Raw genomic sequence first — 107184 nt, 5'->3', positions numbered from 1 at the left:
AACAAGAGGAATAATCGCAATGAAAAGCACAATCGCAATCAGTTTATTCAATTCCTGCCCTTCCTACCTGGCAGCATATGTGCAGTTATTCCATTCTCTTCCTTCACGACAGCCCTGAAAGGTAGACTGGGCCAAAAGTTAGTGACAATTTCAAAGTCCAAATCAATTTCCTTGTGAGAAGTAAACTGCAAGTAAGTGTGGTCCTGATTTGGAGAGGGGCCGCACAGGACAGAGAGAGGGGATTTCACCCATCAACCCCTGCTTGATAATGTTAATCAAAACCGTGGTCCTTGGATGGTTATTATAATTTTTAAAAGGGATAACTTGTCCAGAAAGAAACTTGCCTTTCTCATTTAAAAAATGCTGCTAAAAGCATTGATTAGTGATATTAATCAGTGTCAGTCCAACTTGTGGCAGTACGTGGCATTTATCTTTGTCTTTTTCTGGCTCTGAGCAGAGATTTGAACCTAAATTCCACACCTAACCCCCTGCCTGCTAGACCGCAGCCTCCACCTTTAAGTTAAGATTGAGGTTCCCAGTTAACAGGCGGTGGGGAGCAGATCTGTAACAAACGTTAAGCATTTCTACACAGAATTAATTCCTACTCTGGGCTTATTTCCTGGGCAAAGCATACAGGATTGCACTGCGGGTAACGAACGTTATAAGGCTATTTCAGATGTATTCAGAACAAGACCCGTGTGTTGACACATGACACAGGTAAACATACATGGCTGCCATCAGGTTTGTTTTTGTTCCTAGCTTTCCACTTAACATGTAACAGGATCTAGCTTTCCACTTAACATGGCAAGACTATTGGGCTTCCGCTACAGATATTTCCATGCATAGTGGACATGGGGGTCTGGTCTCTGGCTGCTTCCACATGGGGGTGCAAAAATGTATCCCTGCCATGGCAACAGCTGGGGCAGGATGAGGCAACCCCAGATACTTCCTGGTCTCTCGGCTGCTCCCATTCCCACTGCACATTTGTCTGTGTTGCCCATCACACCTGCACAAAAGCGTAGAGGCAAAGATGAGTTTGGTATATTTAGGAATGCCAGCCTCCACATGATGGGGAGTTAGCTCAAGCCCCCTCCCCGCAATCCACACGGATGTTCTGCTGACAGCCACTTCACACTTCCTCCCTTGAACCAGATCACGGTGGGCATTTTAAAAAATCTGGCCAAAGGGACATTCCGAGTCAAAGTCCCTTGGCATATTCTACGCCCCGTGTGTGTGTGTGGGGGGGGAGCCTGTGTGGAAGCCACCTCGGCCTGCTGAGAACTTTAAATAAAAAAAATCAAAGTCAAGAGCATTTTTTGCTGCAAATAACCGCATACGATCATAATAACTTTTGACCACATTTTAACCAGTGTGGATGTGTGCCCTTTCTCTCACCCGTGCAGGGTGTTGTTGCAACCATGCTGTGGACCACATCCTGAAGTGACTTGCCTCTGACACGGTTCCCACAGCCGCCCATCATACACAGACTTCCACCGGGTGTTCTGTTTTGACCTACTTCCTTTCAACCCATTTCCTTGCCTAAGCCGCACATTGGATCACAGCAAGAGAAAGAGTGCAGGGACCAGTTTAGAAACATGCTGAGTAGACATTCCTTTCTCTCTTCATGGAGACAAGGAGGACAACTGACCAATGGCCACTGCACCCATTCCCTACCCTAGGCTCTCTATACCAACTGGGTGTAAGTTCTTCTCAGTTCCTTTGAGCTTGGTGTTGGTTTCAGATGGTGACTGTGGTACATGTGAAAAAATAACTTGTCTCCTTTTCTGACCTGAAAAGATCCCTGATAGACAATATTTGACACCCCACAGCAATTACACAGGACATAGGGTGGGGACCAGTGTTCCCTCTAAGTTGAGTTAGTGCGAGTTAGCTCACAGATTTTTAGCCTCCAGCTCACACATTTTTGTCTCAGCTCAGGAAGGATGACCCCAGAGCACACTCATTTATGCAGCAGCTCACAACTTTAATGCCAGCAGCTCTCAACTTTAATGCCAGTAGCTCACAAAGTAGAATTTTTGCTCACAAGACTCTGCAGCTTAGAGGAAACATTGGTCACAAGCAGTGTTTCCTCTAAGCTGAGTTAGTGTGAGCTAGTTCACAGATTTTTAACCTCCAGCTCACACATTTTTGTCTCAGCTCAGGAAGGATGACCCCAAAGCACACTAATTTATGCTGTGGCTCACAACTTTAATACCCACATGTTTTTGTCTTAGCTCAGGAAGGATGGCTCCAGAGCACACTAATTTAAGCAGCAGCTCACCACTTCAATGCCAGCAGCTCACAAAGTAGAATTTTTGCTCACAAGACTCTGCAGCTTAGAGGGTACCTAGACCCAGACTGTGTACTCCATAACGTATAGGCAGGAACTACTGGGAAATTTCTGACAGTTCAACTCTGGCTTTCTAGGTTTAAAAAATCTCAATGTGGGTCTAAGATGCTTTTCTGTAGTTTTGTCCTCTGGCCAGAGCTCTCATTAATACAGCCATTGATTTCCTTCCCAACATCCCATTGTGGTATTTTTTGTATTGTGTATGCACGTGTGTGCATTCGTAGAAGCCATGGTGACTTCTGGTGATCCCTACTGGGGCATGGAGGATGTTCAGAGAAATGGTTTGATATGACCTGCCTCTGCCTCCCACTCCTGGTATTCCTTGGAGGTCTCCCATCCAAGTATTTCCCAGGGTTGGCTCTGCTTAGCTTCCAAGATCTGACAAGATCAAGCTTGCCTGGGCTATCCAGGTCAAGGCACAACATCCCATTGTGGTGTAGTGGCTAAGAGTGTCAGACTAGTATCTGGAGGGAAAGGAAAGGTCCCCTGTGCAAGCACCAGTCGTTTCCGACTCTGGGGTGATGTTGCTTTCACAACGTTGTCATGGCAGACTTTTTACAGGGTGGTTTGCCATTGCCTTCCCCAGTCATCTATGCAAGCTGGGTACTCATTTTACCAACCTATGAAGGATGGAAGGCTGAGTCAACCTCAAGCAGGCTACCTGAAAACCTAGCTTCCACCGGGGAGGTCGTGAGCAAAGCTTAGGACTGCAGTACTGCAGCCTTAACACTCTGTGCCACGGGTTCAAATCACCACTCATGCCATGGAAGTTCGCTGGGTGAACTTGGGTAGTCACACACTCAGCCTAATCCGTCTCACAGGGCTTTATGAAGATAGAGGTCAGGATTGGCACCTACCAGCAAAGGGTCAGAGACCCAGTACAACAACTTTGCCAGAATTTGGTGTAGTAGATAGGAGTGTGGAGTCTAATCTGGGAGAACCGGGTTTGATTCCTCACTTCTCCACATCCAGCCAGCTTTGAGCCAGTCATAAGTTCTGTCAGAGCTGTTCTCTCAAGAGCAGTTCTCCAAAGGGGTCTCTCAGCCCCACCTACCTCACAGGGCATCTGTTGTAGGGAGGGAAAGGGGAAAGAGTTTGTAAGCCACTCCGAGTGAACGGGGTGGTATAAATCCAATCTCTTCTTCTTCTCAGTTAGCCTGATCTCATCAGATCTTGGGAGCTAAGCAGAGTTGGCCAAGGAAGTCCAGGGTAGCTCTGCAGAGGCAGCCAATGGCAAAAAAACATCTTGAAAACCTTGCCTTGGAAATTTGTCAAGGTCACGCTAAGTTGGCTGTGGCTTGACGGTGCTTTCCACCGCCAATAGATCGAAAAGAAAGGACATTATTTTCCTCCCAGAAGGTTATGTACCTAAGGAATGAAATCACGTATTGGAAACCGATAGTCTGGGCGAGGCATAACAAGCAAATGCGAAGGGGAAGGAATCCAACTGGAGGGACGATAAAATTTAAAATGAAAAGCCCAGACTTGTATTATAGCAAAAATTGGAGGAGCTATGCAATAAAAACTCTGCCATGAAAACGTCGTGATGCGACGTCACCCCAGAGTCAGAAGCAACTGGTGTTTGCATGGGGGACCTTTCCTTTACCTTTCTATGCAATATTAGTAAGGTAAGTTGATCCAATAGAGAAAAATTACTCACATTTTATATAAATGCCAAAATAATATGACCTTTATAAAGTCTTATCAGAGCAAGAAAACGTTCTTTGAAGCAGCTATGAATGGGATATTTCAAGGGTGTCGAACACATTTGTTATGAGGGCCGGATCTGAGATAGAGACCTTGTTGGGCCGGGCCATGTCAGGTTGGGCTGGGCCATGTTGGGCCAGGCCGTGTGTATGCCTATTTAAGATCAGGTAGCAAAGATATAAACTTATAAAGGACACAGACAAAAACAATTTAAAAAAAAGTTAAAACATGCTTAAAACGTTAGCACTCGTTGGTCTTAAAGGTGCTTTCTTTGTACTTCTGTCATGGGATCCAGGGAACTGGGCAAAAGAAGCTCTGGCTCTTTCCTCCCTTCCCCAGGGGACCAGGAGGGGGAGGAGCCTCAGCCAACAGAAGGAAGAGAGGCTTGACTCAGTAGCTCTGCTGTGCGATTGAGAGAGACTGGAAAAACAAGCTCTGCCTTCTCCCCTTCCTCCCCAAGGGAGGAGCCTCAGCTAATGGAGAAAATAGAGTTTTTGCTCTGCAGTTCCTGTGTGATCGAGCAAACCTTGTAAGGCAAGCTGTGATTCAGAAGGAAGCAAGAGATAGAGAGAAGGAAGCAGATGACAGCCAGTTGCTCAAGGGCCTGATAGGAGCACTCCGGGGGCCTGATTTGACCCAAGGGGCTGCATGTTTGACACCCCTGCTCTATGGTTTTCAACAGATCATCTAAGGGCAGGAATGTAGAACTGTCAAAATGCTGCAGAAGAGAAGTGAAAATTCTCTGCCTATAAGGTATAAGAGCCCCATGTCGCAGAGTGGTAAAGCTGCAATACTGCAGTCGGAGTCCTCTGCTCACGACCTGAGTTTGATCCCAGTGGAAGATGGTTCAGGTAGCCGACTCAAAGTTGACTAAGCCTTCCATCCTTCTGAGTACCCAGCTTGCTGGGGGGAAAGTGTAGATGACTGGGGAAGGCAATGGCAAACCACCCCGTAAAAAGTCTGCCGTGAAAACGTTGTGAAAGCAACTTCACCCCAGAGTCGGAAACGACTGGTGCTTGCACAGGGGGCTACCTTTTTAAGGCATTTGCAGATATATAAATCCAAGCAAGCAACATTACATGTCCTCTCCTCTGCCTAATGAACTGGAACTAAAAGTGGCAATCGGAAATGGAGAGGCCAGACTGCTGCTTTGGTTTGCGTGATAAGCTGGAGACTCTGTTATTTCTTCCCAATAAATAAACCAACAGCAAAGCTGTCATGGAGGGAGGTGGGGGGGCTGGTAAATGGAAGGCCTTGGCCTAAGATGAGAAACGGCAGCAAGATGTTAAAGACTATACTGATAGAGGCTCTTTTTATTAGGACGAGGCTGTTCTCTGGCTCCTAAGCGCTGTCGATAAATCACCCCTTGGAGGACATAAGGACGCTGCAAACATTGTGATACATTTCATCGTCTCAGTGCAAGGATCCGTGCCAGCCAGCGTATATTTTTTCATCACTGAAATGGAGGGTTTAAAAAAAAAAAAAACCCAAAACCCCGACAGAGCTGAATATTCAGGGACCACTCCCGTCACACACCATGACCACAATCTTGGCCCAAATTTTGGGGGCAGAATTATTAGTTTTAGCATTTAAAAAAAGATTGCCAATTTACTCCAGAGACTGGGTGATCATGTTGGTATTTTTCACAAGTCCCTCCCCCTGCCTGTGGCATTTCCCTGGTTCAGGCAGAGCTTGCTGGAATTAGAACCCATTTTTCCTGGCACGCGTAAGGTTGAGAAAATTTGGTGCGGTGGTTAAGAGGGCGGACTCTAATCTGGAAGAACGGGGTTTGATCCCTCACTCCTGCACGTGCAGCTGCTGGTATGACCTTGGGTCAGTCACAGGTCTCTCAGTGCTGTTCTCTCAAGAGCAGTTTCTGCCAGAGCTCTCTCAGCCCCACCTACCTCACAATCTGTTGTGGGGAAGGGAAGGAGACTGTAAGCTGCTCTGAGACTCTGAAGGGCAGGGTATAAATCCAGCATCTTCTTGCCAACCTCCAGATGGGGCCTGAAGATTTCCTGAAATCACAAGTGATCGTTGGACTACAGAGATGAGTTCCCCAGGAGAAAATGGCTGCTTTGGAAGGTTGAGCTTAAGTCTTTTTACTCTGCTGAGTTCCCTCCCCTCCCCATATCCCATCTTCCCAGGCCCTACACAGACATCTCCAGAAATTCCCCAACCCAGAGTTGGCAACCTGAACCTGGGAGGAGGGGAAAAAAGGACTTTCAAACTGTCCGTGCTGCATTCAAAACATTCTCTTTGTCCTCATTCGACAATGCATCTTATTGCACTCTTTCAAAGGCAGGATTGTCCATCGATTTAGCATTTCCCTGCTGCCCTGTAACCACGTTCCTTTTGGGCTGTAATTTAGAGCCACGAAAGGGTTGAAATACGGAGCTGGGGATACGAGCTGGCCGATCTGTTGGCTGCCGCATTCCAGCTTGCTACGATGTCCATTTTTCCCCCTTGACTCGCTCGGCCAGCAGATCAGTAAATTCTGACAGCTTGCGCTTGTTTGTTCCCCCTTTATCCGTTGTCTTCTCCTCCATCAACAGTTCCCGCCTGTCTCTCTCAGATATAGGAGGCTGCAACAAAAAGAGGTGAGCTCGGGGCTGCCAACTCTGGGTCGGAAAATTCCTGGAGATTTGGGGGCAAAGCTTGGGGAAGGCAGGGTTTGGGAAGGGGAGGGGCCTCAGCAGAGTATAACGCCAAACAGTTCACCCTCCAAAGCAACTGTTTTATCCAGGTAATTTCAGAACTCCAGGTGCTGCCTGAGGGCTGAGCTACTGATGGCGGACTTCTGAAGCTGGCTTGGAGGTGAAAACAAAGAGCTGTTTAAATCAGGCCCCTGCAATGACACTGTGCTCTTCCGGGAGGTCAGCCAACAAGCCACCGCCATGTTTTTGTGGCAGGTATCCCATGCGACAGGCAGAAATCCAACGGGCAAAGCTTTCACCATCACTTGCTTTCTAAGGAGCTGCTTCAATCAGGCCCCTGAAACGACCTTGTGCTTTTCCATGAGGTCAGCCAACAAGTCACCACCATGTCTTTGCGGCAGGGATCCTGTGCCACAGGCAGAAATCCAACCGGCAAAGCTTTCACCGTCGCTTGCTTTCTAAAGACAGAGGCTGCGCTTTAATTTGGGCTTCCTGTGGAGTCATTCAAGGGCAAAGGTGTTGCTTTCAAGCCTGTGATTGATCCGTTGAGTAGACCTGTGGATTCCTGGCCCTGGGCTCACCTACAGAGGCAGTAGTTAGTTGAAGGGAAGATGTGCTATAACCAGGGCTTTTTTTTGTAGCAGGAACTCGTTTGCATATTAGGGCACCCCCCCCCCCCAATGTAACCAATCCTCCTGAAGTTTACAGAAAGCCCTGTACTAAGAGCCCTGCAAGCTCTTGGAGGATTGGCTATATCAGGGGTGTGTAGCCTAATATGCAAAGGAGCTCCTGCTACAAAAACAAAAGCTCTGGCTATAACACACCCCATTTCCCAGCACCTGATGCAGACCACTGGTGAGTGGTACCCATTGCTATGAAGGCAAAAGGGAGGCAAGACGCAGCATGCGGTTGTGGGTTTCTTGCCCAGGATCCGTGAAGAGCAGAAGCCAACCACTCCTAAGCAGGGTTTTTTTTTTTTGTAGCAGGAACTCCTTTGCATATTAGGCCACACACTCCTGATGTAGCCAATCCTCTAAGAGTTTAAGAAAAACAGGTTACTCACCTGTAATTGATGATCTTCGAGTGGTCATCTGTGCAGTCACACACATGGGTTTTCCTATCAGGACGAACCCTACCTCGGAGATTTTAAATAGCTAGCCTAGGCGTTATTTTTGGCGCGCACTCCCTCCCGCTCTGGGGAGCAGGCATCCACTGCGCATGCCTGTAGCGCGAGGGAGGCGCCCAACCCACTCAGTTTCTTTCCCCGCCGCTGACATAATAGGAGCGCGGATATATAAGACAAGTAGCCAGCAGCGGGGACGGCTGGGCGGGCGTGTGTGACTGCACAGATGACCACTCGAAGATCATCAATTACAGGTGAGTAACCTGTTTATCTTCTTCGTGGTCTCTGTGCAGTCCCACACATGGGTGACTGATAAGCTGATCTGCAAGGCGGTGGGTGCTGGCACTAGAGTTGGAGGAAAAAATAGTGCAAAGGTTAGTGCAACATAGGCAGCACATTATAGGCTATAAGGTAAGCAACTACTCACCAAGCCCGGACCAGCTTCTTAGTCAAAGATGGAGCGAAGAACTGCCTGTCCAAAGGATGCATCCCGCCTAGCACGAACGTCCAAAGCGTAGTGCGTGGCGAAGGTCGAGGAGGAAGACCAAGCGGCAGCAGCGCAAATGTCCTCCATGGATACACCCCTGGCAAGGGCAGATGACGTTGACAAAGCTCTTGTAGAATGAGCTCTTATGGCAGATGGAACTGGTTGCTTCGCGAGCTTGTAGCACAGCTCTATAGCAGCAACCAACCACTTTGATAGTCTCTGCGTAGATATCTTTTTTCCCTTATGACGGCGGCCGTAGGCCACGAAAAGTCTGGAGTCTGTGCGGAACGATGCAGTTCGATCTATATAGTAGGCGAGTGCTCTTCTCACGTCTAGACAGTGTAGAGCTTCTTGGCCCTTATCCGTAGGCCGTTGGAAAAAGGCAGGTAAGGTAGTGGTTCTATGCAGATGGAATGCGGAGACCACCTTCGGTAAGAAAGCGGGATCTGGCCGTAACACCACCTTATCATGGTGAAACATGGTGTAAGGCGAGTCCGCTCTGAACGCGCAGAGATCACTTGCTCTTTTAGCAGAGGTGAGTGCAACTAAAAGAGCCGTTTTCCATGAGAGGAGGTGAAGTGGTATCGTAGCCATAGGTTCAAAAGGTGGTTTTACTAGTTGGCTAAGCACTAGTGACAAACTCCAGCTAGGATACATTTGCCGTAGTGGTGGGTGCAAATGTAAGATTCCCTTTAAGAAGGATTTCGCAGCAGGGTGTGAGAAGACAGTTCGACCCTGTACATGCGGGTGAAAAGCTGAGATTGCTGCCAGGTGCACCTTCAGAGAGGAGTACGTAAGGCCCTTTTCTGACAAATGCAGTGTATATGCTAAGATTTGAGGCATGGAAGCCGAGGAGGGTCTGAAATTATGCTTGGTAGCGTAGATGGAAAACCTTTTCCATTTCATGGAATATGACTTCCTTGTTGACGGTTTCCTTGCATTAAGGAGAACGTGTCTTACTCCTTCAGGAAAGTCTGAGAACATATCCTCCAGGCCGTCAGGCGAAGTCTGTTCGGGTCGTGGTGCAGAACCCTGCCGTTCTGTTGGGACAGGAGGTTGTGTGCCAGAGGGAAGTGATGGTAAGTGCTTTCTGACAGGAGGAGAAGGGTTGTGAACCATGGCTGACGTGGCCACCATGGCGTCACGAGAATGCAATCTGTGTTGTCCAGTTGAATTTTCTGTATGCACCGTGTTATTAACGGAAAGGGAGGGAAGAGGAAGTGTAGTGGACCGGTCCACGTCTGTATGAAGGCATCCCCTGCAGACTGTTGTGAGGGCGGACCTCTCATAAAAAAGATCGCACACTGTGCATTGTCTGGTGCAGCAAACGCATCTATTGACGGAGTTCCGAATTTCCGGAATACTGGCAGAAGGTATGACCGGTGGAGTGACCACTCGTGGTCGTTGATGGAATATCTGCTCAGTCTGTCCGCTTGAACATTCTGTATGCCAGGAAGATGTACCGCAGTGAGGTGAATCTGATGGGCAATACTCCAATGCCACAGGTGCATTGCTCTTTTGCAAAGGCGGGTGGATGCTGTCCCTCCTTGCCTGTTTATATAAAAAACCGTCGCCACATTGTCTGAGGCGATCTGTACGTGTAGGCCTTGAAGAGATGGAAGGAACGATTTTAACGCTCTGTGAACAGCTAGAAGCTCTAAGCAATTGATGTGGAGCGACTGTTCGTACGGTGTCCATTGCCCCTGGACCGTGAGTACGTCGAGATGAGCTCCCCAGCCCCATCTCGAGGCGTCTGTTGTAACCACTGCTGATGGACTTGGCCGTAAAAAGGGCATTCCCGCAAGCAGGTGAGCTCGAACTGTCCACCATTCGAGCGAAGGGAGGATGTGGCTCGGAACAGTGAGGACCGTTCCTTGAGATTGGTGTTGGGGTCGAAACGCGCGGACGAACCAGATTTGTAGGGTTCGCATGCGTAGTCTTGCGTGTGTCAGAACTGCCGTTGTGGCTGCCATAAGTCCTAACATGCGCTGAATGTTGAAGGCCGCTTGTTTGGGTTGTTGCATTATTTGTGTGGCCAGCGTCTGAATGGAGGATATCCTGTCCACAGGAAGATACGCCTTGTGGTCCGTGGTGCACAAACGAGCCCCAATAAACTGAATGTCTTGAGTTGGGGTAAGGTGTGACTTTTGATGATTGACCTGGAGGCCCAGGTTTGCTAGGAGCGCAAGTGTGATGGAAATGTCCTTCATCAACTGTGTCCTTGAAGCTCCCACAAGGAGCCAATCGTCTATGTATGGGTAGGTTGCAACGCCGCGTTGCCTGAGGTACGCTGCAATAACCGCCATACATTTTGTGAATGTCCGTGGTGCCGTGGAAAGTCCGAAGGGCAGAGCTCGGAACTGGTAGTGGTTGTTGCCAACGGCGAAACGCAGAAACTTCCTGTGGCATTGGTGTATTGTCAGGTGGAAGTATGCGTCCTGTAAATCTACCAGTGCCATCCAGGAGTTTCTGGGGATTAATGGCAGAATCGATTGTAAGGTGATCATTCTGAATTTTCTGTGGCGGATGAATTTGTTTAGGGCTCTTAGATCCAGAATCGGGCGCTGTCCCCCATCCCTTTTCGGGACTAGAAAGTACCTGGAATAAAAACCTGTCCGATGATACTGGACTGGGACAGGCTCTATAGCCGCTTTGGCTGTTAAGGTGTCTATTTCTTCCTGAAGGGAAGGTGATGGGGGAGTGGAAACAAAATGATGTCTTTTTGGTGGTGCTTGGAACTCTATGGAGTAGCCCCTCAAAATAATGTTCAGAACCCATTTGTCTGTGGTTATTTGTTGCCAATTGTCGAGAAATGGAAGAAGCCTGGAGACGTGCTGAAGTGGTAGAGGTAGAAAGTCAAAGAGACTGCTTCGATGAAGATGCAGCCTTTTTAGGTGGTTGTGGTCTCTGCTGTCTCTGGTTAAAGGATTGCTTTGGAGGAGGAGCTTTACGTTTCCAGTATTCAGATTGTCGAGGGGATCTGGAACGTTTGAAGGGGGTTGGTTTCCATGATCTGGGCTTATAGCTCTGTTGTTGTTGTTGCTGTTGGGCTACCCCCAATCTTTTCGCTCGTTTGCGGCTGTCATCCACGGTGGACAGTATATCGTCCGTTGTGGCATTAAAGAGACCTTGGCCATCGAAGGGAAGGTCTTCTATCTTGAATTTTAGATCAGGCTGCAACGAAGAGGATCGAAGCCAAGCATGTCGCCTTAGGGCAATGGAGGCGGCCATCGCCTTGGAAGTGCACCCCACAGAGTGACGGATGGTGTTTATCTGTTGCTTTGAAATCCTGTTGAGCTCCTGAAGTAGCTTGCAGGCTTGTTTCTGGGAGGGCTCAGGCAGGGCAGAGACTAGCGTATTCAGTTGGGAGGAGATGTTGTGGGAATACGCGGCGAAGTATGCTAGGTAATTGTTGATCTTGGCAGTTGCCGTCGAGATTGAATACATTTTCCTTCCAAGAGTATCTAACTTCCTGCCTTCCTTCTCAGGGGGTACCGGGTGGCGGGTCTGTTTGGTTTTAGAAGATGAATGCACTATCAGAGAATTCGGTGCTGGATGGCTAAATAAAAATTTCGAATCCGGTGCTTGGATCCTATAAAGGGATTCGATTCGTTTTGAAGCCGGGGGAATGGAGGCTGGGTTGTCCCAAGCTTCTTTGATGGCTTCTAGGTGTACCGGCAGCATCGGCAGAAAGGAACCAGCAGGTAAATCTGAGTGCACCAGGTCGTGTACCACGTCTGTCACCTTGGGTGCATCCGAAGTCAGAGTTACGTTAAGTGCAGAGGCCATATTGGCAATCAAGTCCAGGTATGTCTTTGCCCCTTCGGAAGGTGACAAATCCGCGGGCTTGGCGATATCTGAAGCAGGGGACCCAGGGGACATGGACTGTATCGAATCCGATGATTGAGCTTCGGATTCAGCATCAGAGTCAGGTTCGGGTTCAGGTAGGTCCGGTCTGGTTGGAGTCGTGCTTTTGGGTTCCACTGGAATCGCACCCCTAGGTTTAGAAGTCGAAGTGGAAGGAGTCGGAGACGGCTGTCTCGGTGGTTGCTTGCTCCGTTGGACAGGAGTCGCTTCCTTGGATGGGTTCATGTGATAATCGGTTCGGTACCGAGAATGATGGTATCCGCAGCATGCATGGGATTCGATGGAAGGAGACCTTGAAGCATAATGGCGTCGCCTCGGGGACATGGATGGGGACCGAGATCTCGGGTTGTAGCGATGGCGGTCCCTCCCTCTACTAGGGGATCTCTCCGGGAAACGCGCATGATGGTACCTATATCTCTCCATGCTGGGAGACCTGGCTGGGAACCGATGCGCATCGAAGTACCTGTAAGCATCATGTTTGTGCTGGATGGGATTCGACATATCGCGGAACGATCTAGGATTGATGTGGTGTCGAGTCCACTGTTGCGGGTCTCGAATCGGCTCCAGCGCAGGGTCTAGCATGGATCCATGCGGGGAAGGGGATCGGGACGGAATGGGAATAACTTCTTCCGTCTGCTGGTGCGGCGACTCCGTAGCCGGGGTGGTCACTTCCTGGGTGTCGGATCCGGGAGTGGAAGGCTCGCATTGCGTCTCAGGCTCATTCTGTTGTTCGGAGGATTTTCTCGAGTCCTTCGGAATCTTCGGGTCCTTCGGGTCTGTCGGTTTCCGCGGAGCCTTCGGATCGGACGGTTTTCTCGAATCCTTCTGGCCCTTCGGGTCGGAATGCTTATGTTTCTTAGTGTGCTTCCCGCCCTTTGGTTTAGTCGCCGCGGCCGTTTGTTCTGACGTTCTCGCGCCGTCGCCGGCTTTCGCGGCATCGCCGGACTTATGCTTGCTGGGAGCAATGGCCACTGAAGCTGCCGACCTTGCGCCGTCCCCTTGGGGAGTCAGTAGGGGAGGCGACTTACTTGCTGACGAAGATTGCGACATATCAGGCTGGAGCACAGACTCCATTAAGTGGCTTCTGAGTCTAGCGGCTCTGTTTTTTCGCGCCTGTTTGCAAAATTGAAGGCAGTGCGCACAGGCGTCCACTTTATGGGATTCTCCCAAACAGAACAAGCAAAGCGAATGCCCGTCCGATGTAGGGATTTTCGCCCTACAGCGCGAGCACCTTTTGAAAGTTATTTTACTGTCCCTTCCTTCCATACGCCCGGGGGGGGGTGTGGGGGTGGGGGAAGGGAGGTCTGAGGAAAAAGCGGGGAAGATATTTATCTAAATCTTTTTTTTTTTTTTTTTTTTTTTTTTTGAAGATAAGAATATGAAGAAATAGCGAAGGATGAAAGAAGAGGAAACTTGAGGAAAACGAAGGCTAGATATCTGAGGTAAGTGAGGAGCGCAACGAGGTAGGACTATCCCGGGCGGCGGTTGGAAAGAAACTGAGTGGGTTGGGCGCCTCCCTCGCGCTACAGGCATGCGCAGTGGATGCCTGCTCCCCAGAGCGGGAGGGAGTGCGCGCCAAAAATAACGCCTAGGCTAGCTATTTAAAATCTCCGAGGTAGGGTTCGTCCTGATAGGAAAACCCATGTGTGGGACTGCACAGAGACCACGAAGAAGATCATAAGAACATAAGAGAAGCCATGTTGGATCAGGCCAACGGCCCATCAAGTCCAACACTCTGTGTCACACAGTGGCAAAAAATGTTATATACACACATACACTGTGGCTAATAGCCACTGATGGACCTCTGCTCCATATTTTTATCTAAACCCCTCTTGAAGGTGGCTATACTTGTGGCCGCCACCACCTCCTGTGGCAGTGAATTCCACATGTTAATCACCCTTTGGGTGAAGAAGTACTTCCTTTTATCCGTTTTAACCTGTCTGCTCAGCAATTTCATCGAATGCCCACGAGTTCTTGTATTGTGAGAAAGGGAGAAAAGTACTTCTTTCTCTACTTTCTCCATTCCATGCATTATCTTGTAAACCTCTATCATGTCACCCCGCAGTCGACGTTTCTCCAAGCTAAAGAGTCCCAAGCGTTTCAACCTTTCTTCATAGGGAAAGTGCTCCAGCCCTTTAATCATTCTAGTTGCCCTTCTCTGCACCTTCTCTAAAGCTATAATATCCTTTTTGAGGTGCGGCGACCAGAACTGCACACAGTACTCCAAATGAGACCGCACCATCAATTTATACAGGGGCATTATGATACTGGCTGATTTGTTTTCAATTCCCTTCCTAATAATTCCCAGCATGGCGTTGGCCTTTTTTATTGCAGACGCACACTGTCTTGACACTTTCAGTTTACAGGGCTCTTAGTTACAGGGCCTACTGTAAGCTCCAGGATTGGCTGCATCAGGGGTGTGTGCGGCCTAATATGCAAAGGAGTTCCTGCTACAAAAAAAGCCCTGCTCCTAAGAGCCCAAGAATGTTTCAGGACTCAGTCCCCAGGAAAAGAGAACTCAGTCCCCAGGAAAAGAGATCCAGAAGAGATCCTGGATAAAAATAGCCATTTGCCCTGCAGTGCACGGAACAGAACAGGTTGTTCCGGTGAATGCCGCAGATCCGCAAACACCTCCCAAAAAGATGCCCAGTAGCTGGGATCATGCCCAGCAACACACTGGATGCCAAGAAGAACTTCAGCCAATCTTTAAAACTGCTGTTGGGGGGGAAGATAACAGATCCCGTTTGTTCTGGAAAGCCAACACGCTTTGTTAATGGCTCACTGGGTAAACCTCTACTCAGCAGCTCTACTCAGGAGTAAGCCCAATTTAATGTAATGGAACTTGCTCCCAGGAAAGTGCTCAGCGGGTTCTAACCTGCAGCTGCTTGCCGGAGTGCGCTCTGCTGGACCAGTCTGTTTGGACAACTTGGCACAGGATTGCCAACAGAGCTGGGTGAGGGATGCTGTGTCCCTTTGACAGAAGCCAAAGACTTGGACGGCCCAGGCTGGCTCGATAACATCAGATCTTGGAAGCTTAGCAAGGTCAGCCCTGGCTAGTATTTGGATGGGGGACCACCAAGGAACTTAGAATCAGAGTTGGAAGGGACCTCCTGGGTCATCTAGTCCAACCCCCTGCACAATGCAGGAAACTCACAAATACCTCCCCCTAAATTCACAGGATCTTCATTGCTGTCAGATGGGTATCTAGCCTCTGTTTAAAAACCTCCACGGAAGGAGAGCCCACCACCTCCTGAGCGTGTTCCACTGAGGTACCTCTCTGCCACGAAGTTCTTCCTAACGTTGAGCCGGAAACTCCTTTAATTTCAACCCATTGGTTCTGGTCCTACCTTCTGGGACCACAGAAAACATTTCCACACCATCCTCTATAGGACAGCCCTTCAAGTACTCGAAGATAGCGATCCTATCACCTCTCAGCTGCCTCCTCTCCAGGCTAAACATGCCCAGCTCCTTCAACCTTTCTTCATAGGACTTGGTCTCCAGACCCCTCACCACTTGAGAGTTGCAATGGTGAACTCCGCTGAAAAGCCCCATGAAGTTGTCACAAGTTGGCTGCGACTTGACAGCAAAACAAAAACCAAACAAAATGCAGATATGGGGAGGTGATGCTTTTCATGGCATAGAGCTCAATAATGTCACCACGTAAACAAGACAGAAAAGTCCAGGAGCACCTTCAGGACTAAAAATGTGCGGCAAGATAGGAGCTTCGTGAGTCTCTGCTCACTTCTTCAGATACCCCCCAGTTATGGGCCTGTTGTGGGTTGAGCAGTGACTCACACAAGCACCTGTCCCGCCACAAATTTTCTTCGTTTTTCAGGTGCTCCGGGACTCTTGCTCTTTTCAGCTGCTACAGCCGGACTAACTCAGCCACCCCTCTTGATTTATCTCCACGGTAAACAAGGCGTTGTTAAGCTTCCACCAGGGGGGCAGGACAGCTTTTTCTCTAGGCAGGTGGCAACCTTAAGCACCGAGGCAGCCTGGTGGGTACATGGGTGTAGATATGCTGCAGGTCTTTTGCCGTATCTTGGGCTCCTTTGGAGGCTCCCACGGCCTGACTGCCAAACTGCGACCTGACGCTCACACATTTACATTTTGCTCATTTCGCACGACCGACCGCTGGAAACCTCCCAGGCTCTCGTCACCTCCTGGAACTTCCTCCCCTGGAGAAAAGGGGAAGGCACTAAATAAAAACAAATGAGTGATGCCCTGGCCCAGGAGGAGGAGGAGGAGAAGGAGGAGGAGAAGAAGGAGGAGGAGGAGGAGAAGAGGAAGATATTGGATTTATATCCCGCCCTCCACTCCGAAGAGTCTCAGAGTGGCTCACAATCTCCTTTACCTTCCTCCCCCACAACAGACACCCTGTGAGGTGGGTGGGGCTAAGAGAGCTCTTACAGCAGCTGCCCTTTCAAGGACAACCTCTGCCAGGGCTATGGCTAACCCAAGGCCATTCCAGCAGGTGCAAGTGGAGGAGTGGGGAATCAAACCCGGTTCTCCCAGATAAGAGTCCACACACTTAACCACTACACCAAACTGGAGAGGAAATTTGACCTGGCAATTGGCTGACTGTTGAGTTTATTCATCTGGGGGTAGGGTTGCCGGCTCCGAGTTGGGAAATACCTGGAGAATTGGGGGGGGGGGGGTGGAGCCTGAGGAGAGAGACTACAAAGGGGTATTATGCCAGAGTCCACCGTCAAAAGCAGCTTTTTTTGCCAGGTGATCTCTGCTGCCTAGAGATATGGTTGCCAGCTCTGGGTTGGGAAATACCTGGAGATGTTTGGGGTGGAACTTTAAGTCAGGGTTTGCGGAGGGGAGGGACCACCTTCCAAAGTGGCCATTTTATCCAGGTGGACTGATTTCTGTCACCTGGATATCAGTTTGACTAGCACAGGGGCGGCCAAATGGCTCGGGAGCCACATGTGGTTCTTTCACATGTATTGTGTGGCTCTAAAAAACGCCACCATCCCATTGGTCAGCTTGAAGTATTTCTCTTTAAATCATTTCTCCAAGCCCAGTCAGGCAGCGGCATGGAGAATGCTTTTAAAGTTGCTTTCTTTCCACCCTCCCCATCTTCCTTCCTGCTCTCAAACATGTTTATTCTATGCGACTCTTACATTAAGCAAGTTCAGCTAACCTTGTAATAGTGAGAGATCCCCAGCCACAAGCTGGAGGTTGGCAACCTTACTCAGAGCCATAATAATTCAAAGAGGGTTGAGCACTGTGGCGACCTGGTTATCGTTGAACAGATGCTGATTGAGGCTGCCCATATTTTGTGCTTCTGCAGCTATTCAGTTTTAAAGAGGAAGAGGATTTTTCAGCACTAGGCAACCTCAACTTTCATTTGGTAATCCTAAAAGGAAGAGTTTCACGTCCTTTTGGAATAAGAAAGGGAGTCAAATCAGATCAGGCAGGGCCTGGACACGCCCCTGCCAAGAAATTAGATGGACCTAGGGTTGCCATCCTCCAGGAAACACCTGGAGATCCCATGTTATTACAGTTGCTCTAGAGATGACCAAGATGTTCCCCTGGAGAAAATGGCTGCTTGGGGGGGGGGGGGACTCTAGGGCGTTTCCCTGCTGAGGTTCCTCCCTTCCTCAAACCCCACCCTTCCCAGGCTCCACCCCCAAATCTCCAGGTATTTCCCAGCTCAGATCTGGCAACCCCCGAGGGACCAGAGGTTTTTCAATTACACTGCAGGAAATCCTGGGGGTATCCTTAAAACCAGTCATCGCTGGGCACACATCTCCAGCAGGAGGCCAGGGTGTCCTTATCGGCCCCTTTGCATTTCTTTTTCACCCGGAAACCAGAGTAGTATATTGCTGAACTACGATTTGGGAAACCAGGTTCAAATTTTCACCCAGAGTCAACTTCTTGCAAGCTGTAATGGCAGCTCTTGGGCCCATTTCAACACTAGCCAGTCCCAAACCTGGCAATAAGGAGGTGGCATCTCAGATGTGTCCTTGGCCCCCAGCTGGCATGTGACCTTTGCTCTCCGAAGGAGCAACATGCCAGGCTAGACTCTATTCTTCTCCAACTGCTCCTTTTCTACACTTCCCACATCTTCCTTCAGAAAAGTAGCAACCCACACTTTGATTGACACTTCAAAACCACAGCAAGCTGCAAGGGCTGTGTCACAAATTGTCTCAAGACAGGCACCTTGTCAAACTTGGCTTTTTTCTGAAAACACTGTTGTCTAGTTGGCTTCCCCCCACCCCCACCCCGCTGGGGTGTTCAAATGTGGTGGAGTCACATAACCCACAACTCCTCCCATTGCTGAGTGGGGGCGCCATTTTTTGGTTTTGCCCCCGCTCCAAAAACAGGTAGATCCGGCCCTGCGTCCCACTCACCCCCAGTCCAGCTAACAGCAATTTGGGGGGTTTTCTTAAATAAATGGAACTTTGGAATTTGCACAAAAAATTTCCTCTCCACTCCTCACTGGGCTAACAGCAGTTTAGGGGGTTCGCTTACATTTTGGACTTGCAACAGCATGAAAATTCCCTATCTTCTTCCTTCACACATTCAGTTTTGTAAATCTGCACCTTACACCCTTTCAGCTGGGGGTTTCCAACATGGTGCCTGACATATGACTGGCCATTGGAAATTTGACTGGCTGTGCAGAATTTTAAAAGTGTCTTCACAGCAGCTGCTACCCCTGCACAAGGATCTTCACTCTGCGACTGAAGGTAAACTGCAGCATACATCTCGCAGCTGATTGTCTCCTGTGGCAGCCATTTTGTGGCTGTGCCCACCAGCTGTGCCAGAGATCCCATCCTACCTGCAGGCTCAAAAAGGTTGGGGAACTCTGCACCTCTACATCCCCATGTTAACAAAAAGAATGAGATGAAGCCTTATTTTTTAATTTATTTTTCATATTTATATCCCGCCCTCCCTGCTGAAGCAGGCTCAGGGCGGCTAACAACATTGAATATCAACAATAGACAATAAAACCATAAAGCAGTAAAAACAATTACAATAATATCAGTTAAAATTAAACAATTTGCAATTTAAAAGTATTAAAAACAATTTAAAAACAGTAGTTTTGGTGATGTTGAGCAACTATGTACTTTGGTTGAAGGCCATTCGAAATAATGTTGTTTTGCAGGCCTTGCAGAATTGGGCAAGGTCCCGCAAGGCTCTAACATCAGGGAGTTGGTTCCACCAGTGGGGGGCCACAACAGAGAAGGCTCGTTCTCTGGTAGCCTTCAATCTTGCCTCTCTTATGGGGGTATTAAATTACTATTTATTTATTTATCAAGCATGGCATAATGGCATCTGGAGAAGACTAGCGTGAAATTCTACAAGAAAAAAATTCCAAAAACAGAGGAATTAATTACAGCAGATAATGGTGTGAGGATGCAGAAATCCACCCTGACTAGAAAAACAGCTAGAAAACCAGGTATTTCTAAATTCTTGTGAAACACCTTAAAGAGCTTGCGAGGAGGAAGAGGGTTCAAACAATGGCGCCCAGAAGCAAGGGGTTTTTTGGGGGGGGTGTTTATTTCTCAAGCATGCTATAATGGCATCTAGAAAAGTGCAACATTATATGCTTGAATATAACATTTCAAAAATGGAAGAGGAATCCATTACAGCTGATCAGTCTGTAAAAACGCAGAAGTCTATTGTCACAGTAGTGAGTAAAAAGCAGTTTGCTCATTTAAAATTTGACAGGCTGTGCGGATTTTTAAAAATGGCTTGACAGCAGCTGCCACCCCAGCACAAGGATCTTCACTGCATGACTGAAAGTAAGCTGCAGCATACATTTTGCAGCTGACTGTTTCCTGTGGCAGCCATTTTGTGGCTGGCTGTCGTGCTCAAAAAGGTTGGGGAGCCCTGCTTTGAACTGTCCTTCCACATCCCCATGTTTAAAAAAAAACCAGAATGAGATGAAGTCTGATGTGGGTATTAAATTACTATTTATTTATTAATCAGGTGTGAGATTATAATTCAGGAGAAGACAAGCAAAAAATTCTAGAAATTTTTTTTTCAAAAACAGTGGAATTCAGTCTAGCAGATAATGCTGAGGATGCAGAAATCCACCCTGACTGCAGACCTTGAAAAAGATGTTTTTCACTTGTGAAACACCTTAGAGTTTAAATCTTGCAAGGAAGAAGAGAGTTCAAACAACGGCACCTAGAAGCAAGGTTTTTTTGTTTGTTTGGGGTTTTTTTGGGGGGGGGGTGGTGGTGGTAAGAAAGATCCAGCACATTTAGATCAGGGTGTCAAACATGCGGCCTATGGGCCAGAGCCGGCCCCCAGAGGGCTCCAATCAGGCCCTCCAGCAACTGGCCATTGTCTGCTTCATTCTCCCTTGCCTGCAGTGTTCGGTTGCCATTTTGCATTTCCCCCCAGAGATCAGTTGGCCAGCAAAGCAGACTTTCTTGGTTCCTTCTCTCTCCCCCTCCCGTTTCCCAAAGGGAGGAGAGGAGCCTCAGCCAATTAAAGGGCCTGGCTCTATAGCTCTGCTGGGTGATTAAGTCTGCCAGACTCAATCACCCTGAGGAGCTACTGAGCCAAGCCTCTCTTCCTTCCTGGCTGAGGCTCCTCCCTCTCCTTGTGCTCTGGAGGAGGAAGGAAAGAGCCAGAGCTTCCTTTGCCCAGTCCTCACCACTGGGAGAAACACAAAGAGCACTTTTAAGACTAGCAATGTTTTATTGAAGGTATGAGCTTTTTGCCTTGCTACAGAGAGAGGGAGATTTGTTGGGCTTGTTATGGGTGCAGCTGGGTTCCCCTCATCTTTTTCATTATATTTATGCCCTCCAGTCTTTCTCAGTAGGAAAGTATGTGAACTATTTAGAAGAGAAATAACAACAAGCTAGCATTAGGCTGAGTGTATGTATGTCTAGCCCAGGTTTAACCAGCAAATTTCCATTGATTTTTCTTTCACATTTTCCTTTGATTGGGGATCTTGAATTTACTTCCCAGATAATAGGCTGATAGTAGAAAAAGATATTGGATTTATATCCTGCCCTCCAATCCGAAGAGTCTCAGAGCGGCTCACAATCTCCTTTATCTTCCTCCCCCACAACAGACACCCTGTGAGGTGGATGGGGCTGGAAAGGGCTCTCACAGCAGCTGCCCTTTCAAGGACAACCTCTGCCAGATGTACGGCTGACCCATGGTCATGCTAGCAGGTGCAACTGGAGGAGCGAGGATTCAAACCATGTTCTCCCAGATAGAGTCCGCACACTTAACCACTACACCAAACTGGCTCTCCATAGTAATCATTGTGCATGGCTGTCTCTGTCTTGCACTGCCACATAGGAGTTGTAGTTATTTCTTTCTGGAGAAGACTATAGTTTTGCAGACAAGCACAAAGCCCTCAGTCTCTGCCATGGTGCCTTCACATAATCTTGACCAGCACATGAAGCAACTTATGTACAAAGCTCACAATACCCAGCTTCATGTTTTCCTCTGGGCCTGAGGCTCAAAGCATCGACTATGAGATCTTTGTAATGAATGTCAATAAATCAAAAGTAGGTCTGCAACTTATAGATGTGCACACTTGAACAGCATATTCAAGATTGGTACAGCACAGACATTGTAGTTTTTGATGCAATAATTCATAGCAAGAGATGACATTTATCAGACTGTAAAACAAAATATTGCAAGAGTGCTAATGTTTTAAGTAAAAGAAATGTGTTTGCACCCCCTTTATACAGTTTATATGTCCGCTACCTAGTATTACATTTTATGACACACATGGCCCTGCCCACCAAGGTCTCATTTATGTCAAATCTGGCCCTTATAACAAATGAGTTTGACACCCCGATTTAGATGTTCCAGAACTCTGCTCCTGTGAGCGCCTGCCCAAAATGAGGCCTGCTTAATTCTCAGTCAGAGGGCACGGCTAGGAGGGGGGCACGGCCAGGAGAGGAAGAGAGGTGGGCATCTTTACAGGACAGGTGTGCTGGAAGGAAAGTTGGAATTGGAAACAAATGAAGTGTTCTCTGTGTCATCTTAGGCAGTCCAATCTCTACAAGAAACTGACATATATGGAGAAAGTAGAGAAAGAAGTACTTTTCTCCCTTTCTCACAATACAAGAATTCATGGGCATTCGATGAAATTGCTGAGCAATCGGGTTAAAACGGATAAAAGTAAGTACTTCATCACCCAAAGAGTGATTAACATGTGGAATTCACTGCCACAGGAGGTGGTGGTGGCTACAAGCATAGCCAGCTTCAAGAGGGGGCTGGATAAAAATATGGAGCAGATGTCCATCAGTGGCTATTAGCCACAGTGTGTATATATATGTATATATAATTTTTTTGGCCACTGTGTGACACAGAGTGTTGGAATGGATGGGCCATTGGCCTGATCCAACATGGCTTCTCTTATGTTCCTTACTCTGGTCCCCTTGATGCTGAGTCACATCTCCATACTCTGGGTACTCCCTTACAAGGCACCATTTTCCTTGAAGGCCTTCAGCAGTCTCATTACCCTAATAATGTTGGTGAGGGTTTTTCTGCCGTTCCTCAGGCTCCTCAAATGGATGCAGTCCTCAGTCTCTGCAGGAAGGATGTCGTCAGCAAAGGGTCAAAGAAGTGGAGATTCGCCTCCCTTCTCCCTGTGTCGGAGGCAGAAGACAGTGAGGAGCGAGGAGCTCTTTCAGCTTCCCAGAGAGTGTTTACCTTAAATAAAAGAGAGGAGAGATCATTTATTTCTTAGGACCTTCACTCTGTGGAGAGTCTGGTTGCTCCGATTTCTCAAGGCTGCCTATGATTTTTTAACTTGTTGCTCTCAGTCTTGTTCCTTGTTAAATTCATCCATCAGCCTCTTAAGAGTGCCAGTACCACTATTCCAGGCAAATAATTTATTCGCCGGACATCTTTAAAATCTGACTTAACTTTTTTTAACTGTTAAAAATTCTGCCTTTAGAAATATTCTAGTTTTCTTGCATATGTATATGCCTCTCTATGGAACCGGGTTGCCAATGCTGAGCTGGGGAATCCCGGAGATTTGAGAGCGGAGCCTTGAGATACCGAGGGTTAACAAGGGGAGGGATGCCAGTAGGGTATAAATGTCAATAAATGACAACTGATATAATCTGGAAATCTGTTATAACTCTGAGATATCTCCAGCTCGCACCTGGAGATTAAAAAAGAACACGCCTAGAGAACCACAGTGCTTAAGGATATCTAGAGTAACCAAAACACCACATAATACCTGTGTGTGCAGAGGGATCAGGGTTTTTTGGAGGGTGGCTGGGGGTTTAAAAAAAAGCCCATTTTCCCCTCAGACCAGAACTACTCTTATCTGGGAGAACCGGGTTTGATTCCCCACTCCTCCACTTGCACCTGCTAGAATGGCCTTGGGTCAGCCATAGCTCTGGCAGAGGTTGTCCTTGAAAGGGCAGCTGCTGTGAGAGCCCTCTCCAGCCCCACCCACTTCACAGGGTGTTTGTTGTGAGGGAGGAAGGTAAAGGAGATTGTGAGCCGCTGAGACTCTTTGGAGTGGAGGGCGAGATATAAATCCAATATCATCTTCTTCTTCTACTCCCCCCCCCTTCAATTCTCATACGAAAAGGGGGCATTTATCAGGAAACAGTAGGAAAAGTCTGAAACACTGGAACGGAGATTTCCATAAAGTCTCTCTTCACATTGAAAAACAAAAGGGGCTGTCCCGTCCAAAGGCAAGAGAGTCCCTAATCTAGGATTGCCAAATTCAATTCAAGAAATATCTGGGGACTTTGGGGTGGAGCCAGGAGCAAGGTTCTAACAAGCATAATTGAACTCCAAAGGGAGTTCTGGGCTATCAGATTTAAAGGTCTTCCCTCCACTGGAAATAGGGAAGACACCTGCTTTGGGGACTCATAGAATTGGACCCCCTAGTCCAATCTTTTTTAAATTTGGAAGGTATTTTGAGGAGACACACTGGATGCTTCGCTGCAAATTTGGTCCCTCTACCTAAAAAAACAGCTTCCCCCCCAGCCCCAGATCAATTCTCCATTATACTCTATGAGCATCGGTCTCCATAGGCAACCATGGAATGCCCAGCAGGCATTCCGCCCCCCCTTGCTTTCTGATGACCCTGAAGGGGTGGGGGTGCTCCAGACCAGGGGATTCCCTGGCCCCACCTGGGGATTAGTACAAACCGGAAACCACAGTGTATAGATTGGTTTAAATTGTAAAAAAAACCTGAGAGTGCAAAAATTATTTGAATATATAAACGTTCACAGTGGGGTTTTTTTACAATGTAAGTTGTATATTTTGAGTTCTAATGAAATATGCATGTTTAAAAGAATAGAAAAATGTGTGGAAAAATTATTTCCATATAGAATTGTTCAGAGCGGGTTTTTTTACTATTTAAACCCACCCTAATCACTCTGGATCTTTCCCAGGCGCCAAAGCTTCTCTTCCAGCCCTTCCCGAGGCCTGGGCCGGGGATTTGTCGGAGTCCTCGAGGAAGAGTTCCAAGTCCTCCTGGCCGCCCACGACCCGCTTCACCGTCTCCCCTTTCGCCGCCAGGATCTCCTCGACGTTCCTGCGGCCGCCGGGCAGGTGGGCGAACCAGCCGAGGTTGTCGGCGATGAGGTGGCGGCTCCGGCAGGTGGGGCAGGTGGCCACCACCACCCCCCTCTCGTAGGCCGCCCGCGACACCGTCTGCGCCGCCCGCCCCCCGCACACCTTGCACGTGTAGGCCAGGCCGAGGCGCGGAGATGCCGCCACAGCCGCGCCACCGCCCCCCAAGCCTCTCTGGAGTGCCCCAGGCAGCGCGGCCCGGCGCGGCCCCACAAGCACGAGCCGGCCCAGCAGCGGCAGCAGCAGCCGCCCCGAGCCCGCCATTTCGCCCCTGAAGAGAAGGAGAAGGGGGACTACTTTTCCAGGCGGAGCAAGAGGGCCGCGTTCTCCTCAAAGGTTCTTTGCCAGACGTTCTCAGTCTGGGTAAGGAGGGGGCGTGGCCAAGAGAGGAAAGGGGCTGGGTGTCTTTAACGGGCCGTCGGGAAAGAAGGAGGAGGCTCCTCAACGGTCGCTCGTTCGAAGCAGGGAACGTCTCTCCCTCAGGGCGGCTGCGCGGAGCGGAACTACTTTTCGAGGCGGAGCAAGAGGGCCACGTTCTCCTCAACGGTTCTTTGCCAGACGTTCTCAGTCTGGGTAAGGAGGGGGCGTGGCCAAGAGAGGAAAGGGGCTGGGTGTCTTTAACGGGCGGGAGGAGCCGTTGGGGGAGAAGGAGGAGCCTCCTCAACGGTCGCTCGTTCGAAGCAGGGAACGTCTATCCCTCGGGGCGGCTGCGCGGAGCGGAACTACTTTTCGAGGCGGAGCAAGAGGGCCACGTTCTTGCCAACGGTTATTTGCGAGACGTTGCCAGTCAGAGGGTTGGGCTGGGGGAGCGCGCCAGGAGAGGAAAGGGGCTGGGCTTCTTCTTTAACGGGCGGGAGGAGGCGGAGCTGGAGGAACTACTTTTGGAGGCGGAGCAAGGGGGACGCGTTCTCTCCTCCAACGGTTACCTGCCAGACGTTGTCAGTCAGAGGGGGGTGCGGGTGGTCAGGAAATTAGCTGTTAATTTACTATTTTTTATTTACCACGCATATCAAGCGCTGCAAATGAAGATCTGGCGACATTGCTCGCGGGAGAGGTCAATTGGCAAGAAAACGGCTCTGGGGATGGGATTTCAGGGCGATCCCTCTGCTTTGAATAGCAATCCTTGTATAGACCTACAAAGAATACAGTCAGTGGGGTCTCTGCACCTATCGAAGGAAAGGATACAAGCGTCTGAAGATGATGATTGGTGTGCTGATCTTGTACTGTTCTGGAATTATGAACGTTTTGTACTGCAAGACATAGCAATGCAATACGATTTATATGCATTTGATGGAGTATTACATATAACAGGGGTGGTCAGCGGTAGCTCTCCAGATGTTTTTTGCCTACAACTCCCATCAGCCCCAGCCATTGGCCATGCTGGCTGGGGCTGATGGGAGTTGTAGGCAAAAAACATCTGGAGAGCTACCCTTGGCCACCCCTGAATAAGTTTACATAGTGTTTTTGCACAGATGATTTGTTTTTGCTGCAGCAAAAGCAGCCCTGAGGCTTTCCCCCCCCCCCATATAAACACCCCAGTGGGTCGTTTAAATGGTGGGGGGAGCTAGATCGTCTGCTTTTGCCGTGTCAAAGGCAGCCCCGAGTTTTCTGCCTCCATTAGACACCCCACTGGGGTGTATAAATGGGGAGTTGTCAGACTGCCTGCAGGACCGCCCCTCCAATTTTTGAGCTGCCATTTGTGCTCAAAAATGTCTCTCCCCAACCCCATGTTTAAAAAAAAAAATAGAATGAGATGAAGCCTTATAGGGGCATTAAATTACTATTTATTTATTCATTCATCAAGCGTGCGATAATGATGGCATCCGGAGAAGACCACAAAATTCTAGAAGAAAAAAATTTCAAAAACGGAGGAGGAATTCATTATAGCAGATAATGCTGTGAGGATGCAGAAATCCACTCTGGCTGCAGAATTGGAGAAACAGGTTGGCAAAAGGAAATTATTGTGAACACCTTAAGGAGCTTAAATATTGCAGGGAGGAAGAAAATACAAACTTTTATACAAAGAAGGTAGGAACAAATGTGACTGTGAAGTGGATATGAGGAGGTGATGCTTTCTGTGGCACAGAGGTCAATAACATCAGCTGGGGAACAAGGTAGAAAAGAGCAAGGGCCCAGGAGCACATAAAATCTGGGGTGTCAAACTCATTTGTTATGAGGGTCGAATTTGACATAAATAAGACCTTGTCAGGCTGAGCCATGTTGGATTGGACCAGGCCATGCGTGTACCTATTTATGAAAAGGTAGCAGAGATATAAACATTATAAAAGACAATTTTTTAAAAACCCTAAAACATCCTTAAAATATTAACGCTTCAGTCTTAAAGGTGCTTTCTTTGCATTTCTTCCATGGGGCCCAGGGAACTGGGCAAAGGAAGCTATGGCTCTTTCCTTCCTTCCCTAGGGAACCAGGAGGGGGAGGAGCCTCAGCCAATAGAAGGAAGAGAGGCTTGGCTCAGCTCTACTGTGCCTGGCAAAGCAAGCTCTCCTCCCCCTTCCTCCCAAAGGGAAGAGTCTTCAGCCAATGGAGAAAATAGAGACTTTACTCTGTATCTCCTGTGCAATTGAGCAAGCCTGGCAAAGCAAGCTGTGATGCAGAATAAAGCAGACATCAGCCAGTTGCTAGTGGGCCTAATAGGAGCCCTCTGAAGGTCAGATTTGTCCCCCGGGCCGCATATTTGACACCCCTGCCTTAAAGACTAGAGAAATTTGTGGCAAGGTAGGAACTTTTTGTGAGTCACTGCTCACTTCAGATACCCCCATAGCTGAGCCTGGTTGTGGGTTGGCTAGTGAGAGATCCCCAGCCACTACCTGGAGGTTGGCAACTCTACTCAGAGACGTAATAATTCAGAGGGTTGAGCATTGTGGCAACCTGGTTATTATTGAACAGATGCTGATTGAGGCTGCCCATATTTTGTGCTTCTGCAGCTATTCGTTTTTAAAGAGGAAGGGGATTTTTCAGCACTAGGCAACCTCAACTTTCATTTGGTAATCCTAAAAGGAAGAGTTTCACGTCCTTTTGAAATAAGAAAGGGAGTCAAATCAGGCAAGGCCTGGAAACGCCCCTGCCAAGAAATTGGATGGACCTAGGGTTGCCATCCTCCAGGAGGCACTTGGAGATCCCATGTTATTACAGTTGCTCTCGAGATGACCAAGATCAGTTCCCCTGGAAAAAATGGCTGCTTTGGAGGGGGGGACTCTAGGGCGTTACCCTGCTGAGGTTCCTCCCTTCCTCAAACCCCACCCCCAAATCTCCAGGTATTTCCCAGCTCAGATCTGGCAACCCTAGAGGGACCAGAGGTTTTTCCAGTTACACTGCAGGAAATCCTGGGGGTATCCTTAAAACCAGTCATCACGGGATGCACATCGGCAGGAGGCCAGTCCTTATTGGCTCTTTCCCATTTCTTTTTCACCAGGAAACCACAGTGGTATATTGCTGAACTATGATTTGGGAAAACCAGGTTCAGATTTTCTCCCAGAGTCATCTACTACAGAGTACATGATTGAAAGCAAGGATGGCGGAGAACACAGCAAGCTGACCCGGGGTGCCCATCCCCTCTCAGCTGTTCAGGTGGTGCTCCCCGGAAATGATCCTTGACAAGTCTCCTACACACAGATCAGATATCTACAGTTTCTGTGCTGTGATGCAGGAAGTGCTTAAAGAGACAGAACGTTAGGAATGAGGTCACATGACATGGGAACCTTGCCAGAAACTAAGCAGGTCAGGATGTAGACAGTACCTGGCTGGGAGACCTCCTGGGATCTCTTACATGTATACCATCTTTAATCTCACACTAGAAGAAGGGAGGATGTTAATATGGTAAAAAAAAATATCCACCCTCAGAATGAAAGCATTTCCAGCAGCACCTTTACACTCTTGACTCCCCATGATTAGGGCCTTGCGGGACCTCGCCCAGCTCCGCAAGGCCTGTAAGACAACATTATTCCAGCTCGCCTTTCATTTGAACTGCTGATACAGAAACATCAGGATACCTAAAGAGCACTGAATGAATCAAATGACATTAGCACCACACTTTTTAATTGTTTAGCTTGTTAATTTTATGAATTGTCTGTGTTTAACTCGGTACTTATTGAATTATTACTGTTTACTGTTGTGAGCCGCCCTGAGCCTGCTTTGGCGGAGAGAGGGTGGGATAGAAATCCAATAAATCTAAATCTACTTGCACAAGCTGTGATGGCGGTTCTTGCACTAGCCAGTCCCAAACCTGGGAACAAGGAGGTGGCATCTCAGACGTGTCCCTGGCCCCCACCCGGCATGTGATTTTTGCTCTCTGAAGGAGCAACACACCAGGCTGGAATCTATTCTTCTCCAAATGCTCTTCCTTTTCTACACTTCCCACATCCTCCTTCAAAACCATAGCAACCCACACTTTGACTGACTCTCACTGGCAAAGGCCAGAACAGCTTGAAAAAAAGCTACGCTTGGGGATTTAATGGTGTCCAGCTAGATTAACATGCCAGGAAAGAATGTTTGGGGCCGAACTGCCCTTGAACAGTCCTTTCTCCCGCTTCTCAGACATGCTTCTACAAATAACCTCTTTGGGCTAGGCACATGGCCAAAGGCCTGCCACTCATTCTCTTCCCAGACTTGCAAGAGTGAGCTGACTGCAGATATTATGTCTGCACGTGGTTTTGGCTGCATTTTGGGTGTGAAACAAGCGACCTGCAAACCAGGAGAGCTCTTAAGATGGACAAGCCCATTTTGCGGGGAGGTTATCAATATAATAACATTTTAAAAAGGAAATAGTTCTTTTATTCAACAGGAGATTTAATTGTGGAGTTCGCTGCTGGATGCAGAGGTGGCCGTGAGTTTCGATGGCTTTATAAGTGGATGATGCAGACTCATAGACAGAAGGTGAAACACCGTAAAGAGCTTAAACCTTGCAAAGAGGAAGTGGGGGAAATACAATGGTTACTAGCCATTGTGACCAAAGAGAGGCGGCAACATCGGTGGAAAGCCCCGTCCTCTATCAGGATGCTGGCTTTGATGGACCACTGGTTTGGTCTTCTTACATGATTGTTAGCCAAAAGAAATTCTTAAATAAAGAAGTTGGCTATCCTGAATCTATAGCCTTGTTGGATGCCCTCAATTTCTAATATTTTTGGAGAAAAAAGTTCTTTCTGCCCTCTTAACTCCATGCATAATTTTATAAACCTGTATCATGTCCCTCCAATTGTTGTGCCTTTCTAAACTGAAAAGCCCTAGACTATTCAGCCTTTCCTCATAAGAAAATGTTCCAACTTCTTAATCATTTTGGTTGCTCCCTTTGCCATTTTCTCCAGTTCTGCAATATCTTTTTTGAGAGAGATCGGGTTCTCCTAATGATGCATCCTAATTCCCTAAAAGAGCATTACCATACTGGCGTTTTCCTTTTCAATTCCTTTTCTAATAATCCTCAACACAGAGTTGGCCTTATCGACTGCTGCAGCACCGAGCAGACATCTTGTCAAATGCCTGGGCCCTCGTCCTTCAAGGAGGTGTTTAGGAGGGGGATGGGTTTTAATGGGTTGGAAATGCAACTTTTATTATGTATGTTTTCAATCGTTAGCCACCTCAGTGGTCCTTGTTAGGGCAGAAAGGGATACAAATGTTGGGGGGCGGGATATCAAACTGCTGTGCACGTTTCTCTCCAATGGGGACCCAAAACAGCTTGCGTTGCTCCCCTGCATTTCATCCTCGCAACGACCCTGCGAGGTAAGTGAAAGCGAGAGTGTGGCAGGGGTGTCAACGACCCTGCGAGGTAAGTGAAAGCGAGACCAACCCAAGGTCACTGCAGCAGGCTTTTATGATGGAGCAGGAATTTCAACCTGAGTCTCCCAGATCCTAGGCTGGTGTTCTAACCACTACACCCCAACTCTCTTTGCTTGGCTGTATGTGTGGCCCGTTGAATTCAGGGAGGCTTCCTTTTGAATAAATGTGTGGTGGGTAGAGAACGGAGACAAGAAAGAAAATGCCCTCCCCACCCCCATCCCGAAGTAGAATGGACTGTTTCTGAGGAGGGGGAGAGGAATTGGTGGGTGGTAGCTTTTACAACTTCAACGTAATTTCTTTATTGGAGATGTGAAGACAAACGCGAGGTGCAGGGGTTCTTTTTGATTTCTCGTATGTGTCTGCTGCATCGTATGCAGTTGCAGATCACTGGGTTTTTTTTAAAAGGAGCTCTTTCAGCCTCCCACAGAGTGTCACCTTAAAAGAGGGGGTGGATCACATTATTTCTTAGGATCCTTACTTTTTGATCTGATGTAGGGAGTCCAGTTGCTGTGGTTGCTCAAGGCTGGCCCTGATTTTTGAACTTGTTGCTCTTGAGCTTGCTCTGCTCCAGGCTCCAGAAGAACAGGAACAATGGGTGGAGCTGAGGAGAGGCTTTAGCATCCCCTACTTCAGGGGTGTGGCTGGAGGGCTCTTATCAGGCCCCCAAGCAACTGGCTGTCACCTGCTTCCTTTACCCTCTCTTGTTTCCTAATGCAATAACACCTTGCTTTGCCAGGCTTGCTCACAGAAGCCACAGAGCAAAACCTCTGTTTTCTCCATTGGCTGAGGCTCCTTCCTAGGGGAGGCAGAGCTTGCTTTGCCAGGCTCTCTCAATCACACAGCAGGGCTAGCCAAGCCTCTCTTCTATTGGCTGAGGCTCTTCCCCCACCAGTCCCCTGGGGAAGGAAGGAAAGAGCCAGAGCTGCCTTTGCCCAGTTCCCCGGATCAATGGGAGAAATACAAGGAAAGTACCTTTATAATCAATGAGTGCTAATGTTTTAAGCATGTTTCAAGTTTTTTTTTAAATTAATAGTGTTTGTGTCCTTTATGAAGTTTATATATCTGCTACCCAGGAACTTATTTGCATAATAGGCCACACCCCCTGATGTCACCATTGTTTCACAGGGCTTTTTTGTGGGAAAAGTCCAGCAGGAATCATTTGCATATTAGGCCCCATCCCCTGACACCAAGCCAGCTGGAACTGCGTTCCTGCTCAAAAAAAACCCTGCTGCTACCTAATCTTAAATAGGTACACACATGGCCCAGACTGACATGGCCCATCCTGGCCTGACATGGCCCGGCCCGACAAGGTCTCGTTTATGTCAGATCCAGCCCTCATAACAAATGAGTTTGACACCCCTGCCATACTTGGTACCCCCTCCAGAACCTCTTTTAGCTTCAGCACCACCAAAAGATGAGCTAGCTGCCCTATTCCATCCAAAGCTGTGTCTTGTGAGGAGGGGAAGGGAAAGGAGATTGTAAGCCGCTTTGGGCAGTGAAGGCCGGGCAGGGTGTAAAAACAATCTCAAGTTTAAAAAAAAATGATTTTTGCAAATCAGAAGTCATTAAAAACAAACCATACCCAGAGGAGCTCCAGAACGGCTCTGAATCCCTTAAGTCACCCTTAATGAGCAACTGTTCTGTCTACAGATGCACCCTGGGGAGGCATGCTAAGAGCCCTCCACGCAGGCACACATCAGTCTAATTAGAGGCCAATTATTGGCACTGCCAGGCCACTCCGCCTCCCATGAAATCCTTCCTCTAGGGACAGGGCCATTTCACTGGCTGGTGCCGGAAACCACATTTCTCCCAGCCTCGTTGAGAAAAGCCAGCTACAGACTGGCAGCAGGCAGACAGGGTTACTTCTGCCAGGGCTCTCTCCAGGCTTCAGAAGAACACCAATAATGGGCAGAGGTGAGGAGAGGCTTTAATACCAGCTGACTCCTCCAGAAGAGGCAAACAAGGCCTCCCAATGAAAACAGTAAGGGAGAGAAACCAGAAGCCCTTCCCCCTCCTTTGCAGGAGCCAAATGGCACCATGGAGCCCTTTCAAGGTCAGTTCCGCCATTCAATATGTTGAACAAAGCAGGAGTCAAGTTGCACCTTTAAGACCAAAACTTGGTCTTAAAGGTAACACTTGACTCCTGCTTTGTTCAACAACTTCAGACCGACACAACTGCCCACTTGGATCGTTCAGTATGTGTGACAGCAAGTCAGGCACCCGTTCCCCAGCTCATGTCGCCCATAACATCTAGTTTGATTCTCAGGGACAGCACATGTTGGTCTCAAGGAGGTCAGAGAGGGAAAACAAAGACAGGAAAGGAAGAAGCTTGAAGGAAGTCAAGCTTGAAGGAAGAGATTAGCATGTTGGGTAAACAGACAGCAGCAGAACCAAGAAGAGGAAGGATCTGACCTGGCCCCCTACAGGACACTGGTGTGCCTGGTACAAAGGGACACTGCCATCCGGATTCATTTACACAGCACATAGGTCTAACATCACAGCAAAAGCTGTAGCAGAAACACCTCAAGGTCCCTGGGTCATGCACATTACACTCATTCTGATCGTGACGTAAACTTTCTTTTTTATTCAGCCAGAAGAGGCCACATTTGACCAAGTCGTGCTAAAATCCAAACCACTTGCAATCTAAGCAAGTGAATGATTCTCACTGCAAACCCAAGCAAAGTCACACCTTTCTAAGCTCAAAGTTAAATGGACAAAGAGCATAACTCTGCTCAGGCTGGCTCTGCAGCTCATCCAACTCCCCACTCTGTAAAATTCCCAGATCAGAAGTAAATGGTGCCAAGTCAGAATCGGAAGCTTTTTTCAGCTTGGATAAGTTGGATTTTTCTTTTTTTCTATACAGCCCAAGGGAGTTCCTGGGTGATTTCCCCTATAATTGGAATCTTGCCTCACTTAGGATCTGCGCTGATCTTCTAACATTTTTTTGTAATTCCTTTTGAAAAAGCCACCCTGGAAACAAGAAGAAACAGAAATATGCATTATAGCTCAGTCAAATCAAATCAAAATACCTTTAATGGCATAACAGTATTAAAAGATACATTGCAACATACACTTCCAGTGATAAAAATTCATCCCAAAAAGTACAATTCATATAAAAAGCCTATATCTAAAAACAACTGCTTCTGCTAAAAATTTAGCTACCGTATTAATAGTTTCTGTAAAAGTATCACTGAGCAGATATCGAACTGTGCTATATTGGTTTCTAAATAGATCAGAGTATAAGGGTAGAAGTTTGTTACGAGACTCTGTGTGTAATTGGCAATCAAGCATAATATGGGAAATTGAATCAATTGAATTGGAGGCAAGTATTCGTAAGCATCTACAAGCCATTCCGACAGCTGGAAAGCCGGGACTCGTACTCTTTGTTCACTTCCACACCTGCAAGAAGTTAGCTCTGAACAGGGCTTCTTTTGTAGAAAAAGCCCAGCAGGAACTCATTTGCATATTAGGCCACACCTTCTGACATCACCATTGTTTCACACAGGGCTTTTAGAAAACACCCAGCAGGAATTAATTTGCATATTAGGCCACACTCCCTGATGCCAAGCCAGCTGGAACTGTGTTCTTGTGCATTCCTGCTCAAAAAAAGGCCCCAGCTCTGCACAAATCACTGTTGCCCTCATTTTCTACTTCCCAGTCTCATTTGAGGGGTCCCTACCTTTTGGAGCCTGTAGGCACATTTGGCATTCTGGCACAGCACGGTGGATGCAAGCAACAAAATAGCTGCCACAGCTTAACTTCAGTAATACAGTGAAGATCCTTGCGCTGTGGTGGAAGCTTCTTCCCAAACAACATTTTAAAAAATCTGCACAGCCAATCAAAGGAGGAGGAGAAGGAGACTTGATTCACTGGGAGTCTCAGAGAGGCTTACAATCTCCTTCCTTTCCCCTTCCCGCAACAGACATGCTGTGAGGTAGGTGGGGCTGAGAGAGCTGCTCTTGAGAGAACAGTTCTGACAGAACTGTGGCTTAGTCAATAGTAAATCAGAAGCCTACCATGTCCCAACTACTCCCTAAAAACACCAGAAAAGGTGTTGGAGAGAGCCTAATTTGGGGACCCTAACTCTTTATTAAATTCTATTGGCAGTGGGGGTTTTTTTAATTCCCACTAAGATTAAAACAGAGAAAGTCAGCCTATCACTAATAACAACATAGCAGTCCTAAAATATACACAGCTGAAAGAGAATTAAACACTTGACGTGTAAGGAAAGATTGATGCTTACCTTATAAAGGATAACAACAATAAAAGCCAAGACCAAAATCCCAGCGACAGAGCTTCCAACAAGGACAGGAATATAATTAAAGTCAATCTCTTTCAGCAAAAAAACAGTGATCTGGTTTTAAAAAAACCAAAAACATGGGAGCTAATGTCATTTGTATATAAATTCTCAAACCAAAAGCACTCTACACATGCTATCTTGTTGTAATCCTTACAAGCCAGTCTTAGAAGGTAGGCCAGTATTACTAACCTGTATGAGGGAGGAGCTAAGGCTGAGACAGAGTCTGTTCTTGGCAGAGGGGAAATCTGAACCAAAGTGCCCACCACCCTTGGTGTAGATCTCAGCTTATTTTTCTTAGATGTCTTGCTAAACCAGAACCTGATCTTTCACCGACATCTTAAACTAGTTTGAACATTCTGATTTCCCACACTCCAGGACACAGCCCTTCTCTTCCCCCATTCACTTATGAAAGCTGGCTTTAGATTCTTGTATCCAGCCAAAAGCTAAGTAATTTAAATTTATTTCAGTGGGAGAGATTTGCAGCCAGAGCCTCTACATGTGTGCTGAGAAGTAAATTTCGTCAGGATGAATGGAGCTTACTTAAAAAGCACAGCATGGTGCTGCTCAGTCCAATTTATCCATTAAAATGAATGGGGTATTAATTAAGTGCTTAATTTGGGCTACATTTCCCTCCTTTACTGCTTTTAACCTAAGCATTTCAAATCAAATCAAAAACCTTTAATGGCATAATAGTATTAAAAGATTCATTGCAACATACACTTCCAGTGATTAAAATTATCCCAAAAAAGCACAGTTCATATAAAAAGCCTATGTCTAAGTCAGGGTAGGGAACAGTGGCTCTCCAGATGTTTTTTGCCTACAACTCCCATCAATCCCAGCCATTGTAGGCAAAAAACATCTGGAGAGCCACTGTTCCCTACCCCTGGAAGAACAACTGCTTCTGTTAAACATTTAGCTACCGTATTAGTGGTTTCTGTGCAAATATCATTAAGCAAATATCGAACTGTGCTATATTGGTTTCTAAATAGGTCAGAATATAAGGGTAGAAGTTTATTGCGAGACTCTGTATGTAATTGGCAATCGAACATAATATGGGAAATTGAGTCAATATCAGTAGTGGGGCAGCTGCAGAGTCTTTCCTGTAAGGGAATGTTATGAAATTGACCCAACAGCATATTAGAGGGGAAGACATTCAGCTGCGCTAATGTAAAGGCTCTACGATGGCCGGGGTGGCTGAGATTATGAAGATATTGGGCCATTTGACTATACTGAATTGATAGGTTAAGGTGAGCTTGTGAATACTCTAAGCATTTCACTAATGTACCAACAAAAGCCTTACACCAAACCTTTCAGGTAGGCCAGAATTACCTCAGCAGAGCTAGCCCACTTTCTCTGGTTCCTCCCTGCACCCCATGGGATCCACCCATACTGAGCAAAAGAGGAACACCAACCTCACATCCCACTTTGGTTCTACCTTTTCTCCTCCATAGGAAAAAGAGCCCAGAATCCCACCTCTCTCATACCTCTGTTTTATGGAGTTTTTCATTCAAGCCCACATAAAGGTCTCTGTTGAAAATTATTTTTCCAGTAACGACCAAACCAGTGCTGTTTTTAAAGACCTAGAGAAGAAAGGGGATGATATGAACAGCAAACTATGGTTTGATGTGATTTTCCAGTCTTCAAGCAAGCACAGCTGATAGACGGGGCAGAATATACCTGCAAAGAACTGACTAAAGTCAGCTCTGCGGTCACAGTAACTTTCTCTTTCTCCGACACAATAGCACAGGTCACAAGCTGGTATTGGATTGGCTCACTGTTCTGAAAAACAAAGGTGGCCAAATGAGATTTTTCCCAGTAGGGGACACAAGCCAGAGAGAGAACATTTAGCACTGTTGGAAAAAACTGGGGCTCACAACCAATGCTCCCTCTAAGCTATGGAGTCTTGGGACCAAATATTCTACTTCATCAGCTATGGGCATTAAAGTTGTCAGCTACTGCATAAATTAGTTTACTCTGGGGCCATTTTTCCTGAGCTAAGACAAAAAATGTGTGAGCCAGAGGCGAAAAACCTGTGAGCTAGCTCACACTCACTCAACGGAGAGGGAACACTGCTCACAACCATCAACTTATTGCTGTCACAGAGCACATGTCTAGAAACGTCAAGCCCAGAATGAATTGCTCCTGTTTTGAATATGGCAACTGTAGCCTTCCAGCAGATGGAGAGGGGTTGTTTGACCCGGACCAGATCGCTATCTAGTGCATTTTTATCCAGTTTTTCTTCCAATGAACTCAGGCACATACTTTTCCTTTCCTCCATGTTATCTTCACAACAACCCTGTGAGGGAGGTCAGGCGGACAGGTAGTAACTGACCTAAGATCACCCAGTGTGTTTTAAGGCAGATTGAGGATTTGGACTCAGGTTTCCTAGATCAAAATCCAACATGCAGATAAGCACCACCCCTAGAGAGGAGCCAATCCTTGAATCGGACAAAGTGGGCTGTAGCCCATAAAAACTTACGCTGGAATAAAAAACTGAGAATCTTTTAAGATGCTGCAAATTGTTGTTTATTTTGGTGACTTTTTGACTTCTCGCAAACAGCCACGATTTCACAAAAGATTTATGCGGCACCAACAGTGCCAAGGCCCCTTTTACCTCTGAGCTGATGTGTCCAGAATCTTTCCTTATGAAGTCACTTGCAGTTCTGCACACTGTGGTTTTCTGAAGGGGACGGGAGAAGAAAATCAATGATAATAGTACCTTAAGTCATAATACTTTTATCATATATTGCTGGCTAAAAGGACATCTGCAGGAATACAAGGGAAAAGTCCCCCTTTGCATACTACCCAAACCAGGAACAATATTATGACCATCTTATGGTAGAGACTGGTCTTGCTGACCCCATATTATTGGGGGGGGGGGGGACAGAGGACTTGCCACTGAAAGAAAACAGTTAACAATGCCCTGTTTCCCAACCTTTATTCTAACCTCCTCATAGGAGTCTTTGGACTAGCCCAGTAATGCAACCTGGTGCTGTTGTCTCTATACTGTTTGCAGCACATCCCTGTAGCTCGTGAGTATGATTGCCAACTCCAGATTGGAAAATTCCTGGAGATTTCAGGGGTGAAGTCTGGGAACGGTGGGGTTTGAGGAGGGACCTCAGCAGGGTATATTGCCGTAGAGTTAGGCTTGCCAATCCCCAGGTCCCAGCGGGGGTTCTTCCACTTTCCCAGACTCCTTCCTGCCCCCAGTCAGCGATATTAAGACAGTAAAACAATCGAATAAAATTGCAATCGTGCTACTTCATGTATTCAGGCGGATCGTGTAATATTTTCCTTTCTCAACACATACAGATCCTAGGCAGTTGGTACCAAAGCACAATAGATTCAGATGCAATGGCAGCCCTCTCCCGTTAGATGTTATATTTTAGAGTGCCAATTGAGATATTCAAATTCCATTCAAAATACAACTTGAAGCACAAAAGCCACTGGAAATAAAGAGTCATAGCTCAAAAAATTCAAAATAGAATTCGAAATATAGAGGAAGTGCATGCAAAACGTTGCACTCTATTCCGCCTGCAGCAGAGGGAGCGTTCCCCTTACTCCCAACGAAACACCCATCATGTCAAAAGCACGTGTGCATACTGGTTATACCGTGCCTTCGAAAAGCATCAAAAACCAGCTCCTGTATTAAGTTCCAGGAGGGCAGCCGTGTTGGGCTGAAGCCATAGAACAAAGTAGGAGTCCAGTAGCACCTTTCAGACCAACAAAGTATTTTTCAGAGTGTAAGCTTTCGTATGCACGCATACTTCACCACTTATGACACGCTCACCATCATTCTCCCATTTTGACATGTTACTGTTTTATTGGTTTCCCATGCAGATGCTCTCCAGACCAAATGTTCCTTCAATTTGTTAATTTCACTATTTGGCCACCGGATTCTAACTTTGTACCACTTGGCATTCTTAACCCCTGCCCACCAGCTAGATATAGCTCTAGTCACCGTACCCCATTCCCTCGTCTGATGAAGTCTGCATGTGTACGAAAGCTTGCAATCTGAATAAAAAATTGTTGGGTCTTAAACAGGAGTGGCCAGACTTGCTTAACGTGAGAGCCACATAGAATAAGCACCAGATGTTCGAGAGCTGCAAGACATGAATGTCAGATGTTTGAGAACTCGAAGACAGACGGAAGGAAGATGGGGCTTGGGAGAGATGGAAAGAAAGCAATTTTAAATGATTTAATCAGACAATCTCCTTCTCCAAGCCAGCCAATGGGGTAGTGGGGGCTTCAAGAGCCACACAGAAAGTGTGAACGAGAGCCACATGTGGCTCCCGAGCCGCAGTTTGGCCACCCCTGGTCTCAAAGGTGTTGCTGGACTCCTCCTGTGTTCCAGCGCCTGTATTGCACCCAGACGCGCCCCGCTTTTACCACTCCCGTGGAACGCCCTCTCACTCCAATCAGAAACCGGAGGGCTACCGACGCTTTCTCCTCACCCTTACCTCTATGACGACGGCGACGCCCGGGTGAAACGCCTTAGCCCCGCCCTCCTCCATCCGCCGCGATTGGCTGAGCGCGACGTCGAAGGACAAACCGGCGCCGCCCGCCTCCCGCGCGCCACCAAGTCCCCTCTCGCCGCCGCTGCTCCCGCCGAGTCTCGCTCGACGATTGGAGTTCTCGCGAGAGCCGGGTTTGAAATGGCGGCGGGCGCGCTGGCGGTTCGACGGCGGAGGCGGCGGCGGGGCTGAGGGGCGGCGAGGCGGGCCCTGCGCGGCAGAAGAGAGGCAAGGCCCTCCGCTTCCGGCCTGCGCCTCCCCTCCCCCTCCGGATGGAGAGGCTCCGACCGCGGCTGCTGAAGACCTATGCGGGGCCGCGGGGCGGCCGGCGAAAGGCGGGCGGCGGGCAGGCCGGGCTGAGGCGCGTCGGCGCCGCCGCGCCCTGGATCTCGCCCCAGGTCGACCGCAGGCGCTACTTCAGCAGCACCAGCTCCTCGGGGGGCGCCTCCTCGCCCTCCAGCCTCGGCGACCCGGACTTCCTGCCTCCCAGCTCGACGCGGCGCCGCAGGAGGAGGAAGAAGGGTGCCAAGGAGAACCGCGCCCCGCCCAAAGGGCGGCGGGCTGAGGACTGCCGCTTGCCCACCACCCCGCTGTGCAAGAACGTCACGCAGCGCCCCCGAAGGGCCAACCTTCGACTGCGCCCCCCCTTGGTGTGCAGCACCCCCCAGCAGCCCCTGGCTACTGAGAAGCAGAATCCGGTGGAAGGGAGTCCCGCAGGGCACAGGTTCTCTGCCGCCTGCCGCTGCTGCAGCCCTCAGACCAAGCGGGAATCCCTGAGGGACAACAGTGGCGCTTTCCGTGATGTGCTCCCAGAGCTGAGTTTGCTGAACATGGATGGGGATGGCGAAGTGCAGGCCGCCACGGGAAGTTTGGAGCTCTTCACACATGAAGATGCTGGGAGCCTACTGTGCCAGCACCCTTTCCTGGGTCCTCAGGTGCAAACGCCATCTGTGGCGAAGTCCCATTCTTCCTGCGTGCACTTTCAAAGCCACTGTGCCGTGCTGTCTCACAGCCTCTGTAGCAAGACAGAAGCGCCTCTCAAGAGCTGGGGAGGGGTTGCGGTGTCACCAAATAAGGCCGCATCTCCTCCAAGTGAGGCCGGCTATCTTCCAGATGCTGATCAGGATCATTCCCCAAAGACGTCAGTGCCACCAAAGACCCCGATGACTTCCCAGAGACCATTGCAGGGAGCTTGCCAGTTGCAAGTCAGCGTGCGTGATGGAAAGGTTGCCCTTTCTTTGCCAAAAGGGACGGAGGCTCTTGATAACAAGAGACAACGGATGTCTGTTGAAGCAGGTATCACCCCTTATAAAAAAGTGGGTGGATTAAATGGGGTTCTCTTAGACCAAAGAAGTGACTTCAGCCTGGCTGAAAACAGCCCCCAGCTGCAGCCTGTTGTCATCCTGGACAATCAAGTGGTACCCAACTGGTTGGCAAATAAGTGCTCTGAAAAAAAAGTAGTGGGTCTTTTGCGGAAAAAGGAACATGGCTTGCCGTCAGATTCCCCCTGTGCTGTTCCTGGAGTGTCTGACACCACAAGCAGCAGTCAGGTGGTTCCCACCTGTGGCGAGGGAGCCACGGGGAGAAAAGCTTGTATCAGTGGATTCAGTTCCAAGAGATGGGGTCAACAAGGAAAACTTGGGCAAGCCAGGCGCAAGAAGAACACAGGATGGAAGGAACGGGCCGATGCTTCCCTGCTTCAGGATCATCTGAAGTGGAACGAGATGGAGGACAATCTTGCTTTCTCTTCGTTCCCAGATGGCTCCTCAGTAAAGAACTCCAGCTTGTGGCGCAGGATCCGAGCCTCTCTTTCCCTCCACAAGAAAAAGAAAATTCTGTCTGAGGTGGAAAGTTTCAACAGCACTGAACTGAGCATTTCATCTCCCAGTTCTCTCCATGCAAGGATGCCCAAGACCTCTTTCACAAAAACACTTGGATATTCTATTTGTCCTTCCTCTTCCATGGTCCTGCTGTCATCCATGAACTCTTTTTCCATAGCAGAAGTGATATTGACAGATGCAGAAAAAGTTTATGGCGAATGTCAACAAGAAGGCCCCATCTCCTTTGAGGAATGTATCCCCCCGGAGAAAATGCAGAAATGTGAGAAAATTGGAGAAGGGGTATTTGGGGAGGTTTTCAAAACCGAAGGCGAGAAGGGAGCCGTGGCTTTGAAAATAATTCCTATCGAAGGGAACACTAAAGTCAATGGAGAAGCTCAGAAGACTTTCAGCGAGATCTTACCGGAGATCATCATTTCAAAAGAACTCAGTCTTTTGGCTGAAGAGGCGGATAACCAGACCCCTGGATTCATCAGCTTGTATTCTGTGCACTGCGTGCGAGGAGCCTATCCTGAACATCTCCTGAAAGCCTGGGATGAATACGACAGACTGAGAGAGTCTGAAAATGACAGGCCAGATTTCTTTGGAGACCAGCAACTCTTCATGGTCCTGGAGTTCGTGTTTGGGGGCACTGACCTGGAGAACATGAGGAACCGGCAGCTGAGCTCCGTGACAGTAGCTAAAAGCATCTTACACCAGGTCACTGCTTCTTTGGCGGTGGCTGAGGAAGCGTTGCAGTTTGAGCATCGAGACCTACACTGGGGGAACGTGCTGATCAAGAAAGCCACTGTGAAGGAGCTGACTTTTAAGCTGAGAGGGGAAAGCCGCACCCTTCCCACTCAGGGAGTCCTTGTGAACATCATAGACTACACCTTCTCCAGGTTGGAGAAAGATGGCCTCACAGTGTACTGCGACCTCTCCACTGATGAAGAGGTGTTCCAAGGACGAGGGGACTATCAGTTTGACATTTACAGGCAGATGAGAGAGGAAAACTCGAACAGCTGGGCTGACTATTTCCCGCACAGCAATATCTTGTGGCTTCACTATCTGGCAGACAAACTTTTGAAAGAGGTGTCTTACAAAAAAAAGCCCACATCCCCCTCCATGAGGCAAGCACAGAAACAACTTGAGTTGTTCTGTAAACAGATTCTCGGCTTCTGTTCTGCCACAGAGCTGTTAAACACGAGCACCTTTTTCCACTGACTTGAGGTGAGCTGTAGGTTCCATACGGGCATTTAGCACTGCAGGAAGTGTTTTCTAAACCAACAGTAGCAAATACAGCAATTATGTTTTCTGTATATAGAAAAAGAGGACATAAGTAAATAAATAGCAGGAGAGGAGCTTTTTATTTCTCAGTTGGATTTATGTTATTGATTGATTTCAACCTAGATGTGTGCTTATACTTTGCTTTCAGTTAACTAAAAGAACAAACACCATTTTGTTTCCTAGACACAGAGGCTTATCTCACAATAAAAGAATATTGCTACTTGCTATAGTACCTCTATCACTCCCAAGTCTTAGAATATTAAACCTTTATGCCAATAATGGCTGACTTGACTTGAATATTAATCCTGAGAAACCATCATATTAGTGAGTATTTGCTTTTGACGAAGTTTTTTTTGAGGGGGGGGGATCTATTCTGATTTCTAGTTAAACAAATAGCATTTTTATAGCTACTTTATATTGTTTTTAGGACACAAAACGCTGCAGTGGTAAGACTTGGGGAGTCAGAGCTCCTCCTTTAGTGATATTTTTAACTGATTTGTAATGGTTTAGTTGTCTTGAATGAGCACATTGCGGTATGTCTTATAAGGCCCCCTCTTTGGAAATAGGGTTAGGTAAATAACTCCTGTAGCATCCAGGATAGCAAGGATGGATTGCACAAGTCTGGCCTTGTTGTGCTGTGGCCATTTGAAGGTGTATGCCTGCTATGGACATGATACCGCCTCATTGTCCCATGTCAATGCACCTTCTTGTGCAGCTATGGCCATCAAGGATTTTAAAAGAGCCACAAGTCTAGGGGAAGGGTGGGCCTGTGGCAGTTCCCTGAGCTACCACAGAACAGTAAGTCTTCCATGAAACTGTTCCTGCAGAGCAGGGGTGGCCAAACTGTGGCTATTTCACACATATTGTGTGGGTCTCAAAGCCCCCCTGCCTCATTGGCTGGCTTGGAGAAGGCATTTGTCTCTTTAAATCACTTCTCCAAGCCAGTCAGTGGCTTGGAGAAGGCATTTAAAGTTGTTTTATTTCCACCTCTCTCTTCCACATCTCTTTTCCCTTTTCTCCCTCCCTCCCTTCTTTCCTTCCTTTTGAGGCTCTCAAACATCTGATGTTCATGTCTTGCAGCTCTCAGACATCTGATGTTTATTCTATGTGGCTCTTATTTATTTATTTGTTTGTTTATTTTAGTAGATTTATAGTTCACTATTCCCCATAATGGGCTCAGGGTGGATCACAAGCACGATAATGCAGTAAAACAATAAAAATCCAACAATAAAACCATAAAACAATTAAAATATGCAGCATGGATGATACAGCGTGTTTTATAAATTAAGATATAATATAGAAGAAGAAGAAGATATTGGATTTGTATCCCGCCCTCCACTCTGAAGAGTCTTAGAGCGGCTCACAATCTCCTTTCCCTTCCTCCCCCACAACAGACACCCTGTGAGGTGGGTGGGGCTGGAGAGGGCTCTCACAGCAGCTGCCCTTTCAAGGACAACCTCTGCCAGAGCTATGGCTGACCCAAGGCCATGCTAGCAGGTGCAAGTGGAAGAGTGGGGAATCAAACCCGGTTCTTCCAGATAAGAGTCCGCACACTTAACCACTACACCAAACTGGCTCTCCAGTTAATTTAGGTGTCATAGCTGTAGGCCCGATATCTAGCAGTCTGAATAGTTGGTCAGCACAGTTTGTTAAGCAAGTTTGGCCACCCCTGCTGTAGAGGGAAGAATGCCTTTTCTCACCAATTGTCTAATCACCTGAGCTGACCTAGGGTTTCCTGCAAGCAAGGTAAGCTATGCCAAAAGCATCTTTAAGGTCACAGATTTCCTGTCAAGCATTTTCCTGAACCAGTAAGTGTGTAGACTCATTTGCAAGGCTGAATTCATGCAAAGTGTGAACGACAGTTGTGCGCAGAGCATGTGGTTGTGACAGGAGCTGCCCTTTGTCATGACTTGCCCGATGGCCATACACATCTCTCTCAAGGCTTGTGGGGAGTTGTCTGTGCTTATTGCCCTGCGAACTGGGGTGGGGTCTTAGGTGTGATTCACACACTCAGGAGAATACAGTGATAGAACAAACTGTACCAGTTCAGACTGCTGATAGAGGGTCTCGTTTTGGAGTGTTCTCGTATGTTAAGAACTCCATGCAAACAGAAGGGCAGCACAGCAAGCCAAGTCGGTGTCAAGCCTTTGCTCCTTGCTGTGCTGGTTTTCTACCTGCAGCAAGCTTTCACAGCACGGATATGTTGACCAAATTGGTTTTTTCCATTTATCTGCAAGGCAGTAAGTACCCAAGGAATGCATCACTCGCTGTCTGAAATGGCCTGGATCCATTGTGCCATAATGGGGCTTTGCAACCTAACCCTTCTGCATGGGTGAACCAGGCCTCCATTTGTCTGTATCGCAGATGCAGCTCTGCTGAAACAGCACAGGCTCGTGATTCACAGTGAAGTATGGCAGAGCTTGCGGTGGCTCTGTAGCAGGGGCAGCCAAGCTTGCTTAATGTAAGAGTCACAGAGAATAAATGACAGATGTTTGAGAGCCACAAGACGGAAGACAAATAGGTGGGAGGGAGAGGTGGAAAGAAAGCAACTTTAAATGCATTCTCTAAGCCAGTCAAGAGAGTGGTGGAGGCTTCAAGAGCCGCACAATATGTGTGAAAGAACCACACGTGGCTCCTGAACCATGGTTTGGCCATTCCTGTAGCATGGTTGACCTGGACAGCAGTAATACTGTGCTGGCCATAAACAAGAACTCTGAAACTTATTCCCAGGAGAAGGGAACCATGGGATGACAGGAAAAGGAGGGCATTCAAAATGTTCACACACACCTCCAGACACAGCAGGCTCAAAGGGCCACCAGTTTAAGCAGAGCGTGGTAGAGGAAGCCAGGGAAGTGACATGGATCTGTCAATGAAAAGGCAATCCTGCTGGTAGGAATGAGGTGGCCAAGCTAGACCTATCATTCCCATAATCCCAATTTCATACATCCAAAGCTATGAAGAGGCCAGGTGGGGTGTGGAACATATTACCTGCATCCCAGTTGCATTCCTCACACGGCTGACCCGATGGTTGGCTATGAGGGCTGGCACCCAGACCTGCAGTTCAAGCTGCGCCCCAAATTGGTTTTTTCCATTTATCTGCAAGGCAGTACCAAAGGTCAGAAAAATACCACCATGTTTGCCCGTGAGCTGGCAACAAGGTGAGGCCTCAAACTTACATGGAATTCAAAGTCAGTGTTCTGGGGGGCTCTTTCACTCACGTATAGGGCAGGAAATGGTCTGCAGGCAAAAAAAAAAATCAGAATAAGATACAGTTTTGTCTTTTATGGTATTTGCATACATGTATTTTATATGTATTTGCATCATGGGGGGTGGGGAAGGCTTGCGTGTCTATTTAGAGAGAGCTACACACAAGTCTCTCATCATTTTGGTGCAAAAATGTATGCCTAGTCTCTCTCCTCTTCAAGATGCTAACAGTAATACCGGCCTATCTTACAGGATTGTTGTAGGATTTACTGACTCTTGGCAAATGCTTTGAATACTGCAAAGTGCTATTTACGTACAATTGTTATTACTGCTCTTTTATCCAGAGAGGTTTAAAGGGAATGCCTATGCCACATACTCGATCTATTCTTTAAACAAAATAATAATCAGCTTTATTACTAATGAATGGGGAGTCCCCGCACCCCAGTTTTATTCTGAAAGGCTGTATCAAATGCCCTGTTTCCTTCTCTTGCATTTTAAGATGGTGGAGCATTTCCTTTCTCTCAGGCTCCTTTGATCCAGTGATCTCGAGCAGCAGATAAGGAGCGTATTTCTTTAAGGTGGTGAAATACTTGGGCACAGCCAGCATAATCCTTGGGTCTCTGTCCACCAACAGATAGGGGACTACATTTGTTTTTTTAATGCAGTGGAAGGTACCGTAATTTTGTTAGATTAGGGGCAACCCATAACGTGTGATAAAAGTTATAATGAGGGCATTCCAATACCATGTGGAATGGAGAGTCAACCTCTTTCAAATGACATTGGCAAAGTCTGTCCGAAGAAGGCAAGTTATTTATTTGTTTGAACTTCTAAGCCACCCTTGCCTGCAGGCAGGGCTCAGGGCAGCTTACATCAGAATAAAAACACTGATGACAAACGATGTAAATCAATTTACAAAAAAATTAGCATTAAAAACAGTGATTCATTTAAATAACATTGCCACTCCCCCAGCTTCTGAAGGCAGGTAAGGGGGTGGGAAACCTGAGAGCCCCAATTTGTTTATTGTCCCTTTGTTGTCCTTAACCAAAGGCCGGGCAGAACATCTCTGCCTTCCAGACCCTGCAGAAGGGTAACAAATCCCGCAGGGCACAGTTCTCTGGGAGAGAGTTCTGCCAGGCAGGGGCCAGGACCAAAAAGACCCTGGCCCTGGTTGAGGACAGCCAGATATCTCTGTCCTCCGAGAGATTTTTTTGTGCCTGAGCGTAACACTCTACTGGGGGCATATTGAGAGAGGCGGTCCTGGAGGTATGAAGGAACAGCATTCAGGCATGCAAGCATGAATGTTCTGTAGGCATGAGGAACTGCTAGGTATTAATGTAGGGTGGGATGGTTGAGGGTGGAAGGATGCCAAAAAACAGGGTGGAGCATACTCCCCAAGTTCATATAACTGAGCTGAAGTAATCTAGATCTTTTATGCATTTCTCGATAGTAGAAATTTCCTCTTCCCAAGACTAGGTGGTTTTGTGTCTTGTTGCTTGCATCCAGCGGAAATGGAATTGATCTTGATTAAGCTCATAAAGCATCTTTCTATGTGATGAAAATGACCTTTAGCCTATGTTTAAATGCACACAAAGCATGCTTTGGCTTCAATAGAGCCCTGGCTGAATTCTAATCTTAAAGCTATCTCAGCTACACATCTTGGGGTTCCTGTAATATGTCACAGAAAACAGCAAAGAGAGTGATCTATATTTTCATTCACTCAGAGAATCCATCCTGAGGCTTCATAAAGGAGCTGAGGGATGATTTTTTAATGAAACACATGCAGGCCCCCTCAGATATATTAGCCTCTCTTAGAGAGTACGACACTGGCCCAAGCATATATACAATTCAAAGAAACGGTACAAGATAGGAAAACGTGGAGAGGGCTGCCCCATAGAATCGCCAAGTCAGACACAACTGAATGGTTAACAACAACAAGAGAAGAAGTGTTCAATAGTTATCATAGAGGGTTTTATTTTATTTATTACAGATTTAAAATGGGGTTGCCAGTTGAGGATCCAAACCCACACCCTGATATGGATATTTGGAGACTTGTTCTAATTGAACATTGTCAGTTCTCCAGACCAAGGGGGTAATTTTCTTGGCTTTAGAGAAGACCATAACCTTTGATTTTGACTAAATGATCTTAAATTCCTCATTTTTACAGTATTTTGAAAAACGACTTAGAAGGTTTCTCAGTCTAACCTGAGTGTGGGTCATAAGGCCAGCATCCTTATGTAGAGAATTACAGTTAGTGTCTTTGAGGACAAGTGCTGAGAACGGAATCCTACTGAAGAAAGGACCATTGCAGGCAATACTCTCTCTAAGCTGCGGAGTCCTGTGAGCAAAAATTCTACTTCGTGAGCTACTGGCATTAAAGTTGCGAGCGAGCAATTTGGCTGCTTCATAGTGTGCTCTGGGGCCATCCTTCCTGAACCGAGACAAAAATGTGTGAGCCGGAGGCTAAAAAAACCGGTGAGCTAACTCATGCTAACTGAGCTTAGGGTTGCAGGGTCCTTCAGACACAAATGTAAAAGTACAGGTGCTAAGAGACGAGCTTGCCTCACTCCTCTACCAAAGCAAAAGCACTCTGTAAGCTCTCCCTTTTCTCCACAGCGGAATTGAGCCACCCAAGAAGAGTAGAAGACGATGGAGTGTTTGGGGCCTTTTACCTGCTGAGGAAAGTGCTGAAAGCATATTTCGCGTTGAAGAAATGTTCTTCTATCAGGGCCCTGCTGTTCGGGTTGATGCTGTCAAATAAATAAAGTATCAGTAACCTTTTTTAAAAAAAAAACCTCGTCGGTGGTGGGAAAGGGCTGTCAAATTGTGGCGATGGAGTCTTCAAGGCAAAACAAAGGGGTTTTGCCAATCCTGCTTCTGCATAGCAACTCTGGACTCCTCGTGGCTCTCATCCTATGCTAACCTCTCATCTTATGCTAACCTATGCTAAGCCGACCCTGCTTAGCTTCCAAGATCGGATGAGCCTGGGCTAGCAAACCTCACTGTCACTCACCTGTGAGTGACACTCACTCATCCCTCTGCTTTGCCAACTTGTAGTTGAACTGCACACGCAAGTTCCCATCACAATAAATGACTCCATCTTTAAAGCAAGGGCCAGCAACTGGCATTCTCTAAGCCAGCTCAGACCTCTTCCTTTTGGAGTTAACCAACGCGAAGAGACAAAAGAGGTGGGATTTGACAACTGCCTGGTGCTACTCTGGTCTCTCATCCACCACTCTTATTTTATTTAATCTGATTTATATCCCACCCTCCCCTAACGGGCTCAGGGCAGTTAACAACAGTTAAAAACCACATCGAATACTAAAAAACAATATACAGTAAAATCAGTTCTACACATTTTAACCATAAAATCCAAGATGCGCGTTGGTGTTTCTCAATATCTATATTTGTCCAGCGCTGCGGGATATTCGCTACCTCCCCTTAACTATTGAAGGCAAGCTTAAATAGTTCGGTCTTACAGGTCTGGCAGAACTGTGGCAGGTCCCACAGGGCCCTGATGTTTTTGGGGAGGGCATTCCACAGAGCAGGGGCTATTGTTGAAAACGCTCTGGTTCTAGTGGTGGACAATCGAACTCCTTTCAGTCTGGGAATCTGAAGGAGATTTTGGGACCCTGAACGTAGCGCTTTCTGGGGCACATATGGGGAAAAACCCACCAGCACCTTCAAAACCAACAAGATAAGCGCTCAAGAGTCAAAGCTCCCTTCATAGTATCCTTTCCCTGCACAATATTACTGACTTTTGACTTTCAGGGGCTGGCACACTCTTTCTTTTTGGTGCTAAAAAGTACCAGAATTATCCTGAACTGCAGTCATAGTAGTACCTTTAAAGCATCATGTATATAGCCAGGGTGCTTTTGTTTGAGCAGACAGGTTCATAATTAAAGATATTTTGGTTAATAAGCGTTGTTTGCTCCGGCAATCAAGAATGAAGTTTTATTTACTTGCTGAGGTTAACAGTGATACTTGGAGAATCGCCGGGGAACTTTCTTTCCTCTAATTGCCAGATCACGGAGAAATTTGCCTGCGGTGTAAAAGAACAGAGAGATCAGTTGAACGTTCATAGAAGTGCTCATCTAAACTTGTGCATTTTAAAACTCTTGTCAGGCAGTCTTTGAGGCAAGTACTTGGCTGGTGGAGTTCTGCAATCAAAAGTGGGCTGTTTGACTCAAACCCATATGTAAAATCCAGACAGGCTTCTTCTCCTGGGGACTGATGTGATATTTTGGAATGTTCATATTGTCCTTTCTCACAAAAACACTGCTCTTCAGACCTGCGGTTCCTAAGCCTGTTATCCCTGCAGGTCTGCCTAAGGCAGGGGTGTCAAACTCAAGAGGTCCAGATTGGGCCAGGCCATGTGTGTCATGAAATCTTATGACAGGTAGCAGAGATAAAAACTTTATAAAAGACACAGACAAACACAATTAAAAGATTTTAAAAAACCCAAAACTTTAAAAACATGCTTAAAACTTGAGCACTCTTGCAGCATTTTGTTTATTTAACAGTCTCTGATAATTGACGCCTGTTGTTTTGAATTATTGCATCACAAACTGGAGGCAATGTAACGTTGCAATCTTGAGTATGCTGTCCAGGTGTGTATCTGTAAGTTGCAAACCTACTTTTGATTCGCTCGTGAGCCTGATACAACCCTTCCGGGGGCCTGATCCAGCCCCTGGGCCGCATGTTGACACCCCTGGCCTAAGGGTTTTGCTTAACCCTCCTTTCTGCTTGGCCCTTATCTCTACACCCCTTCCCTCAAGATGCTGTTTTTCTGTCTCTCTGATCCCTCTTCCTGATCAGCTTTGCTGTTCAGTGCAGCAGTGATGTCTGTATCTCTCAGCTGCTGCTGCTGCTGGCAACACACAGTGCCTCCTGTCCTTTAGGCTCCTGTGGCCTTTCACTTCTCCACAAACACTTTGCTTTTTATTGACATTCTTCTGCTGCCTGTTTCCTTCCCAGAAGTCAGAATATTTGTGAACAGCCATGACATCACAGTGCAAGGGAAACGCGTTATGTACCAGCCAACAGCCAGGAAAAGGTGTTGAACACCCTATTTAAAGGGCAGTTGTCACTGCTCAATGGAACACAGTCCCCTTTAATCCGTTCTGCAGGCGACTTACTGTAGTCCTGAACACGGGATGTCCAATCTTGCAGTTCAGAGAGGAGAACCGAGGCTTGGTTGGCTTGGGGGCATCACAGTCAATCGTTGCCGAAGAAGGCTGCCAAGACACAGACGGCAGGTAGAATTCAAACCAGAATGTTCACAAAAACTCCTGCCCCCTTTCCAGCCTCCTGCATTCCCAGTTGTCAGCCTTAAAAGTAAAGGCAGTCCCCTGTGCAAGCACCAGTTGTTTCCAACTCTGGGGTGATGTCGCATCACAACGTTTTCACGGCAGACTTTTTACAGGGTGGTTTGCCATTGCCTTCCCCGGTCATCTACACTTCCCCCCCCCCCCCCCCAGCAAGCTGAGGACTCCTTTTACCGACCTCGGAAGGGTGGAAGGCTGAGTCAACCTTGAGCCAGCTACTTGAGCCCAGCTTCCGCTGGGATCGAACTCAGGTGAGCAGAACTTGGACTGCAGTACTGCAGCTTACCACTCTGCGCCACAGGGCGACTTACGGTAATTGTCAGCCTTATCAGCTAGTAAACAGTCACTGCCTCAGCTTGGGAGCTGGAGGGCTGAGATTCCCTAACAGATCCCTGTGGATCGGACCCCCACCAAATGCAAGAATCAGCTTACCCTGTCCTCTGACAACTCCCCACCTGAAGAAGGGTTTGAGTGCTGCAAGGAAGGTGGAAGGAAGGGCGTTAAACATACAGATGTTTTCATCTGTCACCATATTGTATATCTGATTTTAAAACTGCCCTGCCGGATCAGACCGAGAGGGTCCCTATTCTGTCTCCCAGTGCAGTATTTTCCAGTGACGCTTACAAGACAGCTATGAAAGTGGCCATCTTTCCACATTGCTTGGTTATCAACATTTGGTACTCGGGTACACTGCTTCTGTATACAGAGGCTCCATTTTGCTTCTGTGGCTAAGGCAAGTGATATCGTGCCAGCTGTCATCTCAAGGGCCTGCTGACCTAGCTGTCAAGGGCGGTGCTCCTATAAACCCACTCTACCTTCCCTCCTGTTCCTTCTGCCCCCACTCTGTTAGGAATCTTGGCTCAGTTCCAGTGGTGACTCAGCCAGTTTTTGAGTTACAGAAGGGTGCTTGGGCTGAGCTCTGCGGCTAAGTCGTGACTCACCTCTTGGACCTTTTTAAAGCTCAGGTTATCTGGGTATTCCAAAACCAGGGATGTCAGGTGGGAATTGTCACCGGTGTTTGCCAGGTGGAGGCTCATGGTCAGCTCCTTGGTGGCACCTACCACCAGCGTCTTCCTGCTGCAAGGATGTGGAAAGAGAAGAAGGGGCACTTCAGAGTCCAAGGGCACCTTCCGCTGGTACTTAGACCAGGCCTGTTCTTGTGCCTTTCACTCCTTTGCCCACCACTCACCTTGCCAGGCTGAACTTCATTTCTGTGTGCCACGATGCTTCTGCAGGCAGGAAAGCCAGCAGGAAAGGGGTTTTGAGTATCAGGTGCCTCCCAAAGGGAACTCTGAGTATATTAACTCTACAATTATGGCTGACTTGTGCTCATCTGGGGCTTGCCTGTCTCTGGTAGCAGATGGGAAACTGCAGGGACCCTGCTTAGCTTCTTAGATCTGATGAGATCAAGCTTGCCTGGGTTATCCAGGTCAGAACTCATAAGAGCTAGACAGATTTCCCACTAGCCTTATGCTGCCCTCACGCTCCTCCCCAGAGAGCCAGTTTGGTGTAGTGGTTAAGTGCACAGACTCTTATCTGGGAGAACCGGGTTTGATTCCCCACTCCTCCACTTGCAGCTGCTGGAATGGCCTTGGGTCAGCCAGAGCTCTGGCAGAGGTTGTCCTTGAAAGGGCAGCTGCTGTGAGAGCCTTCTCAGCCCCACCCACCTCACAGGGTGTCTGTTGTGGGGGGAGAAGATATAGGAGATTGTGAGCCGCTCTGAGTCTCTGATTCAGAGAGAAGGGCAGGGTATAAATCTGTAATTCTTCTTCTTCCGTCGGATTTCATACTATCTGCCCCGGGGCTGCAACACGCTTTGCCTTTTTCGCACAGCAAATTGAAACTGGGTTTTAGAGGATCACGTTTGCTGCACTAAAGTGGGGAGAGTTGCAGCCCCGGGGCAGATAGTGAAATCCAACGGAAGCCCCACTGAGGAGAGGAGAGTGAGAGCAGCATAAGGCTAGTGGGAAATCGGTCCTAGTTTTTCTGTTAAAGCTGAAATTCTCCAGGGAGCTGAAGTCTGCTTGTATGGGATTGCAACAGAACTCTGAAGTTAGAATGGTTTATTTCAGGGGTGGCCAATGGTAGCTCTCCAGGTGTTTTTTTGCCTACAACTCCCATCAGCCCCAGCCAGCATGGCCAATGGCTGGGGCTGATGGGAGTTGTAGGCAAAAGACACCTGGAGAGCTACCGTTGGCCACCCCTGGTTTATTTGCTTGGGGTAGTGGTTAAGTCTACAGATCTACTTTCAGTATTGTCAGTGAGGGGAAATTAGCTGCACAGATGTCACACAGCCTTACACAAGCCCATTGGTTATTATTGTCGCCTTTGACTGGCAGAAGAGTTCCAGAAGAAGAAGAAGACATTGGATTTATATCCCGCCCTCCACTCCGAAGAGTCTCAGAGCGGCTCACAATCTCCTTTATCTTCCTCCCCCATAACAGACACCCTGTGAGGTGGGTGGGGCTGGAGAGGGCTCTCACAGCAGCTGCCCTTTCAAGGACAACCTCTGCCAGAGCTATGGCTAACCCAAGGCCATTCCAGCAGGTGCAAGCGGAGGAGTGGGGAATCAAACTCTGTTCTCCCAGATAAGAGTCCGCACACTTAACCACTACACCAAACTGGCTCTCCAGCACTTCTACTCGGGTGCAAAAGTCCCCCACCCTGCACCTCTCTCAGGGAAAATGTTTTGCTGGTCTCCTCTTGCTCATACTTTCACCTCCCCCCATGCAGCCTGCCTGGTCACCCATTCTCTGTTGCTGGGCAAAGCATCCCTGTAAGTGTGAAGTCAGGTAGGCGAGTCACAGTACAATGTGCAAAAAAGGATCTAGGGGTCTTAGTGGACTGTACACTGAACACGAGTCAGCAGTGTGATGCGGTAGCTAAAAAGCCAAATGCAATTTTGGGCTGTATCAACGGAAGTATAGTATCCACATCACATGAAGTGATGATATCATTTTACTCTGCTCTGGTTAGACTTCACCTAGAGTATTGTGTTCAGTTTGGGGCACCACAGTTTAAGAAGGATATAGACAAGCTGGAATGGGTCCGGAGGAGGCCAATAAAGACGGTGAGGGGTCTGGAGACCAAGTCTTATGAAGAAAAGTTGAAGGAGTTGGGTGTGTTTAGCCTGAAGAGGAGACGACTGAGAGGTGATATGATTACCATCTTCACGTACTTAAAAGTGCTGTCATATAGAGGATGGTGCAGAATTGTTTTCTGTTGCCCCAGAACGTCAGACCAGAACAAGTGGGTTGAAATTAAATCAAAAGAGTTTCCAATGAAACATTAGGAAGAAGAGCAGTTCCTCAGTGGAACAGCACAAGAATTTTGTAACGTGAATTTGACCTGTCTCACAGGATTGTTTTGAGGATAAAATGAAGGGAGGGAACTGTGTTGGCTGCCTTGAACTTCTTGGGGGAAGGGAAGGATGAAAAAAAGATAATATAATCTGTAACCCTTATGGAATTTCCTAGGCTGAGGTGCCTGTATAGCCCTTGCATGTGGGAGAACACAGCTGCTCCAGCAGACCTACTGAATTCAAGAAAATGGTTGTTGGTTTGCTTTTTTTTGGAGGGGGGGTTAAACCTCTGCTAATTTGGTCATCAGACCTGCCATTTCTTACCCATGCAACAGACACATTCAAAGACTCACTCGGTAAGAACAGCCAAGGTCAAACGTGGGGTGCAGACAGTCTTGTTATCGCAGTCATCCTTATAAGGCAACTGAAATGTGATAAGAATGGGGTGGGAGGAAGAGGGAAGGTTTTTATCCTCACTGTGTGGGAGAGAAGCTAAAACGCTTTTCTTTATTCCAAGACTGGAGAGGAAAGGGTTCAAAGCCAACTGATTGCATACTATTCATTCTCTCCTCTGATGGAGGATGGGGCTACTGAGCTTTAAATAAGGGGTGCAGAAGGGAAGATTTGGGCAGCTTCCCAGATTTTCCCTACTCCTGTGCTCAAAAATGCACTTCCAAAGAAGAAGAAGACTGCAAATTTATACCCCGCCCTTCTCTCTGAATCAGAGACTCAGAGTGACTTACAATCTCCTATATCTTCTCCCCCCACAACAGGCACCCTATGAGGTAGGTGGGGCTGAGAGGGCTCTCCCAGCAGCTGCCCTTTCAAGGACAACCTCTGCCAGAGCTATGGCTAACCCAAGGCCATTCCAGCAGCTGCGAGTGGAAGAGTGGGGAATCAAACCCGGTTCTCCCAGATAAGAGTCCGCGCACTTAACCACAAACTGGTTCCACACTCTATACCGCCCTGTACTCTGAATCTCAGAGTGGCTCACAATCTCCTTTACCTTCCTCCCCCACAACAGACACCCTGTGAGGTGCGTGGGGCTGAGAGAGCTCTCCCAGAAGGACAACTCCTATGAGAGCTATGGCTGACCCAAGGCTATTCCAGCAGGTGCAAGTGGAGGAGTGGGGAATCAAACCCGGTTCTCCCAGATAAGAGTCCGTGCACTTAACCACTACACCAAACTGGCTCTATACCAAACCACTACACCAAACACATATCATGTAGACTGTGCCTAGTAGACTATGCCTAGTAAACCTGCTAGGCTTTTAACAGGAGATGACTGGGGGGGTGCAGTTCTCCCAGATAAGAGTCTGCGCACTTAACCACTACACCAAACTGGCTCTGATGGAGGATGGGGCTGCTGAGTTTTTAACAAGGTGTGCAGAAGGGGAGATTTGGGCAGCTTCCCAGATTTTCCCTAGTCCTGAACACAAAAGTGCACTTCCCCAAATTCCCTCTTCTGCAAAGCGGTGAGAGGAACAGCAGCCCAGGAGGCAGAACTCCTCTGCCTCTGAACTTTGTGCCTCCTGCTCATGTCTGAGCCATGGAAGGGAAGAAAAATGATGGATGGACAAAAGTCCAATCCTGCTCAGTGCAATCTGTCAGCCTCTTGCTTCCCCTCTCCAAAGAAGGCAAGGCAGATGGAGGGGGGGAAAAGATGATGGCAACGTGTTCCCAAACACTTCAGTGCTTTGGCGATTGTTTGGATTCCCTGAGCTGGGCTCAGAGTACACCGACAACAGCCAGAAGATTGTAAATGGGAACCAAGCTGAAACTCACTTTTCACATCACCTAGATCAGGGGTGTCAAACGTGGACCAGGGGCTGAATCAGGTCCCTGGAGGGCCCTATCAGGCCCCCGAGCAACTGGCTCTTGTCTGCTTCCTTCTCCCTCTCTCTTGCTTCCTTCTGCATCTCAGCTTGCTTTGCAAGGCTTGCTCACAGGAACTACAGAGCAAAACCTCTATTTTCTCCATTGGTTGAGGCTCCTCTGCCTCCTGGTCTCCTGGGGAGGGAATGAAAGAGCCAGAGCTTCCTTTGCCCAGTTCCCTGGATCCCACAGGAGAAATACAAAGAAAGACCAACAAGTGCTAATGTTTTAAACATGTTTTACGTTTTTTTAAAAAAAAAATCTTTTAATTGTTTTTGTCTGTGTCCTTTAAAGTTTATATCTCTGCTACCTAATCTTAAAAAGGAACACACATGGCCCGGCCCAGCACAGCCCGGCCTGACAAGGTCTGTTTATGTCCAATCTGGCCCTCATAACGAATGAGTTTGACACCCCTGACCTTGATCTCCCATTCTCCATCAGTGCTTCCAAATGGTAAAATAAAAGGCCCCAACTGTTGCATATTTACCTGGAAACGCCTCTCCGATTTCTGATATATATCAAGGATAGGCATGGGATCATTCAGGTCTTCACTGGAGCTGTGAAGCCTGTAGCTGAGTTGGAGAGCGACGCTGGAGAAGCAGTCATTGTTGCATGGCTGGAACATAAACCAGCAAAAAATAAGTTACAACAACAAATAGAGTCCATAGAGAGGTGAGGCAAAAGGCCTGGATTGTTTTGCACTCCTCTGAGAGTTGGAAGATCAAATCAGTCAGTCCTAAGGGAAATCAACCCAGACTGTTCCCTGGAAGGTCAGATGCTGAAGCTGAAGCTCAAATGCTTTGGCCACCAAATGAGAAGGGAGCACTCCCTGGAGAAGTCCCTGATGCTGGGAAAGACTGCAGATTTATACCCTGCTCTTCTCTCTGAATCAGAGTATCAGAGTGGCTTACAATGTCCTTTATCTTCCTCCCCCGCAACAGACACCCTGTGAGGTGGGTGGGGCTCTCCCAGAAGCTGCCCTTTCAAGGACAACTCCTACAAGAGCTATGGCTGACCCAAGGCCATTCCAGCAGCTGCAGGTGGAGGAGTGGGGAATCAAACCCGGTTCTCCCAGATAAGAGTCCGTGCACTTAACCACTACACCAAACTGGCTCTATACCAAACCACTACACCAAACACATATCATGTAGACTATGCCTAGTAGACTATGCCTAGTAAACCTGCTAGGCTTTTAACAGGAGACGACTGGGGGGGTGCAGTTCCCACCAATAAACTGGAGCAGAGCCCCAGCAGATGTAGGTTGCAGTTGCAAAAAGTCCGCGCAAAAGACTTCAGTGGATGACCGAAGTCTTTTGCACAACCTTTCTACAACTGTAGCCATACCTATTGATGGACACACTCGGGGTTAGGAAGACAGCAAAAGGGAGGGGGGAACCCATCCTGAAAAGCAAGTCAGGAACCTAGAAGGCTGAGCAGCTAAACAAAATAATATGAGACATCTGTTTATTACAAAGTGCACAGTAAATATATATTAAAACACAGATAAAAACCAGGAGGTAGTGGGTATCACATTACATCCACATAGCATACAGTTGTAAGTTAAAAGGTAAAGGTAGTCCCCTGTGCAAGCACCAGTCGTTTCCAACTCTGGGGTGACGTCACATCACAACGTTTTTATGGCAGTCTTTTTACGGGGTGGTTTGCCATCGCCATCCCCAGTCATCTACACTTTCCCCCCAGCAAGCCAGGTACTCGTTTGACCGATCTCGGAAGGATGGAAGGCTGAATTAACCTTGAGCTGGCTACCTGAACCCAGCTTCCACCAGGATCAAACTCAGGTCGTGAGCAGAGAGCTCAGATTGCAGTACTGCAGCTCTTCCACTCTGCACCATGGGGCTCTTCTACAGTTGTAAGTTATACATACAGTAACTAAGACCTTTGGACCCAGATTTAACCCTTTATTCTGTCACCCTCATGATTCTGGAAGCTCTGCATGGAGAAAGCTTGTCTCTGAATACAGAGATTCTGTGTAGCCCCTGAGCACCTGATTCTCCAGGAATCTGTCTTTGTGACAAAGGAGAAGAAGATATTGGATTTATATCCCACCTTATACTCTGAATCTCAGGGTCTCAGAGCGGCTCACAATCTTCTTTACCTTCTTCCCCCACAACAGACACCCTGTGAGGTGGGTGGGGCTGAGAGGACTCTCACAGCAGCTGCCCTTTCAAGGACAACCTCTGCCAGAGCTATGGCTGACCCAAGGCCATTCCAGCAGCTGCAAGTGGAGGCGTGGGGAATCAAACCCAGTTCTCCCAGATAAGAGTCTGTGCACTTAACCACTACACCAAACTGGCACTTAACCACTACACCAGACTGAGCTCAGGTGTTGCCCATTATCTGGGGAATCTTCCTTGTGGAGGCTTTTGCCACAGCAGACACTTGGTGTGCGGCTTGCCTCCTTTCCACACTTACCAGAACATGCAACTGCAGTTCAGCACACGGATGCTCAGTGAGGGAGATCTCGCGACTGAGGGTAGTCGTGTGGTCCTCAAACTGCACCCTCTTCTTTTCCATCTCAACATCCACATCCACAGTGAAGTGAATAATTAGATTCTGTGCTCCTAGGAGATGAGAGCAGTTGTAGGGAAAAAATTAAACTTGCTGTATAGCCAGGAATCTCTTGAAAAGGCCAGAGGAGATGTGGCCCCCTTCAGGTTTGGGTGCTGCCTTTTTTAATTTAGAAGAGGACAAAATACAAAATCATTAAAGTAATAAGGCTACGTGCATAAGATCAGACACATAACATACAATAATATAAACGTATTGATTCATTTTAGCCCATTCCTTCTTTTTAAAATAAAATAGGGGTACAGAAAGAAAAAGGAACTGGGAAAATTAGATTTTGATAAAAAGATTTAACATACATAACAAGGACAATCAACAATACAACTGACAAAGTGTTTTAAATACATATTTCATGTATAGGACATTTATAATATTCAAAAATATTGTTTCCTCTCAATCCTAATTGAAAGTAATGCTACCTCAGCAGATATTCAATAATCTTTATCAGGGCTTTTTCTGAGCAGGAACGCACATGAATGCAGTTCCAGCTGGCTTGGTGTCAGGGTGTGGCCTAATATGCAAATGAGTTCCTGCTGGGCTTTTTTTATGAAAAAGCCTTGTGTGAAACAATGTTGATGTCAGGGGATGTGGCCTAATATACAAATGAGTTCCTGCTAGACTTTTTCTACAACACCCCCCCTCCCCCCGATCTTTATATTCTATATAAACTAGTCATCCCGGCCCAGAAGTTGTTTAACATTAACATCAGCTCCCAAATAGTGAATATTTAAACTACTGGGGCTTGGACATTCAGAGAAGCAGCTCTGTTTCCTGCCTCTACATCTCAGCCCTGGTATTCCTTGGAAGTCTCCCATCCAAGTACCTGCCATGGTCGACCCTGCTTAACTTCTGAGATCTGATGAGACCAGGCTTGCCTGGGCTATCCAGGTCAGGGCCTTTTAAATAACCATTCTCTTGGCAGGGTGAGACTGAGATTTCCAGTGGCACACACACACAAAAATCCATTCTTGGCATAGTTAATATATTTAATACCATTTCTCGGTATGATTTGGGAGCCATTGCCATGTGGTTCACTAGAAAAGCTTCAGCTCAAAAAAGTAAATTGACCGTTAAGGCTCTAATGCTGGCAGCTATTTCCCAGAAAACCTAGGGCAGGGGTGTCAAACATGCTGCCCGGGGGCCGAATCAGGCCCCCAGAGGGCTCCTATCAGGCCCCCAAGCAACTGGTTGTCATCTGCTTCCTTCTCCCACTCTCTTGCTTCTTTCTGCGTCACAGCTTGCTTTGCAAAGCTTGCTCAATCGCACAGCAGAGCTGCAGAGTAAAACCTCTATTTTCTCCATTGGCAGAGAGAGGAAGGGGGGCAGGCAGAGCTTGTTTTTCCAGGCTCTCTCAATTGCACAGCAGAGCTACTGAGCCTCTCTTCCTTCTATTGGCTGAGTCTTCTTCCCCCTCCTCCAGTCCCCTGGCCAAGGAAGAAAGAGCCAGAGCTTCCTTTGTCCAGTTCCCTGGATCCCATGGGAGAGCTACAAAGAAAGCACCTTTAAGACCAACAAGTGCTAATGTTTTAAGCATGTTTTAAGTTTTTAAAATATATATATATATATATTTAATTGCGTTTGTCTATGTCCTTTCTAAAATTTATATCTCTGCCACCTAATCTTAAATAGGTGCATGCATGGCCCAGCCTGACCTGATATGGCCTGGCCCAACAAGGTCTCACTTATGTCAGATGCAGCAGCCCTCATAACAAATGAGTTCGACACCCCTGAGCTAGTGGGTCCTGCTCTCACATGTGATGAATGAGGTCAGCAGGCTTGTGGTTTCCATAAGGAACCTCCTGACTTGCACCCTGATCCTTTAAAAAATCACAACACTAGGAGAAAGCTTATACACTTTGGTTGCCAACTCCAGGTTGGGAAGTTCCTGTAGGCGCAGAGTTGCCAGATCCACAATGAGGAACTCCTAGAAATTTGACACCGGAGCCTGAGGGTGTAGGGACCTCAACAGGGTATAAAGCCATCCAGTCCACCCTCCAAAGCATCCATTTTCTCCAGGGGAACTGTTCTCTGTTGTCTGGAAATGATCTGTAATTCTGGGGGATCCCCGGGTCCCACTTGGAGGTTGGCACCCCTATCAAGCTCTTGTTTTTGGAATTCTCCTGAAAACTATGATGACGAGGTGTTGGTATCATCAGTGCGTAACGGAAAACGGCACCACAAGGTGAGAAATCTCAGTGCTCTCTCTTTGATTTGGCAATCCGATAGCAAACCCTCACTGGATGAAATGGAGGCAGGGCTTTTTTTGTGCAGGAACACACAGGAATGCAGTTCCAGCTGGCTTGGTGTCAGGGGGTGTGGCCTAAAATGCAAATGAGTTCCTCCAGGGATTTTCTACAAAAAACCCCTTTGCAAAACAATGGTGATGCCAGGGGGTGTGACCTAATACGCAAATGAGTTCCTGCTGAGCTTTGTCTACAAAAAAAGCCCTGAATTGAAGAAGAAGACTGCAAATTTATACCCCGCCCTTCTCTCTGAATCAGAGACTCAGAGTGGCTTACAATCTCTTTTATCTTCCTCCCCCAGAACGGACACCCTGTGAGGTGGGTGGGGCTGAGAGGGCTCTCACAGCAGCTGCCCTTTCAAGGACAACCTCTGCCAGAGCTATGGCTGACCCAAGGCCATTCCAGCAGGTGCAGGTGGAGGAGTGGGGAATCAAACCTGGTTCTCCCAGATAAGAGACCTATGGCTGACCCAAGGCCATTCCAGCAGCTGCAAGTGGAAGAGTGAGGAATCAAACCCAGTTCTCCCAGATAAGAGTCCACGCACTTAACCACTACACCAAACTGGCTCTTGAGGTATTACATGAGGAATTACGGTCTCAAGAAACTCATGTCAATACTTCCAAAGATGATTTGTACCAAGTAGAGTGCATTAATGGAAAGGACCAAGCAACTGGGAAAAAGTCAGAAAAATTGAAACCATTTTTGCTAGCAGAATAAAGGAGCCTGGCTATGCCAAACTGCAGGAGTTACCTAAGCGCCAGAACACTGCGATGGTGTTCTTCCAACTGGAAACAAATTATCTTCCCTGTATGTCAGCACAGAATAATTAAATCTCTCTCTGCATTTTGGTCCCTCAATCCCTTGACGCAAACAAGAGCTGGCAATTGTTTGATTCATTTGTCACCTGAGTTTTCATTACCTGGCCGGGCTGTCTCCAGAGGGAAAGTTCTATGGAAGCATAATTTTGCACCAACAGTGCTGCTGTTGTAGAAATTGGATATTCTCTCTGGGGTAAATTCCATAATGGCATCCAATCGAAGAACCGGTCTAGAGCTAGATGGAAGAGGAGGAAACGCAGCGACTAGTTTTAAAAAGGCTTTTCAAGGATAACAGGCTCTGAGGAACTATCAGAATGCTTCCAGAGGGGTGCCAATTTCCTGTCACAGCAAGAAAAGTGGGAGTTTAGCAGGGTAATTATGTCACAGAGCATAGCCAGCTTCAAGAGTGGACTGGATAAACATATGGAGCAGAGGTCCATCAGTGGCTATTAGCCACAACGTATTGTTGGAACTATGTCTGCGGCAGTGGGGCTCTGTATTCTTGGTGCTTGGGGGTGGGGAGGTAACAGCAGGAGGGCTTCTAGTGTCCTGGCTGTTGAACCTCCTGATGGCTCCTGAGGTTTTTTTGGCCACTGTGTGGCACAGAGTGTTCCACTGGATGGGCCATTGGCCTGATCCAACAAGTTCTTAGAGTCCACTCTCCAAAGCAGCCATTTTCTCCAGGCAAATTGAACTCTGTCATCTGGAGATCCATTGTTACGGCTGGCAGGCAACCCTAAGCAGGGCTTTTTTTGTAGCAGTAACTCCTTTGCCTATTAAGCCACCCCTCCCCTGATGTAGCCAATCCTCCTGGAGCTTACAGTAGGCCCTGGACTAACAGCCCTGTAAGCTCTTGGAGGATTGGCTACATCAGGATGTATGTGGCCTAATATGCAAAGGAGTTCCTGCTACAAAAAAAGCCCTGACCCTAAGTCATACAGAGGCCAAGAATGAGTTCCTGGCAGGAGAGAAGCAGAGAGGGTGGCAGCTTTAGAGGCAGGCCACTGGAGGCTAGTCAGGAAGCAGGAGCCTGGGTGAAGGTTCCTAAATTCAAATACTAATCTGAATTTTATGATCTGACGTATTAGTGGATGGCACGTCTTTGGCTTTTGGCAATAATGGAAACGGCTGTCAGTTCAGATGACGGCTCAGCCCTTTAACCTCGGCTTGACTTAAGAGGGCGCTGCTCCTACTTACCAAAGCAAGGTGACTCTGCCCAGTGATCCCACGGTGATGTCTGGGAGACCGTCCCCTGTGAAGTCCAGGCCACCAGCCACAGATCTTCCAAAATGCATGAGCCCTGGACCCACCTGAGCTGCTGTTATCCTCTGGAAGGAGAAGGATGTCTCAGACACTCCCTCTTCCCCTAGATTGGAGGATGCATCCTCCCTAGCCATTGCTCTCATCCAGGGTTCGTTTCCATATTTAAGTTTTCCACATACTTTGCTGCTGTGACGTAGTAATTAAAATGATGGGCTAGAGTTCTGGGTTCAAATCCTCACTCAGCTGTCAAGCTTCCTGGATGACTTTAGGCCAGTTACTCTTGCTCACCCTAATCTATTTCACAGGTTTGTAAAGAAGATGATAGATAGATGATGATGATGATGATGATGATGATGATGATGATGATGATGATGATGATGATGATGATTATGATGATGATTGATAGATAGATAGATAGATAGATAGATAGATAGATAGATAGATAGATAGATGATAGATAGATAGATAGATAGATAGATAGATAGATAGATAGATAGATAGATGAGACAGAGAGATAGATAGATAGATGAGACAGAGAGATAGATAGATAGATAGATAGATAGATAGATAGATAGATAGATAGATAGATAGATAGATAGATAGATAGATAGATAGATAGATAGATAGAGAGATAGATGAGACAGAGAGATAGATGAGACAGAGAGATAGAGAGAGACAGACAGACAGAGACAGATTTGGAACCTTATCATTCAAGATGAAATACAAGGAGTTTTATTTTATGTTCACCATTGACCCTGTAATGACTATCCTAAAGATGCTCTGTTGGGTTTCATTGCTGAGCCAGGATTTGAGCCTGGATATCCCTTGTTCCAGCATCAATACATTAGCCCAATCATTGCTAAATGGTAATACCAAAGAGCCTAATTAAAGCCTTCTGTGAGCACAAAGCAGCTGTTCCCAGAGGAGGCTGCCCACTGCATCTCTGAAAGTTACGTCCTTTCACATTGCCTCTTTCCAGTTACCCTCAAGTGTGACTGGGTAAATCTGTTCTGCTGCTGCATCAGGTGTGACAAGCTCCTTCAATCATATCCATTGCAGAAAACGCAGCAAGAGCACACTCCCTAGAGGAGGCTGCCTGTTGTATATCTGCATGTATCACTGCTTTGGACTGATCTCTTTACAATGTACACCAAGGAAGCAGAGTTCTCTCTGATGGATAATTTCTGCCCTTACAAGCAACCCTCCCTCCCCCCCCCCCTTTTTAGCTGTAGGCTTCCCATTTTAATTCAGAAATGAATGTGCTTCTAAATTTTGCAACCCATTGTTGCAGTTCCTGTTTCATTGTTGTGTGGTTCAAACCACAACTCTTTATTTTTACACCATTTTCTGTGCCCTTGTGCCAAAATTTTCGTATTAAATTAACACCACATCGCATGAAATTTTTCAAAGCAATGGCACATAAAAGGCATAGAAGTTGCATGGAGCACATAAGGGGCACAAACATGGCACAAAAGAAACAAATGAACCAGGAATCCCAGCAATAAAAATGGGCGTAATAAAAAAACCCAGGGCTTTTTTTTTGTAGCTGGAACTCCTTTGCATAGTAAGCCACACACCCCTCATGTAGCCAATCCTTCAAGAGCTTACAGGGTTCTTCGTACAAGACCTACTGAAAGCTCCAGGAGGATTGGCTACATCAGAGGGGGTGTGGTCTATATGCAAAGGAGTTCATGCTACAAAAAAAGCCCTGATGTGCCTAAAAGGACAAAGCACCAAGGAAAAAAGCAAATGAAAGGGTTCCCTTGTTCCTGATCTACATTCTGCACCATCATCCCACTCATATGAAGTCACAAAACTCCCTTGCCTGGGAGAAGGAACTCCAGATGCCATCCCTCTTGCCGTTGTATATGTAAAGGCTGCCAAAAGAGTTGGGGTCTGCCTTGTGATTCTCGAGGGGGGCGCCAATTGCAACATCCCCATAGCCATTCTGGTCCACGTCTCCGATGCTGGCCATAGCAAACCCAAAGCTGGCAAAAGCCACAGCCGGGTGGCCGCTTAAATCCCCCTCCAGAGCAAAGAGGTTTGCCTGGGGGGAAAAGAGACAGGAGAAGAGTGTCAGTCTGCCTTGCTGCAGGCCATGCAATGTAAGCAAGATTCTGTCATTGGAAACAATCGCACACCGAGTCCGTTACAAGGTGCTGGTCATTACCTTTAAAGCCCTATATGGCCGAGGACCCACCTACCTGAGGGACCGTCTCTCCCCATATGAGCCCCAGAGAGCGCTGAGGTCAGCTGGAAAGAACCAGCTGAATATCCCTGGGCCAAGGGAGGCCAGATTGAAGACCACCCGGGATCGGGCCTTCTCCATTGCGGCTCCACTGCTGTGGAATCAACTCCCGGAGGAGGTACGGGCCCTGCGATGTATAGACCAATTCCGCAGGGCCTGTAAGACCTACCTCTTCAAAACAGCCTTCGCCTAATACCGAGCTAAGAAAGTGCCACTGGATATGTTTTTTTCTGCCATTGAACTTATGAAAGACCTATTATAGCACCATAATGTTAATTTTAATCTAATCTGTACATTGATTTATGATGATTTTATTGCTATGTATGATTTTATTGTATTGCATTTGTATGTTGTGAGCCGCCCTGAGCCTGCTTGTGCGGGGAGGGCGGGATATAAATAAAAAGTATTATTATTATATTATTATTAAAAAAGGGGGCCCGTGGGTGACCGGCGAGGATTTCAGCCGCGCGCAACCTGTTTTGAGCGACAGGGAAGATGTGAGGCAGATTGTGGATGAGAGTGGGTGAGCGTCCTCAAAAGCCAACAAGATGTACCAAAATACAGGCATCAGGCCTTTGGTGTTCCTCCTGCTCCTGAGACATTGTCTGAATCACCCTCCAACAGACACCCTTCTTGCGCTGGAAGCTGAACGGTAGGGTTAGAACGGATAAAAGGAAGTCCTTCTTCACCCAAAGGGTGATTAACACGTGGAATTCACTGCCACAGGAGGTGGTGGCGGCTACAAGCATAGCCAGCTTCAAGAGGGGATTGGATAAAAATATGGAGCAGAGGGCCAGCAGTGGCTATTAGCCACAGCATATTATTGGAACTGTCTGGGGCAGTGATGCTCTGTATTCTTGGTGCTGGGGGGGGGCGCAAAGTGGAAGGGCTTCTAGCCCCACTTGTGAACCTCCTGATGGCACTTGGGGGGGGGGGGTTGGCCACTGTGTGACACAGAGTGTTGGACTGGATGGGCCATTGGCCTGATCCAACATGGCTTCTCTTATGTTCTTAAGCTGCAGGAGAATAGCCAGTTGACCAGACTGCAGTTCTTCATTATTGTATCCTATTTGCAAGGAGAATTTCTTATTAAAGGAAGCACTGAAAAATGTAACTCCCCCCCTATAGTCTGAAATAGCACAGTCTGTTATGCCACTTCATGGCTGTTCCATCGCACTCCACTGCATTTGTAGGCCAGGGCTTTGATGGCTTTTTGAAAGGATTGGAATCGTTCACGGAGGAGGAGAGGTTTGTTCCTAGTTGTGTGCCAAACACTGCCATCAGATTGGAATCTGGCGTCCCAAGCATCGAGACGTCTATGTGGTTGAACATATGAACATATGAAGCTGCCTTATACTGAATCAGACCTTTGGTCCATCAAAGTCAGTATTGTCTTCTCAGACTGGCAGCGGCTCTCCAGGGTCTCAAGCTGAGGTTTTTCACACCTATTTGCCTGGACCCTTTTTTGGAGATGCCAGGGATTGAACCTGGGACCTTCTGCTTCCCAAGCAGATGCTCTACCACTGAGCCACCGTCCCTCCCCAAACACCTTTTGTTACTTCTTGAAGGTTCTCTCAAAGCCAGGTGGTCTTCCCCATTTGATTTTTTTCGACCCTTTTGTGGGAACCTGGGAGAAAAAAGTGTCTAGATCATTTTAGACTCTGTGATCTCTCCCCTGAGTCCTTAGCAATGATGGAACTGAGGGATGCGAAAGAACTTCTGCGCCAGAGGTTGGTGGAGCTCGAACTGAGATCTGCTAGAGCTAATCTTTCTGCGCACATTTTCTTAGGGAAGCAAGCCGAAGTACTATCCCCGGCCAGGTATCTCTTCAACATCACTATCCCAAAATATCGGATAGCTTTCTCAAAAGCACGGCTCAACGCACTTTTCTCTTTGGTACTTTTGGGACGTTACGCCGGGCGCCCATATCTGGAAAGATTGTGCCCCTGCAATTGCAACGAGGTTGAAACAACTCCCCACATTGTTTTGCAGTGCCCTAATTACAACGATTTGAGGGCAAGACTAATCTCTCCGATTCTCGGGTCCTTGGCGGGCAGGCCGGAGGATGAGGATGAGCAAATTGCCTTCCTCCTGTCTGACGCTCATTCTGATGTTTCATCCAAGATTGCCCGTTTCTGTTACGCTGCTCAGTTGGAAAGGAGGGAAATTGAGAGTGTAAATTTTGGTTATGAGTTTTAACAATATGTGTAGTAGTAGGAGTCAGGAATTTTGTGATGGGTTTGTTTTTGTTTTTATGTTTTGTTTGTATTAAGCTGGTCGGATGACCGTGAATAAAGAACTTGACTTGTAGACCAGGGCTTTGATGGCTTTTTGAAAGGATTGGAATCGTTCACAGAGGAGGAGAGGTCTATCAAAAGTTAAGTCGCAATAGCAGCTCTGACCTGGATAGCCCAGGCAAGCCCGATCTTGTCAGATCTCAGAAGCTAAGAAGGGTCGGCTGTAGTTAGTACTTGGATGGGAGACTGTCCTTGAAATACCCAGTTGAGAGGCAGAGGCAGGCTTATTCAGCCACCTCCCTGAATATCCTCCAGGCCCCAAATAGGAATCAGTTACCAGAGGCTGACATGACTTTCAAGTGCGCGCGCACACACACACACACATACACACACAATATATATATATACAGGAGTCATGATAGCAAAGTGGAATTTCCAAGTCCAGAGGTAGTCTGCTACTAGATACCAAGTGCTGAAGAAGTACGGGAATGGCTAATGCTTTTGGGCTCTGCTTCTTTATTCCCTGCAAGCTGACCAGAGTTGAGAGCAGAATGCTGGACCATAGTGTGATTCTTAGCTTTGCAAACTCTAATCCTCCCAGCCCTGGCCTGACTTGGATGGCCCAGGCTAGTCCGATCTTTTCGGATTTTGGAAGCTAAGCAGAGTTAGCCCTGGTTAGTATTGGGACGGAAGACCACCAAGGCAGTTTCGGGTTGCTATGCAGGGGCAGACAATGGCAAAACCACCTCTGAACTTCTCTTGCCTCGAAACCCCACATGGTCGCCATAAATCCATTGCAACTTGACAACCCTTTCCACTACCAACCCTCCCAGCACATAGCCAGGAAAAGCCCTGGCACTGTACCTCGATATCCAAGCGATAGATGTAAACCTTTCCTTCTTCCCCAAAGACATGGAAAAATGGGGCTCCAACGAGTAGATAATCTGTCAACCCATCTTGGTCGATGTCCAGGGGGCAGAGTTCAGCGCCAAAGTAAGACCCAATCTGTGGCCCAGGAAAGAAAATCAAAGAATCCTTCCGTAAGTGACAAGAAATTTCTGAAGAGCCTGCTGTCCCCTTCTGGATGCCGATGCAGCAGAATGTCCACCTGTCGTTTATTAAGACGGATATATGTATTATTCTTGATGGCTCGAGGTAGGTAACATTTGGTACAATGCCGTAGGTTTACTGCTGTCAAATCAAACAGCACAGTTTACAGTGTTCTGTGTTTTGAACTCATTTGAATATTAGGCCACACCCTCTGATGCCAAGCCAACCAGAACTGCATTCCTGCTTTAAAAAAAAAGTCCAGGACCAATTTCCCACTCGCCTTATGCCACTCTCACACTCCTCAGCGGGGCTTCCATCCAATTTCATACCTCTAAAAACCAGTTTCTGTTTGCCGGCCAAAAAAGCTGATGCTAGTTGCAGCCCCGGGGGGCAGATAGTGTGAAATCGGACGGAAGCCCCGCTGAGAAGAGGAACGTGAGAGCAGCGTAAGGCGAGTGGGAAATCGGTCCTGGTTTTGACACAGACAAAACTTCGTCAGTCAGCATCTTAAGAAACTTAGCTTTCTTTTAAAAAACCAATGTTCTAGCCCTCAGTACTGCAACAACAGGCTTGAATGAGTGACCATTCCTGAGAAAGATCTCAGAATTTGGCAGGAAAGGGGGGGGGGGGGGGAGCTGTCCAGGTTTTCTAGTTCTTAAGGGACACAACATCTGTGCCCTGCATGGCTCTTCGTTCTTTCCCTTTCTAGAAGAATAAATGACACAACACAAGCAAATATATGCAGCCTTGCATGATTTAAGCACCAAATAATTAGGCTTTCCAGTGGGGGCCGTTGGTAGGGAATTGTCATTTGTTTTTCACAGTGCAAGAGAACAAAAAATGTTCACAGGTTTCAGTGGGGTACTGTATGTACTGGAAAATGCATTAACTGGTATGGTTCTTGGTGACTTATCCATCCCCAATTGAAAAAGACCTTCCCTGGTTCCCAGTACAGGCTCAATTCACACACAGTGAGAGTTATCTCTGGAAACCCTCTACAGATCTCTTCTATTTGGGTTATTTGCCCTGGGTTGGATGCAATAGGAAAGCAGGTATTTTTTCCTGCTTCCCCATAGCATCATGGTGCCTTTGTGTGCCTTCTGAGGTTTCCCTGGCTTTTCTCTGATCTTTCTCAAACCTACTTGGCTCCAGAGTTCTGAGAACCATGGCAGTAAAGCCTGAGTACTATGTGAGTGGGAAAGTTTGGATTTTTTTTCTGGTCTCGTCTCCATGGCAGCCATTGTCCCTGTCTCCATGGCAGCCATCATCCCTGTCTCCATGGCAGGCATTTCCTCCCCCTGCCAATGGGAGGGGCCTTTTTCAATCAGCACTTAAATATCGCTATACCATTAAACAGATATAGCAATATCTGCATGCGTTCTTTGAAGTCTCAGCTTTTGTTTTTTTAAAAAAAGAAGTCTCTAGCCCCTTCGTCGCAAAGTGCAATGCCTTTCTCCATATATCTCCATACTTAGATGGACTAGGTAGGGTTGCCAGCTCTGGGTTGGGAAATTCCAGAAGATTTGGGGGTGGAGCCTGGGGAGGGGAGGGACTGCAGCAGGGTGTAATGTCACAGAGCCTGCCCTTTAGAGCAGTCATTTTCTCCATTGTCTGGTGATCAGTACTTCAAGGAGAACTCCGGTCCCACCCAGAAGCTGGCAACCCTAAACGAGAGACTTTTTAAAAAAGGAAAGTTGGGAACGCAAGCAAATTCGACGCAGATATTGTTATAACATTATAATTATACTCAGGGCCAGGGGTCATTTTATAGAAAAATAGGTGGTGGAGCTCATCCAGGGATTGTTATGCAGCTGCACATACTATTCAATGGACAAGGAGGTGGAACTCTCAGGAGGAGGAGGAGGAACTCTCAGAAAGGTTCAGGAGCTGTGCTCCTGTGAGCTCCCACTGAAACTGAGGGCTGCTCAGGGCTTTTTTTTTTGCAGCAGGAACTTCTTTGCATATTAGGCCACACCCCCTGATGTAGCCAATCCTCCAAGAGCTTACAGTAGGCCCTGTAATAGGAGCCCTGTAAGCTCTTGGAGGATTGGCTACATCAGGGGTGTGTGGCCTAATATGCAAAGGAGTTCCTGCTACAAAAAAAAAAACACTGATTATATTCAATTATTAATGGGGGGGACTGGAAAACACCCAATGGGGTGGGGTGATGGCCACTGCAGAATGACTGGGCAGAGAAAATGCAGGGGAACTTGCCTGTGGCATCCCCGCTGCCCCTATTCCAGTTTGGTGTAGTGGTTAAGTGCGTGAACTGGAAGAATTTGGTTTGATTCCCTGCTTCTCCACTTGCAGCTGCTGGAATGGCCTTGGGTCAGTCATAGCTATCGCAGGGGTTGCCCTTGAAAGGGCAGCTTCTGGGATAGCTCTCTCAGCCCCACCTTCCTCACAGGGTGTCTGCTGTGGAGGAAGAAGATAAAGGAGATTGTAGCCACTCTGAGACTCTGATTCAGAGAGAAGGGTGGGGTATAAATCTACAGTCTTCTTCTTTGTCTTCTTCTATGCTGCATCAACAGCTGCAGCAGCAACTAGGAAATGCTGCATGGAAAACACTGTAGGCTGAGTAGCCTACTGATGGTCACTCTTCCTGACCATCAGTTAAGCCCTTCAGTTGAGACCTTTCTCTCCGTGTCTCTCCCAGCGTAGGTGCCTTTTTTATGCCCACGCTTTGAGATCTTCTCTCTCCCTAGGCACGTTGGCACCATCATCTGGGCTGACCTTCAGGTGCCAGGAAAGTCTGTCCTGTCCTTTTGAGTCTTTAACAACCATCTCATTTTGCCATAGTTAATGTATTTTTGCTCATTCTTCTTTTAACAGTTTTTTTTTTTAAGTAAGACTTTTTGGGAGCAGGAATGGCCAGGAAATGCAGTTCCAGCTGGCTTGGGGTCAGGGTGTGTGGCTTAATATGCAAACCAGTTCCTGCTGAACTTTTTCTACAAAACGCTCTGTGTGAAACAATGGTGATGTCAGGGGGTGTGGCCTAATATGGAAATGAGTTCCTGCTGGACGTTTTCTACCCCAAAAGTCCTGTTTATAAGCCACGTTGATGGCTGTATTTATTGCTTGTGAACCCGGAAAGTTACAGGGACACAGAAAAGGGGTTGGATCGTTGGTTTTATTAATCCCTGGTATTCTCACTGTTATGTTCTTATTCGCTTTATTGTTTTTTACCCCACCTTTCTCCTCAACTGGGGACCCAAAGCAGCTTGCGTCATTCTCCTCTCTGCCATTTGATCTCCCCAACAACCACCCTTTGAGGTGGGCCAGGCTGAGCCTGTGTGACTGGCCCAAGATAACCCAGCAAGCTTCCACTTCAGAGCAGGGATCTGTACAGGGGTCTTCTGGCTCCAGTCTGACACTAACCACTACATCATACTGTCAGGTTTATCTAAGACCTCATGTATTTTCAAGGCATCATACATGTTTTAGCCTTTAGCTATGCTATGGTACCATCTCTGCTGTAATATGAATTTTATCCTAGCTACTGTTTTAGACTCTCAGTTTAAATAACGTGTGCCCAGCTGAGCCGCTATTTATAACTTATTATAATGTATTATGATTGATCAAATTGTGCAAAGAAGGAAATGTACAAGTGTGTAAAGAAATGTGGCAACCTTTGTATGATTGGTTAAAATAAGAAAAAGATGGAGACAACAAGGAAAAAGTTTGTAATAAGCTAGAAAATGGGAAAAGATTAATAGACTAAAAATAAATGTATTGTATTATTAACATAGAATAATATAGATTAACCGCAAATGTATTGCGACTAACTAATTTTAACCTTCATTCTCCAGTATATTGTATCGTTTGTTGTATTGTTTTGGGTTGTTTGTTTTTTCGTCTTTCTTTATGTTTATTGTCAGATCTATATTGTCCATAAAAATTATCACAAAAATTTCTGATTTATCAAATTGTATTGTTCTTATTGATTTGGTTTTAACCGTTGTTTTATACTGTTTTTAGAATGTTGTGATCCACCCTGAGCTCATTTTGGGAAAGGGCAGAATATAAATTGCATAAATAAATATTTCTTCTGCAGCAGCAATTACCTTCAGCTTGCTATTTTTTGCGTCTTGCTTGCTTGCCTTCCCCCTCTTTCCCCTCTACATTTGGCTTGGCAGTTGGCCCAGTTGTGAAAGACCAGTTAAACTGACACAAAAACTCTTTCAAGGTGAGTTTGTGGTACAGTGGTAAACATGGCCCGGGGGAACCATTTGGGAGAGACAGGGATAGATGGAGACCAATTTGTCAAGTAAGATTGTAGTAACGGGGGATTTGACAGTTATTGGTTGGACTGTTTTCATTGTTACCACAATCCTATGATTGGTGTTATGCTGAGGGAAGGTAACTTGCTCAGAATGGCTCACTTAGCTTCATAGATAAGCAGACTGCTGTGCCTAAAAAGCAATGACGTGTGGAAAATTTCCTATTTCTAAAGACTGCTTATTTCATGTCTTATAACAATGAACAGATGCTGTTGCCAGTACTATATCAAGCAAACTTGGCAGTTTCAAAATTAGAATTAAGGTATTTCAGGTGATTATCCTGAGGAATTCTGGGGGAGGACAGGGACTTTAGTGGGGCACAGTGCCACAGAGTCCACCCTCTAAAGCAGCCGTTTTCTACAGAGGAACTGATCTCTGTGGTCTGGAGATAAGAAGAAGATGATATTGGATTTATATCCCGCCCTATATTCTGAATCCCAGAGCCGTCACAATCTCCTTTAGCTTCCCCGCTCCCCACAACAGACACCCTGTGAGGTAGGTGGGGCTGAGAGAGCTCTTACAGCAGCTGCCCTTTCAAGGACAACTCCTACAAGTGCTATGGCTGACCCAAGGCCATTCCCGCAGCTGCAAGTGGAGGAGTGGGGAATCATACCCCGTTCTCCCAGATAAGAGTCCATGCATTTAACCACTACATCCAACCGGCTCTCAGATATCTCCCCAAAATTGTTCAGGTGTGCAAGCCTCTGAGGGAAATAAAGATTACCGCTAACACCACTAGCAGAATCTGACTAGCAATGTCCTCTTGTCACCACCGCAATGGAATATCTGACAGGGCACACTTCTCTGTTTACCTGATTTTGCTCACCTCACCACAGAGAAAGCCTCTTCTGCTTCAAAATGATCGAACAAGCATTGAAGAATGACAGCATCACCTTGGCTGGCCACACAGGGGTGACAGAAAAGTAATTGTACCACAAATTCCATCTACAGAAGCCTTGATCAGATGATTTATAGACTTATGGTGATATTGATAATTCCATCTGTGTTAGCTGATACGTAGGAATTTTTCAAAAGTGCTTTCTCCTCAGTAGCAAGTTGTGTCTGCTGAGGTGGGCAGGTTTTTAATTTTGATTTTGATTTAGCAACTTTGTCATGATCCTGGGCCTAGTGAGGCCTGCAGGCCCCAGGGAAACCTGCTTAGGAGTTACTGGGAAAAGCCTACATCTCCCAGGATCCCCTCTGTCCCTCTGATTGGGTAGTGAGGGTTTTGGAGGGAAACAGGGGGGAGGGACCTGGGAAGAGAATATAAAGGCCAGCCCAGGAAGTTGCCAAGTCCAATTTAAGAAATATCTGGGGACTTTGGGGGTGGAGCCAGGAGACTTTGGGGGTGGAGCCAGGAGACATTAGGGGTGGAGCCAAGATCAAGGCTGTGACAAGCATAATTGAACTCCAAAGGGAGTTCTGGCTGTCACATTTAAAGGGACGGCATACCTTTTCAATGCCTTCCTTCCATAGGAAATAATGAAGGATAGGGGTACCTTCTTTTGGGGCTCATAGAATTGGATCCCCTGGTCCAATCGTTTTGAAACTTGGGGGATATTTTGGGGAGAGGCACTAGATGCTGTACTGAAAATTTGGTGCCTCTACCTCAAAAAACAGGCTCCCCAGAGCCTTAGATACCCGCGGATCAATTCTCTATTATTTTCTATGGGAATAAATCTCCATAGGGAATAATAGTGTGTCCAGCAGACATTTCCCTCCCCTCCCCCCGCTTTCTTATGACCCTGAAGCAGGGGGAGGGCCTCCAAACTGGGGGATCCCCTGCCCCCACCTGGGGATTGGCAACCCTAGAAGTGGGTGTTTTTTCCCTGGAAGGCTTAGCTGGAGGTAGGGTGTTGCCTGGAGAGCTGGAAGCGAGGGAAAGGCCCTTACCCAAGGGGGGGGGGTAAGTGTAGTATTAGAGTAGGGACTGTAGAGTTAGATGCGTTAGGGCATTTGTTTATTCTCCCTTCATCCTTTTACTGGTTAATGCACCTTGTTAATTTATATTGCACTAAAATAAACCCTTTTGTTGTTGTTCATTTTGTCTGGTCCTCACACCTATTATTTGGCCTAAGCTACAGAAGGCCTGAAGGGCTTGGGAGGGGACTCTGGGCCTTCTCAAGGGGAACCTTTAACCCAGAATGGTGTTAGCAATTGGTAAGACCCCCCTGAGTCGTGACAAACTTAAAAAAAAACATATACCTTGCCTCTTAATACAACAGTAAGAATTCTTTTTAAAAGTGAAACCATAAAATAGCAGGATAAAATGATGTAAACTGCGAGAAAAATAAAAGAAAATGTGCAATAAGAATTTAAAATAATATCAGATGTTAAAAGCTTCTAAATCCCATTAGGCGTACGCAGGGGTGGAATTCTAGGACTCTTCTTACAGGGCCTACTGTAAGCTCTTGAAGGACTGGTTACATCAGGAGGGTGTGGCCTAATATGCAAAAGAGCTGCTACAAAGTGAGCCCTTAATAGATATACATAGGTTAAAAGATAAAATTATGAATGCACAAAAATGGGGCTGCAAAAACCCCCAGAAGTTTTAAGGTACCTTAAACATTAACAATTTTAAATTCCGGCATTTTTCATGGACTAGAGTCTACTTTTTCAGAGGCTACAAGTGGATCCTTGCTATGCAGCCAGTTTAGGTAGGAGGTATGGGGGGGGGGGGAACCCAGCTAGTTGGTCTTTACATTTCCACAAGTTTCCTGTTTATTTTTGCTGCATCAGATTCCGTCTCCCATGGGCAGTGGGCTGCTATGTATAACTAGGATCTAGAAGACGGGTCGGAATTCCCCACTGCCATGGCAGCTTGCTGGGTGACTGGGCCAGTCACACTCTTTCAGCCTAACCTACCCCACAGGGCTGTCACTGCGGAGAAAATGGAAGAGGGAAGAATACTTATGTTTGGGTCGCCACCAGTGTTCCCTCTAAGCTGAGTTAGCGTGAGCTAGCTCACAGATTTTTAGCCTCCAGCTCACAGATTTTTGTCTTCGCTCAGGAATGATGACCCCAGAGCTCACTAATTTATGCAGTAGCTCACAACTTTTAATGCCAGTAGCTCACAAAGTAGAATTTTTGCTCACAGAACTCTGCAATTTAGAGGAAACATCAGTTGCCACTGGGGACAAAAGTAGGGTGTATCTAAATGAATACACAAACAAGACAATTCTGTAGTTCCAAATGCCTGCTGAGGGACCAGCATCTGGAAGGGCATCAATCTGTACAGGAAGTATTTAAAGCAGCTGGATAAACAGGCTAAATCCGATCCCAATGGTACCTGTTCCCCGTGTAGAGTTTGCTTTAGCAGATCTCCTTCAAACACCATCACTCTTCCCGTCATGCTGTGCCGGGGTGCCCCGGCCACTATCAAGGCCCCCTGCCTTGTGCTCACAGCAGCCATGCTGTACCCTGCAGGAGAACAGAACAAATGAGAATTGACACATAGGGTTGCCAGCTCAGGGTTGGGAAATACCTGGAGATTTGGGGGGGAGCCTGGGGAGCGCAGGGTTTGGGGAGGGGAGGGACCTCAGCAGGGTATAGTGCCACAGAGTCAGCCCTCCAAAGCCGCCATTTTCTCCAGGCGAACTGATCTCTGTTGCCTGGAGATCAGCTGTAATCCCAGGAGATCTCCAGCCACCACCTGGGGACTGGAAACCCCAGTACACTACCAACTTTCTATAACAAAAGCAACGTGCTGTGTGCGCAGCTCCCTTCCCCAAAATCTGTCAACAGCATCTCGTTCATAAAGGTCTGAGTAAGAGTTTAGCATTCTGCTGATCAGCTTTTTCTTCCTGCTCTTTGTGTGTGTGTGGTGCAGTGTGTGTTGTTAATCTATGTTCTGAGCTGCTTTTTCATCTTGAATTGTATTTGAGCCTGCCGCTCGATTTCACCCAAAGCAAAACTTCAAGCGGAGTTCCTGCTCGTGCCAAAACGCAGAGGAATTTCCAAGGGAAGCAAAAGAGAATTTTGATACGAGTAGTAAGGCTTCTCTGACAGTTTTTTAAATGGTGCATTTGTAACCAGATTTTTGTGGGCTGAAGTAATCCCATGACTGTATACCAGGGCTTTTTTTATAGAAAAAGCCCAGCCGGAACTTATTTGCATATTAGGCTACACCCCCCCTGACATCACCAGAAGTGACATCACCCATTCAGTAGGTTCCACATATTGACACAGAATATTACAGTGCCATCAGCTGCATTTCATGGATGTATGTTCTCACACAGCCCAATGAGAGACCTTGTTCCCCCCGCAAACATGGGTGCAGAGAGAGCTCCATGTGCCGTGGAGCAGGCAGCAGCAGACCCAGCTTCTCCCAGGAGGGGGCGCTCATGAGTGGCACTGCCTCTCTTTCACTTTACAAGCCTGTTGGAGTTTGTGACATCCTCCTACTGGCCAAGATTTGTTCTGATTTGCTTCTTGCGTTCCCTGCCACAAGATAAACCTCGTGCGGGTTGAATGCCAGCAACATACCCCAAAGCCATTCATTAGTGGGATGAATTATTTATCACTCAGATGTGCATTTACCTAAATAGCTGTTTCTTCCACCTGTCATCTCTTTCGATTCATTCAAGAAAACTGCAGTCTTGCTGGCAATTTCATAGAGAAGAATCCCTCCAGACCAGTCAAAGGCTCCAACAGCCCCAAACAGTATATAGCGCTAGACAGAGAATGATGGAGAACTCGTAAGGTCGATGAAGGGCAGTTAGCCGTAATAGCTTAGCACACAACCTCTGCCTGTAGAAGATCTCTACCTTAAAGTGCTAGATGCTGAAGGCAGGGGACAAGTACTTCCTTCTTACCTTGCCTGTGAGATGCAACTCACATCCTATGGATGCAGTAGAAAAGAGCAAGTGTCCATTAAAGACTAACAAAATTTGTGGCAGGGGATGAGTTACCTATCTTGATCTATCCCAGGGGTGGCCAAACTTGCTTAATGTAAGAGCCACACAGAATAAACATCAGATGTTTGAGAGTCAGAAGGAGGGAGGGAGGAAGGCAGGCAGGCAAATAGATGGCAGGAGGGGGATGGATGGATGGATGGATGGATGGATGGATGGATGGATGGATGGAAAGAAAGAAAGCAGCTTTAAATGCGTTCTCCAACCCATTAGCTGGCTTGGCTTGGAGAATGCATTTAAAGGGAGACAAATGCCCTCTCCAAGCTGGCCACACAATGAGCTGAAGAGCCACACGTGGCTTCCGATGGAAGATTAGGGTCAAGTGAATGTATCTCCCGCTTTAAAAAGATGCAAACAGCAGCACAGGTAGGGTCCCCAAATGAGATAGGGGGTCACGCTACTGGGGGAGGGTCAATACTTTCCCCTGCACTGATTTCACAATCTTCATCACTCTACCACCCCCCCCCCCCACACACACACTTTTATTTGCCACTTAAGAGAAACTATACGGGGGAATGGTGAAAACGGTGTACCCTTTCCTCCCTCCTCCAGTCCCAATCCAAACTGGGTGACCATTCATGGACTCCGCATCTCACACTGTGGCCTGTACTTTAGGGCTGTGCCAATGAACCCTGTAAAGGTGCATGTGTGGTCTGATCCAGCAAAAGGGGCCTCTTGTTCCAGATGTTAAACAAGGAGCTAATCCTGCAAATGTGAAGGATTTCCAGCTGCCTTCTTATTACAGCCAAACCCACCAAAACAAGAAACACGGAGCAATCGATGGAACCTAGGCCAAAAACAGTACTTTGACAGGAGAGGCTGAGAAAAGTTTACCGGTCAGATTGGTATGTTTGCATCAGTTCTGAAGTTCCCAATTTCAGTCCTTATAAGGGCTTCTTCATGTGAGGGTGGGGCTTTTGTGGCTTTCCATCTCAGGGATGGTGCTTTTACAATCTTGGTTTACAAGATTATGCACGGGATAGAGAAAGTAGAGAAAGCACAACTTTTCTCCCTTTCTTATACTACAAGAACTCGTGGACACTCAATGAAATTGCTGAGCAGTCAGGTTAGAACGGATAAAAGAAAGTACTTCTTCACCCAAAGGGTGATTCACACATGGAGTTCACTGCGGCTACAAGCATAGCCAGCTTCAAGAGGGGATTGGATCAACATATGGAGCAGAGGTCCATCAGTGGCTATTAGCTACAGCATATTGTTGGAACTCTGTCTGGGGCAGTGAGGCTCTGTATTCTTGGTGCTTGGGGAGGGGGCACAGTGGAAGGGCTTCTAGTGTCCTGACCCCACTGATGGACCTGATGGCACCTGGGTTTTTTGGCCACTGTGTGACACAGAATGTTGGACTGGATGGGCCATTGGCCTGATCCAACATGGCTTCTCTTATGTTCTTATGGACCTCCTGATGGCACCTGGGTTTTTTGGCCACTGTGTGACACAGAGTGTTGGACTGGATGGGCCATTGGCCTGATCCAACATGGCTTCTCTTATGTTCTTATGGACTTTCTGATGGCACCTGGGTTTTTTGGCCACTGTGTAACACAGAGTGTTGGACTGGATTGGCCACTGGCCTGATCCAACATGGCTTCTCTTATGTTCTTATGGACTTTCTGACGGCACCTGGGTTTTTTGGCCACTGTGTGATGCAGAGTGTTGGACTGGATGGGCCATTGGCTTGAGCCAACATGACTTCTCTTACGTTCTTATGAACCAACAACTGAGATCTCCATCTGCCCACCTGACCCCCATGCCCAAATGTCACTCACATCATCCAGGAGGTGGGTACTGAAACCGCTTTGGGCCAGCTCGAATTCCAAGACATCTCCAGTCGTACCTGAAAATCATACAAGAGGCCAGTGAGGGACTCCTTGGAAGGAAAGGGAGAAGGTACAAATACTTTCCCATCTCCCTAACCTTCTATGCCAATGATCTTCTGTTGTAGTGTTAACAGCAAGGCATTTAAGGCAGAATAGTTGGTCACTTGGAAAAGGTGTGTTTCGTCCGGATCCGAAGCAATCAGGCGCAGCTCGTCAAGGGCTTTCATCTTGTTGAAAGCATTTCCGACCTGTAAGAAGTCCCCCATCCCCAACAAGCAAAGGCTCAAAAAAGGTGATGGTGATATTAGATTTATATCCTGCCCTTCACTCTGAATCTCAGAGTGGTCACAATCTCCCTTACCTTCCTCCCCCACAACAAACACCCTATGAATTTGTTGGGGCTGAGAGAGCTCCCATAGAAACTGCCCTTTCAAGGACAACTCCTACAAGAGCTATGGCTGACCCAAGGCCATTCCAGCAGGTGCCAGTGGAGGAGTGGGAAATCAAACCCGGTTCTCCCAGATAAGAGTCTGAGCACTTAACCGCTGCACCAAACTGGCTCTCGTGATGCCTTGTGATCCTTTTCCATAATTGCAGGAATAAAGGACACAGATACAGCATAAGGAAATGACATAGCATAGTCCTATCACTCAGTTTCTCCTGAGAGTTTTAAAGATACAATGGACTGCCAAAAAGACAAATCGGAGGGTTCCAAATCCGTGGTTATGTCCAGTTTGGCCTGAAGAGCAGATAATTATGTATAGAGCTTTTTTTTTTTTTGTAGCAGAAACTCCTTTGCATATTAGGCCACACACCCCTAATGTAGCCAATACTCCTCGAGCTTACAGTAGGCCCTGTAAGAAGAGCCCTGTAAGCTCTTGGAGGATTGGCTGAATCAGGAGTGTGTGGCCTAATATGCAAAGGAGCTCCTGTGACAAAAAAGGCCCTGATTATGTATGACTGATGAAGTACCATGATTGTGTGAGGCACACTGTGCTGTCATATCAGTGGAAGGGGAGGGCTACTGTTGAATTCTGCAATTCTTCCTTCTCCATTTGGAAAGTCCTCAATTAGATTTCATTTCTTGCAATGGTTTTTTTCCTGTTCGGGTTACAGAAGAGGCACTTGCCTAGTCTGACAAAGCTGACTTTGACAGTGAGCGGAGACAACAGAGAGGTGGGAGGGAGGCATGGGAACCACAGCTGAGCCCTCTGCAGGCATTCCATTCAGACGTGACTATGAGAGATACCATGACTCATCCATTGGTCAACATCTGACCCTGAAAATCCATGTGCTGCCCGATGCACATGTTATGCGTTTACTTGTTGATTTATTTTATCTCTCGCCCTCCCCTGCGAGCGGGCTCAGGGCAGGTCATAACAGGCCATTTCACAGTAAAAAGAATATTAAAATATGCCATTTAAATCCTGTTTTAAACCAATTCAGAATAAGATGGCGGACTGGTTTGTGGTCATCCAGACTGCCTCCTGCATAGATGCTGGCTAGATGGTCAATAAGGAATCCACTTCAGCTAGGGTTGCCAAGTCTAATTCCAGAAATATCTGGGGACTTTGGGGGTGGAGCCCGGAGACTGTGGGGGTGCAGCCAGGAGCAAGGGTGTGACAAGCACGACAACTCCAAAGGAAGTTCTGGCCATCACATTTAAAGGGACTGCACACCTTTTAAATGCTTTCCTTCCATTGGAAATAATGAAGGATAGGGGCACCTTCTTTTGGGGCTCATAGAATTGGACCCCCCGGTCCAATCGTTTTGAAACTTGGCGAGTATTTTGGGGAGGGGCACTGGATGCCATGCTGCAAATATGGTGCCTCTACCTCAAACACAGCCCCTCTAGAGCTCCAGATACCCACAGATCAGTTCTCCATTATTCCCTACGGGAATCGTTCTCCATAGGGAATAATGGAATGCCCAGCAGGCATTTCCCCCCCGCCCCCGCTTTCTGATGACCCTGAAGCTGGGGGAGGGCTTCCAAACTGGGGGATCCCCTGCCCCCACCTGGGGATTGGCAACCCTAACTTCAGCTGAAGACCTGGCAGAACTGCTCCATTTTACAGGCCCTGTGGGATTGTAATAGATCCCCCAGGGCCCTGATCTCAGGTGGGAGCATGTTCCACCAGGCTGGGACCAAAGCAGAAAATGGCCTGGCCCTGGTTGAGGCTAGGCAGCCATTTTTCAGGCTGGGGACTGTCAGATTATGGGATCACATCACTGTTCTGCTGAAACACATGGCTAGCCTGTTCCAGCAACGTCTGCAGAAGGCTATGGACACAAACAGCAACCCTGAAGCTGACCACTGGAAAGGAAAGGTCCCCTGTGCAAGCACCAGTCGTTTCCGACTCTGGGGTGACGTCGCTTTCACTACATTTTCACAGCAGACTTTTTACAGGGTGGTTTGCCATTGCTGACCACTAGGGGTCTTTTAATATATCCTAAACAGGGGTGGAATTCTAGCAGGAGCTCCTTTGCATATTAGGCCACACACCCCTGATGTAACCAATCCTCCAAGAGCTTACAAACAAAGAGCCTTGTAAGCATTGGAGGATTGGCTACATCGGGGGTGTGTGGCCCAATATGCAAAGGAGCTCCTGCTAGAATTCCACCTCTGATCCCAAATCTACAGCCCAAATCAATACTTCTAGGAAATGGACGGTCTGGAACATCTCTCCAGGCAGCTTCATCTGTCTCCCTCTATCGGTGCCTCTCACCAACGGGTGAAGACTTTTTTGCTTTGTCTGGCATACCCCAATAACCGTTACCAGCAATGTTCCCTCTAAGCTGCAGAGTCTTGTGATCAAAAATTCTACTTCGTGAGCTACTGGTATTAAAGCTGTGAGCCACTGGCATTAAAGTTGTGGGCTACTGCATAAATTAGTGTGCTCTGGGGTCATCCTTCCTGAGCTAAGACAAAAATGTGAGAGCTGGAGGATAAGAATCTGTGAGCTAGCTCACGCTCACTTGGCTTAGAGGGAACCCTGGTTACCAGCCCTCCTTCAAGTGTTGTTTATGTGTTTTTAATTTGAAATTATTTTATTTTATAATTTTAATTATATTTTAACTGTTTTTATGTTCACTGCCTTGTTGACCCTGATCAGGTGGAAAGGCGGCATAAAAAGGATTTACATAAATAAATAAAAACATTCAGAACATATCAAATCTTTACAGAAGTCACTTCTTACCCCAATGGCATAGCGGTCAATTCCTGCCATTCTCTTTGAATTAATCACTGTAGTTAAGTTCATAGGGTCCAGGAAAATTTCCCCATCTGTCAACACAACTATAATCTTGGCAGCATTTTTCTGGGACCCGTGGCTTTCACTGAAAATGGAATCTCTATCAAAAATAGTAAAACAGCATTCAGCTTGTGGCCTTCTGGAAAATACTCCAGAAAAAGATTAATGTGTTACACTGAACAATTCTTCAAGTGTTCAGAGCAAACGGTCAGGTCTTCAGTGCAGGCTTGGCTAAGTAAATACCAGACTAGGCTTGCAAAAAATGTCCTTTGGAGGCAACGATGCACAACACTCACACACACACACAAAAGAATAAAGGGGCAACAATCCAGATGGAAGAGAGAAGGCAGCATGGTACAGCCCCGCCTTGTCTGATATTGTAACTCTGTATGCAAGGGCTAGGAGGGAAACGGTTAAGACAACTCTCTCTCTTTCTCTCTCTGACACACACACACATACACACACTTGACGGTTGGCTCCACCCTCTCATTGGGTAGATCCTGAACCTTTTTGGCCTTTGCTTGGTTTCTGTTTTTCATCTTATATAGAACCTCTCTTCTCCTCTCTCTTCCGTGGGCTTGAAGCTGTAGCAAGTGAACCTTTGGAAGTTAACCTGTTCACAACAAGTTAAGCATACCTACATGATGCGTTTCTACTTCTTGTAAGTAAAATTTCTTTCTCTTGTTACCACTGGAGTCCGATCATCTTTGTCATTTGTTTGAACAGCGTTTTCCTCTTAACCGGGAAACGTGGGTGATGGGGGATACCGCATAAAGCTTCAGTGCTTCCAAGGCAAATGATTGTTTCTTTTTATATTAAACCCAATATTTACTCATAACAAACATTGTCCTTCAACTTTCACTGTGCTTACAGTCGCAACAGGAGGAGGAGACTGGATTTATACTTCGCCCTTCACTTGGAGTCTCAGAGCGGTTTACAATCTCCTTTCCCTTCCCCTCCTCCCCACAGACACCCTGTGAGGTAGATGGGGCTGAGTGAGAGCTATGACTGACCCAAGGTCACCCATCTGGCTGCATGTGGAGGAGGAAGGGGGGAATGAAACCAGGTTGTCCAGATTAGAGGCCACCACGCTTAACCCCTGCGCCAAACCGGCTCTCAACACGGAGCTTGAAATTATTATACAGATGATCCACCTGGATCATCCTACCTGGCGTAGGTAGGATGAAATTAGCAGGATTTTGATAACAACAGCCGGAGAGGCAAACACCCCAGCTGCCCAGTGGCATTTTGTTTTGTTTTTTAATCGGAAGTGTTTATTTCCTCAAATCATTCCTTAAATTGAACTAGGTTGTGTGTCATGCTTGCATTCGTAAAACCTGCTTTTTAAAAAATGCTTCAAAGGGGGAATTCAGCGCTGCCAGCGACTCCCAGTCCTGCCTCTGCAGTTTTGGGTAGTGCCTCTCCAAGAACCTCCCTGTTCCCTGATCATCACATAACTCACAGGACATGTTGGATGGCAGATGCTGTCCGGGTCACATTGCCCACTTGGGTCACAGCCTGAACTTTTGCCAGGGCTGTGTTGGCATTCCAGCTGTCCTGCAGGTCAAATTCTGTCTGGATGACAGTTCCATACTGGACCAAAGCAAAGGCACACTGAAATGAAAGGACAGTTTTCTATATAGTCATGCACTCGTGGTTGCAGAGAAGCTCCTGATTGGCTGAGCTGCCCTACAGTCACAGAGCAGGCCGCCATTGGCTTCGCTGCTCAGAGGGCAGAGAAGGGAGCCAATCCAAGCCAAAGCCAGTCAATCCCAAGGCCTCAGGCAGCCTGCCAGTCCCAGCAGCCAATGTTGCCCATAAGGATGAAGAAAAAATGGGCTGCACCCAGCAATGTGCCAACACAACAAAAAGGGGAGGGTAGAAATGCCAGCTGACAGTTGACTGATATTTTATTGTCCAAAGTTCCTACGTGTTTCGCTGTGCAGGCTTCATCAGGAGGAACTGGAGCATTCAGCTAGTGCTGGAACTTGGACAAGACAGTTATCCTTTTTGGTTAGTATATTGGTGTTGTATAGAAATTTTAAATGGGTTGCATAAGTCACTGGACTATTTCATTTTAGTTAGGTGGTTTTCTGATGTAATTGATTCTAATCGGAATGGCATTTTGATGTTGTGTACCTTTTTCTTATAAATTAAAAAAAAAAAAACTAGCGCTGGAACTGCCCACAGTAGTTAATTTTTTGCGCTTCATTAATTTGCTTTACTTTCAGTTTCCAGCCCTAGGTGAATAATATGAAGGAGCCTGCATGGGGAAATGTGTAGGGACTTTGTGCAATAATAAATCAGCCAACTGTCATTTGGCACTTTCCCCCCTTTCTGTTCTGTCGGTCCACCTCTGTCCCCCACTGCGCAGTCCAAAGCATATACCCCAGCCCCGGGTCATGAGGCCCCAGAGTCCCTGAAGGAAACAGAGCAACTGGCCTCGAAACACTTTGCGTAGAATGTCTTCAGCACGTTGTAGATGAACTCCTTGGCTCGTTCAAAGTCCTCGGGCTCAATACTGCCAGACCCATCCAAGACTATAGCGATTTCGGTCCGCAGGTCTGTCAGAGAGTTGGAAAAATGGGCCTGTAAGAAGCTGATGTGAAGTCTTTGCCCGTAACTGCCCTGAGCTGAGATTAATGTCTGGCCTTCAACTAGTGGTGAAGATGAGAAGCAGAGAGGCCTTGACCCTGCCTGAGCAACGAGTATCGGGCTGGGCCCCTTGGAGCCATTCCCCTAACAGCAGAGCCTTTCCCTGTTGAAGGGCTGCCTGGTCCAATTCAAGAAATATCTGGGGACTTTGGGGGTGGAGCCAGGAGACATTTGGGGTGGAGCCAGGAGCAAGGGTGTGACAAGCATCATTGAATTCCAAAGGGAGTTCTGGCCATCACGTTTAAAAGGGGCCGCACACCTTTTAAATGCCTTCCCTCCTTTGGAAATGATGAAGGACAGGGGCACCTTCTTTTGGGACTCAGAACTGGACCCCCTGGTCCAGTAATTTTGAAACTTGGAGGATGTTGTGAGGAGAGGTACTGGATGCTATGCTGAAAATTTGGTGCCTCTACCTCAATAAAATAGCCTCCCCAGAGCCCCAGATACCCGTGGATCAATTCTCCATTATCTCTTATGGCAGGGGTGGCCAACGGTAGCTCTCCAGATGTTTTTTCCCTACAACTCCCATCAACCCCAGCCAGCATGGCCAATGGCTAGGGCTGATGGGAGTTGCAGGCAAAAAACATCTGGAGAGCTACCGTTGGCCATCCCTGCCTTATGGGAATCGGTCTCCTTCACGGCGTGCCCAGCAGACATTTCCCTCTCCTGCTCCCGCTTTCTGATGACCCTGAAGTAGGGGGGAGGGCCTCCAGACCAGGGGATCCCCGCCTCCAACTTGGGACTGGCATCCCTACCCTGTTGTAAGAGGCTTCTGCTCTCTGTGCTAGGATGGGGGCCTTCCAAGCTCTTCAAGTCAAGTGCCAAACAACATCAATATTTAAGCAAGACGGAAACAAAGTCTGGAAAATACGACCGACCAGAATCGTCCTCTTCTTCCTCCTCTGCCATATTATTGTTGTTATTGTTAGCGTTGAAGATTTTGTGCCCAGGCTCCAAGCCTCCGTCTGTACCACCTTTTCCTAGGAAACATAACATCACGATAAGATAATGAAACATAAATGAATGGATATGTGAAGCTCTCTTCTGCTGACTGGTTCCTCTCATTCAGGCAACAACTCTTCCGGGCCTCAAGCCTTTCCTAGCTCTGGCTTGCTGAGGCTGAACCCAGCACCTTCTGCATGTAAAGCAGGAGTTCTGGCATTCAGCGGTGGCCCCTTCCAGCAGGATCAGCCCTAGACTGTCAGGCAACCCTGGGCAAGGCTAACTTCTGGCACTCCCTCTGCACTGAGAACATCTCTCTGTGCCCGCAGAAGGCCAGTGCCCTAGGCAATTGCCGGGTTTGCCTAGTGGCAAAATGACCCAGTTGTACTTGGTCAGACACAGAACCCATTTAACTCAGCACCAAACAACATATGGCAAAGTTCGACTTTGTTGAGGATGTCACACAGATTATAGGGTTGCCAGGTCTGTGCTGGAAAATACCTGGAGGCTTTGGGGGTGGATCCGGGAGAGGGCGGGGTTTGGGGAGGGGGAAGGGAACTCAACATGGCACTATGCCCTACAGTCCACCCCTCCGAGCCACTACTTTCTCCAGAGGAGCTGATCTCTGACAGCTGGAGATCGGTTGTCAAAGTGGGGGATCTCTAGGTCCCACCAGGAGGCTGTGGCAAACAAGGGAAAAAAACACAATGGGGTTGAGTTCCTGGAGATATGTGATATGAAATAATAGGAGTTTGAGCAATTATCGAAGTAGAAATAATTTTTATTTCACGGTTATCTCCAGGAACCCCACCTGGAGGCTGGCAACCCTAGCTTGAATCAGGCCAGTGATGGGACTGAGAAGAAGAAGAAGACTGCAGATTTATACCCGGCTCTTCTCTCTGAACTCAGAGACTCACAGCGGCTTACAATCTCCTATGTCTTCTCCCCCCACAACAGACACCCCGTGAGGTGTGTGGGGCTGAGAGAGCTCTCACAGCAGCTGCCCTTTCAAGGACAACTTCTGCGATAGCTATGGCTAACCCAAGGCCATTCCAGCAGCTGTAAGTGGAGGAGTGGGGAATCAAACCCGGTTCTCCCAGATAAGAGTCCACACACTTAACTACACCAAACCGGCTTTCTCTGAACTGCCCTGTGGAGCCATTACTGGCTTGGTTTGCAAAAAATATGATACTTTAGTAACTGCAGCTGGGGTTGTCAACTTCCCGGTGGGGCCTGGAGATGTCTTGGAATGGCAACTGTGATCTCCAGGCTACAGAGATCAGTTCCCTGGGAGAAAATGCCTGCTTTGGAGGATGGACTCTGTGGCATTGTACCCTACTGAGATCCCGGCCCTTCCTAAACCTAGGTTTCAATTGCAGGAATTTCCCAACACAGGTTTGGCAACCTTGGTCTACGCATAATTTTTGCAGTGGCACTAGCAGCAGTGCCACAGGAGGGGGCGAGATATCATAACCAGTGCAGGGGGAAGGCTGAAATCGTAGCTTCCTGGGGCCTGGAATGAACCTGGGGCGTCTGCACAGGAAGCAAGTCTTGTGAAAGCCCTCCTCTAACTCAGAGCTGCAGTTCCCGATTATTCTTCAGGGACAGCTGCGATGAAGCGAAAACCGCTAGGAGCCTGGTAGCGCTTGGAAGACTAATACATTGATTGTGACAGAAAATCTACAAACAATTGGCAGAAAAATCTACAAACAAGGGCAGAATTGAAGTCCACAAAACCTGGCCGTAATCAATCTGTCAGTCTTAAAGGGGATGCAAGATTCATTGTATATCAGAGGGTCTCTATAAAACAAAGTTTGAGTCCAGCGGCACCTTTAAGACCAATAAAGTTTCATTCTGGATGTAAGCTTTCATAGGCATGCACGCTTCTTATACCCAGAATTAAGCTTTGTTGGTCTTGAAGTTGCCGCTGAACTCAAACTTGGTTCTATTGCTTCAGACCGACACGGCTGCTCACATCTGAATCTGTAAGTATACACCTCCCAGCAGGCCCAGCGCGTGGGAGTAGGCAAACTAGGCCGATGCCCCCTCCCCGCTCGTGCCATCCCCAAGCCTCAGACTCGCTTCCCCTCTGCGGAGCCCACCGAACTCGGCCAGCACTGCAGAGGGAAACTGACCAGTGTTTTTTCTTGGCTTTAAGGGGTCGGGGGAACTTCCCTGACCCCTTAAAGCCAAGAAAAACCCAGGTTTTCCCTCTGCAGAGCCCATCAGAGGTGCAGAGGAAACTGACCAGTGTTTTTTCTTGGCTTTAAGGGGTCGGGGGAACTTCCCTGACCCCTTAAAGCCAAGAAAAACCCAGGTTTTCCCTCTGCAGAGCCTGCCAGAGGTGCAGAGGAAACTGACCAGTGTTTTTTCTTGGCTTTAAGGGGTCGGGGGAACTTCCCTGACCCCTTAAAGCCAAGAAAAACCCAGGTTTTCCCTCTGCAGAGCCTGCTAGAGGTGCAGAGGAAACTGACCAGTGTTTTTTCTTGGCTTTAAGGGGTTGGGGGAACTTCCCTGACCCCTTAAAGCCAAGAAAAACCCAGGTTTTCCCTCTGCAGAGCCTGCCAGAGCTGCAGAGGAAACTGACCAGTGTTTTTTCTTGGCTTTAAGGGGTCGGGGGAACTTCCCAGACCCCTTAAAGCCAAGAAAAACCCAGGTTTTCCCTCTACAGAGCCCGCCAGAGCTGCAGAGGAAACTTACCAGAGTTTTTTCATGACTTTAAGGGGTGGGGGGAAGTTCCCTGACCCCTTAAAACCAGGAAAAAACGGGGCTTCCCTTCTCCAGCGCCTGTTCTGGAGGGGGACATACTGGGTGGGCGCGTGTTGGGGTTCTGCCTCGGGTGACAGAACCCCATGCGCAGGGCCTGCCTCCCAGTGTACATAACTAATATAAACAAGTGTCTCCTAGTTCTGAGTGTTTCTCATTAAATTAGGCCCTTTTCAATGTTAATTGTTATGTTATTTTAGCACAGTGCAGGGGTGGCCAAACTGTGGCTCAGGAGCCACACGTGGCTCTTTCACACACATTGTGTGGCTCTTGTTGGACAGCTTGGAGGAGGCATTTGTCTCTTTAAATCACTTCCCCAAGCCACGCCAGCTAGCAGCTTGCAGAATGCATTTTAAAAGTTGCTTTCTTTCCACCTCTACTTCGCTCCCCTCCATCTATTTGCCTGCCTGCCTGCCTGCCTTCCTGTCTTGCAGCTCTCAACCATCTGACGTTCATGTCTTGCAACTCTCTCAAACATCTGACCTTTATTCTATGTGGCTCTTATGTTGAGCAAGTTTGGCCACCCCTGGCATAGCGTACAAATGGGGTCAAAGAAATCAGTGTAATTTAAAAAAAAATGGGCTAGAACAAAACCAAAGACAATGAAAGCATGTAAAATCTTTTAAAAGCATATTGCAGAGAATAAGGACCACAATTCCCCATGGTATGAGCTAGGACATGGGAGCCTGACACAACTCATACTCAGAGGTACAATCGGTGTAACTCTCTTCCATGTGGCTCCAAATGCTGCAAGGGGGGAGAGGAGGGGTCTGGAGGCTCCCCCCAATTTGGATTGTCAATCCCTGCTTGGGAACGACCTGGAGATTTGGAGGTGGAGCTTGGGGAAGGACTTCAGCAGGGCATCACGCCATAAAGTCCATCCTCTAAAGCAGGGGTGGCCAACGGTAGCTCTCCAGATGTTTTTTGCCTACAACTCCCATCCGCCCCAGCCATTGGCCATGCTGGCTGGGGCTGATGGGAGTTGTAGGCAAAAAACATCTGGAGAGCTACCATTGGCCCTCCTGCTCTAAAGCAGTCATTTCTTCCAGAGGAACTGATCAGTATCACTTACAGGTCACATGCAGATAGATCCCAGTAGGCAGCCATGTTGGTCTGCAATAGAACAAAGTAGTAGACAAGTGCACCTTTAAGACCAACTAAGTTTTATTCAGAATACAAGCTTTCGTATGCTCTTAAGCAGACTTCATCAGACAAAATGGGAATGGAAGCAGCAATTATATATACGTAAGTGGGGAAGCCCACGTATTAAGAATTGCTGCTTCCATTCCCATTTTAACTTGTTGTGAATAAAAAGTATCAAACTACGAAACGAATAATATCAGTCCAGATCACCAAGTTAAAACCTCATAAGTTACTCAGTGCTCCTACTGTCCTTATGTGGCTGAAAGCCACTAAATTACATTCAGTCCAGTATTAAAAGTAGGTGGTCCAATGGAGAACCGGTCTGCTTTGCAAGCCGTTTCGGATCTCAAATCCTCTTCCAGGGACCATTCTTATAAGTATTGCACAATTTTCCAGGTCCAGTAGTGCCAAAAGAATTCCTAGCTTTCTCTAATTAGCATGCATAATAGCGGGAACACCATAATAAGTACTATCCTTATCAGCAATGCAGGGACGACCTGGAAAATCGTATAATACTCATAAGAATGGTCCCTGGAAGAAGGATTTGAGATCCGAAACAGCTTGCAAAGTGGACCAGTTCTCCATTGGACCACTTACTGTTAATACTGGACTGAATATAATTTAGTGGCTCTCAGCCACATAAGGACAGTAGGAGCATTGAGTAACTTATGTTTTAACTTGGTGATATGTACTGATATTATTTGTTTTGTATTTTGATACTTTTTATTCACAAGAAGTTAAAATTGCATTTTACACAGAGAGTTTCTTTTAGTTGTGGCTACTCTCCTCCCTGGTCCCATTTACATTGTGACATCCATTCCCATTTTGTCTGATGAAGTCTGCTTAAGAGCACACAAAAGCTGACATTCTGAATAAAACTTAGTTGGTCTTAAAGGTGAACTTGTCTACTGCTTTGTTCAGGTCACATGTCATTCCAGGAGTTCTCCAGCCTCTACCTGGCAGTTAAGCAAATAAATATCGAACATTCCATAAGGGTTTTTAACTAACAATTTTTATACTAAGCAATATCCAGTGGTATTCCCAAAATTCCCTTCTACAAAAAATTGTACAATGTTCTCTCTTTGTTTGCAGAGCTACACAAAGTCCAAGAAATCCCAAAATGGGTACGACTGCTTCTCAAAACAGGTGCAGCTCTTGTCTCCAATGGATCTGGCTCAACACTTCTATTTGCCCCGGGCTTCTTGCTGGCCCTTTCAAGAGAAGCCCAGGGCAAATAGAAGTGTTGAGCCAGATCCGTTGGAGACAAGAGCACGGCCAATCGAAATAATTTATCCCATTGGTGAGCTGCCTAAAGAAGGAAACTCCGAAAAGTGAACAGAAGAGCAGTCCGTTTGCAGCCGCAGCTGTTTTAGTAAAAATCCTCACAGTGTTCTATATTTTTTTGCTTATTTATACCCTTGAGCTCTCTATGTTGACATCCACTTGGCAGTTGGCAACCCTACCTGTGGCCATGTCTGCTGGTGAAAAGAGCGCAGGAGGGAAGCTTGAAGCTGTTGCACACACCACCTGCGCCAAGAGCTGAGTCCCTCCAGCCCAAATTAAGAGACTCAACAGCCAGAGTTCCAAGTGAGTTGATCCAGAGATTCCTTTATTACCACTAGTGGCAGGAGGAAAAACCCGTATCTCTCTATACCAGGGGTGGCCAACGGTAGCTCTCCAGATGTTTTTTGCCTACAACTCCCATCAGCCCCAGCCATTGGCCATGCTGGCTCGGGCTGATGGGAGTTGTAGGCAAAAAACATCTGGAGAGCTACCGTCGGCCACCCCTGCTCTATACCGCCATTCCTCCTGCGTTTTTCCTCCAACCCATCTTTACAAAACATAGCATATTTATACAATTTCTGATAACGAAGCAGATCTTGTTGATTGGTTACAAATCCTTGCTCTTATCCTTTTGTGGTGTCTCATTGACTTAAGGAAACCCGTCTCTACCAGGGTGAGGTAATTCCTGAGGGAGTTCTTTGTTCTCTACTCCCAACCTCCCGTCCTCCTGGCATCCAACATCCTCCCGGTTTCTGGTTTCGTTCCAGAAAATGGGTCAGTACTCCCAATCCTACTGTGTGGGCGAGATGGCTCCTTTCAGACCAGGAGGTCCTTCCTTGAGGCAGGGAGAGATGCCTCCCTTATCAAAGGATGCTAACAGACCTCTGATAACGTTCTCTTGCTAGGGAAATGTGTTTCCTTTCATATATATTATTATGCTTAGCAAGGACTCTTAATAGAGGCCTATTGTCCATTGTTCCAGATCACTTCAGGTTTGGGATAGAGCGAGGTAAAGCACTATGTACTTTTAAAGCCCTGCAAATATAATACTTTGAAGGTAACAATTCAAATGCGACAGTAGTGCAAAGTAGGTTAGAGCAAATGAGTTCTGTGATCTGGATTAGTGCAATTCTATTTGGCACTCTGTGCATGCTCTAATGCAGATCTGAATCTGCGTCCTACAAAGCCCTGATTGTTTGGAGCCATGTGGAACAACCCAACACTTTTCAAGGTTTATTACACCAACTGTTGACATGACTGTGAGCTGCGTCAGGCACCCATGTCCCATATCACGTAATATGGAATGCGTATTTTGACCCTTGAAATAATATACCAGTGGCAGGCCTTGGGGAATGTAAGACTTCAGTCTAGGGCTGTGGCCAACGGGGGAGGGGGGGCACAGGGGCAGTGCCCCCTGTGGAATCTGCAGCACCCCCATCCAATCTTCCCGGATCTTCCTTTTCACTGAAAGGGAAGATTGGATGGGGGTGCTGCAGATTCTATAGGGCAGGGGTGGCCAAACTTGCCTAATGTAAGAGCCACATAGAATAAACATCAGATGTTTGAGAGCCGCAAGACATGAACATTAAATGCTTGAGAGCCGCAAGACGGGAAGGGAGGGCCCAGAGAGCAAATAGATGGGGGGAAGGAGAAGTGGAAAGAAAGCAACTTTAAATGCATTCCCCATGCCTCTGGCTGGCTTGGCTTGAAGAAGTTATTTAGAGACAAATGCCTTCTCCAGGCTGGCCGACAGGGTGGTCAGGGCTTTGAGACCCACACAATATGTGTGAAAGAGCCACATGTGGTTCCTGAGCCACAGTTTGGCCACTCCTGCTATAGGGGGCGCCTCCTGCTGGCTACAGCCCTGCTTCAGTCCTAGCCGTTGAGGCCAAGCAAAGACCTCTGGCCTTTCCTTCCAGGGCCTGCAACCTCACCTCTACACTTGGGAGTATCTCGATCCAGGCAAGTGCTGGTGGCCGAACCAGTGAACCCCCCAACGTGGACTGCAGCACTCTCGACGTCGGTGTCAGCGTGGTGGATTTCGTAGCTTCTCTTGCTCCGCAGCTGTCCGCTCTGGTTTAACTTGCTTTCGACTATGGAGACAGCAAAAGAAACACGCATCAAGGGCTTGAGGAAATAAGGAATTCTATTGATAATAGCGTAGCAGTCTTTGGCTGCCGCTGGTTGTGATAAGAACCGCAGGCAAAAGGGCAAAGACAGAGACAAAAGAGTGCAAAAGTGAAGGCCGGAGAGCATCTTTGCCGCCCTGAAAACACAGCTGTATTTTAAGATCCTGTAGAAAGATCTGGGGGGAGGGAATTCTGCAGCCCCAAAACCAATCCCTGCCGCTTGCTTTGACTTTCATACCGATGTCAGTGAGGTTGAGGAACGCCTTCTCCTGAAAATCACCTGCAAGCAGAACGCAAAGCCCGTTCAGCTCCTGTGTGGCCTTGCGTGGCTGGCGCCGCTTTTGTTGGACACATGCCTGTGGAGGAACCAGAGGTAGGGAAAGTGAGCGCAGCAGAGGTAGCAGCTGTGAATAACATGAGATGGGTCCGGCGCGTTTGCTGAGCCCTTGTTTGCTTAGGGTTGTCAAGTCCAACTCAAGAAATACCTGGGGACTTTGGGGTGGAGCCAGGAGTAAGGGTGTGGCAAGCACAATTGAATTCCAAAGGGACCACACACCTTTTAAATACCTTCCTTCTATTGAAAATAATGACAGACAGGGGCACCTACTTTGAGGGCTCATAGAATTAGATCCCCTGATCCAATCTTCTTGAAACTTGAAGGGTATTTTGAGGAGAGTCACCAGATGCTATGCTGCAAATTCAGTGCCTCTACCTCAAAAAACAGCCTCCCCAGATACCCATGGATCAATTTTCCATTATACCCTATGGGAATCGGTCTCCAGAGGGTATAATGGAGTTCCCGGCAGACATTCTCCTCCCCCTCTCCCTGCTTTCTGATGACCCTGAAGTGGGAGGAAGGCCTCCAAACCAGGAGGTCCCCTGCCCCCACCTGGGGATTAAGGTAACCAAAAAGATAAACGCGAAAAAATTGAGCAGGAAAAAGGTAAGAACCTCCACGAAAAACCAGCCTCAAAAGAGTACAAAAATAGTAAACACTTTATAAGCAAAGGATGCCTATCAGCTATGTAGGAACATAAGAGAAGCCATATTGGATCAGGCCAATGGCCCATCCAGTCCAACACTCTGTGTCACATAAGAACATAAGAGAAGCCCTGTTGGATCAGGCCAATGGCCCATCCAGTCCAACACTCTGTGTCACATAAGAACATAAGAGAAGCCCTGTTGGATCAGGCCAGTGGCCCCTCCAGTCCAGCACTCTGTGTCACATAAGAACATAAGAGAAGCCATGTTGGATCAGGCCAATGGCCCATCCAGTCCAACACTCTGTGTCACAAAAGAACATAAGAGAAGCCATGTTGGATCAGGCCAATGGCCCATCCAGTCCAACACTCTGTGTCACGCAGTGCCCAAAAAACCCAGGTGCCATCAAGAGGTCCATAAGAACATAAGAGAAGCCATGTTGGATCAGGCCAATGGCCCATCCAGTCCAACACTCTGTGTCACACAGTGGCCAAAATTTTATTTATATATATATATATATATATATATATATATATATATATATATATATATATATATATATATATATATATATATATATATATATATACACACACACACACACACTGTGGCTAATAGCCACTGATGGACCTCTTCTCCATACTTTTATCTAAACCCTTCTTGAAGGTGGCCATGCTTGTGGCCGCCACCACCTCCTGTGGCAGTGAATTCCACACGTTAATCACCCTTTGGGTGAAGAAGTACTTCCTTTTATCCGTTTTAACCCGTCTGCTCAGCAATTTCATCGAATGCCCACGAGTTCTTGTATTTATTACCATGCGACTGGATCTGTGTGACTGCTAAGAATTTTGAAGCTTTGCTCGCTAGAAAAATGTGTAATGGTATTCTGAAGCTTGTTGAAGCCCTATTGTGAAACAGGGAATTTAGTACAACCCTGTCGCGTTGTATGTGTGCCTTGCTGCACATGATCATTCCATCAAAGTGACTGTGAACATGATTTAGAGCTTTGGACTCTCTTGAAAATTTCACCTCTGCCAGAACCTGGACTACTCCATGTATTTATTGACGTTGAATCGTCTTTTTTGAAACTGTGGTATGGGCGTGGCTTTCATTTTCAGTTGCGATCCATTTCGCCTCATGCTGATATGCATTATTTGCTTATAAATTTTAACGTTTTAATAATGTTTTATTGTCATAATGTGAATTGTCATCGAATTGTGAATTCTGTTAGCCGCCCTGAGCCCATTTGGGGAGGGCAGGATATAAGTGCAATAAATAAATAAATAAAAATACTATTTTTGTACTCTTTTTTTAGGCTGTTTTTTCGTGGAGGTTCTTACCTTTTTCCTGCCCCATCTGGGGATTGGCAACCCCATGTTTGCTGGTCCTCACAGGCATACTGAGGGAGGAGGCCACCAAAGTTGGAAAAGCCAGCGACTCACCAAAATCTGTTCCGGGCTTTGGGCTAAAGCAATACCGGGCTGGATCTTTTTCAGCTTCTGAATGTTTTCTGGTAAGAAGGAAAAGGGAGGACAAATGAAACCGGCCAATGGCATCTTATCTTCTTCCCACACCTCCCCCTCCCCACGGTCTACCTCCCAAGTCTCCAGGTATTTCTCAACCTTAGTAACCACGGTAATTGTGCTCATCTTGGAGAGGGAAGCAATTCCGAGCAGGTCTAGCCAATGTTGGCAGAGTTAATTAACACAGCAACGATACACAACCTGATTAAAGAGCAGATAAAGGTTTGTTTAGGAACTAACATACTTGATAGGAAAGTGGAGAGACAGCGATAGGTTCCTAACTACATCTCCAGCTGAGAGAGAGAAAGACTGAGTGTGGCACTTCAAAGAAGAAGGGGGAAAGTGCCCAAAGAGTAGCAACCTGGAGACAGACGATGGATGTTTTTACACTGACAGTTTGTGACTATCACCGCATTGGAAACTCACCTTTTACATTACCTAACGTTCTCACAACTGTCTTGCATTGTTGCTGCCCGAAGCATCTACATTTGTTTCGGTGAGGTGAGTTTTGGAGCTGCTGCTGCAACGTTTTTCTCCACGCTAGTTTTGATCTGGCCTTTTCTCTACAGGCGTTTCAAACTTGTATTGTCGAAGTTTTCATGTGTTTTAAAAGACTTCTCCAAAAGCCGCCACAAGGTGCAGTAATTTGCATGAGAACTGACAGCACTTGAAATTTTTACATATCATTGCTTGCCTCATCTAGTAATTTAAATTTGTATTGTTTTTGCAGCGTTGACACGATTTCCAAGCAATTGTATACATTGAACTAAGCACTGGCATTCCGGCTGCCCTCTGATCAGAGACACACACACCCCGCCCCCCCAATTGAAACGCTTAAATGTAAAAGGAAAATAATTAAAGCGATTTGAAGACTCTAAAACTCTGGATCAAACTGAATGTAAAAACACCCAAGGAATGGCACTTAACAGGAGAGAGAAAGTTCGGTCCTCTCACTCTTCTATCTCATTGACTCATTGCTGCCCCCTTGAGGATCTTCTTCTCTAAACACCAGACATTGCCTTTTCCAATACCCTGTGCGCCCTTGTCTACAGCATACCCCAGAATCCTCTGCAACACACAATGACGCTGTAATGTACTCGGAGACGAGACGTGTTGAAGACAGCATGCTTTATTAGCTGGTACATTACAACAAGATGGGGCAACGCGGGCCGGGACCCGCTTTATATACACACTACCCGGAACGGCCCCTTCGCTGGCCCAGACCAATCCTGGCCAGTCAAACTTCCCGCCACAGGTCTTGATTGGTGGGGTACATTCGCGCGCTGTGTCGAGTGACCAGGGGATTCCCCCTAGTCGCCTCTGCTGCATGGCGCGCGGTGCTTAACTGAAGCACGATACACTACAGACGCCCCATGGCAGATACTGCCTGCCTGAAAGCAGAAAGCGTGCAGAGAGTTTGCATATCGGCGTTGAGTCACTTGAGTGTCTCGTTTGCTTGCCTTGAATTCCCAGACAGAGAAGAGACTGGGGAACCCCTACATGACTCAGCGCCCGCAGTTGTTGTGACGGCACAGCAGTCATGCTATGTGGTGGCGGCACCGTGAGGGAAGGGGTGCTTATCCGTTTCCTCCCCTGCAGCTTCCCCAGTGTAGTTCGTTTTCCACAGCTGCAGCACCCTCCAGGGAACAAGGGGTGGGGGGACACCACTAGCCTTTCATCGTGTCGCACCTGTTTCAGAGCACTGGTGTCAGCTGCTGGTTTGTTTTGAGCAGGGCTTTTTTCATAGCAGGAACTCCTTTGCATATTAGGCCACACACTACTGATTTAGCCAATCCTTCACATCCTTACAGAGCTCTTCGTACAGGGCCTAGTGTAAGCTCCAGGAGGATTGGTTACATCAAGGGCGTGCGGCCTAATATGCAAAGGAGTTCCTGCTACCCAAAAAAGCCCTGGTTTTGAGGCTTATTTTCAGGCGCTTGCATTGACCTTTCAAGCTCCGTGCAGTCTGAGGCCCACAAATCCAGAGGACCATCTCTCCTACATCCAGGGCTTTTTTTGGTAGAAAAAGCCCAAGGAGAAACTCATATGCGTATTAGGCCACACCCCCTGACCATCACCATTGTTTTGCACAGGGATTTTTTTTTAAAAGAAAAGATCCAGCAGGAACTCATCTGCGTATTAGGCCACTCCCCCTGGCACCAAGCCAGCCGGAACTACGTTCCTGTGCATTCCTGCTCAAAAAAAGCCCTGCCTACATCTACACCTCACTCTGGAAAGTACACTATTGTTGTGCTATAGCAATACTTTGCAATATATCTACACAGGAAAATCCAGCAGGAAATGAATGCTATAGCACAACAGTAGCACAATCACCAGCTTTTAGGGTTACCAACTCTACTTTGGGGAATACCTGGAGATTTGAGGGTTGCAGCCTGGGGAGGGCAGGGTTTGGGGTAGAGAGGGACCTCAGTAGGGCATAATGCTGAAGAGTCCATCCCCCAAAGCAATTATTTTCTCCAGGGAAACTGATCTTGGGGGGGGTTTGGAGATCCATTGAAATCCTGGGAGATCTCCAGGCTCTAGGCTGGCAAACATACTCCAGCTAAGTCCACACAACAGCTCTGATGCATGCAGTGACTGATTGCTCTCTGTGCTCTGCTGTCGAGAGCTACGATACGTAGCAATATCTTTTAGAGCATTTTCAATGGCTGCCTGGACGGTGCGGCCAGAAAGAAGAGCTGGCCCTTCCCAATCAGCCTGGAGGCAATGATGCCCCCTGTTGGAGGGCCTGCCCTGTTGCCATCTTTGCAGCTCTCTTGCTACGGGCTATTGTTCTGTTGCAGGTTCTGGCTTTACTGTTCTTTTGAACACCCTTTTGGAAACCACTTTAGGTCTCCTCTGGGGAGCATCCATATTTTAATAAAAGCATTAGTATAATATATTCTATTTTTTTAGTGGCAGGAACTCCTTTGCATATTAGGCCACATCCTCTGTTGTAGCCAATCCTCTTGGAGCTTACAAGGCTCTTCGTACAGGGCCTGCTGTAAGCTCCTGGAGGACTGGCTACATCAGGGGTGTGTGGCCTAATATGCAAAGGAGTTCCTGCTACAAAAAAAAGCCCTGGATCTCCCCAGCATTGTCTCAATACAGCCTCAGTGTGTTATTTTGTGTGTGATCTGGCTGTGGACAAGCCAAACCTATACCTACTGTTGCAAAAACAGAAGACACCAAAATATAGGGTTACTAGCTTTGGGCTGGGAAATACCTGGAGATTTGGGGGGTGGAGCGTGAGGAAGGTGGGAGGTGGGGTGGGGAGAAGAGGCACCTCCGGGGTACAGTACCATAGAGTCTACCCTCTGAAGCAGCTGTTTTCTCCAGGGCAACTGTTTTCTGTTGTCCGGAGATCATTGTAATAGCAGGAGAACTCAGGGCCCCACCTGGAGGATGGCAACCCTCTCAAAATAGCAGACCAAGCTGGATCAAACTCCGGTAGGCCCATCCATTCCAGCTTGCTGTCTCCAGCAAAGTCCAATTCCACCAGAAGCCCATAAACTGTGGTTCACGGCACCTGTACATACCTCCTAAACTGGCCTCCTCGCAGTGGATCTCATTCTGCAAATTGCATTTATACAGCCTGCCAGAATCACCTGGTCCCAAGGATGTAGCCAGAATCCTTTTGTTTAGAGAAAGAGAGAGAGAGAGACAGGGAAAAGGGGGGGCAGGAGAGAAGAAAGAGAGAGAGACAAATGAATGAACCTAACAAGAATGGCCTTGGTAGATCAGCCCAAAATCTACTGAGTTCAGCACTCTGTTGGCAGATGTGTCCATCCACAGATTCAGTTAGGACAAAAGGAAAGTATTTCTTTATCCAATTAGTGATTCAAATGTGGAATTTGTTGCCACAGACATAGATGGCTTTAAAAGGGGATTGGACATATTCACGGAGGACTGGTCTGCCAGTGGCTATCAGGCATGGTAGAAGGATTTCCAGACATGCTGGGTACAGACGGGCAAACTTCGGGCGTACTGGAGGCATCCCAAACTGTGCCGCTCCAAACTGGAGTGGCCACATCCAGATCAGACGCTCTCACACGATGCGTTCGTATATCCAACAAGGGGTGCCTTTGTGTGTCCACACGGTTGTTGCATGCCACCCACTTAGTGCAGTTTGGGTTTCTTTTTCCCCCTTCCATTTTAGTTGGCCATACACTCATGTGCTCATGCGTTTCGGGCACACCACCAATTCGCCTCACTTGCACACTCCTGCTGTCAGATGCCCCGAAAGATGGATGGTGTGCACCGGAAGAATTTGCTACCACTTCCCAAGTGGTAGCTATTTGATCCATCTCAGAGATGTCGGAGGATGGGGTCAGTGTGGGAGTGGGACGGGCAGCAGCTGTGCCTGTCTGACCTTGATATATATAGAGATAGATAGATAGATAGATAGATAGATAGATAGATAGATAGATAGATAGATAGATAGATAGATAGATAGATAGATAGATAGATAGATAGATAGACAGACAGACAGACAGACAGACAGACAGACAGACAGACAGACAGACAGACAGACAGACAGACAGACAGACAGACAGACAGACAGACAGACACTGTGGCTAATAGCCACTGATGGACCTCTGCTCCATATTTTTATCTAAACCCCTCTTGAAGGTGGCTATGCTTGTGGCCGCCACCACCTCCTGTGGCAGTGAATTCCACATGTTAATCACCCTTTGGGTGAAGAAGTGCTTCCTTTTATCCGTTCTAACCTGTCTGCTCAGGAATTTCATCGAATGCCCACGAGTTCTTGTATTGTGAGAAAGGGAGAAAAGTACTTCTTTCTCTACTTTCTCCATCCCATGCATTATCTTGTAAACCTCTATCATGTCACCCCGCAGTCGATGTTTCTCCAAGCTAAAGAGTCCCAAGCGTTTCAACCTTTCTTCACAGGGAAAGTGTTCCAGCCCTTTAATCATTTTAGTTGCCCTTTTCTGGACTTTCTCCAATGCTATAATATCCTTTTTGAGGTGCGGCGACCAGAACTGCACACAGTACTCCAAATGAGACTGCACCATCGATTTATACAGGGGCATTATGATACTGGATGATTTGTTTTCAATTCCCTTCCTAATAATTCCCAGCATGGCGTTGGCCTTTTTTCTTGCAAACGCACACTGTCTTGACATTTTCAGTGAGTTATCTACCACGACCCCAAGATCTCTCTCTTGGTCAGTCTCTGCCAGCACCCCAAATTGGCTGTCTGAATTAGGGTTGCCAATCCCCAGGTGGGGGCAGGGGATCCCCCGCTTTGGAGGCCCTCCCCCTGCTTCAGGGTCATCAGAAAGCAGGGAGAGGGGAGGGAAATGTCTGCTGGGAACTCCATGATTCCCTAGGGAGACTTATTCCCATAGAAAATAATGGAGAATTGATCCACAGGTATCTGGGGCTCTGGAGGGGCTGTTTTGTGAGGTAGAGGCACCAAATTTTCAGTATAGAATCCGTTGCCTCTCCCCCAAATACCCCCTCAGGTTTCAAAAAGATTGGACCAGGGGGTCCAATTCTATGAACCCCAAAAGAAGGTGCCCCTATCCTTCATGATTTCCTATGGAAGGAAGGCATTTAAAAGGTGTGCAGTCCCTTTAAATGTGATGGCCAGAACTCCATTCCCTTTGGAGTTCAATTATTCTTGTCACACCCTTACTCTTGGCTCCACCCCAATGTCTCCTGGCTCCACCCCCAAAGTCCCCAGAAATTTCTTGAATTGGACTTGGCAACCCTAGTCTGAATTTGGGATTAGAGCAGTTCCTCTGTGGAACCGGCTTCCTCAGGAAGTGGTAGGCTCTGGAAGTTTTAAAACAGAGGCAACGTGACCATCTGACAGCAATGCTGATTCTGTGAACTTAGGGAGGGCAAGAAGGGTTGATTAGCGTAGTTCTTGTGGCCCTTTCTTACACTCCCAGGGAAATGCTGATTTGACACTTTGGGACCAGGAAGCAATTTTTCTCCAGGCCAGGGATACTGGACATTTGTCTTTTTTGCCATCTTCTGGGCATGGAACAGGGGTCACTGTGGGTGTTGGGGGGGGGGGTAGATAGTTCTGAACTTCCTGCATTGTGTAGGGGGTTGGACTAGATTACTCTAGAAATCCCTACCAACTCTATGATTCTGTGATGACTAAAGGGGCTTTTCATATTCAGAGGCTGTAATACCAGTGCCAGGAGGAGGCCACCTCAAGGAAAGACCTTGGCCATTGTGCCCTAGAGAAACTGGGTGGTCACTGTGTGAGATGGAATACTGGACTAGGTGGACCACTGGTCTGATCTGGCAGGGCCAGTTTGGTATAGTGGTTAAACATGCAGACTCTTATCTGGGAAAACCGGGTTTGATTCCCCACTCCTCCACTTGCACCTGCTGGAATGGCCTTGGGTCAGCCAGAGCTCTCGTAGGAGTTGTCCTTGAAAGGGCAGCTGCTGCGAGAGCCCTCTCAGCCCTACCCACCTCACAGGGTGTCTGTTGTGGGGGAAGAAGATATACGAGGTTGTAAGCTGCTCTGAGTCTCTGATAAATCTGCAGTCTTCTTCTTCTTATGCCTGGGTAACTCACAGTGTTCCCTCTAAGCTGCGGAGTCTTGTGAGCAAAAATTCTACTTTGTGAGGTACTGATATTAAAGTTGTGAGCGACTACATAAATTAGTGTGCTCTGGTGGTCCTCCTTCCTGAGCTAAGTCAGAAATGTGTGAGCTGGAGGCTAAAAATCTGTGAGCTAGCTCATGCTGAATCAGCTTTAGGGTTGCCAAGTCCAACTCAAGAAATATCTGGGGACTTTGGGGGTGGAGCCTGGAGGCTTTGGGGGTGGAGCCAAGATCAAGGCTGGGACAAGCATAATTGAACTCCAAAGGGAGTTCTGGCCATCACATTTAAAGGGACGGCACACCTTTTCAATTCCTTCCTTCCATAGGAAATAATGGATAGGGGCACCTTATTTTGGGGCTCATAGAATTGGACCCCCTGGTCCAATCTTTTTGAAACTTGGCGGGTATTTTGGGGAGAGGCACTAGATGCTATACTGAAAATTTGGTGCCTCTACCCCAAAAAACAGCCCCCCCCCCAGAGCCCCAGATACCCACAGATCAATTCTCCATGATTTTCTATGAGAATAAATCTCCACAGGGAATAACAGAGTCACCCAGCAGACATTTCCCTCCCCTCCCCCCCGCTTTCTGACGACCCTGAAGCGGAGGGGAGGGTCTCCAAATGGGGGATCCCCTGCCCCCACCTGGGGATTGGCAACCCTACTCAGCTTAGAGGGAACACCGGTGACTCACAATAATAGCATGGAGGTAACAGAACAGCCCTTACTGACTCTGAAGGTGCAGCTCCTTGCACTGAACTCTCACAGCTTATAACGGTTTCCAGACCTACCCCCCAGGAACACGTCTCGTACGCCCGCACACCTGCGAAAGCACAAGCAGATGTGGTAGACGAGTTACCTCACCGCGGTTCTCTGACACAGTCTGCTACAGGAAACCACCTTCTCATTGTGGTCAGTGTCTATTCAGTCTTACACATTTGGGGTGCACTGCTGATGCCGTGACACATGTGCAAGCCACTGTCAAGCCTTATTAGAGATAATTTGTGAGGGGCCCCCTGAGATTTCGACTGCTTAGGGGCCTCCACAGGCATTCCCCTCAAACCTGCTGGCTTCCCAGCGTATCCGCCTGCCTTCCCCACCCACTGTAGAGTTTCACCTTACCAACTCTGTTGCCCATCAGAATGCTGAAGAACCCGATGTCCAAAGTGAGGGGTCGTGGGGTGCGAGACCCACCTCCGGCTGGTGTCAATGTTAAAGCTTCCCAGAGGCTTCACAGCTGCAAGGGTGAGATGGATTAGTGATTAATCCCAAACAAGAGGAAGAACTGGAAGCTGAATTTGGAGGCGAGAACAGGTCTTATGTGGCATCCAACCCAAGAGAGAAAATGATGGGTGCTCAACAGATATTCCCTCCCCGCTCCCTGCTTTCTGATGACCCTGAAGCGAAGGGAGGGCCTCCAAACTGGGGGATCCCCTGCCCCTACCTGGGGATTAACAACCCTATATTGCGGGGGGGGGGGGGGGGAGAGAGACTGCTCTGCACTTCCTGTCAGCCATCCCCAGGCTGTTTTTCTCCCCAAGGTGGGGAAAATATAGAACCCTCTGTCTTTTCCCCTCTCCAAGGGTGGGAAAGCAGTTGGAGATAGAGTTTGCTCAGGAGAGGAATAAATAAGAAGTCCTCCATCCCTGTCGATCCTCTGTGCTTCCAAGATTGTTTTTAGATTGTTATATTGTTTTATTATATGAATCTGATTTTAACATTGTGTTATCATCTGTTGTTCCCCGCTCAGAGCAGGAAAGGGTGGGCTATAAATCGAAAAGAAAGAGAGAGAGAGAGAGAGAAAGAGAGAGAGAGAAAGAGAGAGAGAGAGAGAGAGAAAGAGAGAGAGAAAGAGAAAGAGAAAGAGAGAGAGAGGAAGGAAGGAAGGAAGAAAGGAAGGAGAGAGAGAAAGAAAGAGAGAGAAAGAAAGAGAGAGAAAGAAAGAGAGAAAGAGAGAAAGAGAGAAAGAGAGAGAAGAGAGAAAGAAAGAGAGAAAGAAAGAAAGAAAGAAAGAAAGAAAGAAAGAAAGAAAGAAAGAAAGAAAGAAAGAAAGAAAGAAAGAAAGAAAGAAAGAAAGAAAGAAAGAAAGAAAGAAAGAAAGAAAGAAAGTTTCCATTGACACTAGGATTGCCTGGTCTGGGTTGGAAAATACCTGGAGACTTGGGGGGTGGAGCCAAGAGAGGGCGGGGTTTGGGGAAGGGAAGGGCTCAGCATGATCCAATACCCTAGAGTCCACCCTTCAAAGCTGCCATTTTCTCCAGGGGAGCTGATCTCTACCCATTGAAGATCAGTTGTAAAAGCAGGAGATCTCCAGGCCCCACCTGGAGGCTGGCAACCCTAACTGACAATCACACACACCTCCATTGGGGCCCAGGATTCTCCCGGCAAAGGAATGATCATTAAATAGATTTTAAGCCTACAGCATAGACACTGCACAAGTCCTTCTTCGCCTGGGAGTTTAGGAAGGTACTGAGCAACTGTGGTTCAAGCCGCAGCTCGGCATCCTGTTCTGGACACACATCTGGTTAAAAACTTTGCAAAGCTGCAGAGGCTCCTTGGCCACAAAACCCACACGCACGGTGTTGAAGAGATACGGCCATCTTCCCATTCCCCACCAGCCTCTGCACAGGCTGCATGTAGCAAAGGTAAAGAAATGCCACTTGGCATTGCTGGTAGCTTGATCCACTACAACGAAAATCAATTGAGTTGTCGGTGGGGTCCGATGATCCGTGTGGGGTAGGAAATTATATATTTTAACCATACATTTAAGAAGGAATGAAAAAGACATAGGTTATACATTTGTGTTTGCAGGGCTTTTTTGGTAGAAAAAGCCCAGCGGGGACTCATTTGCCTATTAGGCCACACCCCTGGCACCACCATTGTTTCACACAGGGCTTTTTTGCAGGAAAAGCCCAGCAGGAACTCATTTGCATATTAAGCCACACCCCCTCACACCAAGCCAGCTGGGACTGCGTTCCTGTGTGTTCCTGCTCAGAAAAAGCCCTGTGTGTTTGGATCCTGCCTGAAGGAGCTCATGACAGCAATCCTGCTTGGGTTTGTGTGCCTTTGTGTGTGTGTGTGTTGCTTTCACGTTGATCGATTCAGGTGGGTAACGTGAGAACCAGCCTCCCACTCACCCCCTCTGTCTTCCTATATGTAACAGTTGAGGGGATTCCATTTCACTGTATCTGAGGAAGAGTGCTTGCACGCAAATCTTGTACCTTGAATAAAACTTTGCTGGTCTTAAACATGCCACTGGAACTCAACCTTTATTCTGTTGCTTTCATGTTGGCTTTGCTACAGATTTATGAGGGGAGAGCGATTCCTTATCTCTTTGGGGCAAGCCCAGAACACACTGCACCTCTCTGGAGATTGTAGAGTATGGTCTGTAGGCCTGATGGACGCCCTTGGCTGGACCAACACAGATCTAGGTCTACTCTGTGGCTGCCTGAATAGGACCATCTCTGGGAATCCTAGCCATGCCTTGCATTCTGTGAAGGAAGGAAGGAAGGAAGGAAGGAAGGAAGGAAGGAAGGAAGGAAGGAAGGAAGGAAGGAAGGAAGGAAGGAAGGAAGGAAGGACTGGAATATAAATAAATAAATGCCACTGGCTCTCTGGGAGGAACTGTATTGGTTAAAGGAAAGATGGGTCTCAGATTCTTTTTCCTTCCTTCTACTCTTCGGTCATAGGGTTGCCAACTATGGGTTGGGAAATTTCTGGAGACTGAGAGATGGAGCTTGGGGAGGAACTTTAGCAGGGTTATAATGACATGGAATCCACCCTCCAGAGCAGTTTTTTTCTTCAGGGGACCTGATCTGTGTAGTCTGGAGGTCAGTCATCATTCCAAGAAATCTTCAGGCCCTGTCGGGAAGCTTCCAAACTAGGATTGCCAAGTCCGACTCAAGAAATATCTGGGGACTTTGAGGATGGAGCCAAGAGCAAGGGTGTGGCAAGCACAATAGAACTCTGAAGGGTGTTCTGGCCTTCAGATTTAAAGGGACCGCACTCCTTTTAAATTCCTTCCCTCCATTTGGAATAATGAAGGATAGGGGGCACCTTCTTTTGGGGCTCACAGAATTGGACCCCCCAGTCCAATCTTTTTGAAACTTTGAAGAGAGTCACCAGATGCGATGCTGAAAATTTGGTGCCTCTACCTCAAAAAACAGCTCCCCAGAGCCCCAGATACCCATGGATCAATCTTCCACTATACCCTATGGGGATAGCTCTCCATAGGGAATAATGGAAAGCCCAGCAGACATCCCCCTCCCCCTGCTTTTGAATGACCCTGAAGAGGGGGAAGGAAGAGGGGGAG

At 47.3% G+C, this 107184-nt stretch overlaps 4 protein-coding genes and 1 long non-coding RNA gene across 5 annotated transcripts; 1 reads left to right on the top strand and 4 right to left on the bottom strand.

Moving 5' to 3' along the window:
* Positions 1-24387: 24387 nt before the first annotated feature.
* DNLZ (DNL-type zinc finger) lies at positions 24388-24989 on the bottom strand. Its single transcript, XM_060258973.1, has one exon. It carries the CDS (start codon positions 24987-24989, stop codon positions 24525-24527), a length of 465 nt encoding a protein of 154 aa, XP_060114956.1. The 3' UTR covers positions 24388-24524.
* An 8089-nt stretch (positions 24990-33078) lies between these two features.
* Positions 33079-39520, bottom strand: LOC132586764 (integrin alpha-E-like). Its single transcript, XM_060258855.1, has 6 exons — positions 39276-39520; positions 37430-37495; positions 36493-36594; positions 36300-36395; positions 34759-34869; positions 33079-33485 (listed from the first exon to the last, which is right to left on the bottom strand). Exons 1-6 carry the CDS (start codon positions 39327-39329, stop codon positions 33429-33431), a joined length of 486 nt encoding a protein of 161 aa, XP_060114838.1. The 5' UTR covers positions 39330-39520; the 3' UTR covers positions 33079-33428.
* On the top strand, positions 39397-42653 carry HASPIN (histone H3 associated protein kinase). The gene has a single exon (XM_060258854.1). The coding sequence runs from the start codon at positions 39602-39604 to the stop codon at positions 42368-42370; it is 2769 nt and encodes a 922-aa protein (XP_060114837.1). The 5' UTR covers positions 39397-39601; the 3' UTR covers positions 42371-42653.
* A 5649-nt stretch (positions 42654-48302) lies between these two features.
* Positions 48303-96134, bottom strand: LOC132586840 (integrin alpha-E-like). The gene is made up of 23 exons (XM_060258972.1): positions 96099-96134; positions 94016-94133; positions 93583-93741; positions 86392-86493; positions 85301-85422; positions 84321-84472; positions 82805-82958; positions 79705-79855; positions 79557-79624; positions 77402-77534; positions 76152-76282; positions 68397-68537; positions 64873-65094; positions 62982-63112; positions 61886-62019; positions 58571-58719; positions 56625-56753; positions 54616-54686; positions 51903-52035; positions 51394-51435; positions 50773-50871; positions 49597-49676; positions 48303-48384 (listed from the first exon to the last, which is right to left on the bottom strand). Exons 1-23 carry the CDS (start codon positions 96132-96134, stop codon positions 48303-48305), a joined length of 2739 nt encoding a protein of 912 aa, XP_060114955.1.
* A 65-nt stretch (positions 96135-96199) lies between these two features.
* LOC132587081 (uncharacterized) lies at positions 96200-104124 on the bottom strand. Its single transcript, XR_009556401.1, has 3 exons — positions 103995-104124; positions 99821-99915; positions 96200-96268 (listed from the first exon to the last, which is right to left on the bottom strand). It is a non-coding gene; the product is annotated as an uncharacterized LOC132587081 (long non-coding RNA).
* Positions 104125-107184: the final 3060 nt, after the last annotated feature.

Source organism: Heteronotia binoei, chromosome 18 (assembly GCF_032191835.1).
Source record: "Heteronotia binoei isolate CCM8104 ecotype False Entrance Well chromosome 18, APGP_CSIRO_Hbin_v1, whole genome shotgun sequence".
Classification (NCBI taxonomy): Eukaryota; Metazoa; Chordata; class Lepidosauria; order Squamata; family Gekkonidae; genus Heteronotia; species Heteronotia binoei.
The sequence above is the reverse complement of the archived record's forward strand: the minus strand, read 5'-3'. Positions and strand labels throughout refer to the sequence as shown.

What these genes read in the sequence shown, in the direction of transcription:
- DNLZ (XM_060258973.1), bottom strand. Translation starts at nt 24,989, where the DNA reads ATGGCGGGCTCGGGGCGGCTGCTGCTGCCGCTGCTGGGCCGGCTCGTG.
- HASPIN (XM_060258854.1), top strand. Translation starts at nt 39,602, where the DNA reads ATGGAGAGGCTCCGACCGCGGCTGCTGAAGACCTATGCGGGGCCGCGG.
- LOC132586764 (XM_060258855.1), bottom strand. Translation starts at nt 39,329, where the DNA reads ATGGAGGAGGGCGGGGCTAAGGCGTTTCACCCGGGCGTCGCCGTCGTC. An exon ending in GCGTCGCCGTCGTCATAGAG is followed by an intron (nt 37,496 to 39,275) that starts GTAAGGGTGAGG and finishes CGTCCCCTTCAG; the next exon opens with AAAACCACAGTGTGCAGAAC. An exon ending in AAAAACTCCATAAAACAGAG is followed by an intron (nt 34,870 to 36,299) that starts GTATGAGAGAGG and finishes TTTTAAAACCAG; the next exon opens with ATCACTGTTTTTTTGCTGAA.
- LOC132586840 (XM_060258972.1), bottom strand. Translation starts at nt 96,134, where the DNA reads ATGGGGTTGCCAATCCCCAGATGGGGCAGGAAAAAG. An exon ending in CCTCAACCTCACTGACATCG is followed by an intron (nt 93,742 to 94,015) that starts GTATGAAAGTCA and finishes CTGTCTCCATAG; the next exon opens with TCGAAAGCAAGTTAAACCAG. An exon ending in ACCTTGGCTGTTCTTACCGA is followed by an intron (nt 52,036 to 54,615) that starts GTGAGTCTTTGA and finishes TCCTTGCAGCAG; the next exon opens with GAAGACGCTGGTGGTAGGTG.